The sequence below is a fragment of the Takifugu flavidus genome, chromosome 14 (assembly GCF_003711565.1).
Source record: "Takifugu flavidus isolate HTHZ2018 chromosome 14, ASM371156v2, whole genome shotgun sequence".
Lineage (NCBI taxonomy): Eukaryota > Metazoa > Chordata > Actinopteri > Tetraodontiformes > Tetraodontidae > Takifugu > Takifugu flavidus.
This window is the reverse complement of record NC_079533.1, coordinates 10,389,349-10,529,825: the sequence shown is the minus strand read 5'-3', so window position 1 is coordinate 10,529,825 and position 140,477 is coordinate 10,389,349. Positions and strand designations below refer to the sequence as shown.

The following is a 140,477-nucleotide window of genomic DNA, read 5'->3' as shown; positions in this document are numbered from 1 at the left end:
TAGTTATTTTTTTAGGAAATAAAAATCAAATTTATGATTTCAGCAGCCATTGAAAACTAAAACAAACACAGACTCGACTGGATGGATCATCATGCTTCTCCTGCAACACTTTAGGGAAAGTGCTGCACAGTTGCTATGGAACCCTCTGTTGCTAGGCAATGGGTTGATTATCATAGCTTTTTTTTATATATATATAAGAGGGAGAGTTGTGTTTTCTTCTCTGTCCAGCAAATTTGTTATCAGAAGAGAAAGCCAGTGATGATGGGTACAATAATACAAAGTCATCTTCTTTAATTCAAATTTGATTTATCCAGGCTAGTTTGTTGATGTGTTTGTTGTTAACATTCAGTCCAGTAAGGGAAGAGGAGCACATCTTAGATATGATTAACCCAGCGGATGAGCATATGATCATCACCAGCTTCATCATTGTTAACTTTATTTATAAAATGCTTTAAAGACAGACAGCTAGAAATAAAGGGCTCTACATAAATACGATTAAATGTACGACATTAAAACAACAAAACAAGAACAGAGCCTCATGATGAAGAGAAGTGAGTTTTCAGACGTGATTTAAAGGTGGACGGTGAAAGGCTCGATCCCCTCTGAGCTTCTGCTGAGACCTCGCTACCTCCAGGAGTAGCCGATCAGCTGACCTAAGCACCAAGCAGGAGCATTCAGGGATGGACCAGCTCAAAGGGGTAGGGTGGGGCCGGACCACTTGATGATTTAAGACAAAAAATATATAAAAATCCAGAAATCATCTCTGAAAGGCACAGAGAGCTTGCAGTGACTAGCAGAAGGAAACATCAGCCCATTGATCTATAGAAAACCTAGTTATTTTCTTTTCATACCATTTAATGAGGGATGTATCGTGCACCAAGAATGATTCCTTAATCATTTGTTGGCCTTAATGAGACTGACTGACTGTTTTTGGTTGAATGTTAAGATTTTTGGAATGCCGCTACTCTGTTGGGAATGATATTTCTTTATTTTCAGGAATTCATTTTTAGGAACTTCTATTGTTAGGATGTAAATTCCCTTTATTATGGAAAGTGTTAAATAGGCCAGCGTCTGCTCGCTACATCAGTGGTGGTCGCTCGTCTTCCCCGAGGCGAGATAAGACTGTCAGACTGGGAGCCGAACATGGCGACACATTGTCGGAGTTTAGAGGACAGCATACATAGATAATGAACAAAAGGCGAGACAGTTGGGTTCACATGAAAAGGCTCTGGAAGTGAGCGAAAACAAGATAAGAACTGTGAACGTGAACAAACGCCACTTCGATCTTGCTCAGCCTAAAAGCAGGTCAATCATCCAACACGGCGAGATGACGTCCATGTTGCAGTAATGTGCTGGACAGTAAAGGTCACTCCACGACTGCTATGGGAGATCACAGGGAATCACCTGTGTTCTTGAAGAGCCAAGGACTTTAGGTGCAGTGATAGAACTACAGGACTACAGTAAAACCAATCATGGCCAGTTCTAATAGAATGAAACGCAGCAGTTCTTAGTTTCATACTGTTAAAATCAGACAATCTGTGATCTACATTATACTTCATTTGACATTTCACAAAAGCACAGACTACAATTTGGAACCTTCTCTTTCTGTGAAATCCCAGCAAAACACAGAGTGGAGGGGAAAAGCATGTGCTGACAGCTAATGGGGAACTGCTTCTTTGTTTTTAGTGTGTGTTGTGTGTCGGCCTTTGAGGTTGGGGGTAAGGGTCTCGAAAGCAGCTTAGAAATGTACAGAGACAGAGCGAGAGAATGATTTTGCGCTTTTTCTCGAGTCTCCGTGCTCCGACATCTCTAGAGGAAACAGTTACTGGCTGTCTTCACGGAATGCAATGGAAAATGCCCCCCTACACCACTTTTTTTTTTTTGAAAGAGCTGGGTCAGGGAATATGACAAGGCTTTAGGGCATTTGGTGTAGTGGAAAAAGGAGAAAGAAAACAGGATTATAGACTGTAAGAAAGAGGATAGATGGGCCATTTCAGCCGAGTGGATCACTGGTTAATATTTCTGCGGCAGTATCGGTGAGAGAAACATCATAATCAATTAATCTCTGCAGGAAGGGGCTCACGGGAAGGATCTCAAGTCATTTACAGGAACCATCCCAACAGAGGTGACCGATTCGATTCGGTTTCCTCAGTTACAGTTTAGTTTGTGTCATCTAATAAACATAGATTGTCCTTTCCCATAGTGCAGCGGGGACCTCAGGCAGGCTCTTACTAGCTTCTTCAGGGCCCTAACACCACATGATATTATAGGATAGAAGCAGGAGGGTAGTATCCAGTCACATGGGGCAGAAATCTTATTAATAATGAGTTCTTAATTCTTAATGATAGCTTAATAATGCTGCCATCTGTGTTTTAAATGTGTAAACATGAGCCATCAGGTTAGACAACCAGTCGCTGTGACCATTGTCCCGCATTGCTTAGTGAAGAAGTCCCGTCTTGAGGATCGTGAGGACTCTTCATGAGCAGATTTACACAGCGACCTTTTATCTTTAAAAAGAATGCAACAGCAGCATCCTATTGTGTTGTCCTGGAAACAACTTTGGAACCTGTAAAACGTCCTGGCGTGTTTGGGCTACATTCGCCGTTATTTTGTGCAGACTCTGTTACGAAGAGATGTTGACAGCTGACACTGTTGTCAGAGTGAAGACTATATTTAGAGAGGTCAAAGAGCAGAGTGACAGCTCTGACGGAACTATTTTCTACATATCTGAGAAAATAAAAGCAGGACAGTCATCGCCTTCTCTTTATTTTAGCTTTGTGAAGGTAGTCGCATAGATGAAGGTCGCATTAGCAATTTTAATTCGTTTTCCAACACTTCTAATGAGCTCTGAACTGAACAACTGTGCAGCCCATAAAGAGCACCGCGACTTCAGCTGACGGCACTTGTCAAGATGTGCGTTTTGGGTTTTTTTTTTTCATTTGACAGTGTTATTTAAAGAGGAGTGAGAACAAAAGGAAGGCTGGAGACTTTCATCAGAGACAAACGGTGACTTGTGAATCTCACGTCAACACTAAATATGCAAAGAACACACACACACACACAAGCATCAGAAAGACAAACGTAAAGCAGGAAAACATTTATTAAAGTTGCACGGAGGCGCAAACAGACCAGTTTTACCTACTAAACTTAATTAATAATTACATCTTATGATCAGTCATTTCCCATCATTAAAGAAGATTCTGATTCTTTGGGCCCATGAATAAAAGTTCCAAGATTGAGGGAAGGCCGAAAGCGTTGCTCCGTCTATTTCCTGTCCTCGTCCACCACCACAATTAAGTCCAAACCGAGAGTCCTATCTTATCTTATCTGCGCTGAAGGCTGAAAATACATGGCACAAATGAGTCTGGCGGGACACTGGAACAAAAATATATTGGTGCTTCTGCCAGAGCCTGATACTGGTTTTATACTGGCACAATTTGGTTCATGGGTTTTGGAACAGGCCAGCCACACAAGTATGAGTAAAATAGTCCTTCTGAATTAATATATAATCATTTAAGGAGCTCCGTTCATACCCAGAGCTCATTGCTGATTAGCATTTCTTGGCTATCATCTGTTTTGTCCTGAATGTAGCCGTCAATCAGTGGCAGAAAAGAGCAGCACAGACCGAGAGGCAGAGAGCTTTCTCATACAAAGGTAATGACACACTTGATAAAGTACATTTCGCGGCGCATCTACTTTTTTTTATGATCCTGATGCTAATGTGGTTTCTCACTGTAATACAACGGGACATTATGCGAACACACTGATTCAGCACTGCCACTTGAACCGATCGCTGGAGTGTTTCTGCCGCTGTGTTTTCTGTGTCAGCAGTTCACAGTTTTAGGGCTCGTTCTCACTGGTGCAACGTGAGCGTCCAGAAGGGGAGTGGAGGGAGGCAAATGTTGAGGACGACAGAACCGCTTTGAGCATTTGTTACGGGGACAATTATGTGGATTACTCCCAAAAAATCTATATACTGTGTTCACTCACAAAGCCTACAGTTTCAAATGAAGACCATCATTTTTATTAAGTTTGTTGTCTCCTGAGAAGAGAAACTGTCATTTGCTTTCAATTTTATCTCAAGAAAAATGACTCGCAGATGGGAAACGTTCAAAGATCTTCAAAGAGGATATGTTGGACAAGAGAAAAGCTTGTTGTAAACAAAGCAGTTCTGAGTAACTTTGGACATATTTGAGGCATTACGATTAATGTGGCAGATGTAAAAATAGAAATAGGATGAGCACCATTACAGAGGAAAATGAACAAAATGAAGAATGTGCTTCAGTGGGAGGCCAGTATGGTGAAGAAGGAAAGGATTTATTTTAGAAATAACACAATAAATGCAACATTGTGTATTTGATTGTAAGTACTGACATGTGGTTTGCAGTGACTGTGAGGCCTGTGGAAACTAGACATGTTACATGTTCCATTAAACTTGTTGCAGACTCGCTCATTATCAAAGTAAAAAAAATGAGATCACAGGCTGATAACACATCCATGAATTCAGTCAAGACCGCTCATGATGTAGCTCAGCAGCGTGTGTGGCCTCCGCCCTGCCTGCACGCGCTCCCCGCGTCCGGGCACGCTCCTGATGAGACGACTGATGGTCTCCCGGGGGATCTCCTCACAGATGTGGATTGGAACATCAGTTAGCTCCTGCACAGCCTGTGCTGGTGTGGCGGTGGTGTGGTGGCAGCAGTGGATCCAACAATACACAATGTCTCAGGGGTGCTTGATTGGATTCAGGTCTGGGGAAACAGGCAGTTCAGTCAAAAGCATCAATGACTTCGCAGGCCCCAAACTGCCCACGTGGTGAGTGTTTGGGTAGAAACAAGCACACGAGGGGCCTGCTGGAGGCCATATTGTCAGGGATGCACAGAGGGGCAGATCACTGTCCTACTGGTGTGTTGCCCCCCAATCTCTGGTGTTTTGGCACTCATCATCCACACTGTGCTGGGAGACACACTCCTTCTGCAAATGATATGCCTTCTATGGTCTGCAAATAAACTGTAAAGCTCAACAACATCAATAGCTGCTGCTCTGGAATGAGAAATCAGAAGTTGCCAAAGTCAATTGATTCACCAAGGTTCTCCTCTCCCCCCAGGTCCTCCTGTCATCGTAGGAATGAGCATCAACATAGCAAGCATCGACTCCATCTCAGAAGTAAACATGGTACGTTCCAATCTCTCTTTTCCATCTGCTGGGCACAGCTAAAGTTTGTCCTCCTAGCACTGCCGGTCAGTGCTGACGCTGCTGTCAGCTTTGCTGCCAATAAGGAGCCTCACAAAGAGCCTCCGGTAACATGCAGGAGGATCTTATCTATATTTCCAGTTCCTACACATCTCCAGGCAGGAACTCAGTCAGCCAGTGCATCAGCAAATGCAGCATTCCTGACTAGATTCCCGTCCACAATCTAGGCCAGTCATCACCACTGGCCTGAATGACAAAGCCAGACAAGGAATCCCACTGCAGAGTGTTACGCATCCTCCACTGAATCAAAACTGGCTGCACTTTTGGGAGTTTATCTTGGCCAACTGTTAAATGATAATATCACTTCGCCAGTTGACACGTGTTGTTTTGTTCTGGCGGTGACTTGAGAGCAGCAGGCCGAGGAGCGAAAAAGGCAATATGGCCGACGTCTGACTGATGACGTCATTCTGGATTCATTAGCATTCTGGATCTCGCTCACTCACAGAGAAGCCTACAATGAACATGTGCTGTCAAAGCACATAGGCTACTGTTCTCGCAGAATAAACCGGCCATTTCTAGCAGATCACATGACCAGTGTCCCATCCAGTGTATTTATGACCGATGCGGTTGCTCTGTGGCTTAACCCGGGTGCTTGTCTTTCTCCTCAGGACTACACCATCACTATGTATTTCCAGCAGAGCTGGCGGGATAAACGTTTGGCCTACGGTGAGCTCAAACTAAACCTGACTCTGGACAACCGTGTAGCAGACCAGCTCTGGCTCCCTGACACCTACTTCCTTAATGACAAGAAGTCCTTCCTTCATGGCGTGACAGTAAAGAACCGAATGATCCGGCTGCATCCTGACGGCACTGTTTTATACGGACTGAGGTATAAACACGGCAACATTTGTTTCACACCCACACATCCAACTGTGAATACCTGAACATGTAATATGTACTATTTTTATCTTAATTTTATACATACATCATCAGTAGTGTGTTGTCTTTGTTTTGTTTTTAACTTATAAGTACAGTTGAAATCAGCAAGCAATTTTCATGGAATAGAAAATATGACTGCATATGATAGCGTTTCACCGCATACTTGGAAGTGTTTACCTCATCATGCACAGAAGGTAAGTGTTAGTTCAGCTCCAGCAGCATTGTTGTGCTCCACTCTTGTTTTGCTGTTGTGCATGAACATAATTAAGTCATCATGTGGGACCTGGAGAAATGTTGCCTCAGACATGGAGAAATAAACCAGCAGAATAGAGCTGAGTTGTAACGGGGATGCAGTTGCAGGTGTTTCGGAACAGGGGGCTCATCAGCAAACTATCCACCCCTCTTCTGACCACTGTTGACTTGCATGGTCGTGGGGGTGGCTGGAGCCTCTCCCAGGTGCTATGTTGGCCCTGAGAAACAAAGGACCATTCAACAGCAAAGGATAATTTAAAGTAGCCAGTTCAGCTCTCCCCAAAATACATGTGCTCAGACTGTGGGAGGAAGTCAGAGTATCCCAAGAGAATGCAGGGAGGGCATTCAAATGCTGCACAGCCCCCAGGGGATTTGAGCAGGGAACCAGCTTGCTGTGACACAATAGTGCTAACCACTGCACCACATGGTACTGGGGAACCTTCCAGTGGCATTTGGATCTCCAATAGGAACTATAAAGTGAGAAAAGTCAGTAGACAGTGATCTTTTCGATATGCTTGACTCCTGTCTAAACAGCCTTCCTAGGGTGATGATAACAGCCCATTTCCATGGCAGGAGGTTTTATTATTTAGAATTCAGAATTTTGAACACCTCATGATGTTTCCCCAATAACTGGAGAAAGAACCTCCCAAACTTTCCCTATAAACTTTCCCTATAAAAAACTATCTAGTCAGGAAAATTCAGCTGAACTCTTGAGAGGTGCATGCCGTAGAACTCTGGTTGGTGGAACACACTTGCAGTTTTATGCACTTCTGCACACCTGACACGTTTAAGCCAAACTTGTACATTTCAGTTATACAAGCTTCGCCTCAAAAAAACAACTTAAGACAAGTGGATGAATGAACCTCCGCGTGGAGGAAGAAATCAGCAGGACTGAATTATTGACTAAAATGACTAAGCCTGTGTAAGAATAGCAGACAAGCCGGGGGATGCCGACATGTCACAGCGAGTCTGACCTGGTCAACGCCTCCACACATCATCAGCCGGATTTCAACACATCGTACAAAAACTTTGAGGTGCAGTGGAAACGCACCCCATATTTTTCTTTCTTTTACCCGGATAAATTAAGTCCTGGTAATAAAAGTTACTGAGTGGAAATGTTGGTTAAAAAGAGAAGCTAACACCAAATATGTGTGAGATGGACCGCAATCACAATGTAATACCCATTTATTTTTACTAGTTTTTAATTGTGCATTGCTTCCTCAAGAAGAGCTCATTCATAAATAGTTTTGCTTTACACTTAAAGAATCATCACAGATTCATTGGCTCACCAGAGCAGCTGCCTGTAATGCTTGTAAACCCTGGCTTGATAGAACACCATTATAGCATTTGCAGGGCATCTTTGTGGCTCTTGGGTATAATGGGTGCTCAAAATAGAATAAAAACATTAACGTGTCCATGTGTGATTTTTCCCAGTGCATGCAGGGAGATCCCCTCCTAAGAAGGACAGACTGGATGGATTTTTCATGTCATTTTTAAACCTATTTTTGAAAAGATTTAATAATGCAAAGATTCAAACTCAGTAACAAAAGTCAGAAAAAGATTCCACCCTGCTGGCATGGGATTCACCCCCTCCCTGACCCTTGGATCAGCGATGCACCGGCAGCAAATGGATGTACGGTACTCCTACACAGTCTGCTGCCTGGACTGCTGCTATTTCAGAATCTGGAGCAAACGCAAACATCAAGTTCAAAATCAGAACTCACTCACTCGCCAATAAACAAAGAAATCAATCACTGAGTCAGCGAATGACAGCATGACTTGTGATCAGGACCAGTCCGTGGATATCCTCAGGTTTATTCACAGTCCAAGGAACGCTGTGATCTTCACACAAGTCATAAAATCCTGCTTTGTTCCGTTACAAGGAAGAAGGTGACGAGGTGTAGCTCATCATATGAAGTCATGAATTATTCGTGTCTGCAGGGGTCAGTATTTTGAACCTGTGAATACCGACGCTGGTCAAGACACAGAAAGGGATCAGATGAAACTAGAGGGGAAAACGCGCAAATTTATGATACAACTGCAATGATTTGAGCTTAAGTAAAACAACCAAAGGTTCTCTACCGCACAGTAGCCCTGGCAGGTGCAGACAGAGTAAGATGGACTCAAACCAGAGGGGGGAAAAATGGCATTAGACCTGGCTTTGTGCCTGCATGAATCAGAAGACTGTTGCTATAGGGACACTAGCAGCAGCCATTCCGCCAACATCTCATCTTCAAGTACGCTGCACAGGGGTTTACCGTCACCATCATCCACTGCAGTCATGGTGAAAGACAGATGGCGTCAAGTCCTTGGATCTGTCCTCCACCCTCTTTAAAAAAAAATCATTATTAATTTTTCTCCACGGGTGTACAGTAATTAGAGGTGGTGCATCATCTGCATGCCGTGGTGATACCAGGGTCTTTACAAGCTTCCTGTAAGCATGCAATTAAAAGACTTTCTTGGGGTATTTGACTTTGCCCAAGGGTTGCATAGACACCCCTCCCCCCCAATAAAAGATGATTCTCCATGTTCAATTCATTTAAATACTCTACCTTTCAGGTTTGCCTGCTTCAGGCTCGAGTTGTATTAAAATCTTTTTATTGCAAATGCAGCCTGTTCGGATCCATTCCCCGTTTGCTGTACTCTAGAGCGCAGTAAAATGCAAACTGTGGACAATCGCATTACACACACTGCTGCCCCTTGTACTCTGCTTTCACCACGCTATAAAATGTGCTGGTACTCTTTGTTCTTTTGTTTTCCCCTTTATTTAGAGTTTAGGGCAATTTTAGCGTTCATTGAACAAGCTGTTGTGTTTGTGTTTATGCAAATAATAAGCTGTCAGAGCAACAAGCTTTTATAGCAGCGCCAATTTAAAGAAGGAGCCCGTCGACATTGTTTTAATATTGATAAGAAACAATTTATCATCACTGCGAGCATGCGCACAAAAAAGCTCCCATCTCAGATCTGGTAATGACTTTTAGATGTGATGCATCAGTGGAGATATGAGTTGTGTAGCTCAGGAAATCCTGATATTCCGATCAGCTTCATCTCATGGCCAAATCAACAGACATTTGTCCGACTCGACAGACTGCCAAGCATCAGCCGCATTGGGGCAGAAGGAGAACCCTCGCAGTCCCCAAATATTTTGCAAAATCAGCATTAATGGTTTCTTTTCTTCCTTTCCCCATAACACTCAATGACATCATTGCTACACACCATGACTTTTGGTGAAGAAAACGTGGCTGCCCACCAGTGAAGGCTGTGTCTTCACTGGTGGGCAGTGGAGAGCCTCGCTTGCCCCATCAGTGGGGAGGAGGCAGCAGGGCTGGGCCAGCAGAATGCTGAGTGTTTGTGATGCAAACACGGCCCTTCCCAACATCAATAAAAGAAGTGGCATCAGTCGAAAGTGTCCAGCTGGGTCTGTGTGATACAGTGGGATTGTCTAACTTGCCAGTCATTGTTAGAGAATTCGCAATCCACTTTGGTGTATCACATGGGGTCCTGAGAGCATTTGGGGCTTTGTTGAGCAAAGCCCGCACCAGATGGCACCCCCCCCCCCCCCCCCTGCATTCCTGTGGATGCACTGTTGTGTTTCTGTGTTTATTAAATCAGCGTGTAGTACTATGATCTTCCTCAGTTAGCTACCTCACAGGGATGGTTACAGGACCAGACTGTGTAGGTGTTGGGAGCAATTGCTCACACATTAGAAAGCCTCCCAGTCTGCAGTGCTGCAGGAATCTGCCTCCGGATTGCTTTTCCTTGCATGCGCCTTGAAAACAGAGAAAAGAACCCTGAATCTCTGAAGCTGCAGGACGCAGGAACGTTTCGGGGAGCTCGAGCACAGAAAATCCATTCAAAATGCTCCCTGCTCAAGGTGGAGTTCAGAAACTTCAGGGCTAAAGGCTGAATATAGTGAGAATTAAAGGCTCCTACAGCTGCAGGTATTCTGCTTAAAACTGCATTCATGATTTATACCTTCACCATCTAACACAGCATGAACAGGGAGAAACACGAGCTATCATGTTGACAGTAATGTCGCATTAAAAAGTGATGCCCGTTTGTCCGCGGCTTCATACGGCGCCATCTGCTGTATGACACATTATCAGAGTCTACGAGTTCGTGACCGCGTTTGAATGTTACAACACACCAAAGTATGACTTATTACACAGCAGCAGCAATGGCCCACTGTAAGGACTTATTTGAGATCAATAATTCCAGCTAGCATCGTGTTGCTGTTGTTGCGCCTGAGTATGAGATTAATCCCCTGAAAGCAGAGCGATGCTGTGCATTTTTATGCCACTGGGACCATGTGACATCATGGCCAATATTATGGTGTGGAGAAAAAACAACATCTACAACACAACTCCTAATTATTTTCAAGTCATCATAAAAGTAGCGTTTATGAGTCTTTTTACGACTCGTGTGTGTTTAGGAGCGCAGCTATAAAACGTGATTCACGCTCTAAAATGGGTCTTTATATAAATTGTGATCCATTATAGACTCTGTGCACTGAAGAACATTCTTGCGTCATCTTTCTTTGTACTGCTACAGTTCCCTGTGATTGTGTCCTTCACCTTCCCTCCGCTGCCCCTCAGTCCTGAAAAACTGCCCCTGATTTTCCAACGAAAGCGGCTCTATAATCGTCATGCTAATCGCATTTTTCAAAACTGTCTCGTTGCGTACCCTACATGAAGCCAGCAGACTGCTGAGTGTGGGACTGCAGTGCCAGCTCAGGTCTAAAGGTTGCTGCTGCCGCCGTCTACCGCGGCCAGGAAATCTTTAGCTGCTGACCAACATCTGCTGACTGTTCCTGTCTCACTGTGACCGATGTACCGTCTCGCTTTAGTGGCCATCGACTCGTTTTCAAAACGGCCACATCTACAGTCACATTATTAATTCGTTTCTCTTTTTTTTAGTGCAACGGGCTAAAGATTTCTGCTTGGCGCTGCTGCTGTTACTGCTGCTGCTGCTGAATGGTGCTTTCAGAACTGTACTTTAACCTTCTGGATGAGATCTTTCTTGTATCACAGTGTCAAAGTTGTGTTTGTTTTAAAAGAAGATGCAGCTGTATAAAACGCATTCTTCCATTTTCTGATTTCCTCAGTTCGAGCAGTTAAGTTTAGCATCTGAGGGAACCGTTAATGTGCGTCAGTGCAAAGAGCTGATCGGCTACAGCCCACCCGGCATGCATAATTGTGCATCTGGGTTTTCCTACACTTTTCATAACTTTAAAGGCCTTTAGAAGTCACAGAGGAGAGATATAATTCTACGCAGGCACCCATTCGGCGACAGGGCCAAAGTGAACCTGGACATTTCCATTTAGCTGATAGCAGCTGCAGCAGCAGCTACCCATCATTTTTCTCTGAGAGCTGTTTTAGTTCAAGTTGGGGTCAGTGTTTAATATCAGAGAGGGGGGGGGGGGGGGACCTGTCTAATTACTTCGGATATCGAATCTGCTCCCAGAATTGGTTGAACGGAGCAGCAACGTGTGAAGGACTGTCTGATTTGAGAAATGTCATCATATTAATGGGCATTATTGTTGAAATTAGGAGCAGCTGTTGTTTTTTTTAAATAAAATTGATCAAGATCATAAATCCCCACAGGTATATATGGTTTAGAGCAACTCAGGAGCTCATCATTCATGCCATCATCTCCAACAAAGAAGCCGACGTGCAGCTAGCTGAGGCTCTGTTGAAGAATTGTTGCTCGGGCACGTTTTGCCTGGAAACTCCTGATTGCCAAGTGACCTTTCCTATTAATGTAATTGGGCGTGATGTTATCTCCTCGCAGCATGCGGCCTCGCTGCACGCTCAGGGCGGAGGAGCACGCCGAGGCAGGGAGGAGGCGCGTTACAATACAGCAAGACAGAATGCAATTTAGGCAGCTTAATGCTTATGCAGCAGAATGCAACTCAGTGACATTGTGAATAATGAATATACACCTCTCCAAATCCTTTTATGCATGCCCCCCCCCCCCCCATCCCTCTGTATTTTGCATCCCGAGGACTCGACTGTAAATCTGGCTCAATGGTCTTCGGCAGAACATGTTTTGTTTTCCAATTACCTGCCGACAGCTCTCTGTCCACCCCCCACCCACACACCCACCCACACACACACACACACCCCACACACCCGATCAATTTACAGACTCCATGTTCAGGCAACACACAGCCTTGGCAAAGCAGACAGCTCGTCATGCTCAGTGCTGTGCTCAGGTCTTTGCTGCAGCAGTGCCGGTTATGACATACAATAATAACGGCAACAATAGTGCATCCACAAAAGTTGGGCAACATTACTCCTGCCAGCATTCTTCAACATGCGCCACTTGTGTCAACCCCCCCACCTCTTCACCGAACAAGCTGGTGGGCTTCCGGGGCATAAATGATGAGATGAAACTGATTGTGTTCCGATGCGTTTTACGCGGGAAGAGGACGAGAGCAGGGGTGACGAATGAACGCGCGGCAGCTGGTGTGAGCAGCGCGCATGTAATCCCTCAAAAGGGCCGCAAATGGAAGATATCTCACATGTTGTCATTTGTAACCGGAGCTGTTTTGTCAGGCTTCGGAAGTTATTCATGTTAATAAACGCTTACATGCGCGCTTCTCATCTCAAGCTTTACCTGCAGAAAGGTTGGAAATCAACCATAACTAAGAATTATTGACAGTTTCCCTGGTGCTGCGGTTTTATTAATGCAAATTCACAGAAAGGCGGAAATGTGTAAATATGTAGTAAACATAACAAATCATGTTGGAGGCTGCGGGAAGATGATGGCAACGATGCTCCCTTCTGCACAACTTGTGTTCAGAGTTTAAAAATAAGCCTGAAAGTTTAAAAATAACCTCTTTTTTGGCAGTTGTGGAGGGAGAAAATATCTCTTTTGCCTTGTTTGTCTTTCATGATGCATCACCGTGTCTGTCCACAGAATAACCACCACTGCGGCGTGCATGATGGACCTGAGGCGGTACCCTCTGGATGAACAGAACTGCACCCTGGAAATAGAAAGCTGTAAGTGATGATAACTCACTGCAACTCACTGAAAGTTTCCATGGAAGCTGCTGTCGGATACTGTGTTTAATTAAAACAACAAGCTCTGCTCTTTTTTTCGCCAGTCGTCTCGTGTCTTTCACTGCTGCCTTGAGAAATCTCAGCGCTCGCTGATGTGCATTGATTACTCTTCTCTCAGTGTGACAAATGGAGCGGGCCACCTCTGGATCTTTAGCCGTTGCGGGCGAAGTAGCATTAATATCGCAGGGCTTGAGTGGACCCTCGGGGTCGTGCAGCGGCTGGACCAAACGTAGTTCACCATTAGCTCATCACGTCCTCAATAATCATTTAGAGCCCGAATCAGGTTTATTGTATTGAAAATGGCCACATTATGAGGAATTATGGTAGATAATTGGAAGAATAGAGCGAATGAATATAAAAAGGACAAAAGTGTTTAAAATACATGGGATATATAACGGCAAAGTGGCTCGTGAATGGATGATTAGATGAATTAAATTCGTTTATAGAATATTTATAATTAAAAGGCTTTTAGCAACTGGTTTAAATACTGCACAGGGTCTACAGTGCTGATTTGAAATGCATGCTCGCAAACCTCAAATGTGAAATCTTTTGTCAAACTGTAAAACCAGGCCGCATTTATCGCATTAATTCATTTATTTTTGCAGCGTTGAGCAGCAACAGGATGGATTCCCGTGTGCTAACACAGATGCAATTTCATTTAAATGAAGCTATTTCGTGTCCGTTTTCCGATACTTTAATTTGGACGAATCGATATCCAGGAGGAAATTTTGATACGTTTGTAATTAAAGAAAAATGTATTTGCTTGATCATTTTCATTGACCACCGCATCAATCACGGTGCCTGCTCGATACAGCAGATATTTGTAGCTGTCCCGGGATAAAAGCGTAGAGCGTTCGGCCACATCAGGAGGCAATGAAATATGGATACGAGTCGAATTAAAAACTTGCGAGAATACCTGCTATTTATGCACAGGAATTGTTCTGCACTGGGGGGAGTCACGCACATTAAGCATCATTTTGATTGATTAGGCAGGCGGTTGTTTCAATTTCATGGACAATGTCACATTTCTTTAGCCTAAACCCCCAGAGAGAGATTTAATGGAAATGAATCCTGGTCACGAGTTTAACGCCAGCCAGGTTCGGACGTCATGTAAGAGAATGTGAAATGTGGTTCCACTCCCTGGACTGAGAAATTGCTATGCTGTGAATTCATGCTAGCCCGGTGACATAAATCTCCTGCTGTGGTCATTTTCAAGTACGCTGCCAGTCGAGAATATGTGGAAGCGTCGGCAAGTCTAGTGACACATGTTAATAAATATTCATGCTGCTAATAATGCATGCAGTGACCCTCCGTTTTTTGTAAAATGTACCTAAGGTTTATAACATTTCACTTATCAGTTTATGCCAGTAGTGCCTAAGCAGCCTGTTTCACATGCTCAGCTTTCACACGTGTGCTGTAATGTTAATGTTTCACACATTTTTGTCGGCCCATGTATGACTGTACCCTGATTGGCTGCGGTGGTGTCACCTGATGTGGAAATGGCTCAAAACTCCAGGGAATGATGAAGCATTCTATTGTGCACGAACACTCCTGGTAGCTTTACCAACTCACCAACTCACCACCAAACAGAGAGAACAGCCGGCATCTATGAACACGTGTGAGTCCTCACGCTGCTCTCTCTCCCCCTCCCCCGATTTTTGCTTTGACACAGACGGATATACCACAGATGACATCGTCTTCTTCTGGCAAGGGGGAGACACCGCTGTGACCGGAGTCGACAAGCTAGAGTTACCTCAGTTCTCTATCGTAGGCATCCGCCTCGTGTCCAGGGAGGTCAGGTTTACTACAGGTGAGACCGTCGAAAGCTATCAATTTTTCACACCTGTACAACAGCTCGAGGCTATTTCAGAACCCTGGTGTCCGTCCACAAATTAGGCAAACTGGTTGAAAGGTGTGTTAGCGGCGGTATTTTCCAAACACGCCTATAAGCCTTGTGTGGGTTTTAGAAAAAAGGAGAAAGATCTCATGTTAGAGCTTCAGAAAATCTTTGAACGTAGCTTGCAACCATTAATCGAAGCTTTACTCTGGTGATCTAAGGCGACCGGTTCCGCCTTGATCAAGTATGCATGCTAAGATATTGATTCATTCAAAGATTTAGAGCAACCTGCAGATGATGAGGTCATTTATCACGGTGGGTTCCCCCATCGCAAGCTAGCTTCAAGATTAAAACCCGCATGTTTATCTGAAGCCTGTGGTGATGTACTGCAAATAAACCTGTAGACCGAACACGCCTGAATCACATTTAGCTGTATTTGAAGCTCTATTACTGCTTTCACGAAGCATAAATATGAAGTGCGTGTTGTTGTGGTGTTTAAACTTAATCAGCGTGCCGCAGCTGCGCACGTATCCGCACGCCTTCCGTCCATGTGCGAGAGGCGTTATTCACCTCTAGACCGTCCTGCTGGCGTTTAGGGGACACAGAAAGTGCAACAGAAACACAGAGCAGCTCTTTGTGACAATCCTCAGAGGGATGCTGGTGCTGCCTGCTGAGATAGGGGGTTGCAGAAAAATCTGCCGTGTTTGCGACTTTCTGCCATGTTTAATTGGAATCGAACTTGTCCCTGGAAAGGAATCCATCGCTTTGGGGAAATTAAGTGCTCCGTCTGAATAAATGGAGAAATGACTACCCCTCGTGTTGTCAGGGTGCAGACTTTGGGATTCTTCGAGTTGCGCCGGTGTTTTCCTATTCTCCGATTTGTGGCTCAACCCATTGTCCTTGCAGGTTCCTATCCGAGGCTTTCACTAAGTTTCAGGATTAAGAGGAACATCGGTTACTTCATCCTGCAGACTTATATGCCCTCCATCCTGATCACCATCCTCTCCTGGGTCTCCTTCTGGATCAATTACGATGCCTCTGCAGCTCGGGTGGCCCTGGGTAAGAACCAGATGCATTAATAAACGTCTGCCTGCCATGTCCACTGATGGCCTCCACATTTACCTGCGACGCTCAATTTTAAACTGATGTGAGTCTTCTGGGTTCCAGCTCTTTCCCTCAGTTCTTTTGGCCCAACCTTGAGTGAAAGTTGCGCAACACATCTTCCCAGAATGGGTAGCGCCTGTGCAGCCGGGACGCGGCGCATCGATCATCACCGTTTCCCTGTCAACGCTGTCCATTTCCTCTTTTTACTTGGCACCGCGTAATTAATTAACACCATCAAAACGAATGGGAGCGTTGGACACTTTATCGCCTTTTACAGCAACCGACCACTAGGTGGCAAATGAGATGCTTTGAAAAGTCTTTCAGTGACACAAACAGGTGTCATTTGAAACAGCGTTTGCATTTCTTGCCTGTTTCACTCTTTCGTTGCGTCTGAATGGGGCGAATGAACCCTGATGGGGGGGTTTTCTGTGTCTGTGCTCAGGAGTGACAACGGTGCTCACCATGACAACCATTAACACCCACCTTCGGGAGACTCTCCCGAAGATTCCATACGTGAAAGCCATCGACGTCTACCTCATGGGCTGTTTCGTGTTCGTGTTCCTGGCCCTGCTCGAGTATGCCTTCGTGAACTACGTGTTCTTCGGCCGCGGCCCGGCGCAGCAGAAGAAGCTGAGCGAGAGGGTCGGCAAAAGCAACAACGAGCGCATGAGATACGAGGAGAAGCGGCTGAGGGAACAGGTTTGCACCCCCGCCCCCCCCCCCCCCCCTCTGCTCGGCCTCAGCCTCAACCTTTTATGTATTGCTTTAGTTTTGAATCCATTCACGCGGACACATTACTCCATGAAGTTATCTGCCGGCACCAAAGTGGCCGGCGCCGCCATCATCATCCATCGCTCCACCCTCAAGCACTGACACTGATTTTTATTGAGCGTAGCCGCGGTCTTTGCGATAGAGGCCCGTGTAGCTCGACAGAGGTGTCAACACACTTGTTCCCCCCAGGTTGTATGTTTACGCCGCGTGCTTCATTCATTCTCTCCCTCTGCTAACATGGGACGTTCTGCCTCGCAAAAAATGTTTCGGGGTATCAGTTTTTTGGTCAAGAAAGAGGCGATGAATTGAACCATCCGTGTGCTTTCCATAAGAGGCGGCGGAGCGTGAATGAAGCTACGCCGCTTTCCCTCATTTCTGGATTGATTTCTGCTGTGTGTGAAGTACTCTGCATATTCAGAGCTGTTCCTGTTAACTCTGCACTACCGGACGTGTCGGATGCACTGTGTGATCTTGACGAAAAAAAACAAAAAACGAAAATGTGCTTCTCTGCATTTGAATTTGATCGTCATTTTAATGTTCTCTTCGCTTTTCTTTCACATTGCAAGGACTCCATTTCCGTGCCGTTTCAAACCAACACCTTCAGGTCATTTACACAGCGAAGAAATCTGTATCTCGAAGAACAACGAAAAGTTGGGGTACATGTATTTAGACATCATATCAGCTGTAGGACAGCCTGCACTGTAGCTGCCTGTTGATGATGTTAATTATTTCTGTTGCATGCCAGAATTGACGTTCCATATCATCCCTACATGTTGCTTGGGGGATGGGAGGGAGGGTCTCAGATAGGTTTGATTATGTAGGGGCTTTGGGGGCCGCTCGCCCACGCTTCAGCCCCGGCTGACTCCTTCGCCTCTGCTCTCCCCACGCAGGTGGATCCGTATGGAAACATCCTCCTCACCACGCTGGAGATGAACAACGAAGTGATGCCTTCCGACGTGGGGAGCAGCGTCAGTGACTCTCGGAATTCCGTCATGTCCTTCGACAGCTCCGGGGTCCAGTTCAGGAAGCCCATGGTGCCCCGAGACGGCTTCAGCCACCACTCGCTAGACAGGAGCGCCATGCGGAGCCGGGCCAACTGTCGGCTACGGAGACGCTCCTCCAAGCTCAAGTTGAAAATTCCAAACCTGTCAGATGTTAGCACCATTGACAAGTGGTCCCGGGTCATTTTCCCCATCACCTTTGGATTTTTCAACCTAATCTACTGGTTGTACTATGTGAATTGATGTGCACCCCACCAGGAATCATGGGCCATATTTTGAGAGCACATTAAATTGGCTTTGATACAGTTCCAAAATATGTATACACATATACAAATTGAACATATGTATATGCATATTTCTATATATTATATTTATATATACACGTGAAATCTGAAAGACTTTCCAATGTACAAAGTATTAATAGGATGACTTGAATGTTTAAGAATAATTGCGGAGAAGAGGAGAATTTCAAGGCTTTGAGTTACTTTTTCCTCATGAAAAGAAAGAAACAGACGAACAAACATCCCGACGGGGGGGTTTTGGAACTAAAGACTGCATGATATTTTGCTAAAAAAGAAAATTAATGAGAAAAAAGGGGACATGGAAGCTCTCGGGAGTGAAAAGATGTCTCAGAGTCCCATTGACTTTTTATCGATGCGTGCCGCGATCCGAAATCCTCTACTGCAGCTCACGAGTGGAGGGGCAGACCCCCACAGACCCACCCCATGCCCCCCTCCTCCTGTCCATTGTCCCCCACCCACCCCACCCCATCACCCATGGATACCACACGGGGAAGTCTCCACTCCCACACTGTACAGCAACCTAGTTTGGATTATGTGTCGTTCCTTGGCTTTTTTGAAGTGTCGTTCTCTCTATCGGACATCAGATTCCGGCCATTGACAAGGTCGGCGATGATGAGGGTGGGGGGGTGGGAAGGGTGTGTGTGGGGGGGGGGGATGGGATGTCCAACCGCCGCATTGCCTCCCTGAGTCAACGCAAACTCCTTTCCTTTCTCTTCTCATGTTATTTTTAGGGAAGGGCGGGGGTGGAAGGAGGTGGGAGGGTGAGTGGGCTTGGGGCAGGGTGGGACGGGTGGTGGGGTGGGGGTTCATTACGGTTAAAAAAAAGAAAGAAAAAAAACAACGTGCTGATTATTGTAGATATGATTTTGTCTTGGAAAAATATACTGTGATTTGGAAGAGTGTTGGAACCTGTTCAAGGGCATTATGAAGTGAAAAGTCAGAGGTTTGCATTACTCATTCTTGGTGTGTGTGTGTGCGTGTGTGTGTGTGTGTGTGTGTGTTGGGGGGCATATTCTAAACATTTTATCAATCAGATGCTTCAAGTGTACTTTTACTGTTTATTCCTTCCTATCGAGCGATTCACATGCGAGTTCTTCGGCATCACATCCTGCTTTGTGTCCGCTGTGGGGTTGTGGGGGGGGGGGCTTTTGTGATTCATATGAAGTTGTTCCACATTTATATTCTAAAGCATCTACATATCAGCCCACGGTTTGACCAGTTGTCACCCACCTCACAGTATTTTTGAGCCTTTCTGTCGTCGAGGCCATCCGAAATTTAACGTTCCCGTCTCTGGTTTCAGGAAATGGAGGGGGGGGTGGGGGGGGGGGATAAGAAGTTGACGGCAACCACAAGGCCTTTAATCCGTACACCACGTGTTTGGTTTTGCTCACACGCTCTGCTTCGACAAACGCTCAGGTTGATTTGCAAAGAGAAAAGATCGCCGTCGTGTTTTTCCCCTTTTTGGCGAAGATCTCGGATCGAACGGACTTTCAGCCTAATAAAAGTTAAGGATTGATCAGTTCATTAAAGTAAATATTTAACACTACAGAAAACGCTCAAAGGTGTCACTGGGGCACAAAAAGGAAAGGGACCCTGGTGTGCTGGTCTGTTGGTCACAGTGACGTCAGCTAAATGTGCTGTTGCCACCTTTCTAAGTCAAAGAGGGGAAAACTGCCTTAAAAGAAAAAAAAAAGTCCCGTGATCCATTAAAAAAGCCCAGCCGGTGTCAGGGTGACACCACTGGTTGAGGTTTGTCTTTCCGTCTGCAGCTGAACAATCTGTCCTTCGTCTTTATCAACCGTGACGTCCAAAGAAATGCACGACCGCAACGTAGTGACAACGAAGCGTAGTCGGAGACAACAAGTGCCACAATCAACTGGAGTAGCAACGGATTTTGGGAGAAACTGGCGCGGAAACAGTTTGTTCTTTTAACTATAAATCGTCAGTATTGTGCTGCTGGTGAGTGACGAAGGGTCGCTGGAAATGTGGCCCATTTGTGATCCCCAAAGTTGCCTAAGAGAGGCAATTAAGACTGAAATTGAGCGAACTTGAACGCGGTAGCTTAAGATGTTGCAGTCTTTTGCACTTTGGAAGAGAATTCCCAGTATTATAAAAGAAGAATGCGCCGGTTTGGCATGAAACTGATGCGCTGACAGTGAACAGACACAAAGTAATCTAAAATCTACAGTACGTTTCATCTCATGCACTCTCACGTGTGCAACACGCTACGGCGGTGGCGGCTGATGTAGCTAAAGAACGGAATGAGTCAGTTTTGCTGCACGATGCTGGTGTCATTAAAAATTGTTGGAGCTCCCTTTTATCCCAAATATAGAAACTCCACCACACTTTCACGCTGCTTTTCTAATCCATTAGAGTCCAGGTGACGCAGGAAGATGGTGCACATTCATGATCCTTAATGTGAGATTTTTTATTTTCTTAAATTTCTTTTATCTGTTGTCGCTTCATCTCTGCATAGCAACGGCTGGATAAGCTGTCAGAGGGCAATACGATGGATCAGAACAAGTGTCAGACTGTGAGGCCGGAGGACAGTGTTGGTTCCAGCCCATTGGGACTCAAGGCTACCATAAGTGTTATTTTTAGCTGGATCGCCGCTCCGATCAGGAAGAAGGCTAATGCATCTGCTGCGTGGTTTCCGTGAAAGACCCTTTGATTCCAAAAACACAAACTGATGATTGAGCATTCAGCTCAGTTGGCTCCCGGAGAATCTGTACAAACATAAATTTCTCTTGCAATATTTGATGGAGATCCTAAACAAACGCAGATGCATTAAAAGACCCCGCATGCTTAAGACCGCCTGTTTCACCGAGAACACATTTTACCTGATTTCTGAACACCATCATCAGCACATCCATCCCAGAAGCTGTGAGGACCTTCTGTTCTATGCTTTTACTTTTAGGATATTTGCTTCTACAGGAGAGAACAATAGATTTCCTTTCACGCATATGTTCACTATGTAGAAGAGGAGGGGGAAAAAGTGTTGAACTGATTTCAATGTGAATTTTCTTGCCTCTAGTGTATATGTGTAATTACATGTGAATTGTTCTGTAAATATGATATCTTTCACTTAAATAGTTCTTAATGCATGAACAAAAACATGGCAGTTCGTAATACCAGCTAGCCTCACTGCTAACGGCATGGACAGCTTCTCTAGCATTGGCATACTTCTGCAAACAAACCTTGGAGAAAAAAGAAAAAAAAAAGAAAACAGGACACACAAGGAATACACGGTGTGGGCAAAATAATGGAGGGATCGACACGTTGAAATGATCGCACGGTGAACGAGGAGCTCCGAGCTCGGGTTCACCGATCCACTCACGAGTCAAGCAAATGCTAGTGTTGAAGATTCCCGATAAAATCACTTTGCTTTTACCGTATGTTTAAACCCGGGTTTCCCACTTTTCCTCCATCTTTATCTTTCCAGAGCATCGGTGCACTCTGGCTGCAGCACTTAGGAATCTCTTCTATCAAATTTAAGGGCCTGATGTTAGCAGATTCGCGCTAAAGGAGCAGGCTAGCCTTAAGTGTGGGATGTTCTTTCTCGTTCCTTTAGAACAAATGTGCGCCATCGAAAAGGGTTCTGGCCCAGTACAGCTGCTCACGAGTATCGAGAGGAAGTCGGGATATTTGAAAAGCTCCACATGTGTCGTGTTGAGCTGGCGGATGTTGCAATATTGTAGTGCGTTTCGGCAGTTTTGTGTATTTCAAGAGTTTATTGTGTAGTCATGAAGACTACGAAACTGTCCCGTGAGCTCAAATGTGGGGCCGACCTCCTCCGAAAGAGCGGAACGCAGCCACAAACTCGACGCACCGAGGCCCCAACATTCACTGGTGTGCTCGTTATTTTGTGCACACCCTGTAGCTTTTGTTTCGCATGAGGGGGGGTTAAAAAAAACAACAAAAGGTTTTATTTTCATATATTTTTACCTCCACACCTTTTGATTCATCTCTACAGCCAGAAAAAAAGAGGAAAGAACCAGTGTTTACATGCTCAAATTGCACTTGTTTTACAGCCAGCTCTCTACAAAAAAAAAAAAGAACAAAACAAAACAACAAAAAAAGCATAAAACTGGAGGGAAAATGTCAACAGGAAACACGGTACACGGTGGGAGTTTGTGCACATCGTGAACTCGGCAGCGTATTTACTGTAAATCACACAATTTGGGATGGCTGCACCAGGTGCAGGCCGGAGTTTTATCAGGTTTAGCATCATTAGCATCAGCATCAGTCGCCCTTCAACGCTACAGGACGTAAAGGATGCAGCAGCATCTGCACGTAAGCCATGTGTGTGCACGCTGAGTGGGTGTTCCCTGGAATTTCTCTTTAAGAAGTTGCCTCTGGTTACGGTCTGTTGTCGATTACCACATCACCACACTCGGAGGAAGCTGAGCTGATTCCCCCCTCTGCAGGAGCAAAACCAGGGAGAGACAAGGATTTGCTCCCCCCCCACCCCCCCGCAATTCGTATTTTAATATAAATATATCGGCAACTAACGGAAAATCCCCACACAACCAATTGCCCACTTATCTATCGATTCCTTTATTTTCTGTACGAATTAGTAACCAATTTTGTTCACTTCTCTGTTCATTTCCGATTTATCGTATTTGTTGCATTTGTTTATGGATTGTTATTCTTATCGTTGTTGTTGTTTTTTTTCATGAGAAGGAGATGTATCTCATCTGATGTACTGGCACTGGAAGAAAAAAAAAGCATTTGTTCTTTTTTTTCGGTACTGTAGCTGTTCCGTTCACATTGGGCGCTTTATTCGATTGAGTTTGTTCAATAAGGTGTTTGATTTCATTTCAAGTATCGGTACTCATGGAATCCACATTTGTGTAGTATGGAGTTGTAACTTTTTCTTTTCTTTTTTTTTGTCAGTGCAAATTAATGTTATAGTGTCAATCAGCTTTTTTAGGTGTTTGAACAAAATGTGTTTTTTACAAATACAAAGTGTTCAAGTATGTGGTATAAAAAGGGTTATCATTCAAACAACAGACTTTTTACAAATAAAGGCTTATACAGTAACGGAAGCTAATGTCTTTTCATTTGCCCTTTGAGGACTAATATGCTACATGATTTCCTTTGGACATTTATCAATTCATATCCAGTCATTAGTCCCCAAATGGTAAATATGAAGTCGGAGGGTAAAATCAGGTGGTTCACCATCACGGTTCAAGGTTCTCGCCGGAGCTCTCGCTGCTTAGTCGGCGTGACCTGACGACGGCTCTGAAAACAAATTTAGCAAAGCTCGATAATATCTCCTTTTAATTTGATTCCAGAAGACTGAGCGTTTATGAGAATATACCTCATTTCATACCCTATTTCCTGAATAAAGACGCAAAGTGACTCCTGCTGAGAAGTGTAGTATTTGCGCCTTTTTCCATCCAGGAACCATTAAAGGGTTTTTCTGTTAGCGCTGTTGCTAAATATGTCGCCAGTAAAAACCATAAACTGCATACGGGAGGATATGCCCCCCCCCATCCCAGCCGTGTAGAGAGTCTTTGAAGGGCACGACTCTGTCCATGGAAGCATCTTTGGGTTCTTCCTGTATCTACAGCCTCGAGCCAGCAGGCGGGAATACTCGACCGGTAACACTCGAGGAGCAGCCACACGTTTGGCTTAACAGCAGAAGAACACAAAAGGCAACTAATGCATTTAAGTGTTAAAAAAATCTTTAAATTACAAATATGGGATCCAGTTTAGCTGGTTTATTTATTGATTTTCTCAACCCTGGACAAAGTGTTCAGTGCTCTTGAAACCTTTTGTTAGCATTAGCATTAGCTTATTTATAGGAGCAACATATAAAAACAGGATGGTTGCTACAGATCTGCATTTATGTTGCATTTATGACTCAAAGCTATATTAAACAGAAAAATAAGTAAATTTAGGGAATCAGTAAAAGCATTCAACAGTAATATATTAATGAAACTATATTCAACGTGATTTGCGATCATAAATAGTAACAAAATGGCCAAGATATCATAGTGCTTTATTTCTATTTAGGCTCCTACGATTTGTAACCATTATTCTCATGAATAAAAACTAGCAGTATTTTCATTACTGTTATTTCTGCTCTTGCTTTCAATAAGTGAATCTTCAAAGGTCCTAAATCCAGCCGGTCCTCTCCACGTGAGGCAGTACGGCCTCGTGGAAAACTTGTCAATAAAGAAACGGCGGCAGAAATACGCCCACGAGCTGCTCCTCAGTAATGCTACACTTATTCCTGGTGTTGCAGGTTTACCAAGTACAGTCCCTGCCTTTATCCACGGGGCTATATATAGACGAGTGTGTGTTCTGAGTGTCTCCGTGTTCATGTGTCTGTATGCATGCCCACGGGGGGGCTTTGGATCCCTCCTACACACCAAAAGACATGCAGGGTTCATTCACTGGAGACTCTAAATTGCCTGTAGATGTGAATCAGAGTGTGAATGTGTTTGTCTACGTGCATGTTGGCCGTGTGATAGACAGGCAGCATGCCCCCGTACACGCTGGGATGGATTCTATCCCGTCAGGAGCCCCTTAACAGGATAAGTAGTTTGGAAAATGGATGCGAGGTCGGACTCGCCACACCAGACACACATCCTACCCGATTGTGTTGTTGATTGCGCATTGATGGCTTTATATAGTCATCAGTCGCAGGCATCATTAATGATTTTTGAGCTGTGGCTCCCCAGACACTCATACTTCAATGTCATTGGGAGCGGAACCTCGGGCACACGCGCATACAGATGCACCAAATAAACGAGTGTGCAGCGTAAAAACACACGTCAGCTTCATGCCAATCCGGCCAAGGAAGCCAGGAAGTATCGTAACGGTGCCAAAGCTACCTGTCGGCCATAGAAAGTTTAAACGAGGCTTCTAAGGGCGACTTATAAAGAGGAAATACTGCCACATCGAAGGCCTTGAGAGATTGAACTGAATTAATGTTTATCTGAGCTCCTCCTCCACCACCCACCCCCTCCCCCATCGCACCCCATAAACACCGGCTCAAAGAAATCAAAGACTTTTAAAAATTCCAATTGATTTTTAAAGCTCCCGTTAATGCCGCGCCAGCAGCTCTGCGGTGCTAGCGAGAGGCTAGCGCTAGCATAGAGACGACCAGTTTCCCACATTGGTTTAGGTCACCGGAGTGAGCGCATGGTTCAAGTGACCATTAGAATTATCCTGAGTGATTCGTTTTTAAGAAAAGGTGACTGAAATTTATTTCTGTGCGTCTCTTAGAGGAGCCAGCTGCTCGGCTAACCTCAAAGATGCAAAACAGGCCTCTGAGCATCCATTTAAATAATGGCTACAACCCACCTTGTTCTTGTTTTTTTCAACACCCCCTCCTCCCTCTTTTTTCTGCTCTATATCAGTTCTTTTTTGAGACATAGCAGTTTTACTGTGAATAATGGATGGGGGCAGGAAAAGGCAGGCAACAGCGCAGCGAAAGGGCAGAGAAAGGGTCCCTAATTTCCAGCAGGACATGCTCGCATAGAAAACGAGAAAAGTGAGCAGCAGCATCTACTAGCTTGTAAAGAAATGAAAATATTGAACCCAGTCAGTCAAGAACGGCTCACTTTAGAAAAAAAAAGGCCCATTTGATCAAATATGTTGTGTAGGATTTTTTTTAAAAAGAACTCAACCAAAAAACAAGAATATTATATATTATTGTTTTTGTTTCAAGGATTATTGACCGAATACCAGAATTCAGACATATTAAGAAGAATGATTGAAGGTCAGAGGTCAGATATTGATCTGAAGGAACGAGAAAGCCCAAATAGATAACAAAGGGCCTTCATACCTTCAAAGAATCAATAATACTAATATGCAGACAGGTCATTTAAACAAGGTAAAGCAGCCGTTTAGAGCCTTTAATGAGCAACAGACCTCAGATCTGCTGGAGCCGTTTCAGATGTCTGATGATCGGCCTGGAGCCTGCGGGGCCGTGGCTGCCGCTGAAGCTGCTGAATGTTGATGGCTCTGTTTAAGCTAATCGCATCTGAGCTCCATCCATTGGCCTGTTGTTTGCGTGATATAGCACCTCATCACGCCCGACCTACTCCGGCCGTCACGGCCCGCTTAATGATCGCCTCCTGACATGTCGGCCTTCTGATGCGAGGCCCATTTAATGCACAGGTTTGTCTCCGCTAATTGATTTCTTTTAATTTACTCCAAGTTGGCTCCACCGAGCACTTTGACAGTTGATTACACTGCTAAGAGAGTTCACCTTGAGAGGGGTGTATAAATAACACGCCCTACATGCGAGGGGATGCAGCCATCAACCCTGATTAAATCAGGATCAAATTACAGCCCATTATCACTCACCACAAACTAGCGTAGCCCGACTAGCTTTTGGAAAATGGCGATGCCGACGCGGCCGAACACTCCAGCTTGGTTTTCGGCGCCTGGGTTCAGCGTGGGTGAAACATCGCGGGCTGAATTCGCCCGAGCTCTCGCCGCTGCGTCCCTCTTGGCGTCTGAGTGCATAGCTCTGTTGGGAAGATGGATACACACCCGGCCAAGTAGCCAAATGTGCATTCCGCTCCTGCATTCTATTGTCAGCACTCCATATAAAAACATCAAATATTGAAGAGGTCCATTAACATGGGTCAGAAATTGATGGCTGCTTCTCTTTGGGGCGGGGGGAGCGGGATGGGAATGGGGGGGTGGGGGCGGGGAACAGTCAAAAAGCGGCGAAGGCTTTGCGTGTGTTTTCCTTTACGCGTATGTTTCAAATGTGTTTACGCGGAGTCTAAGGTAGCGTTCAACACCACCAGCACCTCTGGATGGCTGTATCCTCTCCCTCCCCGAGGAAGCTCACCGCCGCTGGCCTCGGCATGTTTCACATAGATCTTCCCCGTGGCCGATGAAAGGTCGTCAAAACGAATAGAGAATGCCGAAGCTCCTGAATTTGGGGAGGTTGCCAAGAAAGGTCAAAGGTCAGGACAAAACCTCCACTGAATTCGGGAAGCGGGAATGGAAGGGAAAAGGAAAAGTGCTTCAATGCCCCCTTTCTTTTTTTAGCACACAGGGCACATCTCACCATCTTTAATGAAAAGAACCAGGTAATGAAATCCCATAATTCTTTGCTATAGCTGTACAAAAAGAAAGAAAAAAAGACCTGCTCATGATTGACACTGCATAATGATGCAGTCGGCTTCTCTGTGTCGTCTTCTAAATCCTAATGGATTCTCCTCCAGACGTCTCTTGGATATAATGACATTTTCCGCAGAGGTTAAAGTTGACAGGGAAAAGGACACAGGAGGCAGAATTTGGATCCCGTCACCACTGTAAAGACCCCCGGGGGACATCTGTTCTTCATCTTTCATCTGTTCTGACCTTTCACTGGAGATCAGGGTGAGTTATTATCACCTCCTGAGACACATGTGGTACTACAACAATAACATCTCCAGGTAGCTGGTTAGCATGCTAATATATAAAATTACCTTCTGGTTACCCTTTACTCATGAATTGCTGCATTTTACTACTTAATTTCAATACTTACTTCCTGGGGATGTGCTACCGTGTTTGTTTGAGCCCAGTATGGACGTCAAACCTCTCATAACCTGTGCTCTATTTAGCTTCATTATGCTGCCCGGACCACAGGAACTGGCTACTGCTTTGATTATTTTGATTGATAATATCATGGTAGCTTATCAGTTATTCACTGAACCAGTAGCTGCAACCGCTAGCAGTTTTAGCCCCAAACAGGTACCACTCGGGCGCGCTCTACCTCTTTTCTGACATTCTGACAATGAAATGTCAAGCATCTTTCTTCCTCTAACACAGTGTTCATCTGTGTTGCCATGGCGTCGCTGTTTGTGGGTTGAAAGCAGAGTGGAGGGATGAAAAAGAGCGAAAACACAACACGACTACTAAAATATTAAGACATTTCCTTTATGCAACGGGGCCAGATTTAGACCACAGAGCACAGGTCAGGGGGGAAGCTGGAGAAACGACGCCTGTGGTGCCGCTTTTACTCCGAGGTGGCAGGAAATAGTGTGGTGGAGACGGCCCCGCCTGCCATCTGCGCCTCGTCAATTTCTGCAATTAATTGCAAGTGTGTGGGCTGTGTTTGAGCTCCTCATATTGCCCTGCAAGATTTGCATGATCCCATGAATAACAATCATCTGACAAGCAAAACGTTTTCAGAGACTGGGAGCCGCGGAGCTCCTTATAGGAGCGAGTGTAAAACGCCGCTTTAATGGCAAATCTCCATCATTTGCTCCTGATTTATAATGAAGGGCAGATTTTACACGAAATGTCATTAAAGAGATAAGTGACGATGGAACGTCACCCTCTGTGGCAGAGAAAGTCAGGCCTGGCTCCTGTTTTTGGTGATTTATTGAAGCTCCTGACACCCAGGGTGCAGAACGTGCAGCTGTTGGAGGTCACCTTCTCCAGCGGCTGCCTCTGCATCCAGGAGACGCAGGAGAGTCGGGAGATGCCGTTCACTCGCCGTCAGGCGTTGAATGTGGACGTTCGTGGAGAAAGTGGTGCATCGTGGTTGACGCTGATGTCAGCTGATGGTTCAGTGTCACAGTGTTTGGCTTTAAGAGTCAGAGAGATGTGTTTTACATCCCCATGCGAGCCTGCCTGATCTCAGATCCGATTGGTTTTTGAAATGGTTTGTCTGTGATAATTCGGTGGAGGTGAAGTGAATCATATATGCGTGTTGGGAGCAGGAGGATGGGGGGAAGAACGGGTCCAGAATGTGTTGACAAAGACCTCCCGCTGCTCGCCACGCACGCTCATGCAGGAGTATAATCGGGTCTCGCCTGCCGCCTGCTGGTCATCGTTGGAACTACACGCGTGTTTCCATTTGGAGTTGACCGACTCAGACTAGAAACACCACATCCCACATGTGTACTCATTCTGTCTGAGCCAAAGTTGTGACTCACCTCTTCTGGCAGGCTGCTGACAGGGAAAGACTGGTTGTAGTGGGCAAAAATATAGAAACCTGAGAGTTTCAGGGCGTAAATAAAAACACCTGCAGGTGCTGCTCTGACAGGAAATATGAGGTTCCATCAGTGCTCATTGGAGTCGTGGGTCATGCTGCCGATTTGATTGGTGTGCAGGCTGCCCATGCAGGTTCCCCACCGGTTCAGGCGACATCTGCGTAGGAGCTGGGACCGTCTCGCTTCAAACGCCATCAGGAAAAGTGTCCTGCGGATAATTAGCACTGCACTCTTCTCTCCCCTGGCCAGATTATCCAGCCCCCCCTCCCTCCCTCAACCCTCCAGTCGGCCACCATCAACATTTTTCTCATTGTTAATCACTTGTGTCAGCTTCTGGTAATTAAAGACAATTAATCATGAGTGATTCACTGTGTCTCCGTCTATCCTCGTGAGCATTGCACTTCACACTTGGAATTGGTAAAGGTGAACCTGGATTTATTAAGTGCACGTCGCCGGGTAGTCGACTCCCCGGTGATAAGCAGCATGCTGCAAGTGCTTTGGCTTACACTGCCTCGAGGCGAGCCATAAAGGCCAGGTGGAGATTAAATTACATTAATTTCATCACCGGACGCTCTGACCCAGAGTGACTTACAAGACAAGGAGGATGGAGTGATGAGCTGCAGTGCAACTACTGCCAAAGCACTGAAAACATGACTGAAGCGTCTCACACCTCTCTTAGGTGTCAAATTAGTTCTTATGCTGTTGTGACGACCGTCTCTCCATTTTGTCTTTCCTCATGTGGAAGGCGGTGACATAATTGGCCACATTGCTGCATTCGTCACACCAGAGTGGCTTCTTCCTCGTGGGTATTTCCAGTTTAAAATCCCAGAGCGCGCATTACTGCATGTAAATTAACAACAGCGTGACTTCTTGGGTCTCAGTGAGCAATTTCAGAGCTCTTCTTTTACACCTGAGATTATTGGATTAGTGTTGTAACAGTCAACGGTGTCCCTGAACAGTGGCCACTGAGCTAGCATGCAGGGGCAGCCTCACAGGCCTCGGTATCATCCTCAGTTTCCATGGTGACAGCAGCCGTCTCCACATTGTCTGTAAAGGAAATTAGACTGACTGCAAACAGAATATTTACAACAATCTGCCGCACGCTGGAGACACGTCTTGTTTGCAGGACGAGCTGCGGTTGGGCGAATGTGTTCAGATCCGTAATGGGATGCAAACCGAGAGCGAAAACACAACATATATAACAAATAAAAGTGCGCCACACACTGATGATTCAGAGCTGAGGGATGAAAGAGCAGAGATGACTCATGTACAGATACGTGATGTTACCTTTAATTAACAACACGCCACAGATTCACAAGGCTGCCGTTTGCTTTATAAAACATTCCATTAAATGTGCCTCGAAAAATAAAACTCTACAACTGGAATTATGTAAAAAAAGAGCTATTGTTTTATCAAATACAGTTTGAACCTTATGGTAAATTGGTGTGGATGCTATTAATGTCACTGCACTGTCCCCAGTCTGTCAGAACAAAGGTGGCGATGGTTGTTTCCAATAATACACACACACTCATGGACATCTCACTTATTTAGTGCAGATGCAGCTCTTGGATTGTGTGAGTGAGTGTGTGTGTGTGTGTGTGTGTGTGTGTGTGTGTGTGTGTGTGTGTGTGTGTGTGTGTGTGTGTGTGTGTGTGAAATGAATCATTACAGTATCACGGTATATCATATCAGTGCAGATTCATAAACATTGATAATATATATTATTGCTAAACTTAAACAGTCATCCTTCATCTGCATTTATGCACACCTATTATGTTATTATGTCAAAGATAAACACACACCTGGGCGTGTAACTAAAATGTGAATAAGAGAGCACATAACGTTAGACGACTTCAATGCCACAACACAACCTGATCATAATCCCACATTGCAAACAGCTAACAAGCATAAGCAGGAACATCAGAAACAGTTAACATCTGATTAAACTCACATTCTCATAGATGCACATGTGAATTCAAATAACAAACTGCAGGCTCAGGAAAGTCTCAAGGTCTTCTGTTGACTCAGAACAGAACCGAATTCATCCAAAGAGCTAACTTATGATCAGTGAATGTGTTGGACAGACGATTGAAACATAACCTTCTGAACAGGAATCACATTGTGGCAAATATGATTTAGCTTATTAACCATCTTAGTCGACGAATTGTTGCAATTTCTCAGAAAAAAAAGTACCAATATACTTTTTTTAAGGCTCCATGTATGTAGTGTTGCGTGATTGCTGGTGCAGTGATCATCCTGTTTGTGTTTAAAACCTGACGACACACAAGGCGGCGGGTTGTTCTCTCTTTCACCACTGGAGGGCGCTCTCGCTGAGCCCAGGCAACTTTGGTTTTACCATGGTAACCGTCCAACGCCCTCTGTGCTGAAGGGTCTGGAGCCGAGGAAGAAAAAAAGATTGAACCAATCAATGTCCAGTATTCCCTCTAAATATAAACTGTGCTAAAACTGAAGTTTTTGTGTAAATTTCAACACGTATTATACACACATGGCTAAGATATGAGATACCTGATGCAAGGTTTAGGCCTTCAGACCAAAACCACGCGCAACACTGAGGACATCATCTCTGGTCAGGTAGCATCCACAGAGCTGCCTCAAGCCCGTGAACGCCTCCCTCCCGTGCATGACACGCCAGTTATCTATAAAAATCACCTAAAAACAACAAGAGGTGTTGTAGTTGTCGAAGAATTTGGACAAAGGCGTTACCATTGCGTCAGATTTCTTACCATTCCTGGCGTCAGCTTCACCCACAACTCGTTCTCTGGCCGACGCAGCTCCGTCGTCAGCTGCCGATGTGCTGCGTACCATCGCTGAACCAGCTCGTGGGGGATCGTGTTTATCGCTGCTCGGTCATAGTTGTTGTATCTGGTGGAATTTAAAATGGATTATTACACGTATTGGTGATTTTTAAAAACAACATCACAGCTTAAACCACAGAGCAACTGACACAGTCTTTGCTTTACACAGCATAGAATCCCAATGTTTATCTCAGGAATTTACCTAATCTGGTAAACTTCACGGTTCCAAGGATAGACGCTGAGCACAGGGCCCACGCTTGAAATGTGGTTTTTGTGAGTTTCGGACACTTCAATGTACTCATGTCTGATCGGCACACGTGTGAGCAGCTCAAAGTTTTCAGGAGAACGCTCCCGTAATTTCTCTGCAGCATAAAAGCCATCCACCAGCAGCGTCCTCCCCCCTGTACCCTCATGCTTGAGGCAGTGGAAAACTTGTATTCTGTAACATATATTTAAAAAAAAAAAAAAGACTATAATTTAACAGTCAACTAAGTCATATTTGGTGACAAAAATGCTAAAATATTTTGTGGGGTTTGTTTTCCACAATAGAATTCAGCATAATGTCCACAAAAGGCAGTTTCTGAATATGGATATTAGACACTTTGGGCATTGTGCACTTACCCACATGGTTCATGAAAGTAGGACGTGTCTGTGTGCCGATCTAGAGCCATGTTAGTGTATGCTGTGTCTCCTCTGGACAGATCTGCAGTAAAACACCACATTTTCCCATATGTCGTCTCCCTGTGGAACAGTTCACACATAAACACATGTAAGGTAGAACTGAGGGGAGGGAAAATTGCTGTGCAGCATAAAAGCATGAATGTACCTGATAAGACTGACTCTCTGGCTCACAGCTTCCGTGGCTTCAACTGTAGCCGGGACGTCATCTACAAAAGCAATTCCGTACAGCAGATAGTTTTGAAGAAAAGTCTTTAATTCGTCATCGCTTTTCATAAACGTGTCCCATTTGGCCGAGGCGATATTTGCATTTTCATAAACGTCTTTATTCCAAAGGATGCGTGGCTGGACGGTCTTCCGCTTCACCTCCTGATAGCTGTTCTCCGTCAGCCACTTGAAGCTGTAGCTTGACACATGACCACCAGGCCCTTCCACATAAAAAGAACACACAACACAACAGTTATCGAGCACGGATAATGTTTTACAATCCAATGAATCATTTACTTTTTTGATTCAAATGGCTAACCTTCTTACATCAACAGTGCAGGATTTTCCATTTTAACAGAAGGGCTGCGGAGACTTTGAGAATTTGAACCACCCTAAATATTGCATCTGAAAATCCTGGTAGAAGATGTCAAAGAAATGCCCAAAGAATGACGAAAGTGTTGATAAATGTATGATAGAAGGAAACTTCATAGAAAATTGTGTTTCTATGTTATTCTAATATGAAAATAGTTATAAGAAAGAACCCTCTGCTTAAAAGCTGAACTGTGTACTGCTCACAAACTCTTCTTTACATTGTGTTTTTGTTGGGATTTTGTCCATTCGTTACACTGTATTTTTTAGAAGAAATATGTAACGTTACAAAGAAATATCGGATATTGTTTACCATGTGTGTGTTCCTATTTTAATGTAGTCTACTCAATTTAATGCATAATAAATGACAAGATTTAGACTTACAAGTGATAACCAGCCTGTCCTCTTCCACACTGGCACTCTGGGGGCGGATAGCCAGGTCTATGGCCGCGGTGTCCAGGCTCCTCTGATGGGTCACGGAGTTGTAGGAATCGCAGCAGTGGTCCCGGAGCCACACATAGCTAACATGCATCTGCTGCTCTTCGTGGTTTACAACTGGCAATTACATTGCATTTACCTCCAATTAGGCTAATCGCAGGTTTCCACTGACACCCCCCTCCCCACACGAAAATAGCAAAAACGTGCACGAACTCACCAAGACAGTCATGCAGTAACTGTATGCTTGTGCAGTGAGCGCGCTTCTCTGTCTGCCCTGCAGCGCTTGTCATCATCTTTGAAGGTTTTACCATCCTCAACACTCTTCGTATGTTTCCGAGCATTGTTGCCAAGGCACGAGTGACTGAAGCGTTTCGAATTGATCAATTAGACCAAAGCAACTTTAAGAGAGGACAAATAGTTTTGCAGGCTTTGCTATTGCGCAGATATAAAACACAGTCATAAACCACACCCGGAACTGAAATACGAGTTAAGTTTTCACCGTGCAGTTTATAGGCAGGTTGTCCCAATTACGTCACAGCTCCGACGTACAAGGTGACTTTATTTAGGCACAAACATGCAACTCACCAAAATACAACTTTTTAAAGCAAACGTGAGCGGTCATGTTTATTATACCTGGTTAGGATTATTATCTGAGCACTTACGGAATTTTATTACAGTTTAAGGTCAAAACAATAATAATAAAATAAAAAGAAAATCATATATTCTAGAACAAGTGATGCGATTACGATGTTATATTTGCAATAGTTAATTTTTTAAACTATTCTGTTTTTACTAATAAATTTTGATGAGAAATCACCACGCTAATGTAATCTTCCATCGGCATTTAAATAAAAGTTAAGTCATCATTATATCTTATTTGCAGCTTATTGAACGAACCTGAAAGACTTTTCAAATGAAGCACTTTTTTCCTGTTTTCTGCCTTACATTCATTTTTAATTAAAATAAATTGTAATACTGAATTTTTATGATAGCACCAGAATTTTGGTTTGATTTTGCATTTCCTCATTTTAAAAACCAGGAGGGATTTTGACAATTAAATGTGGGCTCACATTTCAATGTTAATTTTACCTGAAAGTTAGAAACTAACCTCTGATACTCCACATACTTAGAATCCATGCAGGGCACAAAGATTTGTGGACCTCCCTTGAGCCACTGTCGTCATGCTTCATATGTTAGAGCCATTAGTTCCACATTCCCAACATCCTAGTTTCTTTCTCCATAAGAGCATTAGTGGAAATGAATTGTTGTCTTCCACTTGACCCTCAGCATCTGAAAAGGCAAGATCGATGGATGGATGAGAAAATTGCAATTTTAGAGGTCAGGAAAACTTAGGATAGAATAAAAACACATACATGCGAATCAACAATAAGCTTTCTGTGGCAAATAGCAACAGGTATAACATTTAGTATAAGTAATTTATAAATATAACTGTACTATATAACTATGGGTTATGGGGACATATATTTAGAGTTTATCTTTCCAGCAGGTCAGGGGCTATCCTGAGGAATCATAACACTAGAAGAAGTTAATGCAGGCTGTGGGGGATAAACACCAAGCTTAAGTTTTAATTTGAACCTCCTGACAGACTTTGTATTTTGGACTGTTTGGATGAGGCAAATTGTCCTTTAACCAGAGAAACGACCGATAAAACTGTAGCGACAGTTTCAGTTGCAAAATGGAGACATTTCATTTAGATTTCATTCAAAGATGAATGTCAAAAGGTTAAGTCCTGTCCAAAAGGTGCCGTGTTTGTGGACCATGCTGACTCCCCCTGGAGCACACTCCGAAAAGTGACCTAGAACTGGCTACTGGACAGAAATCCTGGGCCTAACCCCCAACGCGCAACAGTGGCAAAAAAAACCTACTCTTCAACAGGAAGAAATGTTTAGCAGAACCCGGCTCATGGGGGGGAGACTGCTGATGGCCGGCTGGGCTTACTGCTGCCAAACCGGCTCTGGGCTGTACTGTTTGAATTTCACATCTGCTGATGGATGCTGATGCGTTTCCGACTGATATAGCTCTGTGTTTAAATGCCACTCAGATAGTCTGCGGCTTGAAAGCTTCCTAAACTGATCTGCAGGGAGCAGCAGTTCCACTTCCTGGGTCGCTAGAAAAGTCCAGCTGAAAAGCGCTGCGGTAATGACACATTCAATTGCTGTTGGAATATCGAAAATTCCATGTTTGTCAGCACAGCGACTATGAAGAAATCACTGAAGGCTTCGTGTGGGGATACAGAGTTGGTTTCTACCATATATAAAACAGAAAGAAAGAAAGATGCGTGCTAAAATCAGTGCATGACTTAAACCTGTATTTCAGAATTTACCGGCTCAGTTGACGGGAGTGTAAAGTTTCGGAGCTTTTCTCCCGTCCTTGAAGACACCATGAGCCCGCCCCTCAGCAGCAGTCCGACGGCCCATGTTTACTTGCTTTGTCAGCGGTGTCCTCGCAGCACATACCTGCTGTTCCTCACCAAACCTTGGACTTTTATCTCCGAGAAGCATTAATCTTGCCTTATCAGCGCTTTTCTTCCTTTGTCGTGTCTTGTGAACCTTGAGCTGTGAGCACATCGAGTGCACAGCTTCTTTTTTTTTTTTAATTACACCCAGTTAACGCGGAAAGATGACGTTAAAATCCAATAAAAACGAACCTGCGCTCATACTGGACTCGGTCAACAGTGTGAGGACAGCCCTTTCCGACCTGTACCTGGAGCAGCTCCTTCAAAACAAACCAACTGACAAGGTAACCCCTTTTTTTCCTTTGATTTGATTTGATGTGCTGTTTTTTCCTGTAGCGGATTTTAGGGCGCATGTTTGCTTCCGGGAAGCAGAGAAGGGGCACATGACCACTGTTTGTTTCCCCCCTCTCTAAAAATAGGATTGTGACTTCCTAGCTTAGTGTGTTTAGATCTGTTTAGATCTTTGAAACGAGCAAAGATGAGGTGTTGAGATCAACAGTGAGCTCTACTTTGCTCCGTCAGCTTTAGTTTGGACTCTGACTAATCAATTTTCACTTCTTCATTTTCATCATTCTTCTGTAGCCTGAATGAAAATCTGCTTTTCTGTGCATTTGATTGCTCAACTATCTTATGATCTCAGCCTCCCTTTAAACTGATTCAATGGCCCTGATTCATTGTTTGATCTAATCTGATCTAATCAAAGCAGATAACACAATGCATTGATTGATTAATGTTTAACTTCAGTGCTGTTCCTCGTCCTATTGTCGAGTCTCTCCCTTAAAACGAGCATAAGCTTCAGTCAAAGGGATCCAGGATGGGATGTCGAAGTTAAACTTCTTCCCTGAAAACCACCAGTCAGCACAGAGCTCCCGAGGACAACGGTGAAGGGAGGAAACTCCGTCCCTGACATCAGCACTTTCAGTTCAGTGGCCTCCTGACGTGTCACATGGATCATTAGCATCACTCTTCTGCCGGCGCTGCAGCCGTCGCCCTGCTATCTAAGATTAGGATGAGGTCTGTTCAAGTTCCCGAACTGTTCTCCTTCCTTCAGTCACTTCAGCACTCCCTCCCCTGACAACAATGACGGTGTTTGGTTTTCCCAATGAAACTCATCAGGAAAATAACATAATCAGCCAGGAAGCTCAGCAGACTGTGATGGTGCGAATGTGCAGGTGAAGAGGCAAACAACTCGGCTCAGCAAGTGTTTCCTCCTCAGAGCTTCAGCTGTTGCCCGTCCTCAACTTTCCCTCGTCACTCAGCGATGCTTTGATTGGAGGAATTCAGCCATTTCTGCCTCCGCCATCTTCCCCTCAATCACTGCAATGTTCCCTTGACCAGAAGTAATTTCCGCTTGGCGTATGGGGAACGCCCCGGGCCTCGAGGAACCGGGATCCTTCCACAGATACACACGTTTTCGGTCTTCCTCCAGAGGATTCGGTGTCATCTTGACTCTGGCACGTTGTGACTTGTACCAGCGCACGGCTGGTAAATGACTGTCGCATTGCACAGAAAGACGACCGATGCTCGACTGCAGGGGCGGGTGTGATGAGTTGGTTTGTGGTTTCTCCCATAAATCTCTTTTTGGGCGTTCAGGAGCTCATTTATGACAAAACCTGGGGTCACTCCCACGGCCTGCTTCTGTTAGCCTTCACAGGAACAAAACTCCTCCATTTTGTCCACTAAATATATGAACATTTTGTGTTTCACCCCTCTCTAGATGAATATCCAGACCCATTTCTGGGTTATTACAGTTGTGGAGAGTCTAGTGTTGTGCTGGTTGCCATATCTCTGGCTGCAGTTATTGAACAGCTTATATAATGTTTTGGGCCAGATAAATATTAATGCAGGCACAGGATTTCCTCTGCGTGTGAACACTCGGTAATAACCTTTCTTTTCCTCCCATCCCCGCCTCTGCGATGCCACCACCTGATGAAAGTAGTAGTATCCATGGTCACAGCGACCGGGTTAATGAAGCGTTGTGACGCGGCGTTAATCTTTAACCTCGAGCATATGTTGAATCTGCAAATGAAACCTCAGAAGCAGCTGCATCTGTGCAGGCTGTGCAGGGACAAATGGTGCACGTTTCATTTCTAAGATGAGTCATCTTTGCCTTTTTCTTTTTTTTAAAACAACAAAGCAGGCGGCGATGCAAACCTATGAGAATAAAGGGGCCGAAGTGTTCAGCAACGGGAGCGCCGGACACATCAATGGAGCAGAACTGAGCAGGATGAGAGAAGTTGCCTTTGAAAAGAATCAATCAGAACCCCTGGTACACACACACACACACTCATACCCACACACACACACACAATGTATTTTATCAGACCTGAGTCGTTCCTTCTTGCCGATTGTTCTCTTGTATTAGGGGGTGACTCTGAAGCTCAATGACAAGCAGCGCTGCTCTGTGGCCAGAATTCTGCACGGTGGGATGATCCACAGGCAAGGTAATAACTCAAACATCCATTTGAGTTGGGTTTTTTTCCCATCCAACGCTCTCCGAAAAAGAAGTCGATAATTCCTCCCGGGCACCAAATTAGCCACCGCAGCGGTTGTCTGACAGCTAAGCCCTGTTATGTTTTGAAGAGTCTTGCGAAATGCGCCAAAAAATTAGAATTCCATCTCACAAATCAAATGTTTTCTGCTCCTGATTTCTCCTCCTCAGGGTCTTTACACGAAGGGGACGAAATAGCAGAGATCAACGGGAAAAGTGTGGCGAACCAAACTGTAGATCAGCTCCAAAAGATCCTGGTGAGCCGGACTTTTCTAGCTTTGTTCAAACAGAAATACCCGTGAACCGACTGGTGCCATCTTCCCATGCAGAAAGAAACCAACGGAGTGGTCACGATGAAGATCATTCCAAGGCCGCAGAGCCGATCCAAACCCTGCGAGGTAAAAGACAAACAAACCCGAATGAACATTTAGCGTTGCTGTTCAGCATGTAGCGTCACCATCTGTTTAAATCCCCTTTGATTTGCATGATTCAGCCAAAAAGATCTGCACTGATCAAAAAGCTTCTTTCTCAAGCACGTTTCTTAAAAGGATCTTGTTCTCTGTCAGGTGAATCTCCTGTTAGTCCACCATCCAGGTGACTATGAAATCAGTTTCAATCTGAACCGCTTTGCTCCCATTTCACCTCTGCTAGTTGGACCTAGAACACTGTCTCACTCTGCCATCGGCTGCCCACGTCAGATGGGAGAAATCCTCCTGTAGTTATCGGCGTAATGTTTATCAGTTTAAAGGTTTTACCCTGTATTTAGTTTCCTTCAGCTGTCGGCACGCTCTAAAGGCCTTAGGTTAGCAGAGGTCAGTGATGGCAGTCTCCTGAAAAGCTTGTAGTCCATTAATTAGTAGCTCAGTAGTTAGTCTGCTTTTCACAATTTAACCCTCCAAAAATAAACCAAAAGCATTTTTGGTTTCTTTGACATCTTCATTTGCTTTCACTGAATAAAAGCTGTATTGTTTTTGTTGTGGGGATGAATGGGACACCAGAAATGTGGATATTTACTGCTAACAAGAGTGGTTCACATGTGTTCTGCTCTGATCTTTGACCTTTCCTGGCTAAACTGATATCTCTAAATATAAACAGCAAGAAGCTGCTGCTGGAAGAAGAGCATTTACAGCACCAGCTCAGCCTAAGAGCATATGAGGAACTTGTAAATTCTGCTCAGGGGTCTGTTTCTGATGCAACAGTTTAACCCAAATGTTTCAGTGACCTTTTTATGTGGAGTTAATGCAGATGCATTATTTGAAAAAGGAAATAAAAGAAAATGCCCAAAGATCATCTACTGCTAAATAATTAAGTGCAGCTACTGGAAGTGAATGGGAAGAGTTTGCTTGAGATAGTGTTTACAACAAGGTTTAACCTTAATTATCTACTCTAAAATATTAAAAGCACAACAAAAGCAAAGGTCCTTCCAAGGAAATGCTTCCGATTCAAGAACAGGGTTTGAGCTAAGCTAATTAACAGCAGGCGGTAGTGCTGGTATTCATCTGGGTCAGTAGACGGACAGACGGACACTTCAAAGACATGTCAAATAACATGTTCTCTCCATCCGCAGATGTACATGAGGGCCCAGTTTGACTATGACCCTGCCATGGACGACCTCATCCCCTGCAAGGAGGCCGGCCTCAAATTTCAAACGGGCGACATCATTCAGATCATCAACAAGCAGGATCCCAACTGGTGGCAGGGCAGAGTGGAGAATAACGCTGCAAACTTTGCCGGCCTGATCCCCTCCCCAGAGCTCCAGGAATGGTAAACACCACCTCCTCTTCTGCCTGAGGATGACGATGCGATGCGCCGCAACAGCAGGCACGGCGCTTCTGAGTCTTAAGATATTCTGTTTCAACCCAAAATCTGTCTGGGCACCGCAGGAGGGCAGCCAGCAAAAGCAAGGCCAGAGAGGGCAGCCAGTCCTGCAGCCCGTTTGGGAAGAAAAAGAAGTGCAAAGACAAGTACCTGGCCAAACACAGCTCCAGTGAGTGCCCCGCCGAGCGCTCCCACTGCACATCTACTCCTTTTTGTGTTTTGCCTTCAAGAAAAATGCCTGTTTTGCAGTTTTTGACCAGCTGGATGTGATTTCTTATGAGGAGGTTGTTCGGCTCCCCGCGTTCAAACGGAAAACTCTGGTGCTCATCGGTGAGCGTCGCACGGTCCTCTTAAATAAGTCATGTAGTTTGAGCGTCTGTATTCACTCTTCTCAATTAAAATTCCTGCTTCTAGGCGCACCTGGTGTAGGAAGGAGGCACATCAAAAATGTTTTATTGACCAAATACCCTGAGAAGTTCTCCTACCCCGTACCACGTGAGTAGGCGCCCCCGCTTCTAGCAGAATGGCACTTCTCTCGTCCAGCCGTGCTTTAGTCTCTCCGGCTCCCTTGCAGACACCACCAGACCCCAGCGGAAGGACGATGCCAACGGAGAGGAGTACTTCTTCATCTCCAACGAGGCCATGACCAAGTGCATCTCTGCGAATGAGCTGCTGGAGTACGGCAGTTTCCAGGGATACATGTTCGGCACCAAAACCGAAACCATCCAAAAGATCCACGAGCAGGACAAAATCGCGCTGCTGGATGTGGAGCCGCAGGTCAGTCTGCTGCTCGTGGCCAGGGTGTGCTGGTTATACTTTCAGTCCTGCTGAGCTGTAAAGTTAGCTTGAATGTGGCTCATTTTGGTTTAAGGGTGAGTTTTCAATGACAATAATTGCATAATGATTATTGAACGCAGACCATGAAAGTCTTGAGGACCGCTGATTTTGCCCCCCTCATGGTGTTCATCGCTCCAACCGACACGGCTGCCCAGGTACTGAGAACAGTAAACATCCGCTTTAAAATGAACTCTAGCTCATGCTAGCTAACGCTCTGCTTCCTGTTTCCCAGACTGAAAACCTGCAGATGATCCAGAAAGAGTCGGAGACCATCTTAAACACGTACAGACAGTACTTCGACGTGGTTCTCGTCAACAACGACGTGAACGAGAGCGTGAAGATCGTGGAGGAGGCCCTGGAGCACGCCACCACCACCCCTCAGTGGGTTCCTGTCTCCTGGGTGTACTGATCCCATCAGTACTGTTCGTTTGTTGAAACACAGTGCAATATGACTTTTTAAACGAAAAGAATTAGCAGAGTAACGGGTGTGTGGGTTTGTGTTTGGTTTTTAATCATCACTTAGGTGTTTTGCACAAAAGCAAAGTTTAAAAAGCAATATGTTTATGGTTGACTTGTGGAGAACCTCACCAGGGAACTTTTTATTTGGTTGTTTAGACATTCGTGCTTCAGGTTGTTGACGGTTTGTCGGATTATCGGCGCCACATCGGTGTCTTTACAATGTGGGAAACTGCAACACAAGACCACAACTGTGAATGAAATCTTGGTTTTGAAACTACGGGAATTTAGCATTATTTCTGGATTTGTTTTGTTTTTCCAGCTCCGACCGGATGCCATAGTTAAGCTTCTCCTCATGTAGTGACTATAACTCCACACACTCGTGATGTGCTCACAAACCCTGTTCGATGACCACTGACCGTCTCTTGTCTCATCAGAACTGTATACCTCCTGGGGTACAGTGAAGGCACTTTTAAACAAGAAATAAATTCCCCACTTCTCAGTCAATAGACTTCTTTGCTTCCATAGAAGGAAAAAAAAAGACACACTAGTTTGTGATAGATGGTTATAAACACCTGACAGGAATTCACAATGACTGATGTCACAACAGCATTTCAATTAAAAAATCAAACATGTTTTTACAAAATACTGAAGTTGAGAATGTTATATTATACGATTACATTCTACCAGTTATCCATCTGTGTAGTCAATAAAAATGAAGACCAGCAAGACAGTGCAATGTGAAAATATTAATCAGTATAGGAAATTGTATAATTTGCATACCATTAACCATTTTAGTATTTCCGTTGCTTTCATCAAAAACAAAACGTATGAGGGTAAAATGCAATTAAAGGCAATTTTGACACCAAGTATTTTGTTCTATTTTGCATGTAGAAGAAAATTGGCGTAACACGGTCATGTGGCGCCACCGTGTGGTCGTTCCATATACATGCACTGTATCCGTTAATTTATTAACAGAAAGGCAGGAAAGTGTATTTTCAAATTTAAAAAATAAGGATGATACTGGATTTGCAGGCTTTTCAAGCAATTTTCAGAGCGTGAAGTTCACTCATGCTCAGATGATGCATCGAAAACTAACACGTGTGTCAGGTGATTTAAATATTAAAGTACAGGTTTGGAGCCGATTGAGTTCTGTTCTCAGGTGTGGCCATTTTTAACTACACATCTTCCCATAAAACATAACTACTGACAGCCCAAACACCACAGCGGTTGGGCAACTTTGGAGGAAAACGCGATAAACCCACTCATTTAATATTTGTGAGTATATTGAATTAAATGGAGGGTCATTGGGGCCAAGAGTTAAAGCAAATTCAGAAGCTTTAGTTTTAACATATAACCGTCAGGGCGTGTTATATTGTTATAATGGGTGTTTATAAATGGACACATCCAAGACATTCCAAATCTTCCTGAACCAATGTAGCTTGTTGCCCTCGCACCAAATTCGCCAGTTCACCGCTTTAAATCCATATATTCCATATTCCATCCATATTCCCAGATGATGTCCATGTTCGCCACACCCCCAGCTCTCGAACGCCATTTTGTTGACAGACGAGCTGAGCCCGTAAATAAGCCTTTATAAAGGTGTTAGAAAGCGCCTCATGACGGTGACACGCGGTGCCCGTGAATGAAGCACACGCACGACCCATCACCGACGGGAAAAAACACCCCTGCCCCGCATGAACGGTGCGTTTGACGCGTCCGACCGCCCGTTTCAACATGAAACTCGTCGCCATTGACGTCACACAGCCATCTTTGCGGGGCTAATCCAGCCTGCTGGTTATTACACCGTCATTACCGCTCGGACAGCGCCAGGCTCGGGGGACCACAGCCCGCAGGTGCCGCACACAACCAGGGGTAAAACAAAAGAAAAAAGGGGGTTTTCAGAATCGGAGACGCGTCGTAGCGGCAGACAGAAGCCGGAGCTCCTCTTGTGCGGGAAGAGAAACGCAAAAAAAATAAAAAAAACGGCAGGAAAGGGTGCCAGAGGGTAGAGAGGAGCGCAGTCAGGCAATCCACATCCATCTGCCAGCCTCTTAGCGCACGCTAACACCGCCTGTCCGGCTTTCAGCACCACAGTCTCGCAGCACAGCCAGCAAAATGTGAGTATATTTAAAGCCGTTCTTGGTGAATATTACTGGCAGACTGGTTTGGAACCAGTCGTGACGCCGGCAGGTTGTGCGGGGTTCATGGTGCGAATTGACACCCAGTGCTAAGGTTATTTCACTGTCACCGCGCATTTAATCGAGACATTTGACGGCCTGTGACGTTTTAATACACTGGCGGCCCTAAAAGGTGGATATAGTCGGCCTAACCTTGAGGAAAACGGCGCTATTAGATTGACTTATTATTAAAACGCAATTAGCCGTTTAGTGGCATTGGTGCGGTAATGAGTGGTGCGTTGATGGCGGTTTTTCCCATTTATTGTTCCGCTTTCTTTCCCTCTAAAAGGCAACACGCACGCCTTTATTCCAGTTTGGACTGGTTTGCATTGAAAAGGACGCCATGTGTGCTCTTTCCCAGAGGCTAATCTAAAACGACGCTGAAAAATCCTGCACGATGAAGCCCTTCAACGCACCCACTCGGAACATTTTCACGCCTTGTTAGTTTTCGTGCTGCCGAACCGAATCTGACGGTTCTCCCAGAACCAACGGAGATATCAGGCCGAAGCTTCCCGGCCTCGATGAGAATTGGACAAATACTCGGCGGACCTTCTTACGGGTGATGATGTTATTGGCGGTGAAGCAGGCTTAGGCCTAGTATACGTGATATGTGCAACCTCCGGGGGGGTGGGGGTAGCCTTGGCTCCCGCTGGATGTCGTCGGTTGTCGTGCGAGGGCGGACAGCTCGATAAACCGACTGAATGCATCCCATTTATGACTCCGCTCATTTGTCTTTTAGAAACAAATACGACCTCCCTCCCTCCCCCCAACCCGGTGTCAGACAAATTCATGTCATTAAACGCCACCTCTGCGCCACTAAAACGGTTCTAATTGTTCACCCAACCCCGCCATCACCCAGAATCCTCCCCACCCGCGGTGCGCGGGGGGCTTTCGGCGTGTTTTCAGGCCTCCGTGCTCGTCGTGATGTGTTACGCGACATGACGGAGAGCTGGAGTGTGGGCAATGAAAAAAGGAGTGTGTTGCGTTCAGGTCCCGGTCCAGGACCATCAAACAGAATGGAGCGGCAGGCTGGGATATCACAGTGTCTGAGGTGGGAGCTGTCCAGTGCTGAAATGTCGGTCTCCACTGACGCGATGCTGCTTTCATGGCAGTGGAACTCTCAACGTCTGTCTGTCTGTCTGTCTGTCTGTCTGTCTGTCTGTCTGTCTGCCTGCCTGCCTGTCTGCCTGTCTGCCTGTCTGTCTGTCCATGTGATGACATGATAAACGTGTTACCTTATTGGTTAATGAGGTCGATGACGTCAGAATGCTTTGGTTGCTCCCTTGTAATAGATACGTTATTCACTATGACAGTATATAATATCGTGATTTATAAATAAATATATATGCAAAACCTAGTAGAAGGGCACATGCATGTACACACATTGTACAGGCACATTGACTCAACCCACTCAAGAAATAGAGAAATCCCGAGCATGAAAACATCAGACTCACTGAATCTGTCTTTAATCCAAGTGAAACCTGAGCACCAGTCTGAACCAGTTTGCCTCCTGGTTGAGCATGGGATGAGTGATGTTCATACGGCGTTGTCAGAAGCTGGAGAGAAACGTTTCCACTGTTGTAGCAAGCCCGCTCTGCCAGTTCAGAGGTGATAATAGGAAAAAACAGCGGCAGCCATTACGCTCTACGCACCGCTGCCAAATAAAAGAAACATTAACTCATCCACAATAATAAGTCAGTGGTTTTAATTATTCATCCTGTATCTGTTACTGCTAGCTTGCCTTAGCTCACTGTCGGGCCAACTATTCTGAAGGATTTGTTGTTGTTGAGGATTAGTCATGTGTGAGCATGGAAAGGTGACCTTTATACAGAGTTTTGTCTAATACTGTTACTGTGATAGCTTAATTATGCACTGACTAAAGTAATATTCATCAGACAAAACTGTCAGCCTTATTATAGCTTATACATGTACAGTTAGTGCTAGGAAATGATGTGAAATTATTTATTTAGTAAAGAAAATGTGACAAAGCCTTATTTTGTATATACTGTATATATATATATATATATATATACAGTATATATATATATATATACTGTATATATATTCTAAATCACTTCTGTGCATTTAAGATTTCTGGATGACAGATAGCTCAGGTACACACATGTCGACCATTTTTACACAAAGACGCTTGTTTTCGTGCAGCGTCGGCTGAGGGGTCAGGGGTCGCATTGGTGCACAGCAGGTCGCGACACAACATGAGGGTAACAACAGGAAGTTAACCTCTGACAGAAGTGTGTTCTCTTTTTTAAGGGAGGTAAAGACCTGGGATTTCTGCAACTGTAGATAGAGTGGAGTATTCTTAGAAATATTAAGAGACGCCAGAATGAAAATGTTTAATGTTCGTTAGCGTTTACGCTCTTTGAGTCCTTAAAAAGGGTTGGAAGATGTCGATCGCGAGCTAACAGATGCTTAGCCGATGTGGTTCACAGGTCTGGGTAACAATGCTCCTGCACATTTGGTACTAATGTAAGTCTACAGGTGGGGTTCAGTGGTGTGCCGGCAGTGTTTTTGATGAGGGTCTTCATTCAGAGATCTTTCCCTCTTCCTAGGTCTGCCCCTGCCACTGGAGCCCCAGAGGGTGGAGCCCCCCAGCAACCTCCAAACCTCACCAGCAACCGTCGCCTGCAGCAGACTCAGGCGCAGGTGGATGAGGTGAGTAACTCGCACATTTAAGCCCAAAATATATTCCTCTGTAAAGCTTTTCTTTAAAGCCGGGCCCTCAGAGACACACACATTCTGCCCTGCGACCTGACTGTGGCTCATCTCTCCTCCACAGGTGGTGGACATCATGCGCGTAAACGTTGATAAGGTTCTGGAGCGCGATCAGAAGCTGTCAGAACTGGATGACAGGGCCGATGCCCTGCAGGCCGGAGCCTCGCAGTTTGAGACGAGCGCTGCAAAACTGAAGAATAAATACTGGTGGAAGAACGCCAAGGTGAAGTCACGCTGACTTATCAGATAATCGGTGGCTTAAGAACAATATTTCCTTCGCACCATCCGAGTGTGTGCAGCAGTTCTTTAAAGATCATCTCTAATGATCTTCTCTGGTCCCAACAGATGATGATCATCCTGGGTGTGATATGTGTCATCGTCCTCATCGTCATTATTGGTAAGAGTGTCCACAATCCTCGATTCCTTCACCTCTGAACACTAAGATAACGTGTCCTCGTCCCTAATCTTGGCTTCCTTTCTCTCCACAGTGTACTTCAGCACCTAAGAAGAGTCGCTCCTACCCCAGTCTGATCTCAACTTCCTCGCTACTTAGAGAGAAACAAAAAAAAATCCAATTGATTCCCAAATTAACCGCGAGAACATAATGAATTATATTTATGTATCTTCCAGATTAGCCTTGATTCAACACCCCTAAACCCTTCAGGGCCCCATTGCTCTCCCACTTCCACCACCTCGCCCCCGGGCCCCCGTCTATATTTGTCCTGTGAGTGTGCGGCCCTGGCTTCTTTCTGGGTACTCTTGGCTTTTCTAACCTGCCATACTGAGAACCAAACACTTGTGATGATGCAACAACAGAAAAGGAAACTACCATTGGCGATAATTGTTACATAACTGATATATATAGTTCTTTGTAGAGTTTTATTCTGATATATACTGTTTTGTAGGTGTGTGTGCGTGTGTGCATTTTGTATCTCTTGAGTTTTGTATTCATTTGACGTATGCTTCAGCGTTACAAACTGCCTAGTAATCGAGATCAATTCTGTGTGTTGCATGTTGTCACCTGTCTGCCCTCCGCTCACTCTCTTTTCGGTGCCCACAGTGCATCCAGATGCTGAGAAACAATGTGAGACCTACATCTAACACTTAAAAAAAGGATCAATCAAAAAAGCTTCAACCTGAGGCTTCTTTGTTAGCTTTCTTACAGGTTCTGCTCGCTGAAAGACATATGAATAATGCATGATTTGTGAAGCGAATCCCTAATAAGCATCATTTGCGATCCCTTTTGTGAGTGTCATTTTATCTGTAATTGTCTAAAGCTGCCCCCCCCTCCCCCCCCGCCCAAGCATGCTAGAACAACTCAATTGTACCTGATCATTTTGAAACTGCCATAGTACAGTTGGACCAATGTCTGTAGATGTTTAATTTTTTTTCTCTTTTTTATTTGAAATAGTGTCTTATTTCGAAAACATTCCTTCATTACAGTCTAGATCGATTGGACTTATTGTAGCACATTTAACTGTAAGCATCTTTAAAGGAAAATTCTGTGTTGGTCAGATAACAAATCTTGTAACAAATAATGACTGTAAGGATTGGATTTAGATGAATTAGGCCTAATCTAATCTTTCAATATCTTTCTTTATGCTAATGCTACACTTACAGTATAGATGTCAAATTGTGGATATGAGCTTCAATTCTAACAGCAGGTGAAAACAATGTGTAAAATAAATTTGCTATAAGTTATTTGTAGGTATGTTGGACACAGAAGAACCTCAGCCTTGAGTCATTTCTGTTAGTTATGTTAACGATCAAAGGCATCCTCGCAGGCTGCGGCCGAGTGCAGAAAATGTGTTTAGAATGCACAAACAAGCTTGTTTTTGATGGCGCCGCCGGCTGGTCGACAGCCTGGCTATAAAAGAGATCCTCATGCAGCAACGCCCCATGAAGAGCACATTTCCAACTCAGCCTTATTTTACAATCCCAGGAACAGGTCAGGGGCTACTGAGGGGAAACCCAGGATTGGGGTTTTATGGTCTTAGAAGCTAGTTTTGAGAATTCAAACTCCAGAAACGCTCTTTATGAGTGCAGCGCGGTGGCTCTGTCAGTGTTTGTCCCTGTAGCTAAGGCCTCGTGTTTTTCCTTTTTTTTAATATAATAGATTCTATTTTTATTATAGTATATTTTTGTGTGGAGCAGACAGGTACAGGGGACGTGTGTAATTGCTGCCTCTTTACCTCTGTCTGGTGCGTTTTTTGTAATTCCGCTGTGCGTTATACACTGCCAAGCAACATGGGAGAGGCCTCTGTTATTTCATTTTGCTGGTGGCTCCTCGGTTATTTTATGGTGTTTTGGCAGGAGTGCTTGACACCAACCTTCCGTCCAATTAAGGCCTTTCACACATGAACCTGAATACTCGACCAGGCATTTTAGGGTTTTGAATCCCTTCTACCCTCAAAAGGTTAGACCATTTTCCAGGCTGTAAAATCTGCAGAATCTGATGAAATGAGAGGTTTAAGTGCAGATCTGCCTGTTAAAACAAGATCAACGATATGCAACTCAGCTCTTACTGCACTGCCAACAATGCATTTCTAATGAAAACGTTCAAAATCTGTGTGCAAAGCCTTAGAAACCGTGCTTTTTGTTAACTTTTCCACCAGCTGATAAGGCCGACCTGCCCCCCTACTTTGCTTAACTTACTTCTGTGTGTGTCCGTGTGTGTATGCGTGTGTTAAAATAGCACCGTCTAAGGAAGATCCTCCCTTTATCCCCACAGATTAGACCGCTTAAATCTGAGAGTGAGGCCGTGCCGTTTAAGTACACAAGCTGAGAGGTTAAAGTTCCGTCAGGAAGGACCCCGCTCTTAACTCGTCCTCTTTCCCCATCTAAGTTCCCCCCCTGGAGAAGAGAAATAATCCACATGCGACCAAAGGCCAGATAATCTACCTTTATGCTGCCACTTGCCATCAAAAACAAGCGAAGAGAAACATATTGTCAGACTTATCCCTGTTTTTCAATCGCTTACTTGTATTTTATATATATATATATATATTATATATATATATATAATATATATATATATATATATATATATATATATAATGTGGTGTGTCAGTATACATTATGAGTAATTTCAGACGTAACAAAATGTCCACAGACGTCCCGCTTCCATAGGTGTCCAGGTCCAAGATGCACGACCTCGTCAAATGCCTGATAGCACAACTCTCCTGGTTTGTGTCTCCTCAGACTCTAAAACAGACACATTTACTAACTCCAACTCTCAGACATCAGTCGAGCAAACCTGTCATCTGTTCAGTGTTGTAACACGGGGGGTGTTTTTGGGGAGTAGGGGGTCCTCTATCCTCAGGTGTAAGGTAGCAATTCAGCAAATTAGGTACCAAAATGATTTTATTAAATTGGGATTTGGGCGATTGAGACTCTTTAAAAACAGGCTCCTGTAGGAATGAACCAGGCAGCGATTGGGGTAGGACCTCTGCGTCATCATAAATCCAGCTGTTGCGAGCGCTCGAGCGATGCGACAGTGAAAGCGAAGCAAGTGCTCTCTCTTTATTTCATTGTTTTGCGTTGCTTTGTCGTCCTAATGGAAAGATGTGTGCATATGTTTTAACGCCGTGGCACTTTTTCTGTTGTGGTTTCTTCATTCTGGTGGGACGGGGGGAAAAAAATAGGAATAGGAATATTGTCTTATATCAACCCGGTGAATCGTTCGGCGACCTCAAACTAAACGCTGCAGCCAGCTCACCTGGGGGGTGTTCCACCATCCGTGTCCCAACCCGTAAAAAACTCATTTAAATGACAGGAGGTGGGAAACACGCCCAAATGGGCCGAATGCAGCGGCTGGAGGGAACCTGAAGTCTCCGAATGTTCACTGGTTGGCTATAAAGATACAATATTCTTCTTAGTATGTGTTTCATTTTTCAACCAAATGGTTTTTGTTTTGGCGTCAATTTAGGAGTAACTCCAGATGTCACTGAAGTGTGTGTGTGTTGAAGCAGCAGTGGGTAAAGATAAAGAATCATTCATGAAGGAAACCTGTTTTTACCTTCCGGAATGCTTAGAGGGATCCTGCAGTTTACATCAGATTGCTGTTTGTACCCTCAAAATATCTCTTTCTTTGAATATGTTGATTTTTTTTCTTTTTTTTAATTAGGAAAGGTTTTGATTTGACTTCAGGGCAGGGGTTTTTGTGAGGAACGCCCATGTTGCTCTTGGCGGCCTGGTCTTAAAGGAGGGACGAGACTGGGGCATCACGAGCAATGTGCCTGCTTTTATCTGAGTTTCTTTTCTTTTGCTTTTATGGTTGATAGATTTTTTTGTGCCGTTATTTGGTAATGGAGAAGAGAGGTTGACTCAAATGTAAGGGAAAGGAGACTGAATGGAAAAACTAAAGTACATAAAATAATTGTAGTGTAAATCTATCAATGTCTTATTATATTGATGAACATCATGAAATATATGTATATTGGAAAAACAGTACCTGACAACTTGTACTTTTGTGCGTGCTTCATGTGCTTTGTGGGTGTGTAACAATCATGGGCAGATGCAATTTTGACTGCAATTCTGGGACCTTATCTGACCTGTATGAATACACATAAATTTAATATAACACAAAGCCAAAGCTCTCTTGATTTATCTATCCAAACACACCACAGATGTCGAGATGTTTCACAAAACACTGGTCTGCACCTAGAGCGGGGACGTTATGAATAGCATGAAGAGATGGATGCAACAGTTACAAGGGAACAAATAAGCATAGGCATAAAATATATATTTGAAGTATTGACAAATAATACTAGGGTGAAAATATTGGCGCTGCTTCCGGTTCTGGCGAAATAGCAAGCCTATCAAATATGGAAATAACGATTTTGTTTCTATTGTCTTTTATTAGACTTGATCCTCGTTTATTACTCACACAATTTTTTATTCAACTCAAAAGCGACCGGATGTTGATTTATTTATTTACCGGCGGCAATCTGAGCTAATGCCATCAGTCCAACGGGGCTTCTCCTAGTTCCAACACATTGATGTTACTGTATACAACTATTGTGATTTAAAAAAAAAACAAAAACAAACTAAAAAACAAAACAAAACAATAAAGTCACATTGGGATTAAAATTGTCGTGGAACCATCCAGCACTGATGGCGCAAGTGACGATCTGTAATTTGTCCCCTAGATGTCGCCATATCACAGGCTGCCAGGATCCACGGTTGTAGGCGGAGTGTCTAAAGTACAGTGTTTACATTTAAAGGCCGAGCAATTTTTCAGGAGAATCTCTTACATAACATCTGTGTTCCAAAATGTGACTGCGTTTTCTGTCATTCTTAATTTATTATACCATGTAGAAAGAGGTTGGGAAAGACTTCGGTCCTGTGCAGCACATTGTGTCAGTTCATCTCTGAGGTATTCAAGGTCTTATTAGACCAGTGAATAAATGAGCCAATAGACCAACAGTTTAAAAGCTAACACACTAAAGGTTTTAGCTCTATTATTTAAAATGATCTCATATCCTAACAGTTGAAACTTTTATTGATTGTTTATCAATTCAATTTTTTTTAACCAAATATAATTATAATCAGTTGTTTGGCAGAGGGCTGCAGCACAATAGAATTTAGAGATTCTTAATGTCAGATTAATTGCTTCGAGCCTCTATAGCATATTGTTCACACACACAACTTCTCTTAAAATTCCAGGAAAGCAGATTCTTTTCTTTTTTTCTGGATGGCTCAGAGAAGACAGATGCTTCATCTTACTCTGCAGCGCTCTGGTGTCTGGTTCAGGATACCATCATTTCCAGTCAAATCTGTAACTCTTGGCCCGTGCTTGTATTTCTCGCCGAGGTCACATGAAATGCAGTCCACTCTTCTGTGCTGCTTAATCACAACATCAGATGGGCGCCGCAATTACAGAGAACAGACGGCTCTTTGAGCTCAGTGTCTCTCTAAAATCGTTTCACACAGCTGCAGTTTTTTTTAATGTGCAATCATTCACCTCCCCAGCACAGAGTCGGCTTTAATACAGCTGAAGTGTCTGACTTGGCAGGAATAGTAAGGACATTTGCAGATGAATTCCTTAGGGTGGAATCAGCTAACTCTGCTCCGCTGTCTGTTCAATAACAGATTCGACAGTTTAGTTTAACAAAGATGTCAGATCATTTAGGGTTCATTTTCCATTTTTCTGATTTCCCCATCTTCTCCTCTTGCTCACCCCCAGCTGTGGATGCACTACTCCCCCACTGCACTCGCCTGTGCAAAAGTTATTGCAGAAACTTACACCCTTGGCTTGGATTCCTGCTAAGAGTAAAGGTCATTGTGACTCCCACACATAACGGCTGTGGCTGCACATCAAGACGCTGGCTGCCCCCCCCCCCAGCAGGCACGTCGCTGCATTCCTGCTCCTGCTGCCTGTTATCAAGACTTTGACTTAAAACAAACAGTGCAGTAGGACCTGGGAACGCTCATTCCAGTGAGCCACTGTGATCACCACTGTGGTGACGAGGTTGTGGAGCGCAGGGATGTCAGCCGGCGTCGTGTTCCACATGTAACCGGAGACACTTTCTTCGTGCTTTTACAGCCGTCCTCATTTTCGACTGTGCTCATGTCAGTATTTATTAAGGGGGTTATAGCTCTTCGGTCTGTAAAAAGAATTTATTTTATACATTCTGGGTCCCCATCAGAGGCCTCAAACCACACATTTGGCTCATTTGACAACACTAAGAACGAAAACAGCCCCCTCTGGAGTGTAGCTGGAGCGATAGATGCTCTCTGCTCAAATATGTTCGGCCAAAGGAGCCCCCGGGGCTCATGGAAAGACGGTAACATAATTACTTAATACCACTGTTTTTTTTAAACTTTCTTTTCCCTCCTAAAACTGTAAAAGTCAACCTGGAGAGTTTGTATGAAACATTGATAAAGCTCTTGCCAAAGCTCCTATCTGAGCTCCTTTCGGACCTTAAAAGTCCTGTCTGATAAACTAAAGCGCTCACACTTTGTGGAATGTTAAGATTTATGACCTTACTGGTGGAGCGGTGCAGCCACGGAGCCTCAGGCTGCGGCCCCCACCTGCGCGCTGGTGTCCCAGGACTCAGTGACGTTTGCAGCCGTTAAACTACGAGATCGGAGCCCACGACCACGACCAAACACGTGTAGTGATTGGATACTGACCTGACAGGAGTCCTTCCAACATGTCCGCTCTCTTAGTTTGAAGCTGGCGTTGTTAGGTAGAAACATCTGTCCCTAATTACACCCCCCCACACCCCCCACCCCTCATGGCCCTTGTTGTGGCTTTGGTCCTTTTAGCATCCCTGTATGTCTCCCCCACCTCCCCTGATTCTTTCCCACTCAGTCACTGTCTCCGCCCCTCTCCAGCTAGCAGCCTCCCCCTCAACATACACCTCTCACCTCCTGGAGCGCTCTCTTTTCTGCACGTCTGCTTCACGTCGAGGGCACGCTGCTTCAGGATGGGGGGCTACATCTTCTGGGGGCTGTTCCTGTTCCTGTCTTTGAGTTTAGGATGGACGAGAGCTCAACAGAGCACCAACAGCCGGTGAGGACGACATGGTCGCTTCTAAAACTTCCCCGATAGGGTTTGTTTGTTTTGTCCTGCAGGGTTTTGCCTGGTGGCTCAGTCAGACGTTTATGAGTTTGGTTTGTCCTGGGGGGTCCAGTCTGAGCGACTTGGCTCTGGTTCTGGCTATTTTGGCTCTGTTGGGATTCTGCTGCTTGAGCTCATAGTTTGGAGGGAAAGGTTTTTTCCATTGCTTCTACACAGGATTGCACTTTTAGATCACATGACAAATGTTTTTCTTTTTTGAATCCATTTGTACAGAAATCTGATTCCAAACCTCAGAACTCCACAACACACTAATCATCTGTAAAATGCAGGAAAAAACCCCCAAAACGAACCAAAAAAGAAATGCATGGAAATTCTTCTTGGCTTCTGAAGACACACAAGTGGATCTCATGACCCTGCTGGCAGAAACCCGCAGAGCGTTGACATCCTGCTAGCTCTGTTGTTTGGATATTTGGAAGGCTTCAAAATAATTACTTTCATGTGACCCACTGAGGTTTGATCTGTAGACCACAAAATGTGCCGCTCAGCTAATTCTGAAATGAAAATACTGCTTCTAAAGACGCTGGAGCCCAGGTAGACAGACAGAAATGTGATCATCTGTTGTTTTCACACAAATATTGGACAAATAGCACTCTCACCGTGGCCTGTGTAGACTAAACTCTGACCACAACTATTTTTCCAGTAACTGTAAATGGTTCAGACTTGCTCCTTCTGACTTAAAATAAAATCCCTGGTGCATATTACGTCCATTTTAATATTATTACAGCATAAAATGCATCATTTCAAAGTGTTTATCTGCTTCTCGCATGAACAGGCAACTTCATTTCGTTGTGATTGTGGCCCTACATGAATTTCCCATTTCAGCTATCTACTGTTTTTCTGTACAAGCCTGCCAACTCTCGTGTGTTAGTCCGCCTTGGATAGCTGCTGAGTTAGATTATTATTCAGTGAGTCACTTTCAATGATGTTCCTTCAGCAGTGTTGGACTCAATATTTTAAAGAGAAACGTGCTTTAACATGTGTTTTATACCAGACATGTGTAAATATGGGTATATATGAAGACAATATTATTTGTTTTTGAACCATACTGGTCTGTGTCTTTATTCAAATGTGCTGTCTGGTCTGCGATGTTCTAGTTGATGTTCTCACCAGTGTTTCTGTGTCCATGATCTCAGGCCTGTGTTCCACTGCGGAGGAGACCTGGTCAAAGAGTCGGGCTTTGTCGGCAGCGAGGGCTTCCCCAACTCCTACAAACCCAACAGCAAATGTACCTGGCGTATCACCGTGAGTCACTGACCCCAGCGCAGTTCTAAACGTTGACTCCTTCCTCTCTCCGTCTTAACTGCCTGACTCATACATGATCTGTTTACTGTCCAGGTCCCAGAGGGAAATGTGGTCAAGCTCTCTTTCCGCATTTTTAACTTGGAGGCCGACTCGCAGTGTCGCTACGACTATCTCGACGTCTACAACGGACTTTCCAACTTGGTGCAAAAACTGGGTCGATTTTGTGGAACCTTCCGCCCCGGCACTCTCATTTCAACCACAAACACCATGATGCTGGAGATGGTGACTGACGAAGAGACGCACAGTCGAGGATTTCTGGCCTATTTCAGTGCAGTCAAACCATACGCTGATGGTAGGGCGCCCATATTTGTTGTTTTGAACTTTTGATGTCCAGAATTGTGCCATTTCAAGGAATATTTTCCATCAAAATGCCTTGCTAGTCAATAGCCAAATGGCGGCCGCAATGCATTATGGGTAATATTTAATTAAGCTGTCTGCCACACGATACTTTAGCTGATTTTAGCTGCAGCATTTTGTTCTTATGAGTCTCATCAGACCTGAAGAGAAACTGTTACTCTAAATGAGTTTGTCTTTGATGCAGCAACGCTGTGCTTTGACTCTGATCTAGCGTGCAGATAAACAGAAAAAAACATTCTTAACTCAAAAGAAAGCATGTTTGCTTCCTGTGTTTATTGTCCTTAATGCGTGTGTGATTTGTTTCAGATCAGCAGTTCTGCGGGGGGAAGATAACAAAGTCCCAGGGTGAGCTCAAGACTCCCAACTGGCCTGAAAATAAATACCCCCCAGGAACTAGTTGCTCCTGGCTGATTACCATGGAGCCTGGCATGGTTAGTGACATGCTCTCCACAGCATGCAAGAGCTTTTGGCCATACTCTCAACCGATGAACCCAGAGGTGTTCATTCTGAAAATGTTGTCATTCAGGTCATCCAGGTGAAGTTCGACAAGTTCCTCTTAGAGGCTGACATATACTGCCGGTATGACTACGTGGCATTCTTTAATGGGGGCGAGAAGGATGATTCACATCTGATTGGGAAATACTGCGGTGATCAGGCCCCAGAGTAAGTGATCAAGCAGGCATGTCAAACTCGAGGGCCACGATCCTGCCGGGTTTTCTAACCCACTGAATGCATTTTCATCCTGGTAGGACAGAAAACCGGCAGGATCGTGGCCCTCGAGGACTGAGTTTGACACATGTGAACTACAGCTACCTCCATTTCAAATCAACTGCTGTTTAATGTTGTCCTCTTCTCCCTGTCCTGTCCAGGCCCATCACATCCAGTGGCAACGTCATGCTGGTGCAGTTTGTGTCTGACCTCAGTTTGACATCTGACGGCTTCCTTGCTTACTACACCAGCTTCCCTCATGGTACCGAGGTTCCGACGAGTGATAGAGGAGCTGGCTCGAGGCCTGTTCCTCCAAAACCTGACGTCAGACCTTCTGAGCCTGTACGCCGTCCTGGTAACTCTGGTAACTCTGGCCAGGGAAGGAGGGTCATTACCACAGGCCAAGACAGGAGGGTCAGTGGCACAGGTCAGGACAGGAGGGTCAGTACCCCAGGCCAGGATAGGAGGGTCACTGGCGCAGGCCAAGGCAGGCGAGTCAGTACCACGGGTCAGGACAGGAGGGTCAGTACCACAGGTCAGGACAGGAGGGTCAGTGCCACGGGACAGGACCGGAGGGTCAGTGCCACGGGACAGGACCGGAGGGTCAGTACCACAGGACAGGACAGGAGGGTCCCTACAGGGAGCCAGAATAGGAGAAATGGTGCCACTGGTCACGATAGGAGGGTCAGTACCACAAACACAGACAGGGGCGTCATAACAACAGACCAGGACAAGAAGGTCAGCGCCACAGACCAGGAGAGAGTGGTAGAAACCACAGAGCAGGACAAGAAGGAAACCACCACAGACCAGGAGATGGGGGTGGGAACTACAGAGCAAGACAAGAAGGACACCACCACAGACCAGGAGAGGGGGGTGGGAACTACAGAGCAGACAAGAAGGACACCACCACAGACCAGGAGATGGGGGTGGGAACTACAGAGCAGGACAAGAAGGACACCACCACAGACCAGGAGAGGGGGGTGGGAACTACAGAGCAGGACAAGAAGGACACCACCACAGACCAGGAGAGGGGGGTGGGAACTACAGAGCAGGACAAGAAGGAAACCACCACAGACCAGGAGAGGGGGGTGGGAACTACAGAGCAGGACAAGAAGGACACCACTACAGACCAGGAGAGGGGGGTGGGAACAACAGAGCAGGATAAGAAGGACACCACCACAGACCAGGAGAGGGGGGTGGGAACTACAGAGCAGGACAAGAAGGACACCACCACAGATCAAGATCAGAGGGTCAGCACCACAGACCAGGAGAGGGGGGGTTCTGTCCCTGGGCCAAATGGAAAGAGGCCTGGTGAGTTAAACCGTGCTCCGGAATCCCGCTTCGCCTTCTATTCCCGTCCCTTTGTCTGATTTGTATTTACACCTCTAGCTCCAGTCCCTCAAAATCCTCTCTGCACCAAAGACTGTAAACGACAGGGAACCATCAAGAGCGGTTTTTGTGCCAGTGAATTTGGTAAGTTTCCTGCCTTCCATGTTGGCTACAGTCGGACAATATGGCTGAGGGAGCGCCTCTTTTCCCAGTGATCACAGGAACGGTGACCTCTCTGACCAACGGGCCAAGAGGCACTCTTCTCGTCAGCGTATCAATCATCAAGACCTACAAGGCAGGCCGACTGACCATCACACAAGTGGGAGAGACCATGTCGGTGAAGCTGGTGTCACAGTGCAGGAAGTGCCCGTTGCTTCGACGAGGTACGCCGATCACAAAACACACACATTGATGGTTGGCATGGTTGTGCCCCGGAATACACAATCAATGTCTTTCTTTGCTTCCCGTTAGGAGGCAACTACATCATCATGGGTCAGGTGGACGAAGATGGGCGTGGAACCCTGGAACCTGGTTCATTCACAGCCCCTTACAAAGCCCCACATCACAGACTATTAATGAACATCAACAACCAGCCCTGTTAGCCTTGTGACCTTCCAGGTTTCGGAGATTCAGACTGCATATTAAAACACGCAAATCCACACATTACAATGTGAAATGCAAACCTATACAAATGCTCTCAAGCATAACTTTTGAGATTTTAGTCACTATTTGTAAAGGCACACAGATTTATTCAAACATGCCAACCCTAATGTTTGTAATTTATCGATAAATAAAGTTTTTATATCTTTTCCAAGCTGTGTGATTTCTGAGTTCACTAATGCCACCTAGTGGATCTTGATTGTAAGAAGTCTTGTTTTGGACTTCAATTGCTACAACTACTTCAGTTTCAATAAAATATAAAATCAGTCCTTGTTTCTCTTTTATAGCTCTAGCTTGAATATTAGTTGAGCTTCTTTCAAATACTGATAAACTGCAACTGAATTGATTAGACATCATTATTTTCATAAAAATATTCAGCATTGAAATGGCGCATTTATATTAAAAGACATTGAAATAATTAATCTTAATCATGAAACTGACATTTTCCTCCTTTCCTCCTGGTTTTGTGTCAGTATATTAATTGAAAGGCCTGCATTTCTGAAATTATTGAAGGATTAAAAATATAATTATTATATTTACACACACACACACATATATATATACACACACACATACACACACGCACACACACACACCCACCTCAATGTCACGTGTTTGAAAGCCGAAATAATAATGGCTGACCAAGAGATATTACCCGCAAAGCAGACGATTTGTAGTTATAATTAGGCAGGATCTCATTGATATTTGATTTTTTTTATTGCCTCGTTTTTCAGTTTCATTAATAAATGGGTTTTTTTTTTTTTTCAAAAAGCATGCAATTCAGAGTAGCCACCGGTAGAGGGCAATAAATGCTGAGAATAACCGCAACGAAATGACACATTTTACACGATTAAAATGCTTAAAAATAGTTGATTGGAAACTGAGAGATATTAGTGAAAAATGGTGAGTCTGATGAGCGTCAATGAATAAAAGCTATAGGATTGAATCATTATTTTATAAACTGTAATAAATTATTACTTGGAATCAGTAATACTCAATACTCAATGAATGCTTTCTGTATATGTTATTAGTCAGCATTTACAGCACGTGGATACAAAAATAGATGTATGTGCAGGAAAAAAAACACTGACACTAACATAAATATAGCTTACAGACGTGATATTTCACAAATCTTTGAGCCATTTAGCCTCTACATTTGTAAACATAGTACTAAATTAAATTGTTTTAGTCTATGAAATGCAAAATTCACATGAGCTGACACGTTATTATAAAAACAGATTGAAATCCACTCTCACTTTATATAAAATGCATATGAAAAAAGCAGAATTGACTGGCAAAAACAAGATAATGATTACGACAAAGCAAGATAGCTGAAGTTTGAAATAACCAGACTTACAGAAACTCTTCTCAAACCCACACACTCCCCTTCCCCTGTCTCTCCGAGGCACCTTCCTTGCCGCAGCATCCTCCCGCCCCAGAGCCCTTGCGACGCTTAGCGGGCAGGTTCTTATAGACGGCGCGGCTGTAGGGAATGAAGCACATGCCCAGCTGGAGGTGTCGGGCCAGGCGACAGTACGCAGCGAGTGCCAAGACCAGGAGAGGGGTGAGCAGCAGGAAGCCCACCACGAGCAGAGCCACGCAGCTGGTGTCATCCAGCAGGTCAGAGCAGTACAGGGATGTCCCGTGTGGCTGAACCTGGAGAGCAGGACAAGGAGGAGGACGTGGGTCAAGGCGCAAGGAAACAAGAGCAGCTTAGCCACAGCTGCAAACATTTAAATCAAGCCCCAGGAAGATCCTTAAATCCTTGGCAAACAGTATCAGATCTCTGGAAAAATATGGTGGTCGCATATTTTCTCTTTGACTGACAGACCACCTTTTACTCCCGTGATTGGACATCGGATCTGAGTTTAATTTAAGGATACGCGGGGGAGGGGGGGTCTGTACCGTGGAGTGGCAGAGGAAGCCAAATATGATCATGATGAGTGCCGGGGTGAGGATGGTGCCGAACACGATGCCGGCCAGGCCGGCGTTGATCAGGGCGATGATCATGTTCTGCGCTGTTACCAGCACAGAGCATGCCCAGCAGTCCAGAGAGCCCCTTAACTCCAGGGGAGGGTCAGCGGCTTCGCTCCCACCTGGGGAGTATGGGGGTGGCACCACGACCCCTGACCCCGCCCTGGACGGGGTCCCCCGCTCAGAAGGGAGAGACACTGTCTTCTCCAGGGTCCCGTTCCGTGACAGGCTCATCGTTCCTGTGGTACCTGCTGCAGAAAAGAAAAGGTGCTCCAGTACAGTCACCTGATGCGCTTCATTTCGGTGTTAATTATTAAGTAATTATCTTGTAATTACACAGCTACTGTGACGTATTTTAGGTAACTACCACTGGCAATAACGGAAAAGACCCAACAGCATTTTAGATAAAATCAAAAATCCGCAATAACAGGCAAACACTGGGAATATTGACCACTTTTGTTGGGAATTGTTTGCACCCATCCTCGAATTTCTTCGTCCCGCCAATGCAAACATTAATCCATGGAGCAATCAGTGGCTGAAATCATGTGGCGAAAGCCGTCAGGGGCCTTAAGTGTGAGGAAATGGGCTCCGCTGACCCCCGCCTCTGAAATCCTGGACAGCCACCGCGCTGAACAATGAGGTGGGCACAGCTAATCATTCATGTGATGCCAACTTGCCACCGTTTCCACATGACAAATGAAATGACGTTTCCCTCCAAAGCGAGTTAGCGGCTACTGTTTTCCACTGAAGACTTTATTTAAATAAAACCAAAAAAAAGTTTAATTGAAACCTTATGGGCAGAAAATGTTTCTCACTCATGAGGGCACTTAGCAGAATATGAACAAATGCTCAATTTCTCTGTTTGTGTATGACTGTATAATGTTTTTCTATTGTGTGTGTGTGTGTGTGTGTGTGTGGGTGCAGCAGCTCACACACTTCCCTCCATGCTGATGTCATCACTGCAGCCTTCCTGTTTATTGATGGATCAGACTCAGAAAAATCCAGTGCCCAGGATCTTGACTGCATTTTTTGTGATTTCTGTACCCGATTTTATCCACTAGAACAATTTTTATGCTTTTCCATAGAACTTGAAAACCTGAAATGAGCTCTTGTACTCACTCTGTGCTGGTCCCGACTGTAGGTTGTTGATGGACCTGAAGCGCGGTGAACTCTCAGAGAATCTGAAGAATTTCCCCTCTGATGCCTGTTTGGAAATCCCGGTCTCCAGCCACCAAGTGTAGAATCTACAGCTTCTATTTGGTGTCAAAGATCCCCCTTTGGGCTCTTGTAATCTCCAAAAATATCACGACCTGTTGGGCACGTCTCTTCCAGACCCCTGTTGGAGCTCAGCGCCCTAGCGTTGTGTTCTCACTGGCTTCAGAGCTTCCTTCCCTGACATGCTGTTTCCTCAGGCCGTACCCAGCCTGCGATGTGATTGCGCGTGTGTGTGAGTGTGTATCCTGTGTCGCCTCTGGTTGTAAATGCAGAGAAAGCGGCCGGCTGGGCTGTGTTAAAGGTTCTGGGCAGGGGAGCAGTGGGGGATTTGTGTGATAACCCCTGGAAGCTGGGAAGGGGGAGGGAGAACGTGTGTTTATTTGGATAGATTAAAGGAGTCAGGGTACACTGCCCAATCCACACACACATACACACACACACGCGCACGCGCACACACACACACACACACACACACACACACACACACTTTATCCCCTCTCTGAGGACTTTCTGTTTTGACTTTTTAAAGTCTTCAATAACTCAATGATCTTTATTGATGTTCAACTTTGAAAAAAACGCCTATAAGCATTTAAAAAAACTGTATAAAATCCTGTTAGTCTTGTTTGCATTGCATGCAAAAGGTATAGAATTGGGCGTGGCCTATATTGTGGGATTCGGCTCTACTCAGGCTAGGACACATGGTCCCTTGTAATGTGAATTAAACTGCTGCCAAACGTGTCAGAATGAGCTGCAATACATATGCAGCGCAGACATTTTTCATAGGTGGCAGTAGAGGTATTTTATATCGACCTGCCAGGAAATAATTATTGATCTATTGCCATTAATGCCTGTATATTTGTAGGAAGCACTTGGGTTTAGGACAGTATTTACATGGCTGACAGAGGATGAGCGATGAGGTCCAAATGAAGACTTCTGTAAATAGAAGGTAAAGGAGAAATAGCTGCTGAGATTCGTCTCAGACGCAGGAATGACAGAGCGCTGACCTCTGACCTTTTGATGAAAAGCAGAACTCTGCCTTCAGAAAACACGCGGAAATGAGAAGGAGGGGGACGCTGACTAATTTGGTGGGGAAAAGCGGCTATCATGGGACTGATAAGAAACCAGAGGGGCTCAGTTCAAAGGGAGAAATTAGTATTTTCATATGAAGGCTCATTTTTTTAGATCCCACTCTGGGCATCTTTGTTTGTTTGTTCTGACGTTCTGTGTGCTTCCTGAGGAGAACAGGAACATTTTAACAGATTTCTAACACAAACTGGTGGGGGTAAAGAAGAAGACATGAGGGAGGAATACGAAGACCTGCCTGAAACGGTGCCACATTGCGGGGGTGGGGGTGGGGGGGTTAGCATAAAGGAAGAGACGTCTTCCTGTCCTTGGAACCGGGATATCCTGCTGTGTCCACGTTCTACGATGAGCTGTCCCTTTGTCTACTTTTAGCACGTCCTCAAATCCCGAGGTCCAGGTAGAAATAAAGGGTGAAAAATAGCAACACGGAAACAGAAAGATGGTTATCACTCGTCACCATAAACACATAATAGTTGCCCAGGAACCAGGTGGCGCTCCTGCAACTGCTGCTCCAAAGCTACATTCTTTTTGTTACTAGTGCTGCTGCTGTTGCAGCACTGGGGATGATCGAGACACACACACACACGCACACACACACACACACACACATATTGGAAGCAAATACTGGAGAGCAAAGTAAATAAATCTTCAACACAAACCTGTGAACTCAAACAAACAGAGCACAGAGCCACCCAGTGGCCATTAGACTACTACAGGATGTCCTTTCTCCCACCCCCCACAAAGGTTGTCCCATAATGACAATAAAAAAGGTAATTATAGCATTTTTGTCGGTAGTTGGGAGTGAGATTATCTTATAATACGGTAATGTAATATACTCCAGTATGCTATATAACAGGGTAATAAAACATGTAACTGGTAATGATGATTACACATTAATAATGAATTAATAACTGCTTATCCGTTTGCTCAGAATAAAAGAAGAGGCTAGTGGGAAAGCCGTAGCAAGTGAGGGTTAAGCAAGTTGCAGGGCCACAACTGTGCTGTGAATAATTTATCAAAATGTTTTATTTTCTTCAACAACAATACAATATGTCACAGAAATACCACAGAGGGATTTAAGACAGGTCTGGCTCAGGTTTTCTTTTACGTGAAATCTTCATGAAACAATAAGTGCAGCATAAATCAAACAAATCCAGAAAGCGCATCTTCACATCCTTCAAATAGTAATATTGGAGACAAGTCACACACACACGCAAAAAAAAGGACAATATAAACTCCTGAATCCTCGACATCGTCAAAAATCACAGCTCTAAAGGAATGACAGCTACTAATTGTTGTCATTAAACCACTAATGCCTCACAAGATTATGAATTTCATACAATGGGGGGGGGGGGGGGAGGACCCTTTAAAAGATCTTAATCACCTGTTACAGTACAAAGACATCATTCCATTTCCCTTACAAGCACCTGTGTTGAAACGGTTCCAAGCACCAATGGGTCGGTTTGAATTAGTGACTTCTCTTTTCATTGATGAGTAGCTAAGGGGCTTTGAGGCAAAAAAGGGGTCTAGCACCATAAAAATCGACCCTCCCTCTGATTGCACTTCCCCTATTTTAACATTACCAGCACACTACGTGTTTTAAATACCTTGTAGCCCCTTACCAAGTGACGTTTGATATGCAATAAATATATAAGAAAACAGCCATGTACAGTATAAATAATGTCACAATTTACAATTATCTCTGTAATAAAAAAAACTGAACAAAAAGAGGTATAAAAGTGGGAGGAAGTTCCCCTTGCAGTAATTTAAACTTTAAGTTAAATGTATTTCAGAATAGCAACAACAAAAGTGTGACAAATGTGACCACATACAAATGAGCTTTTGTTATTTTTAAAACAGAACAAAACTCCATAAGTCTTCTGATAAACCTGATACCAGATACAGTATGTACAGTAAATGGTGTGCACAGACCGAGAGGGGCGGGGCTTGGATGACGACATTCAGTGAGATGAGCTTGTCAATTCCCCCCGCGTATCAGCAGGGGGCAGTATTGTACACCGAACACAGCACAATGTCAACAGCTGAAGCCGTCTGTGGATCTGTGTGGAGCCCAGCTAAAGAACCCCTCAGAACCAGAATAGGTCTACCCAATAGCATTTAAAAGAGAATCCAACAGTGAAAAATAAACTTGGTTATATTTCTTTAAAAATCAGTATCAAAATTGTTTCAATTTATGCTTCTTCATTCTTTTGACCTGCTGGCAGTGCTGCGCCTCAGAATGATAGATGGTGGATTCCTCACTCATTTTTGCATCACAGGCTTATAATCAGACCCACACGCAAACACCCACCAGGTCTGCCTATGCACACCACGGAGTTTTCCATGAATTCATTCACAATTTACAAGTATTTCTTTTTCTGTTTCCTATAAACAAGAACCCAGCAAGAGGTATAAAAGAGTTTTTTCTTGTCTAAAAATAAATGACACTACAGTTTCGGTGTTTTCCGTGCATGTCAAAGAAACCACACCAATATGTAATTAGATGGGCATTATCCATCTAAACAATTGTTTTCCAGATAAGAAAGAAACCATATTAGTCCTCTAATTAACCCGTATTTTAGAGAAGCTGACAAAAGTTGGATTTTTTTTTTAAACTTTTTGTGGGTATTTCATCCTCTAATTTCCTCTTCTAAATACAGTTTGCAAGGCCAATGTGGTGTACTTCTAGGCTGGTAAAATGTTTTAAGTATCTAGTGAGAATAAACACGACTGGATTAGCACCTCCAAGAGTATACAGACAAGAAATACAAATGCCAAAGTGTACCTGAATACCAAACAGAAACAGGAAGTGGTACGATGCTAAAATCAGCTACTTGTCCTGTGGAGCCTTTCCCCTGCTGGTACAACAGAATTACAGCAAATTCATGGACATATAGAATAACTAGAGTGGTGTAAAAAAGGTCTATTAATTTTGCATAAAAGTACCTGAAAAATTACACAGAACCGGCTACTTGATGCTTTTGAATCACAGCAGAGTCCGTCAAATGCAAAACCTGATTTTAGTGCTCGCGGCGCTCACTTTTGTTTGTTCATGTCTGAAATGCTTTTCATGAGGAGAACCAGTCTAGTCATTCTATTTCGATGCACGCGTCCAATCAGCAGCTGGTATGGGGAAGACAGTGAGCTGTAGATGGGTTTGCTGAGTATCCATACTTTTGATGGGTGAGGTAAACAGTACTGAGCGAAAGTGATTGACTTATTCACAGATTTGTGTTGTTTTTCAGGAACAGATTGCCTTGAAGAGAACATTTGTGCTGCCATTTGAGTTTTTGGTTATGTCCCAAAGACACCGGAGAGGAGTCCTCATTTTGACAACGATGGAGCCTGAAAAGGACGGAAATGATGTCAGGATGAAGAAAACTTTGTAGTAACAATTACTGCACTTTTAAGCAATTATTAAAACAATGAGAGTGCATGTATAATATCGAAGTAGTTCACTCCTTTATGCTATTTTAAACTTCTACTTTATGATATTTTGAGGAAGTGTTTCACATGAAACATCCATCCATCCATCCATCCATCCATCCATCCATCCATCCATCCATCCATCCATCCATCCATCCATCCATCCATCCATCCACCCACCCATCCATCCATCCATCCATCCATCCATCCATCCATCCATCCACCCACCCACCCACCCACCCATCATCCATCCATCCATCCATCCATCCATCCATCCATCCATCCATCCATCCGGACTAACCCCCCACTGATACTGGGGAGACAAGTATAATCGCCATAGAAAGATCCAAAGTTAAATCAAATAGCGTCGTCATGTTACCAACATGCTTCTCTGATAATGTCTAGACTTTGTTAATATGCTTGCTGTATGTCACACCCTCGTATGACGGGAAGGGATGTGCCATTGAAAGGGAGGCCAGGTGCGGATGCCTGGAATGTGCATTACTAGCAAGTTTAAATGTACAGGGTGAAATAATATCGGTTTCCAGTCTTCCAGTCCAGTCCAAAGCACCATTTTTAGCACAAAATATGATGAAACGCTGAGAGTGAGGACAGACAGACTTACCAGTGTGAAACTGTCATAGGTTCTCATCAGCTCCTCTATCCGATACTGCTCCAGCACCACCACCCCGGCCATCGTCGGGTTCTTGGCACGAGCGCAGTCCTCACAGTGCACCACGTAGCTCTTCTTAGTGCTATTCTCACTGGTCACAAAGAGTAGGTCGAACACCTCCACCTGCACAGACAGTTCCGCGCTTCATTTAGGGGTTGACGGCTAACGTCGACGCCAGCAGCGAGGTACTCACATCACATTCGTTGCAGTAGTAGGCCGGCTCATCCTTCACGCGACTCTGATAGCAGATCTTTTTACCTGCAGCCACCAGCTGCTCTCTCAGGATCTGGATGTGTTTGATGGACTGCATCAGACAGTGTCTAACAGAAAACCAGACGCACATCTATGAAGGACTTTTGTTTTGTCAAAAACTCACCATTCCTCAAACCGTTCAGCTAATTCTAATATGGCAGTCTTGAAATTGACCTAGGAACCACATACTTGATCAGCTTAAAGGTGTCGGGGTCGCTGATTTTGATGGTGCGCGCCACATTCCAGGAAACATGGATCATGGGGACGATCGATTTGACCTTCTTCACCCTGTTCCACTCAAAACGCTCCAAGGCGAGCTGATACTGGTAGGCTGCAAAGGAGGCAACGGTGAGACGGAAGGTCACGGGGTCAAGTTCTGAGCTGAGGTCACCGTGACTCACAGTTGAGCGGTCCCACGTTCCACGCAATGTTGTTGCACCAGCCCACCGCTTGGACCCAGTGCACCGTCCCAGCATTGATCCACACCAGGTCTCCTGGCCTCTGAATGAAGCGATACACGGGGATGTTGGTACTGTAGAGGTCCTCCAGGACTGGCCACCAGGATCCTGTCAGGTAGTCTACGCCATGTCTGTGGGGAAGAATTGATCCCGTGCAAAGCTTTCCTAATGCATCTGTCATTTCCCCGCTTCTTTACTCACTTCTCACAGAACTTGTTGATAGCCTGCCAGTAGTGCTCGTGCACAGCAAACCACTCGCAGTCACCGGGACCAATGTTGATGTTGACCGAGCAGAAGTTGTTGTTCTCCTGATGTCCTGAAGATTGATGCAAACGGTCAGTTCAGACGCTGCGCGACATCTTTCCCACGTGTCGAAAATCAGAGCAGCGTCTTACGTCGGAGGCCCACTGACCTGGCGTGCGGCTGCCGGGCACTTTCATGTACAGCTGGACCGTATTCATGCCCAGTATGGTGTGGCCCACATGGCTAAGCATGTTGTTGCTGGACTCCACGCGCATGAAAGATGGCAGCTTTAGCAGCTCCTGCAGCTGGGGCTTCCACCTGATGATCAAAAGAACGCAGGGTTGTGAACCAACATGGATGTCTGGTGAGCTTTACAGCTGGAGACATGTTTGAAAACAATACCTCACCTTTTAGGGTCAGAGAGGTCGATGTTGGTCCCAAATTTAATGATCTTTCCCAATGATTTCAGCTCCGGGCTAGAGGAAGGGGCAATGTGGGAGAGTATGCTGAATAAAAAACTAAAATGGGAACTCTCTGGAGAATTTAACTCAGTTTTCTGCAAACCTGGGCGTGATAGAAGCTTTATTCGAGACAGGAGTAGGTTTACTGTTGCTGAGTTTAAGACTGGCTTTTGCGGCGGTTGATGTGTCTGAGGATGCGTCTCCTTCCTCCTCGTTCTCGCTCTCCTTCTCCTCCTGTAACACATCTACGTGAGCTTAGCTGACAGGTTGGCCTGTAGCTAACAGCACATATATTTTCTAAGGTAATTTGAGCAAGGATTACAGGTATAGTTATAAGCAACTGATAAAGCTTGAGCATATCTATAAATGGCTTTAAGCCGTTTCTGTGTGTGCTGAAGGGAAATGTCTACCTGCAGGCTCTCCTGGAAGCTGGAGGCCTGGTACTGGGCATATTTGGCAATTGTGGTGTGCGAGCGGCTACTTTCACATGGCCACGTCTGCCTGGAACCACTGTGATCCCAGTTCTCATCGGCCGGCTGCTGAACCTGAGTCCTCACCTCCACAGCATGTTCTGAATTGGCCTCCACCAGAGATTTGGTAGAGAAAAGACCAAGGTCTTAAATAGGGGGAAAAAAGCAGAAATAACCATTCAATGGTGCACTAAATATTCCTGTTTTTATTCTTATCATGGTGCTTGAGACGAATGATTTCATTGACATTTATATGGTGCTAATCAAGCCTAAAGGTGTTGTGGATAAACTTACTGAGGCGGAGAGAGCCGGCAAGGCCTCTGATGACAGTAACAGCATTTTTTGGGTCAGTGCAAAACTGCAGGAGAACCGGAGAGAAGGCATCTCTTTTGCTCTCCAACTGCACCAAATAAAAATGAAATTAGGAATACCATAATACTGAGTATACTATGTAATATTAGAATATATTTGCACAGCAATTTCAAAGGATTTCAAATGATGCGGCATTATTGCAGGCAGTCGTTTTTGTAAACAATATTGGAGGCATTGGTTGGATGCTGGTTTGTTGGGACTCACATAAATGCTTGGTGTAGGAGGGTTAAGCTTTTCTCGAGGAATGGGGTTGTCAGTGGCAACGGTAGGCTTCACGCAGAAAGCGGGAAGCAAAAAAGACTCCTTGAATTTCACCCTCACCTTTGCTCCCCTGCAGTGATAAAAACACACAAATCAAGAGGATCGAAAAGTGAGGAAAACCAAAAACTCTCCTTCCGTGCTTTTCTTGGAAACCAACAGGATGTTGGCAGTAAGTACTCACTTGCAAGCTCTGACCAGCTCGCTGGCAGTGTTCTCAATGCTGATCTTGGAAAGTGGAATCCCCTCTTCTTCAACCTCTGCTATATTCAACGTCTGTCTTCCACCGATCTGCAGTTTAATCAGGAGGATCTTCAGCTCTTTTGACACGCCCATGGAGAGCGCTTTCATTCTCAGAGGATCAGCTGTCAGGCAGGGAGCTCGTGTTGCTGCTGTGGACATAAATAACCTGGATGTGTTGACTGTTATGTTTGATGATGAACAAGGGGACACTACGTTTCCGCTTGCTGAGGAGTTCAGATGTTTCATCCCTCTGAGGTCTGCTGTGTCGTTGGCTAATGTCTTTCCCTCAACATTCTCTCTGCCCTCGTCTTGCATCATGTCCTTTCCACGCGGGCTCGTGTTTTCCCGAGGAACATGGACGTTCGAACTATCGTTGAGAAATCTGGGTGAAATTGTTGAGATGTCCTGCACTGCGGTTGGGACGCGTCTTTCTTCCAAACTGCTAATGTCGCTGGCTTTGTTTTCCGGAATGATGATAACGCTCTCTTCGGCTTTTATTTCCATTGCGAAGACGCCTTCCTTGTATTCATCCTCGGCCCGTTTCTGCTTCCTCTCTCTGCCCGCGTGTCTATTCAGCTCGTCTTTGATTGAGACAGTGATGCGGTTGGTTGGGTGCACCGAGGTCAACCTCAGCTCCGTTCTCAGTGACCCATCAAGGACGGATACCTGTGCTCTCCCGGCCAGACTCTTTGAATATTCATCTGCGCTTTCTTTCAAGTCCTTATTTTCATTCAGATCCTCCTGCACGCTCACTTCTCTCGCTGACTCCCTCAGATCTGTTGCATGGTGGAAAGTTAAAGGTGACTCTGAGGTAGTGTGAACTGTTGGCTGATTATCAGAATCGGCTGACATTGCGGGATCTGGTTTGGGACAGACATTGGGGAGGTCGTAACAAGAGATCTGTGGCCCCACTGCAAGAGAAGATGAGTGCTTGACCCCTCTGGTGTTGCCAGCAGTAGCGCCACCAAAGGGTCCGCCTCGGGATGAAACCCGCTGACCTTCGACAAAAGTGGTCAAGCTCTTGAGAACATCATCTAAACTTGTGTTATGTTGACTAATCTCGGTGAGCGGAGATCCTGGCAGCTCTCCGTGGCTTTCCTCCTGCTCTTTTTCATCCTCTGTAACTTGTTCAGTTGCATAAGGTGAATCGCTGATGTGGGAATAGCAGTCCAGAGCATCCTCACAGGGTTCATCATTCAGCTCATCAAAGCTGTCACCCTCGACTGGAGGGGAGAAGCACTGGGTGGGGCTGGGCTGGAGGACAGGTCTACTCATCACTCCCTTTTCCAGGTCCTCATCATCCTCCCCGACAGCCGACACAGGGGAGCCCTGCCAGCTGAGAACAGGAGGGGTGTTGGCAAGATCGTCTCCCATTTCCTGCAAATGTCCCATCACAGCCACTGGTTGGAGATCTGGAGCATTGAGAACATCTCTCTGTCCATCTTTTTTGCCATGGTTGGGTTGCTCTAAGCTGACAGAGCATCCTGTTGTGAGAGGAGCTAAGGCCTTCAGTAAAAGAGAGGGGAGTGTATCAGAAGGCTTTGCCTTTCGTCTGTCTTTTGTTTGTGATGAGAGGATGGAGGGTTTCTTTGCGCTAGCCAGAGAGTGCATTACCTGCTCTTCAAAAGGAGGTTTTGAGACTTTGCTGTTCTTCTTGGGGATTTTTCGTTTCTTAGACCTGCAGACTGTTGAGGCCTGTGGCGAAGTCTTAGAACAGGAAATGTTTGTGGATGTTTTGTGCGTCCGCACAGCTTGTTCACTCCTCGCCTTGTGCTTGTTTTTGGGTGGTGGCTGGCCTTGATTCTCTGGAGACAGAGATGTTGACTTACACATTCTGGTCTCCCCAGGGGCTTTGGTAGAAGAGAGGATGTTTAAATGGCTCTTTTCTGAAAGTTCACCTTTAAAACCCGGCTTTCTTTCTCTTTTGGCTATTCTATCTCTCTTTTTTCTCTTCTCAGACAGCCTTTTGTCCTCTTTTTTCTTCCGTCTCTTCTTTTCTTCGTCCTTCCTTTCTTTTTTCAACAGCTTCCTGCATTTCTTGTGTTCTGACTCCTTCAATGATTTGCTTAATCTTGACTGACTGTTGGATGTCTGTTTTGAGGAGAGCGGCTGCGATGTCTTCCTGTGTTTGACATCCGAACACTTGCTTTTTGTAGGAGATACAGAGGACGTGGGGTTAGATCTCGGGGTGTGATTGGGACTTCCCTGGAGTTTCTGCTGCCCGTTGAGGCCGGGACTGTAACGGAGGACTGAACGATCTTTTCTGTCGCTGGCCCCCGTGTATGAAGGCATGCCGGATGGGGGACGTGGGCTGCTGGCAGGAGACGCTCCATCTTTGTGGCTGGACAGGAGGGATGAGTAGTGTGGCGAGTCTGCAGCAGATGAAGCGGAGAATGCGCGGTCCCTTGAAATGACTCTTTGATGATTACGCTGAAGTTCCTGCAGGCAACAGCATCATATCAGAGTTTTGTGTGAGACCGCCAAGTCATTAAGGAGTGACGGAGCCATTCAGCAATCTGTCAAATTTGTGGAGCAACATCAAATCAAAGCATTCGTGATATCATTTAGTAACACTATTAAATGCACAATCCTTACTGTGCTTTGTTTATGGTGATAGCTCCGTGGGTCCTTCTCCTCTGGAGGATACTGCGAGGGATTGTGCTGTAGCATTCTGGGATGGCCTGTGTGCCGCTGATAGTGATGATGATAGTTGTGGCTGTAAGGCACACGAGTGTTGTCTGCTGGTGAAGAGGGGATTTTCCGCTCGACCTTCCCTCTGCCTCCATGATGCGTTGGCCTGCTGTCATAACCCGGGTTCAGAGCTGCTAGATTACTGTTAGCCAAGCTGTGTCCTCCAGCTCGTAGTTTAGAGGTTTCCTGCAAATTTGAACATTTCAGTTTTAACTAAATCCAATGTTCAGAAGGCTCATTTTGTTTTAGGATACAAAATAGTTGAAGTCAGTTGAAATCAAGCATATTTTCAGCTTTTAATAATAATTTGCTGCCTGCCTGTTGCTGTGATGATGAGGTCCTGTGATCTGATTGGTGGCTTGGTCCCACTCTCTCTCTGAGAGGCTTCCAGTCATCTTGGTTGTTGAAAAGGTGGCGTGATGGCGAAGGGGGTCGAGTAAGTAATGGTCTGGATCCGGGATGAGATGACTGTATGGAGAAGCGTCGACATTATTTCAAGTGGTTTAACCAACGGCTGGTGCTGCTGCACAGGACTCAAATGCTGTTTTGTGTAGAAATGAACTCCAAAAACTGACAAACTTTACATGATCAGGGGCCAAATCCCTCCTCCTCTTGGCTGGATACTCATCACTGAGGGGTGATGGGTGCTGTGGGGATGTACTGTGCTGGTGGAGGTGGTCCCGGCGCTGGTGAAGTGCTGGCCGCTTCCAGGGTCCTGGCCTGTTGTTGATCATTCTGCTGGGAAAGCTTCTTCGGCACTGCGAGGGGGCCCATCTCTCTGGGTGGGAGTGGAGCTCTCTGTTATTGCGATGCAGGCGAGGACCTCCGTGCTGTCAGACAAAACAAAGGTGTTTCAGCTAATCAAAATATGATTGTCACGCTTCAACCATGAACATGAGGCCCCTAAGCAACAAGCTTCAGGTCTCACCACAGAATTGCTGACACCGTTGTCCCAGTTTGCATAGCAATCGCCAGGTGCAGTTACGTAACCATTGTTGGTACCAACGCGATTGTGGAAGGAGTGTGGGGGGTCGTGATGCCAACTGTTGGGCTCAAACGGTCTCTCTTTACCATCCCAAGGACGCAGAGAATGTCTTTGGCCCTTTAAGACGTTCTTGTCGTGTACATGGCTCACTATCCTCTCACCCCTGGGCAAAAACAAACCCAATTTCTGTCAACAAAGATATCATTGACAGCACTATTCACAGATGCAATTTAGGAGGCCGATGCCAATGAAATTAGTTTTCTAAGAGTTTAAATAAACCAACAGAGAGGGCAGGTGAAAAATGAGCGGTGTCTGGAGCAAACACAAAGAGATACACAATTGATTTTAGCAATTAATCACGTTAGATGTGCAAAAACCAGCAAACTGATCATACAAAACCAGAACTCACCGATTATAAAGCCAACTTGAGGGATGATGTGATTGATTACGCCCTTCTTGACGTCTGTGGTATTGACAGGAAAGCGTGAATTGTTACACCATATATTTAAACAAACAAGAGTACCTGCAAGAAGCTTTGTGCAAATCAGCTGACTGCACATAGAATACAATTCTGAGCTGCTTTATGTTGTTGTTATGCTGTTTCTATGTATATGTAGCTGTTATAGTTTGCTCGGGACTCAATGGGTGTCAGAGGTGTTGCTATTATCAGCACCCAAACCGCAGACAGACAGCCACAGATACAGTCGTACGCATCACAGCCAGCTGCAACTGCTTCAGACTGAGGCTTCTCTCAGCTGCAGCTGAGCACATCACAGCCTTATTCAGAGTCGTGCGCGTGGGCTCATGCGCACAGCTGCAGCTGACGTAAGGGCTTGTCATGAACGTGCCCGTCAAAGTTTCTGCAAGGCCCTCCCTGAGCGGGGGACTACTCTAATGAAACCCAACAACAAAAATTTGAATTCCCACCATTTTTGTTAAACAAATCTTTCCCCTCAGCATGAGTTTGTAACTGAACATAATAAACATTCCCCACTCTCACAGAAATAAGACTAAGAGCAGTAGGTGCATTAAAGCTTATGCTGCTGCCGACCTCTGTGCATGGCTCCAGGGGCGACTCTCTAAAGGAGTCCATTGTCCTCGGTTAGGTCCCCCAGCTGCATAGGAGTCCCATGTGTTACGGCCAGAGTACAGCTCTGCTGGGTGATACATGCAGCCTGAAACAGACAGGATTAATGAGTGGGGTTTCACTGCACATGAAGTTCAGAGGCCCAAACTAGTATTCTGTGGTTACCAGTCTTGGTCTGTGTTTGGGAGGCCCTCCACTTCCCACCTGGGTAGACAAAGGAGACATGAGGCTGAATACTAGATCACAAGTTAGCGTTGTCTACTGGAAGTCTGTGATTACACCGTTTGGGTCGCATTGTCAACATTATCTATAGCCTGTTTATCATCTAATGCCGTGTGGTCCGCTGGACCGTCGGGTATCTGCTGTGGCTTTATCATCTGTCTGCCAGAGCAGCATTGAGCTTACAGCCCATCTGTAATGACTGGAACCCAGCACCTCACCACAGCCACTCATTAGAAAAACAAACAAACAAACACTAAATGGAATGACCCTGGCAACCTCACACCAGGGGAAAAAGGAGGAAAAGGAAATGATGATGCTGTATTTAATTCTAATCTGTGTTGTCTGGCGTCACATTTCTCTGAGGGAACCGAAAAACAACATGCTGTGAAATGAAGAGTGCCCACATCCAGACATGCAGTGCACCGTACAGGAAGCTTTACAGCCATTTAAATTTTCTGCTGAGTCAGGCTTGGCTGGTTTTATGTCTGCACATTTTCATTTATTGGGTTGGATTAATTTGGGTAGACCTAAGAATTCTAGAAGACAGTATTGTTGTTACAGAGAGGGAAGACCTCTCTTTGGGCTAAAAAAATGCACAGAATGCCCTAATTGCATACATTGGATATCCATTTCTACATATATGTCCATTTCCAGCAGTCATATATAAACAATATGTAGTACTGCTGACATCTTACCACCTCCATCTGTTGCAGCTCTACTGTAATGACTTACAGCGAGTACCCAATGAGCTCTCTTCAAGGCTGCATTTGCAACCAGTTACTAGAGCAACTGAAACCAGAGGGTTTCTGCTGGAGCTTCAGGCTTTCTAGATTTAACTGCATCTATTTATTTTTAGAGCTGAGAACAGAAACAAACGGCCTCCATACACATCAGCTGCAAAGAATGTCTTTATCCAAACATTCCGTTCTGTATTGTGCCATCATGTACTGTACAGCAGACGCAGCATGTCTGGGTGGATGCGCTCTAAAAGGAAACAATCCGAACTGAAGCCTTTAACCTTTTAAACAAAAACAGAAAAACAGCCTTCAGTGTGTTCTGTGGACATTCTCCATGCCAGCAGGTGGCAGAAGTCAGTGTATATTACTCACATTTAATGATAAAGATATAAACACTCAAGCTTCTGTGTGCACCATTTCTGAGCGTATTCGTGTTCGCAGGATTTGTCCACTTGGTAGTGTTGCGCTTTCGTCTTTGTGTGAGACTGAGCAGTCACTGCAACCTGGAGGCTGCAGGTTATTTCAGCATCACTCTATCAGACAGCAGATATCTGTGGTGACTCCCTGCAGTGCACGCCAGAACGCCTCTGCAGCTCTGGAAATGCTTCGGTCTGACTCCACACAACAGTGACTCCAGCCATTAAACCCATCTGTGCAGGGTCAAATCCAGACATCTGGAATTTAGCTCCAGGCCCAAATGATGTCATGTGCAAGAGGGTTTAAGTTGCTCTTTCAGGAAACTCTCTGGGGTCCGTTGCAAACAGTGTAGTACGGACGTACGCCGAGTGTGTAACAGACACCACGTTTCTGTTCCTGAGTGGTTCATTGATAGATTACAGCTAATGTCTGCCTCTTTATCTTCATAAGGTTTTAATGGTAAACTGGAGTAGCTTTGCATGACTGATCTTACCTTATGATGAATTAGAGAAAAGGGGGTGACAAATTCTGGTCAAAATTCAGTGTTGCTGTCAGCCAGGAATAGCAAGACAGCAAATCCTCGGATGCCTTTAAATAGACCTATTCATCCCCCGCTCGCTGGCAAAAGACACACAAACACACATAGTACAGACAGTGAGGAAATACCAGAGACAGTTGGTGCACAGATGTAAAAGACGGGAGGGCCGCGCTGTTTTTAAATCCCTCCATCCCTCCCTCCCTCCCTCCATCCATCCCCCAGGTAACACTCTCTTGCGCTGGCTCAGTTGTCACAGTCGTGAAGAGCGAGATGCTGGACGGCGGTGGAAGGACGGGGCAGTCACCTCTGACACCGTGGCTCCTTTCCCTTTTGTGGCCCTGCTCCATTGTCAAGACGTGCTCCTGCCAGGCTGTCGCTCTTCCTTTATGTGAAACGCTTCAACGTCTATTCCTGACTCCCTCAGCCTGTGCATGGCTCTGCTTATGCCTTACCCTCCCTATTCCTCTGCACGCTGTGTCCTTGTATCCCTGGCAACCGATGATATCATTTAGTCCAGAGCAGGGAGCAAAGGCCTCGTGCAAGGAGAGGGATGGTTGCATGCGTGTGATTTTGACAGTGGGGCTGGGCGTCCTTATCTCTCTGTGTGCGGTACACCAATTCACCTGGCCTCTCAGCTGAATGAGAAATCCTGTTGGCAAAAACGTGAAAGGCTGCAACGCTCAATTATGCAGCCTCATTCAGACAAATCGTCCCTCTGAATATCTCTCCTTGCTAGCTGCAGATAACCGGCGCAGATGCACATCTCTTGCTAAATGGGCACGTGTGTTTTCAGGACACAGACCCTAGACCATAAAAGGATGTGCTGCACCAGACCAGGCCTGTCTCTGGTGGCTCCCAGGCAAGCTAACGCGAGGAGCTGAGACATGATAAGAGCAGATGGAGGAGAAGCAGGAGGTGAGAGAAAGCAAAACACAGACAAGTCTTGCTTTCATTGGATCCGCGCCTGAAATTGCAATGCAATAGCGGAGGAAGAGCGTACAGTACGAGCCGAATATCAATCACAGTTCTAAAAATAACATCCCCGCAGCCCTGCTTCCCTCTCCTCTAGCCCCCTTCTCCCTTCTGTGAGAGCGGCTTCTCCCGGTGTATGCTCCATAAAGCACAGCCCCTCCGAGGGGTGCTGGAATGTACCAAGGCAAGGTCAAGAAAAAGAAGAGGGGGTGTCTCAGGCTCGCAATGTGATATGTTCTGTATTTCTCCTTCTCTTTCTGTGAACAAAGACAATTGTTAAAAGGTTCAGCACGTGTGTGCACGTGTGTGTCACAGACAGCTGACCTGTTGGTGAATGCGAGCTAGAATCCCACCTCCAGGTGGTGGCAATTATCTCAATTGAAAGCATACATTGGCTGCATATTCTCTAGCCCTGACAGTTACCATAGATACCATTTGTTTGCTCCATTCGAGCCCTTTCGTCGGATAAAACCACAGCAAAGTCAAAGGGGGGGGGGGGGGGGTGTAAGTGTGAGAAGTGTTCTGCCCACAGGTGAACTTTGAGGGCAGTTAAAGCAGTGACAGCAGGGGTATAGCTGCAGACTGGAAGAGAACCAACACGCTTTACTACTGTACACCTCCCGCACGGCTGCAGACATTCAACAGTTCAAAAAAATAAATAAATAAACAAATAAATCCACAGAGCACAGGACGTAGGCACAACGATTCCCCATCACACCATTCATCATTTCTGCTCCTGCACCATGTCTGTGCACGTGAGCTCTGCATGTGTGTGTGTGTGTACGTGTGTGTGTTGGCTTCATGGCTCAACATGCAGCCCAGTCTGCAGCTACATCACGCTGCAGTGTGTTCAGACCAGTCTGATGGTTCAGGTTCAGAGCAAATAAGGCAGACACAGAGCAGAAACAGCAACACGCATCCATCCCTCTGCACCTCCACGCTCACCCGGCAGTACACGCACGCGCGCACACACAAACACACACGCGCGTATTCGGCTGCTCCTCTCTACTCCTCTTTTACCTCTTTTTGTTTTCTTTGGTCCACACACCCCCTCTGCTCCCCTTTTCCTCTTTCACTCCTCGCCACCTGGTCTCACCCGGTCCTCTCTCTCCTTTCTTCCCCTCTCCTCCTCTTCCTGTTTCCACTCCGCTCTCTGATGCTCGGGCTCTCGCGGCAGACCGATCCACGCTCGGAGACCGGCGGGGGCGGAGCCCTGTGAGCTGTCAATCATCGTCTTTTGGCCAATGGGTGCAGAGAGTGTCCTCCCAGTCATTTTTTGCAGTGAACTACAGGAGGCAGGAGGAGGGGAATAACAGCAGACAGGGGCACGGAGAGGCTTTATTTCCCTCTTCCTCTGTGTGTGTGTGTGTGTGTGTGTGGTGTGTGTGTGTGTGTGTGTGTGTGTGTGTGTGTGTGTGTGTGTGAGAGAGATAGAGTAAGTGAGCTGGAACACAGCCAGTACAGTAGAGGAGATATTTTAAATCCCTCCGCTTCAACTGACACAGACTTGTCCTCTCACAAAACCCTGCAACTAGTTGACGCTTTCTTTTCACACTAAAGGCAGCATTTTGATTTTGCACACATCTTTAGCATTAAGCTACACACCCAATGTGCAAGGTTACTGCGGTTTTCAGAATGTTTTATTATTTCAGCTATTTAAAAACCAAATCACGGAAGAGACGCCTATAAAATCCATTGGTTTTATTTCGGTAAACTGGGGGTAGAAAAGGCTGCTGGTGCTGGCTGAGCTCAAATGTCAAGTGACAGGAAAACCAGGGGGGAGGCAGGGCTCCAGATCCGGGTTTGTGAGGGAGGGTCTGGTCTTTGTGGCTCACAATGCAAATGCATTACTCGCTGCACTGCTGCATTCGTCTGCCAGCAGCCAATAACAGGCAGGCAGAGCGGCGACCCTGAGCACACAGTGAGAGGCAGACGAGGAGGAAGCAGAACAGATGAAGAGGCAAACGAGTGTGAGTGAAATGGTGGAGGGAGACTGCTGACAGATTTCTTTTTTTTTTTTTTTTTAACCCTCTGAGGTGCCTTAGCAACAATCTCCGATCAGGCCACATTCTATTGGTCAATGTTCAAACCCACGTGGTTACTTGGACCAATCAGCGGGTTTTGGTGCAGCACTCGGTCAGGACGGATCCCTCACTCAGGAAAACTGTGAATCATCGCCCCCTGGTGGTCTAACGGGGATACATAACAGAACAGTGATGTCAGTGGAACACAGTGAAACAAAACTGATACATTGTTGTGGGTCTGAAATAAGCAAGCTCGTGTCAAAAGCACCTAACACACGAAATGCATTTTGTTGCACCCAAGATTAAAAAAATTCGCTTTAAAAAGTAAAGAATTATTGCAAATCCATCTTTGAAATGCATTCATTTAAATATCCCGTGTGTTAAAATACATCTATTAAGTAATAATCACCAATTCTTTTTAAGCCACTCATAAACATAAGATTCCCACTAGTTATTTCATTTGTATTCATCCACGCGACTGTGCCGCCACCTAGCGGCCAAGATACGTGTTTTTTGCCCAACACCGTACACAACTGTATAAATACAGTAATTAGACCTAACACTCTCAATAAAAAGGATAAGTCAAATGACTGGTTTTCAACATAATCTTCTCCCATTTCATTACAACAAATCTCAGCGGTGTTTCCAACTCAGTATGGTTTTCCACAGACATGACCAAACAAGAAATGTGGAAGCAAACACATCATCTTTATATATGATATTACGGTTAGCACGATTATTTGACCAACATAACGAACAAAACCCCAGAATTAAAATAGGATGCAGGAGTACGTTTTTTCTTTTGAATTAACTGTGTAAATTATGCTGGCCATAACTCCAGATTAGATGAGATACCAGCTGGTCCCTCCATGACTCTCAACCTTCAGCCACTCAAAGTGACTGATTAGACGAGTGAATAATTGTTGCTCCACTAATCTGACAAACAGCCCACATTTGCATGAGAAGAAGAAAATGGATGGAAAAAGGCTGCACCTGAAAAGCCCGACGATTGAGATGAAGCACGTTGTTTAGGCCAGCATCAGTCACGGCATAAATGAATTTATCCGAATGAATAATATTCACAGGATGAAGATACTGTAATTTCACAGCATTTTGTGTTTATTAACAGTTTGATTAGTTCACATTTGTACCCATTAGGTGCTCAGCCTTTTGGAGAAGCAGTTGGAGGGGGTGGAGAAGAAGAAACAGAATTTATTGTATCATTGGAACGTACCTGCTTTCTGCTATTAAATGGTATCATGCCAACACACTAAATACACGGCTCTTTGCAGCTCTGCTCTGGCTATAGAATGCTAATGGTCTAAGTGGTGGATCTAAAATTCTAACATTACTGAAGTGACTAGTTGTCAATCACTTCATTCTGTAATGATAATACATGCATCTTTTGGTAACATGTAAACATATCTATCATCATGAGTCCAGTCCCTGTCCTCCCCTTCACGTTTCATTTTCATATTTTACTCCTCTTTTGCTTGCTGAATTAGCCCTCACTAACGCCATGTATCTCCAAAAGGACACTGGTTACTAGGCCTTTTGTTTGGCGCCAGAGGAGATAAGAGAGTTTTGCGTTTTAGTTTTGCATGGATAACACAGCTCTGAATTTAACCTTTGATCGTGCTGGGTTTCATCATCATTCAGACTCCAGACGCTCACCAGGGAGACTCAACCAAAAATGAATTCTAATCATAATTCAAATAAAGTTCTACTTGTAATGTGATAAATACAGTTTCTGTCCACTTATTTAGTGCTATTTTACACTTGTAGGCCCTGGTTGTCTACGCCTACATGCGAGGCGGCTGTTCAGGAGGTCACACTCGACCTGATTTGCATTCCTGCTATCTGGCAATTAAAATCGTGGCTGTGATCCTCTCCGGCCATTAGCTTCCTGGGGAGACTGAGGAGATGGTCCTCGTCATGAGTGCTTTCAAACGGGCTCTTTGGATGATCCTGCTCCTACCTGTGCTCTCAGCGACAGTGGTGGAGGATTTCAACCACATCGAGACATGCAAGAACTCGCTGTACATGGGAACGCCCCCGCGGGGGATCCTGCCGCCCAGCTTGAAGAAGATCTGCCAACGCTACGCGGACCGTCCCCGATACGTGACGCTGTACGATCCAGAAACGCGCATTCCGGTGTACTCGGCTTACACCTTCAAAAAGACGGACAGGAGCACCCATGTGGACTACCCCTGGATGTATGAGCCCCAGGTCAGCGCCAGCATTTCCGCCCTATTAAGAAAAACCAACACGATAAATTAATAAGATTCAGAAATAGAAAAGGCTTAACCAAGTCTCCCTGCAGCGTGCTTCCACTAATTGGACTGTTGTTGTTTTTTCATTGTCTGATCAACAAACTACAATTCAAAAGATTCCATTAATATATAGAAAGTAAAAAAATAAACCCTTTATTTGTCTTTTCAGCTGGCAGAAACCACCGGGAATGGAAACATGATGCCCTTCCCCACCGGTTACCTGCACAAGAGCTTTGAAGACACCCAGGCGGTGCTGGACGACTACTCTAATGTGGTGCAGTATGAAAGAGGTCAGCTGAATCCCGACCAGCACCAGTCTGCCGTTGAAGACCGCGCCGCCACCTACTCCCTCACCAACGTGGTCCCGATGATACGGGAGTTCAACATCGGGCCCTGGCGGGAGTATGTAGAGAGGATCCGCATCCGCCTCAACAACTTCTGCCTTGGCAGGGCCTACATCGTCACCGGGGTGACCACGACGGGCAACACCATCCGTCGAAATAACCAGAACCGTGTGGGCATCCCCGACGAGTTGTGGTCGGCCTACTGCTGCACCGACTACGACGTAAACGCGCCGCACAATGTCCGAACTCTCCTGCCGTCGTTTGCTGCCGTGGCCATGAACAGCCTGGACAGCGAGGTGACGGAAATGAGGGTCCAGGACCTGGAGAAACACCTGAGGGGGAAGATGAAGGTGGACGAGAACTTTCAGATCTTCTACGCCAACTGCCGCTCTCCCTCGTCCCTGCCCTTCATCCCTGAAAACGTTGGCTGAAACGCTGCCGTCTTCTTTCCCATAATCACAAGTAACAATTTGATGTTGTTGGAATTGTTTGCAATACTTTGTTGCAAAGCACCAATTAATTTGAAAATGCCCCCCTTTTGAATCAATAAAAGTCATTATTTCTCCTGTCACAAAACACTAAAGCAGTTTTTCTTCATTGGTTTTGCAGCTTGACCTCTATGAGCAGACTGAAATGTCTTTTACATCAAATATAATAAGTCATTTATCTGTAAACTTGGTAAGGACCTCGTAGCCAAGCAACAAATTATATCAAAACCAAAACCGAGATGGCTCTACTCTTGTACGTTAAGCAATAATGACTCAACATAACACTTGGTTGAAGCATAGTCTTTCTGATTATTCTAAAAAGCATTAAACCTCCTTTTTCTGATGCGGCAGTGCAGCTCCTTTTATGCCGTTAGCCTCCACACTGCCCCCTATGGAGGAAATGTGATTATTGTATGTCAACAGGGTGCAGAAGTTTTTCCATGTATAATTAGTGAGCAAACACACATGAAGACGATTTAAAAAAAACAACGCAATTGCAGGGACGTGTGCAAAACGGTCATTCAAGCTCTTCATCATCACTGAATCATAAAACAATGCTGACAAACATTGTTCAGCAAAACAAACAGGCACTTATTGTCAGGATGTCTAATCTTTATGAGCAAGCAGGGAATAATATTAGCTCATTTACAGTAAAGTAAATCTATATGTTCCTTAGGGTCTATAACTATATGAGTAAATCTATATGTTCTGTCAATACACTGAAATGTTGATGAAATTCTGCCCTCTAGCGGTAAAACGCCACAACGCAGTTGATGACGCCCCTCTGACAGTGTGACAGAAAATGCAACACTTTTGTTTAAAAATGTTTTTTTTTTTTTTAATGTTTTCCAGTTCAGATACACAACATACAGTGTGTAATAGCCTCTATTTGAAATAGAAATATTAAATTCTTTCAACAATTCTGGTCATTAAACCCTCTCACAGTATCTTGAGCTTTAAGCAAGTTGCTGAATCAGACTAAATGAAACAAACAGGTGCAAGCCTTCACTTCACTTCTTCATTCCATCAATAAATGTAAGATATCTGTGTGTGTGTGTGTGTGTGTACATAGACACACACACATATGAGAAAATGACCTAGATATATATATTTTTTCTTATTTTACCATGTTTGAAGCCAACATCAAACCTGTAAACATGTAACTTTAGTGAGTGTGCTTCCATTATCTGTTGGCTGTCAATAATAATAATAATAATAATAATAATAATATAATAATAATAATAATAATAATAATGATTCCTGGGTCAATGATATTGGGGTAAATATAGTATGAGGAACAAAATGCAAAAACTGAGGACTAGAATGCAAAAGGCATTAAAACAAACAAATGTGAGAATCTGAAAAAGGATTCCACAACCTTCTGCTTGCAGTTTTTACTGTATAACAATGCTCGAGACAACGTGAGGCACAAACGATAAAAACTCAACATCATCACAAGTAAAATTCCTCTGAATCTTGGTTTGGTTTTGAAAATCCTGTGAAACATCTTCCCACTTTTCATAATTTGCCTCCTGCGACAGTTCCTCTGCTTTCTAATCAAAAAGACCTGTTTCAAACAAACGCCGTCCCCCTGCAGTCTGCTTTAGAGAGCCGTAAGACCACAAAATAGGCCAAGCTGTGAGCATCCACTTGTGTGTTTAGAAGTCATGTCTGTTAGCTTTTGGATACAGGAAATAATGGGGAATTGAAACATATAGCGTGGGTGATAAATCACATAAGTCATCTAAACTTGCACCTGCCGTCACAATGAAAAGATCCAGCCGGTCAATCAAACAAAACGACAAACATAATATTTACAAATGCCAGTTTGCTCTCCCACATTTAAAAAAATGTACAGTTTTCAGGTGTTGTTTTTTTTTTTTTTGAAAATGTTTTAATCCTCCTGTTTAGACCTCGGCAGCTGACTCCAGTCCAGTTTGAGGAACAGTCCAGTTTACAAACGGATCCTGCAGGAGGGATCCTGCACTCCTGGAGTTTCCAATGGATCCTCGGTGCACCAACACGTCGGTGCGCAGCTAATCAGCCGTTTGGTCAGTTGTCCAGTATTGTCCTGTTGCTGTTTTTTTAAACTATGATCCAGAACCGTTCAGTGTGACCCGTCTCTGTGTTCACTTGTGCGAGAGGTGTGAAACACGCGTATTAAGCTTCCTCTACTCTGAACCCATCGTAATTACACTTATCCTCAGCAGACGGAGGCGTGGGGAGGGAAGGGGGTCACGGAATGTGAAAAGAGCAGGCGAAAACTGTTAGGCAGTCTTCAAACACTTGAAACACGTGGTCGATGTCAGTCACGGACCTTTCGTTGTTTTTTTTTTTCCTTGACTCAAAGAAAAAGTGCAGGCGAGTTTGAGATACACTGACGGCAAAAGATAAACAGAGCAAAGAAAGCAAGGCTTTTATCAGTCTTCAGAAGAAGGTTTGTGGCACAGCCTTAGTGTTAGGAAATTAAAAAAAGAGGAAATATTTACTCTTTGTTATAGGTTTAAACAATATTCATCTCTTTATACTTTAACACCTGTTTGAAGTACCACAAAGTGCAGCCGGTGTGAAAAATCGAAAAAAAATAACAAAAGAATCAACAAAAATACCACAGCAACGCGTCGAGATGACTTTTATATCCACACTCTTTACCAACAAAACAAACAAAAACATGCAAATATCCCAGACAGCGATGACGCAATTAAACCTTTTTTTTTTCCTTTTAAATGAGGACGCGTTAAATCAGAGTTCCCTTTTAGAAAGAGAGCGACCACAGTGCAACGTTGGTGCAAAGAAAGAGAAGGAGGGTGTGGACCAGAACAGAAACGTGACGAGCTTGGCACTTTTTTATGATGGTAAATCTTTGACAGTCAAGTTGGACCTCTGCAGGCGCTCCGCTGGACGCCAGCGAGAGAGGAACTTTATCACAGTACTTGGCACCAAGAATGCTGGTAAAAATGAGATATCAGAATATCTTTTTTTTCATTCATATCCTATTTATTAATAATACATCATTTACATTTCTGTGTGTGTGTGTGTGTGTGTGCGTGTGTGATTCTTTTGTATAAAAGACTCCAAAATGAACAGAGAGCCTAGAAGTGATTGGAAGAGGACAGAAGTCAAACGCATGGCGAGAATGGTTTGAAGGAATAGAGCTACAAGATGTAGAGAGGGAAAGGATGAGGCGCTGCTGAGTGCTGGGGTGGAGCTCACGGCCGGAGATAATGACACCTAAACAAATATAGTCGATGATGGACGGCTTCTGATGGGCAGCCTGGATTCCAGGTTGCATCCCACAGATGAAGCATGAATTCCTGTATCGCCCCAATCTGGAAATGTTTCCAAGCAGCATTTTTATACATCTGTAAAAAAAAAAAGAAGGCGGGATGTTCCATGACCTCGCCGCTATTGAAAACAGATATAAACAGCAGAAAAAAAATCCCCACTCTAGACTGATAAAGAGTTTGTCTCCGCGTGTCCAGGTTCTGCGAACAGACTTTCCATTAAAGAAAAATCTGCCTGATGTGACACAGAAGCAGCTGCTGGGACGTAAATGGAGGGTGGCGGGGTTCTCACTTCCAGATTGGGCCTTTTTAAAGCTGCAATTTGTAAGTTTAAGACATCGCCGCTTTATTCGAGCCAGCTTGTCCGTGCATATGTCCACCAAAGCTGCTCCCTTGTCTTTTGCCGCAAAGTGCGTGAATACGGACGCACGTCTTCCGTGTCAAACGTGGATTTGCACTGATGCAATAATATAGAAGCTACACACAAAAGGATGAATGGATATCTATGATGAAGAGAGAGAGAGATGGACGGAGAGACGAGCTAAAAGCTGGAGAGGGTGGGGACCAATGACAGCTCCTCCTGGACTTGTTTTAGAGGTAAGTCACTCCTGCAAATCTTACAAACTGCAGCTCTAAACGAGAAAAGACAAAGATGAGCGGTGTGTGTGTATGGATGGAGGACTTTGTGCCCGGTCCTATACGCGGGTGGTGGAGTGTTGGTGAGGCAGGGCATTGTTACTGTGGCTGGGGACTGGCGTGGTGGACGGGGTGGGGACAGGAGGGTAAGTGTTGAAAGGGTGGAGCGACTGCATGCCGCTAATGGTGCTGGGGATCATGGTGATGGTGTTGGCCGTCATCAGTGGCACGTCCTCCGGCGCCCGCCGCAGGGCCAGCGTGTAGTCGGGTGGGCACACGGGAGGCCGCAGAGGCTCCAGGTCCCCGTGGACGCCGCGGGACGGGAGGGGCGTGCCGTGCTCTAGCTCCACCCTCTGCTGCTTTATCTGCAGCGACATCAGCTCCTCCTCCTGACTCAGTGCCAGGTCATTGTGCGGGGGCGCCCCGACCACTCCCATTCCTACTCCCATGCCCATCGTGGTGCCACGCTGCGGGGACAGTCGGCGGTGGCGCCTCTGCATGAGTTCGTGGCGCTTATCGCGTTTGTAGTAAAGCGCAGCAAACGCGAGCACATTCAAGAAAAGAAGTGAGGCACCGACGGCTACTGTCACACTCAGCTCGGTAGAGTAGTCCCTGGTTTTCCTGGGGAACGGTAAGTAGGTGGGTCTTTCCGAATCTTCGGGCTCGGGATCGGGCGGATAGGTGGAGATCACAGGGTTGCGTGTTGGGCGGGTGCCGGGGGTTTGTTGACCCTTCCAGCGGTTGGTGCCTACAGGCGGCAGGTTAGTGGTGATGGGGCTGATGACTTTGTGGAGGCCGTGGAGATGCGGCACCAGCTCCAGCCAGAAGGCGACCTTGTTGGCCCGGTAGTTGTCTCGCACGCGGGGCTTCAGGCCAATATGCAAATACTGCTTATCTTTGGAGCTGAACTTTGTCCAGATGACCTCCTCGAAGCGGTTGGGCTTAGTGTGAATGAACGTGGTGTCCTGAGGAACTGGTAGATTGGGATCCCTGCGGGAGAGAAAAGGAGGATCATCAAGTTGACCAATTATTGCAACAGTTGTTTTTAGATGTTGTGTTTGGATTACTGGGTTTTAGAGAAGCCAAATATGCCACTCCAATAAATGCATCTAAATTCTGGCTTTATACACACATCCTGACATATAACAACACTTTGTGTTCCACTGACCCTGTTTTTGCAAAGTTGGTCCAGTAGGTCATGACCACAGCACTGAGCATGACATCATTTTTGGAGAAGTTACAAGGAAAAAGTTCGGTGGCTCCCATCATGGGGATCCCGAACACATAGGGGATCTCATCACCGTGGGCTGCGTCTGCCCATTCCGGCCTGGCCTCGGTCTGGCAGTGGTGGTGGAAGGTGTAGAAAAAGACTGGAGACTGGAACTCAGCGTGCAGTTTGGCGGTGGCCACAGCCGGGGCCACCCACTGGTGGTCCGTGAACAGAGCCAGGAGGGTCTTCCTACGCATGTCACTGTTGTCCCGATCGGCCCAGTCAGTATACATGAACTTGATGGTCTCCCTTAGGATATCTTTAGCTTACAAGAAACAAAAGCTAATGTTAGCATGTGTGCCATAGGCTTATTTCTTTTAGCAGCCTTGCTAACATACGATTGTCCTTTTTTTTTTTGAGAAAGTAGCACTTAGCAACTCAAAAGTCAAACATAAACTTAAAAATCACATTTTATTGCTTTATTGTATACAAGACTATGAAGTTTTCTCACTAGCTCTATGACTGTCAAACATTACAAACTAAAAGGTAGATATGTTAGAGGTGATAGGTCAAAAGAAACCTGATATCCATTAACTAATTCAGCAGGCATGTTTGCACACTGGGGCAAACACAAAATGCTCTGACATGTCTGATTTTTGTAATTAACCTTGGTTGTAGCAACAGAGACTGTTAGCGTGGCTAGCAGTGGAGCTGACAGAAATTTGCCAGGATTGTGACCTTGTACCACAGAGGGAGTCCATGCTGCAGCAGGGCTGAGTTCAATTGGACTTTACAGCTTAAACAAGGCTGCAGCTGGGAATGGAAACAGCCTCTGAGGGCAGCAGAGGGCAGTTTGGTGACAGGAGAAATACTACAGATGTAATTTGAGTTTGATTTATTCATTTAGTGCACTAAAGGCTGTGTCCTAAGACCGCTTTTGACTCTGAACCTACCTATTCCTGTCCTGTATTATTGTTACTGCATTTCCCTTGAATCTGGCTTTTTCCTAAATAAATGTAGAGATATTTCTATTTATGAAAAAAATAAAAATATATAAATTTAGCACATAAAACTACTCCCCACAATACACCCTCATCATTATTGTTAATGGTGCTTCTCACTTTAAGCATTTCAGTCTGATTATTGGACTTATTTCTCAATCAGCGTATCCACATATCAGCATTTTTGTAAGAAAGTGAAAGAATCTGACCATCGGGATATCCATACAAGTTGTCCACAAAGTTGGAGATGGTGTAGTCAAATGAGGCTGCTGATATTCCATCTTCTCCCTCACTGTCGTCCACAAACTTCAGCCCCTCTCCTTGGTTGACACCCAGCAGCATGTCATAGTTCAGGAACTCGCCCTGGTGAGACAACAGAATGCAGAAAAAACAGAATTACTATGGAGACACCGACAAACCGCGCCTTAGATACGGTGCAGAGAAGAGTCCAAACCTGCTGCATGAGGATCTCTGGGTCATCGGGGACCACATCTCCATCGACCACAGGCCCAAACGCAATGTGGTAGCGTGCTGGCTGGATATCCTGGTCCACTAGTTCCCGGAACGTCTTCCTCCTCAGGCATTCCACCAGTTCAGCCATGTCCCCCAGGGAGCAGCCCACCTTCTTTGCCAAGATCTTGGTGTACATCACCGGCTGGTAGTTGACCGCCCAGCTGGAGAGGGCTGATCCACTCTGAGCGATGGCCCTCTGAAACAGGCCTACAGGAGCAGACATTGTATATTAGCTTTAGAAGGTAAAAGCACATTCTCATTTTCTCAGTGCAGCACAGCTTTTTCACTCTGACACACTTTTTCTTGCCGATCGAGGAGCCTTAAGAGAGACTTTAATAATGCATGCGTGAGGAGGAGCATGAGGCGAATATTACATACGAGGGCAGATGAAGAATATATGAGGAAATCTTTAGGAGCATTAGTGTAGGAAAATGAAGTTTTCCCATTATGCAGAAAAAAAAACGGAATCGGTGGCGGCCGACTGTCTGAGACATCAGCGGGCTCTGACGACCATGTCGGACAGCAAGGGAGACGGGAAGGAGAGACAGAAAGCCGCTCGCCCTGTTGCGCCGCTGCACTGTTATGTAAAGCGGCTTGCAGCCCCTCTGTTTTATCTGCAGATTCTGTCATTAATAATTAAGCCCCCCCACATATTCTGCATGCGCCCCTCCCCCGCTCTGCTCCCTGTGAAATCAATTAAGGAGCCTCTCGACTGCAGCTCCACTCCATCTCATCTCTTCTTCTCCATGCACGCACACACACACACACACACACACAAAACTTTGACTGCCCCTTGTGGATATACTTGACTTCAAAATGGACTAGATGGTTTTTATACATATGTGATCATATTTGATTTGCTCTAAATATATTCCTGCAGCAACAAACTAGAAAACCTTGTTGCTGTTTTTCTATCTGCATTTACTGCCCCATATGCCTCCAACTCTAAGATTGGCCCTTTAGACAGAGGTTTGGACATGAAATAGTACATATTTGCATTAATATATGCAAAAAAAACAAAACAAACAAAAAGCAGAAAAATCCTGACTAGGACAAGAGTACTCAACTACTTTGATGGAAGGGTAGTTTCAAAAAACACCAGGTGGTCAGCGTAAACATCAGGGGTAGAAACATAATCTCACTTTTTAGTAAAGCTGAAAATGCCCCTCTGAACTCTATAAGCATTAGAGATCAAACATCTGGCGATGGTTAGCATAAAACAAAAAGAAATAAAATGCATTTATGACAATAACAATAATACTTGTTGAAAACTGTGGAGGCGAAAATGACAAACGAAGGGATAAAACAACATGCCAGCTAAACTGTACAGAAGATTAAATCAGTGAACCACGTCATGCTTAACGTGCAATGTTTCTAGCACTAAAATAAGATCAGCTTAAATCAAAGGTGAATATTTTGAAGTGAAAGATGGGTTTGTATCTGGAACATTGTGATGTGAAGATTCCTAAACACGCTAACTGTCTGGGACATTTAAATATCAAATACACAAACTCAAGACAGTTTAGAAGGACACATCTCTGCCTTATCAAATTGGTTTAACTTGGAAAAAAAAGAGTTTGAAATTGCACTCTGGAGATGTGATGGGTGGCTGACTCACTTAGCTCAGGGATGCTATTTGACGTGTTCTTTTAAAACACGCTACTCCCATTACGAAATGTTATTGTCCTTCAAACAAGCCAATGCGACAGCCATGTTACCCTCTGAGTGGTGGGAGAGGATGAGAAGGTTCACGCAGGCGGCGCCGGCTCCCGAGCCAAAGATGGTGATTCTCTCTGGGTCCCCTCCAAAGTGGCCAATGTTTTCTTTCAGCCAGCGCAGAGCCTGGATCTGGTCTAACAAACCGTAGTTCCCTTTAGCAGACTGGTCCCCTGTGCTCAGAAACCCTGCAGGGCAAATCAGAGCAAAGGAAAGAAAAGGCATTATTTCTTTGGTAAATACATGAGCAGAAAAGATATTCAGCAACAGGGGCATAGCATAATTGCGTGCTGATTTTTCCCTTTATCGTCAGAACCCAAAGCAGCGCAGCTGAGGAGGTTTTATACAGAAAACTGGCCAAATTACTAAATTCTAATACCCACGCAGATAAGAGAACTTGTCAGCAGAGAGAGGAGGAGAGCAACAGAAGGCATGTTTCAGCTACTTCTAGGACACATTTACGCAGTAGGTGCACACCCACAACAGGAAAAAATAAAGTGAACAAATCGTCTCACAGGCAGAAAGACTTTAATAACTGGAAAAATGAGCTAAGGGAGGCTAATGTGTAGCAGCTAAGCTCTGTAGTCTAGCAGCATTCCCATTGTGAGTCACTGTCTCAAACAAGCTTCAAGACTTGTGTTTTTATTTTTACAGTTTGACAACCCCTGATGATTGCGGAAAGGTTGATGGCCCAGCATGCACTTGGGTGATGAGGTAGAAGATGGACCCGGGGAGACTGTGGAGGCACTTCAGCATGTGTGACGCTATGAGGAAGCTATGCGATGCTAGGCTACATGGAGGCTATTGCACTCAAGTGGCAGCAGCATGGTTCATTTTGCCCACTTCTCTTTGATCAGACTGCCTCACATTGTCTTCCTCAGATTGTCTCGACCTCAGCAGCAATGATGATTGGTGCATTTTTCTCCATTTCCATATTATGTCATTTAAAACACATGTGGGCTACATCTCTGAATGAGTGTACTGTAGCTCAAAGCAGGAAGGCATACATTTGGATCATTGAGCCAGCACCATCTTGCTGTTTAACTACTGTATAAGTGCAACACAAAACACATCTGGTTTCAGTATCATGCTCAAGGACACTTGACCACAAGGGCGCACGATTGAACCGAGGATCTCTAGATGAGCGGAGACTCCTTTTCCACAGCACTCAGTGTGCCTGAAATATCTCAGACACGTGATCATTCTAATGTATTTATGCATTTCCATGCACTCATACATTTTCTCTACTTGCCAGGACCTATTGCAGGAAAAGGTAGTATGATGAACTGATGAACCCCCCCTTCCCGTTATTATGATGCAGACATCCCCAACAAATGATTGCTGCAGGTTGGAAACAGCCACGTCCATTTGTCTCATTGTCTTTACAAATGCTTGTTGCATTGTTGTTCTCTAATGAGCCTCAGAAAGACCTCTGTCTCTGCCTGGGCTGACATACGCTGGCATCCTGGCCTGTCATGTGACCAGATAACGTGAAGAACAATGTTTCCCATCAGTCCTGTGGAACCATTTTCAATTAGTCAGGGGGAAGAAAAGCCCACATGCAAGCAATAGCACCATGTTTTAGCAAGTTTTGTGAAGTTGCCAAGTTTCCATTCACACGTGTGTGTGTGTGTGTGTGTGTGTGTGTGTGTGTGTGTGTGTGTGTGTGAGAACATAACAGTATTATGAATGCTGTTTTGAAGACTGAGCTACTGACTGCAGACACCAGGTGCAAATGTGTTATAGGCTTTTACAGTATATTAGCATATTTTTTTATTGAAATAACAATTCAAATATTGTACTAGGGAGGAGATAAGATTGCACATTAATCATGTTACAATGCACGACATTAGAACAAACACTAGTTCTGTATACGGTTTTATGCACACGGTCCTGTTGTCGCGGTAATTCGCTGCAGTGATGATGTATGATGTCATGAATGGGACACATAAAACACAGTATTGAGACCACAAGATGGAACCATCAGCAGATTCACGTGCGTTTCCCAGCAAATCAAGTTTCTGCGCTGCTAGAAATAATGCACGTGATGCTAGAGGTGGTGGTCACTGTAGCGGCGGCGATGATGCTGATGACGAGGCCACTAAGATGGCCACTCAGAGCCAATTACTGTGACCCATTCTCCCCACACTCCTCGCTGTCCTCGCTCTGCCGAACACCTGTCACGGACTGCTATTTTTAATTTGGTTTTCCTCAGGTGTCTTGCATCTGTGTTTTGCCTGTATCCTACTGCGCTCAATTCCTTTTTGCTATACTTCTTCCGTGTTGTTTTCAGGCATTTCTTGGTTCTTTTTTGTTCCGTTCATCCTCACCCTCTCTGGATTTGTTCGCCCAGCTGAATTAATTTCTCATTTGAGCTTTTCCTGAGTTTTGATCAAAGACTTTCTATGGCTGAAAATAGAAATCCGTGTGGTAAACATGCTGCGTTCGCTGCACCTGGGTCCAGCCGGGTCCATGTTTGTGGCATGAATGTGACCTGAACACCTGACCAGAGGTGTGCGTGAAACGACGGATAGGATTTTACCAACAATTTTAGCAGTTTTTTGGGGTCATTTTCTTTTCGATTTAGGATTTTAATGCGTTCAACACATGAGTCCAGGTCTGGACATTCACGGGGGGAGGGGGGAGGGAGTGTGTGTGTGTGAAAACACTGCAAACTAAATGTTTTCATGTTGGGCCAAAGATGCAGTGACCTGGATGTGGTACTCAGTCTGCCCAGTCGACACTACGTCCCCCTGACTATCCTGGTGTGAAAGTACCTTAAAATGATGACCAGGTCTTTAAAAACTAATCTTCCCCTGAGATAAAGATGAGAAAGCCCCAGTTGATCAAACGGTGATATAAGAATATTACACAATTACTACAAACCACAGCTGCTCCCATGTTGTAGCCTTTATTATTGGATGGATCATGAATTATGTTCAAATCTAATTACTTTATGACTCAGAGTGGAGTCTAACACTGAAATAAAAGTCTACGCTTTCTTTCCACTTGTTATATTTTCCTTGAAGCTAAACTGAGGCTGAAATTAAGTCGTTATTGTGTATCATCACTGCATTATTGCAGCCGCTGACTGACTTTTTCTTCTGATACGACTAACCTGTGATTCTTATCAAACCCACAAACAGGTGGACGCGTCTGCTCCGTGGTGGCCCCTGCTGAGTACTGAGCAGACTTCCACAGTTGCCTGGCAACTGTCCAGAGCTCCAGGCGAAGCAAAATGGACTGACACTCACGAAAAGACTGGCGTGGAGACGCATTCAAGTAGGCACGCAGCAGCAAACAGCCGAGTGCCTGGACTAGCGGCCAGAGCGAGCTAGCACCTCCTGCAGGAAGGAGCATCCGCGAGCGCAGCACGATGGGAGGAAACGGGATTTGTCTTTGACCACTGAAGATAATTCAAACCAGTTCCATCTCTTTTTCTCGTTCAGTGAGCTTCCTTTTTGATAGAACCCCCCCTCCCCAGACACACACATCTGCTGAGCTGGGCTTCCTCCGGACTTTAGCGCTGACCGCAGCACTTTACCAGACAGAACTCATGTATATTCAACACTTGCTTTAGGTAATGGCCACCGAACTGCGAGGAGAGTCATCAACCTTTAGGTAAAGATAGAGGCTGGAGACACTGTGATGGATGAATGACAAGCGTGAGCTGCTGATTCTTAATTTCAGTTCTAAACAGACCTCACAGAGTGACACGAAGACCCCAGTTACCCACCGCATGCGGCACGTTTGTTAAAAAGCCGTATAAACGTACTTTTAAGACTACATCTGAACGCGTGCAGCCCTCGCTCTGTCTTTACCCTGATGAGATGAGTCACAGCAAAAGTCATTATCTCTTAATAACATAAAGCTACATTAGCCGTCCACTGTGGTTGTACTTTTAAGACAAGCAAAATCCACTTTTCCAAAATGACTTCCGACCTTCTCAGCCAAAGCCTGACTGACTCACAGATCCAGAGAATGGTCAGTCATCTGACTGAGATGTGGACACGCGTCTGCAGAGTCATTTTTAAGACCGAGCAGAATGACTGCAGAGGGTCACTGCACATGTTTCTGTGCACGGAGAGGAATAAGCAAGGAAGAGAGAGGGGGGGTGGGGGTGGGAGAACAAAACAAATCGGACCTAAGATGGGTATTAAACTAAATATTGCCCAAAGCTACGGTCAGATCCCAAATTACAGCACAGTGACAAACAATATAGAGAAGGAATGTTGTGTAATCTCTCTGTGATGTCACGTGCGGGATGATTAGGGACGTCAACAAGCAGGGAGAAGATCTAACCTTTTCATCCACAGAGACGAAGCAAATCCCCGTTTCTGTGCAGACTGAAGCTTCGACAAAACGGAACATGTCTGACTGTTTGCAGTTTGTATGTTTCTGGGTAAAATCATCATTCCTGCACTATCAGAGATTTTCTCTGCTGGCAGCTTCACTCCACTGACGCATCAGTCTTCACGTCAAGTAGATCCAGAAATGAAATTACATCGCGGTTGCCCTTTTTCCCGCTGAACTAATGTCATTTTAGACCAAGGCATACAGGCCTCCAGTGGGACTGACTCATCCCACATAACTTTAACCCTAAAAGCTCCATTCAGAGCTCGGTTTACCTGCTAATTTGAAGAGCAATTCAAATGACACAACGACAAAAAGGAAGGAAAGAATCAACTCAAAGCACTTAAAAATCAAGAGACGGGTCAGACTCTTCTGTCAGCTGAGATCGAGAAATGACCCAAGAACACGACGAGGGGAAATGAAAATGGTGTGTTCCTGTTTACTTCCTGTGTGGAATTTTAATGGCTCGGCTGCATGTCATCATCAAAGGCTTGTTTGTTGTTGGAGCCATTTGCAAGTAGGTGACGAAATATCTTAAAGGGATAGTCCGCTAAAAACCAAGAGTCACTCCTTCCAGCTTCACCGATGGAGGGGTGGGCGACAGTTCTGAATACGCAGAAGTGCCGAAGCTACTTGACATTGTTGATGGTGCCTTACTCTGTCTTATCTCTTGAGCAACGTTTCCTACTGTTTCACCGGCCGTGACTCTATCTACGCTTTATATTCGATACGGTCAGGAAATACAGGGAATAAAAGCATCTGCTGCATGTAACGCAGTCTCCATTTACCGTCTTTCGTAATCTTCCCGAGTCGGATTTTAGATGGAAATCTGACACCAGTTGATGATCCTTAATCCTTTTCATTTAGCACTGAGAAAAGAGCTTTAGAGGAACAGCAACCCGAAGCATCAAGAATGAGTTCTGCTTTTTTCACCGCTGATATTATTTCCCGACTGTTATTTTGGGAAACATATAACGATTTCAACCAGTATAAAATATAGAATCGATCCCGACATACAACAAAGAGTGTGAGCACTTTCTTCATAAAATCACTATCTGGCCGCTGCGTTGATGTCAACCTTCTGTTTTCACCTGAGAAGCTGCTCGACAATATGTAGGTTGGCTTCAAACAACACATTTCCCAAGAGGATATATTAAAAAAAACAAAAAAAACAACCTCAGCTTTAAAAGATGCAGTTAATTTGAATAAATTATCTTTAGCTAGAGTGTCTTTACCTTCCTGTTGTTGTAGGAATCATATTCAGTGTTTTGGGTCTGTTCCACTCTTTTTATTGCCCCATTTTCAATGATGAGGCCCAGATTTACTCCCCTTTGTGTTTTCATTAGCCATTAGCTTGGAAACATTCTGAATTTAGCAGCAACTGAGACAAAACAGAGCTAATAATAGAGCAGCAGTATTGATTTATTTGGGTCTTTACACATGACTCTTTTCCAGAACAGTCCTAACTGCTCTGACAAAATAAGTTTGCTTTGAACTGTTGAAAAATTTGAAGCCTCATGAGCCAAACCCGACTGAGCTGTGTTAAACACACGGTTTGTAAATTCCGTCACCACGGCGCCCTCAATCAAAACAAAATAAAAGATGCAAGCAGTGTGGGCTGGTGGGAGTTGTTGTCTTCATTATTAAATGATGACCATTGCCAAGCAAATTCCATCTGATGTGACTCGGTTGAAAATGATCATCAGGAAAATATTTTCATTTGTTTATTTATTCACATTTCCATCCGTGAGTCACGTGAAACCGTGAAACACACACGCATATATTACAAGGAAACCCATTGGCAACATTTTTGCGCACTAAACCAGACTGAATGGAGGAATTTTAAGGTCTAATTCAGTGTCAAAGCTGCACTGAAGAAGACAAACTTCAGTGGAAAGAGGAGAAGCCTTGTGATCCGCAGCATTTCATCCGTGGTGAAAAATGTCGCAGGTCTCAAAGATGGTGGGCCTTTCCTCTGAGTTCATTAATTAGTTAATTAGTTAATTAGTCTGAACAGATGGCTGTGCAACACAAGTCAGAAGGCTCACAAGGCTGGGAGCAGGAGGAAGGAAGGAAAAGGTGAGCGAAGTGTCAGGATGAAATCTCCAATGTCACCAATCTCTCAGCCGGGCCGTGTGCAGCAGACATCTTCCCACTCCTTCATCCATCTTTCTCCAAGTGACATAGCAGATGATGAATTAATGAGAAATGTACAGAAAGTGTATCATTTTACTGGAAAAGGATGTGTGTCATGGGAGTGTGTGAAAGAAGGAGGCCTCAAACCATATGGTGCCGTGGTCACACCGCAGGACCACTTATTTGAATGAATACTTAGCATCAGTGCAGATCGAGAAAAAAAAAAGGCATTTCGGATGGTTTATTTTTAGACTGCTCCCATCTCCCCCTTCTGTTTGCTCCTCCCTCCATGTCTTTGTATGATTCTCCCCAGGCTCGTCAGTCTTTATTCCTGTTCTATCTCTCTTTTGCCTTATTATCGACTCCCCATCGGTCTCTTAAAGGTGCAGGAGTTCGGCTGAAACGAAGCTGTTACGTGTAGCTGCTGGGTAATATTAAAGATTAGAATATAAACGTATTAAAAGATAGTATGCTTGCATTTTTCACTCTAATTCACACTCTGTGTTGGAGAGGGGCACTATTAAAAATTGAGATGGCTGGTGCATTATTCATATATATATTTTACTCAAGGCACGCAACCAAGTAGCGCACATATGCGCATACAAACCAGAACTGTGTACATTTGACATTATGCTCGCTTATGTTTTTTGTAAACATACAAACACAGGAGGATTAATGGTTTAGCACATGTAACCTATTTAGACGGAGAGCCAGCACACTCACCCACATGTCAAAATTCCCAACATTGTTCAAGGAATTGAGGACACTGCGTCATTCCTCATAATCACCCAGCCGGATCGCCTTCTTCCTCAGCTTATAGGCACTTTCTACGTGGGGAGTTTCCCTGTTGTGATGTGCAACGCATGGGCGCACTTTAAACGAGTGTTAAAAATATCTTGCGATTTGACACAGAATTCCATAAATCCCTTTAAAGGCCTGGCTCAGGTGCATCGTTTGTCTGGCAGCTGTGGAGAGGGAAAAAAAAGACCACACACGAGCAGAAATGGAGCAGGACAAAGCTACAGGTCCAGCTAACACTCTGTTTGTCCTTGTCCCTGTACCTCTCTATTGGCACTGTCAATAACAGTCTGGATCATGTTACCCTCTGCTAATACTCACTGCAGCTCTTGGATGCCATCCTAAACTACTCCCATTTCTCTGTTTATCATTATTCTGATATGTTGAAACAGGCGTGATGCAATAAACAAGATCTGATTACTCAACCTGGCAACCGCAATGACAGCCACAGATCTGTGTGCAAACACCTCCGAAAAGATGAAGGCGAATGTAAATAGCACGACTCCGGCGTCATCCAGCAGCACAAGGGTACACACATACAGGGGCACACACTGCAAATCTCCAACAGAATGGACAAACAGAATACCCTTTAAACCAAATATACACTGAAATCAACAGACACACATGACAGCTTGGTTTTTGGTGGCTGAATCTCTGCCAACAGCACAGACCGGTCAGTGATGGATCAGAGCTTTGGTGAGTCACATATCGCTGCGTTTTTGGGGTTTTAAATTTTTTTTTTGACATGTAGAGAAATAAACATGATGCGCTGTAATGACAACAAACAGGTGACATCAGTAAAAAAAGACTGAAAATCCTTTTGAGTGATTGCTCTTGTTGTGTGAAGACTCATGCTATAGAAACTCTTATAAACAGTGAATTCTTTATTGTTATTAACCATCTGCTATGAATGCCCTGAAGGTCCTGGGACGCAGACAGTGTTTGCAGACAAGGCACCAACAAGACCTGCAGTTTGACTGTCTGAAGGCCCAAATATTCCCAGCATTCATTTTACTCCTCAACGGTTGGAATGTTACGCCATGATGGTTCAGGCTGTGGGTAGTTGTTGGAGACTGACTAACAGATTTGACTGCATATTCACAAAAAGCGACGGGATTTCCCCAGATTTAGATGGTAAACACGCAGAAGCTCCGCAAACAACCACCCTAACATGTTTTCGCAGATATGAAAACGGGTCTATTTTCAGATCTCCCATCCCATTCAGAATCGGTGTGACTTTGTCAGCATTTCCTTTGAGATTGTCACCATTTGTCCCTCTCTGTCCCGTTCTCGCCACCTGCACTTTTCCTCTCACTAGTTCTCCCTGGTGTAAGATGTCAGCATCGCTGTAATCACCTGAGATGTGTTGCTGCGGCCCGTCAGAACCTCAAAGATCATTTTGACAGTATTCTCCCCACCGGTGGGGATGGGGCGAATTTGATATTCATGTCCCCTGAGATATTAGTTTGGACGACACAACTTCAGACAGTGAAACACAAATATGGACAAGCAGGAGCTTTGTTCTTCTCTTCTGAGAACCATGGAGTCTAATAGCGCAAGTAAACGGTGCAGGTGCGCCAAACTTACCGAGCACACCGAGCCGATAGTTCATGGTGACCACGATGACATTTCCGTAGGCTGCAAGGACGCCCCCGTCAAACATGTTCCCTGAGCCCTCCATGAAAGAGCCGCCATGGATGAAAAGCATCACTGGTTTCTTGCGGCGATCCCGAATATCTGGAACGCACACACAATGGCAATTTGTTGCTTTAATGTTCACAGTGAAACATTGTAAAACCCATGTTGTATGGAACTCATGTTGGGAAACGTGTCAGTTCTTTTATTTCCAAATGATCATATCCACTAGTCATCAAAGTTATTGAGCTCTTCATTAATTTTACCTGAGCTACAAGTGCCATAACCCCCATTCAAACCAGCATTTAGATTTAGACTGACGCTGCCTTTAAAGATCCAGAAATTTCCTCTGAAAGATACTTCAGAAGCAAAGGTTTTTTTGTTTTTTTTTTGCTCAGTCTCTGATGTCTCTCCCCTCCCCAAATCAGCGCAGTGGTGCCTTCCCCAATTGTTCACCTCCGTGTGCAGAGCAAATGGTGCAGCCAGTTCTGATGCCCTCCGTTATTGCTGTCTCTGTGCTTCCCCTCCCCATGCAGCATCTGTGGTATGGTCTAAGTGTGTGAGCGAGGATAAGGCAGAGAGAGCTGCCAGTGCGTCCCATTTAGACCAAGCCTCTGCACTGTGCAGGGCCTGTGGATAATTTGTATGAAAGCCAGACCAAGTGGAAACATAAATAACAGCCACGGCATCTGTTTACCCTGATGAGCTTCAGCACTCAGAGACAGAGAGCCAGATAGGAGAAAAGAGTGAGGGGGAGGGAAGAGAGGCAGATAAAGGGGGAAGAATAAGGGGGAAAGACATGAAAATAGTGCAGCGGAACAACTGATGGAGGCATATGGGACTTAAACCAAAGAATACAATGGCAAAGATAAAGAAAAAGGAAACATTACAGAGCACAGCAAAAATGGTGAGGTACGCTAATGAACCCTCCAATTCACACCGTATTCACTCACACACACACACACACACACACACACACAAACTCTTGCATAGGCAGCTGCGATGTTGAGTCGCTATGGAAACTGCTTCTCGCTAATAGAACTGCACCAGCCATCCCATTGCACCGATTCACTGAATGCCTGTTGCCTTGGTAACAAATTCCAGTCACGTATTTGCACACCCGTCTGCATCACCACCTGAATCTCAGGTTATATATGCACTTGGGTGCGTCACTCACAATCTTGCATGCCTCTCACAAAAGTGAATGCAAATAAATGACACACACACACACACACACACAGACACACACACAGACGACACAGACAGACCCAGCTAAAAATATTAATAAGGCTGTCCTCTCTGATGTGCTTTTCTTACCGTCCCTGCTCTGGCGTAGTCTGAACTACAGCTGATTTCCCAAAGGATATGTAAACAAGTTATCAGGACAGTATATAGGAGTGACATCAGTCGGCTGTTACCAGCCCCATCGCAGGAACATTCACACCATAAATAAAATCCTGAAAGAAAAGACACTTTGGCAAAGGCATGGCTGCCATTTGCTGGGCCGAATCAGTATTTTGGTCATTTAGAATGGCTGTTTCACAGCTGTACAGAGATTACTGAGGGAATCGTGTTTAATACTAAGGTGTGGTAAGACATCGGACTATTCAAGGTCACGTCTTTGGTAGGGAAGCAACCCGAGCTTGTGCCGGAGGCTGAGACATACCGGCTAAATACAACCAACTTGATCTTGCCTCGGCACACAGATTGGGTTCTGGATCACCTAGATTGCACCTGGTGGAAGGCACAGAGCTCATGTGAGCTTACTAACAGTTCGCTCCTTCTTTGTTGGAGTTTATCCTTGTGAAAGCAAGGGGTCCCCTCCCTTCACCTACCTCAGAAAGTGGGCCCTGACTGCGCGGTTCTCTTGGGGGGGACTTCAACACTTACCCTGACAAGGACGGGGCCACCTGGAACTCAGTTAAAGGGCATCTGTGCCAGCCACAGTTACACTGTATTTAAACTTATAGGTGTCCAATTCTGAGCCAGGCACCAGGCCACTATAGGTGGAGGATCAACGTCGCCATATGTTGTGTACAGTGGGACGATGAGAAGTGTTGGACACAGAGTTTGACCAGGTGGCAGGGGAGAAAGCGGTACAAACCTGACGGGCCTAAATGAACAGTGAGATCTCTGTCAGGATGGTCCTCAACCCCTCTGTCCAACAGTGAATTGGCCACATCCCAGCACTGGCAGGGACATGGAATTCTAATGAAGGTTACATTAAGCTGAGAAAGTCCTACAAAGCAGGACTAGCTTGTAAGATTTCTGATGCATAATAGTTAGGCAGGTAATACCAAGAAGGAACACGATGAGGTGATGACTCAAGAAGTCAGGAGAACTTTATCCACATAGAAAAGGTGCATATTCTGCAGATAAATAGTGGCCCCATGGGAGCTCAAACCAGAATACTTTAGGATGTAGGGCTACACTATCATGCTGCATTATCTATTGGATACTGTGATTTGAGTATCTTCTTCTTTTATTGTTTGTTGTTTTTCAATCTAACCCGACCTACAACACTTGTGTCATGTCATGTTAAGCCTTACGGTGTATAAAGTGAAGAAAGCTTTGGATTAACTTCTGAAAAAGAAAACTTGACAATAAAATTTGGTTTGCAATTAATGTGTCTGTGTCTGAAGTTCCTGCCGGGGTATCAGCTTCATCTTCATCCAAACTACATTTCTACATTTCCTGAAGTAAATAAACCGACTACACTGTCATTATTGGGCAACAGTGTCATCTTGTAACATTTGTAGTCAGTGGTGGGTGGTGGGACTTTTTCAATGTGAAAAAAACAACGTGCCAAACGTGCAAAACTGCGCTGACGACACAGCTGAGGCCACGGGGGCATTGCTGGTGCAACAAGCGGGCTGGAGATGCTCAGGGGGTTTACCAGTGCAGCGTAGCTGTATATTAATTTGTAATTTCAACAGGCCAGCAATGATGTCATAAATAATTGTGTCCTGCACTCTTCTCAAAATCTGCAGGCGAATCTCTTCTTCTCCACGAGGCTGAGCGGCTCGCCAATCTCGTGATGTTGCCAGTGCGCAAGATCTTGCCAATCTTCGCCCTTCACAGATCGGTCTCGGGAGATCAACGGGAAGACTGATCTTCTGGGAGTGGACCAAAACTCTGCTCTCTTTCGAGATCTGAGTGAACAGCTCTCACAGCTCCAGAGCTTCCAAAACCAGAACACGTCAGAGAGGCCCATCAACGTCATTGGATAATTTAGTGGAACGACGGGGGGACACCTTTCATATTGCAGGTGAGGCAAGCTGCAAATTGAAGGACACTTGACCCTCGCCCAAATGGCGTTACAATCCTTTCAGACTGCTGAACAGACCTGCACAAATCTAGCACAACCTGGGATTTCCGTCCAGTGTGAACAGGATTTAATGACAAAAGCAAAGTAAGCATAAAAGAATAATTAGCTGTGTTGCATCCATTTAGCATAGCACTTACTGACAACATTTTAAATCCACAATGCCCTCAAATTTGACAGAATTCTTATTCCACATCAGAACAGATTACTTATTCAGAGCATGGTAAATATAGGAGTTTCTGCTACTTTTCAGTTTCTGTCTTGAGTCTCTACAGTGACATATTCTTTAAAAAACAAAAAATGATGAGCAAGTTAAGTAGAATTTTCAGACATTTCCAGACAGCCTCTTCTTGAGTCACTTAAACCTTTATATAACTTGTTTTGACATAATGATCATGCTCCTAAAGCCGATTTTAATCTTTAGCACTTACATGGTTCACCATTTTTACCCAAGAACTATAGCAGAACCTATTCTTTAAGCTGTAGATAAATGCGTATTAAGGACAAACCAATATTTATTTGATATTATGGGATTTATGATTTCATTATTTGTCACATTAGCCAATGAAAAGACAGAACACATTTTTCTCTCACCCATTTAAAACAACAAAAAGAAAAGAGAACCGTGGCAGCAGCAGGGTGAGGTTTAGCACAATCACTAGCATGAACAGGCGTGCAGGGTCATGGGGTGCAGCTCCCTCAGCCCATGTCTGAGGCCTATGGATCAACAAGGAGCGCTTTGTCACCCCTCCCTCCCCCAAACACTTGATTCACACCATCTTCTGAAACTAGCCTTCGATTGTTGTCAGAGTAATGTCTTATTTTGCAGCACCCGTCTTTTGTATGACCAGACTGATACAAGAATCAATATTGGAGCACATGGAAGTCAGAGAAATATCTCACAGCTCCTCACAAATGATTTTCAGAGGATCAAGATGCTGATGGGAGTATTTTTTTTATCTGGGAACCCTCAGTCTCCGATCCATACCTGAGCAATTATATCAGAAATTCAGCCTGGCCGATCCTGTCCAGCTCCATCAGCTGTCCACATAAATGTCAAGCTCCATCAGTCTGCTACTCATCCACACTCACAATGTCCTTTTTTTCTACACCTCCCTCTCTCTATCAACTCTCTCTAAATGTCATTTCATCATGCACTCGTCTTCATTAGGACTATTTTCCCCTACTTTTCCCCCTCGTTGCCCTCCCCTGTGCTCTGACGGCGCTCGGCTTTTCTTTTCCTTTCATCTCGATTCTATCATTCCGCTCCTCTTCCAGGTAATCCTGCGTGAATCCTTCCTCCTGTCTTCACCGTTAAGAAACCACACAATTGGATTAGCTACATCTGTCTCTTTTTAAACCGAGGTAATTAGAAAAGCGAGGGAAAGAGAATTCGATACACAAATACAAGCGAGTGCCCCCCAGCCTAAAATATAAAAGCCACACACATAGTCGCAAAATAGCACCTATATCGAGGCTCAGGCTTACAAATGCATCAGAAAACACACCAACTGCGCACGTTTTCATATCTCATGCACACCAACACAGATTTGAGCGATGTCAGTAAACAGTAATGAGAACATCTCCACATTATGACAAAAGAGCAAAAACTGATAAAAATATGAAGACAGACTATACGTGCTGATAAAAAAAAGGCAGGAACTAATGGAGTGGGACAATTGGTCTAACATTGATCAATCGGTGAGGGGATGAGAGCCTAATGTAGATCCAGGCAGAGTCAGGAAGAATGATTTGAGTCTGTGCTCAGGAGAAAGATGCTATTAACATGTAATGAGTTCAGAAAGCAGCTTAGTAGATGATCACACACAGATATAAACACAAGCCCCACAGAATTTGAAAAGTAGAGCAGAGCACGATCAGGGGGGGAAAAATGGTTTGCAATTAAAATACCTTCATCCTTTGGTCGGTTCATTGTAGACTCTTGTTTTTTTGTCAGCGGACCTGGGGAGGAGGGCGGGTTGGGGGGGTTGGAGAGACAAAAGACAAAATTCAAATTGGATTGCATTTGCAGGGAACACAGAGAGATTAGAAGAGGGAAAAACAGCAAAAGATCAGACTTTGTCTTTGATTCAGTGGCTGTGTACAGCAAATATTGACAAGGATTACACACATACACACCAAAACTCTCACACATGCGCGCCCCCAAAACTCGTCTGTTTTAACTACTGAGGATTTAGTGATGCACTGCCACATATATGACCCGAGGGGCCACCTCTCCTCGACCCCTCTCCCAATCAGTCATGACACACCGCTGCTCTGTGAAGAAAAATCAATCAGCAGGATCAAGCCATCACTCTTCGGTCAGGAAAAAGTGTCACAATTATCAGTCCTACAACATGCAGAGATAAAGCAGTGAGACCGAGACCTTCATCCAGCGGATCAATGTGTCCTCGGGTTAACGCCATGTTAGTCATCGGCATCTTTGGTTTTCGTTATTTCGTTTTGTTCCACCTGTGAAGTCGGCGTGACAGCATCCATCTGAGCAAAATTGCAGAGGAGACGGACTTAAACAGGCAGTTAAAGTCTCTTTCGGACGTGGCCAGTAACCAGCATTTATCACTAACACACCGGCCCAGTCTCAGTAACATCTTAACCAATAGGGAATCCATTATTTTTTTTCCTCTTGGCTTCTGTCAGAGGAGCGTTCCATCAGTCCACAATTACCAGGCTGTCTTCTGGCATTCTCAGTCATTGTCCACACACGAGCGGGAAGCCATTAAAACACGGTCACGTTCATGCATTACACGTCCGTGTGCCACACAGAGCATGCTAACAATGCCCTTTTCAACTGTCGTCATCCTCCTTATAGACACCCTGCTGAACGCTTTCTGCAAACTAATGGAGAGCTCAGCCTCTTATACATTAAAAAAAAGTCTACATTTGGTTGCCAAGGGATTCATCAACCTGCCAGCATGATGCTGACGCGCTTCTATCACTCCGTAGGACAGCAGTAGATCAGACGACCAAATGGCCACAGAGGAGAGACAAGGCACCACCGGATGCCGGCAGAGTTTTCTCCCATCTCTTAATATGAAAATGGCTTCCTCATACGAAATGTTTATCTTCTAAGTGGAAATAAGATCGATGCTGAACGTATTTTGGTGCATATGAGTACCCGCTCAGACGCCTGATCCAGACAGTGCTTCCTGCCGCGGACAGAGATGGTACAGTGGTTGGGACTGGGCTACAGAGCAAACAATTAGAGCGGCCAGTAATGGAAAACAGCACATTAATCCGGTGTCTGGTCAGCACTTCCACAGTACTTAGCACCACTCTGAAACCACACCTCAACGCTTAATGGAGAATTGATGATTTCATTCGTTTTTGGAAGATATAGCTAACTGATATTTGTGGACAGGCCTGCACACACACCAGCATACATGCACACACTTATGCCTGACTACTGCATCTCTCTGAGAAACCTTTAACACTATCAAAAGCAGTAAAGTTGTATCCCAGTTTCTAAGAGAACACAGACTCATTCAGTGTTGTCTGTAGTCATGTTGATGGCTGCATCTTGGCAACGTTAATGTTCTAACGTGGTTATATTAACTGACAGATTAGTTGAATACAGTCAAAACCAACCTGTAGATGAGCTGTAGTCTTTATTTATCATTTAATGTGGACTGGAACACTCAGAACAGTTGGACCAAAAAGTTAAACCTTCATATGGAGGGCATGTCCAGAGGCAACCAGAACCAGAGACTCATAACACCAAAGTGTACGTCAGGAAGTCAGCACGGATGACTGAGCTGAACATATATCGTAAAAAAGGAAACAAGCCTAGGAGAGGCTAAAACATGACGATAAAAAATTAAAGGCCATCACAACCTCAGAGACTCTGACTAAAGTGTAGCAAATGGAAGACCATATTTGGTGCGCACAGTCTTTGGACCACAGCACAAACATGTACATGTAACATTGAGGGACCGTTTGTCCAGAAACTAATATTATTAGCAATGTGACTAAGCTAAAAAAAAAACAAATACAAAGGATTACATATGAAAGAATCACCCAAGAGAACATTTCAGGGTTAAAAGTCATCAATCTCCTCTGCCTTGGTGTATAATGCCCATAGGGTGAGCATCACACGACGTGAAGGATCAGTGATCAGTGAAACCCGGTAGCCTACGCAGCGCCGCTCTTCATGGATTGTCCTAGCACTGTTTGACCTGTGCATCTCCATCTCTCAGTCAGCAGCGCTTCATTTCGGTTCAGTGAGCCAGTGAGCGCGGCGCAAGCTGTCTGCGGTCCCTCTGTATTTCCTCAGCGCATTAAACAAGATGAAGCTGCAGTATGTCATGTCTACGGTGGCTTGTCTGCTTGACAAGGTGTCAGACACGGCTTAGATTCATCGTCCTTCGTCCAGGCAGCATCTCCCGACACGTGTGGTTCTATTCTGCTGTCTCACTCTTTTACTGCTGCATCCTCTCCTCCAACGCCCTGCCTCCTGAAATATGGTTTTTAATAAAGAGCACAGTAAATGGCTGCTCTCACAGCCATAAACCTGAATGATTTTACACTCTTGGCTCAGGAGCACAGTGGAACTGTGCTTAAGTCTGACCACACAGCCAGGAGAAGTGTTAGATTGTGTTTCTCCGGACTTTATTTTGAAGCGGCAGCGGGCTACATGGAGGATTGGTGAGAAAGGACACGAAACTCCTTTGTATTCAGAACACTGACTGCTTCTCCTGCCATCTGAATAAAGATGGGAGGAGAGGAAGGGATGCTTTCAGGGCAAGAGCAGGGGGGAATCTGAGGATGCAAAAAGAAAAGAGCTGGGATTTTTCCTCCATCCAAGGAATAATGCCAAGGTCGGGGAGAATCTTTTGGTTTGAGGGAGAAGATGGGGAAATTTAGAACAGAACAGAATATGCTTTATTTGTCATTATACAATTTCACAATAAAATTTCACGGCCAGATGGAGGTTTAGAAAAAGGACTTCCAATTTTCTAATCAGATCAAACTGGTCAAGAAGTGGACGTTTACACTTTGGTGCTTACAATTCATTTTGAACCACCTACTTCTGTCGTGGATGCCACCAAGTGCAGCAAAACGTGGGACTAATATCTTCTCATGGTGGAGCAGACACTATAAGTACAGGCTACAATAGCTGACATCGGAGTGCTGGCATCTCTGACGGTTCTAAAATGTTTATTTATTTATTTATTTATTTGCAGGCCCAGCGGTTATGATTTGCCTCCTGCTATTTAATTTCTTCCTCCCCCCAGTTGCTATTTTGAGTGAAAGTGAACTGCGGGACAAGGTCAAGGTCATAGTGTTGATCGACACACTGCCATTAGCTCCTGTTAGCTAAATAATCAATGTCATTTTTGTGATCAGACTACAGTCGTACGGTGCATGATGATGTGAGGGCAGGGATGCAAGTGCGCCTCACAAGCACAACGTGGCCAGATTCAAAATAAACCTCCAATATGTATCCAATTCACATCCAACACTGTGAGTAGAAAATAAGTTAGCAAGGAGGGAGCAGGACAGCGAGGGAGGCGCTAATAAACACATAATGAAAGGTAAATAAAATCAATGAGAATATACAGAACAGCATCTGACAGGATGCTAATCTCATGCTGCTAACTAGCAATGAGGGAAGATGAAGTTTAAATATAAAGCTTTGTTTCTATTTCTGCTGACAATATGTTGAAGCTTTGAGGGTTTATTCTTTGCTTAAACAGTGACATCAGTTGGCAGAAGTACGAGGACGAGCTGGCACGGCCGCACCCCAACCCCTCTATTCCTTTAATGACAGGAAGAAGAAGGGCTTTTTTCCTCGCACCTTTTTACCCCAGATGGAAAGATAGTGATCTAATCAGATTCATGGCCAATTTGACTCCCTGAGGTCACTCCTTCTCATCTCTTGATGGTGGCAGACAAAACACTGCTTCCCAAATTGTGTCCAAGCCACTTGGAACACTCTTAGGCTTAATCGGAAACCTGACTGCTGGAGAATACTGGAACTGGGCTGTGGTTTTTAGGGAAAAACACTTTGATTGAACTCATGTTTACATTGCTGTTGTTCCTTATGGGTTGGTACAAGGCCAATGTCTGAACCACATAAAGACTTTGGCCTCGTACAAGATGAATCACCATATTCATATCCTTCCTTCAATAGGAGAATAACCGTAAAATTGGCACTGCATGCTTATCGGGAAAACATGGGATGTGCAGTTATGCTGTCAAATATTGGCATGATTCACAATAATGAGGCAGTATTCAGCACGCTAGCATGTAGAAAGACTCTCCTTGCTTGACTTGCCTTGGCATGGAAATGTTGGGGGAGCCTAAAGGCTAGACCTCAAGGCTTAAAGGAAATAGCCAAGTGTTTACAGGTAACCATCTGCCCAGTTCAGAGTTAAGATATGTCAGATACCAGGAACGGTGGAGGTCAAGATATGGTCTGGAAGACCATGAAAAACATGAGAGAACTGCTCACAGGATTGGTAGAAATCAAATCAGAATGTCCATTTGATAGCAAAAGACCTCCTAGAAAATTTGTCTGAATCTGAAATTCTGGTGCACTGTTAACCCTGGATCACGAGGATAGCCTTAATGGAAGAGTCGTCAGTAGAACATTCCTCCTGCGTCCTCAACCCTAAATCCAGCACCTGAAGTTTGCTGAAGAACATCGAGATGAGCCTGATGCATTTAGGGAACAAGTCCTGTAGACCGACCAGGATTAAATACAACTCTTGATCAATGGGCACAAGTTCTAAGAACCCCTTTCCAACCCCTGTCCAATCGGGGGTGGCTCCATCATGCGTTGATGATATATTGCAGCCCACGGCACCGGGAAACATTTGAAGGGTGGGGGAAGAATGGATTTAATAAAATTCCAACAAATACTGAAAGAAAACACACCACCATCTGTTGGCAATTGAAAAGAGGATGGCTTCTCCAAATGGATGTGTCATCTCAGAGATCATCTTGTGCTCGCTCGACTGGTCACATTAACAGGAAGTGGTGGGTGCCCCGACTGTTGCGTGCCAGCGTAAATGTTTGCGTTGCATTTGACTTCTTCTGTGGAATCGTATCCATTTTGCTTGAAATATCTCATCCTGTTTCAGTGATGAGAACTGAACAATATATCGTGTGTGTGTGCGAACTTTAGTAGGTGCAACATAATGAGCTTCAAGATGAGCATTTCGTGAGCAAAGTGAGGACATTTTTGTCAGGTCTTCACAACTTGGAAAGGCAGTTTGTGGCTTAAGACTTGGTTCTGAGGTTAAGGGACTTGGTTCAGGTTAATGGGGTTAGAGTTGGGCATTTATTGGTAGCATTACGATTAGTGAAAGATGTGAACGAGGTATTTTAATGAGAGTCCTCACAAAGTGTCTGTGTTTATTTGAACTCAATATCATTGCCAAATTCTTCTGGCACCTCTCAGCTGGCCCCAAATCCAGCGCTGAACAAATTCTTTGCAGTCCGGCATCTGCGTCGGGTTTGATTTCAGGGGCACGCCGCAGCGCTTTGGTCTCTGCTTCTCTGTCTCACACAGACGGCGAAACACATCCTTCGGGACGCCATCAGCCTTGTGTAAGCACTGACCCCTGACGATAAGTGACAGATTCTGACAAGCAAACGGGCCGACATGCAAAATCAGTCTCACTCATTTACACACATCTCCCGTGGGACACGGGACACTCGACATCATCCCCACGGCGTTTCGTGACATATATGGTCCCCAGCAGAGGTGAGATTATTTACCCCCCCTTCGTCTGCCCGTCTGTGTCCTGCGCCGCGTTCGTCCACGTTGAATATTTCTTCCAGGCCTCGGGGAAACGCTTCTCAATCAATAAATCGGAACACTGACGGTTTTGAGGTTGATCCAGTGGTGTCACTGACCAGTGACCACGTTGGAGGTATTTAAGGATTTCTGCACACGTCACAGCAACCACAGCAACATCTGGTCGATTCACAGCTCAAGAGGGAAAGATTGAGGCTAAACTGCGTCACTGGCCTGCACATAGCTGTCTAAATAAGGCAGCGGAGTTATTAGAAACGTGTTTACAGGGACGACGCTGCCTACCAGGTTACTTCACATGTCCTGGTGCCTTCACCTCCACAAGGCTAGTTCTGTGTACTCGTTGACCAATTAGTGACATCCAAAAGCACGTGACTGAATAATCTCTATGGCTGAACCACTGACAAACAACCCTATTAAAGAGAAAAGTGGTTATTAAAAACCGATAAAATAAAACTGTTTTCACCCATTTTGCAAACAAAAAAAATCCGATTGAAGTGTAGCAATTAACATTTTCATGGCTATTTTCACACATAAGAGGACCATTATGTTGATATTTCTGTTAGAGATAACACATAAAGTGTTTTTGGACCCACTTGAAGAGTAGAGACACTCACCGTCTTCAGTGGGGACGTAGATGTTGAGATAAAGGCAGTCCTCGCTCTGGTTCTGGACAAAAGTGGCGGCGGCGTCCAGGTTGTCTGTGAACCACACAGGCAGCATGATTTCTGGCAAAACCCCGTGCACGTTTTGAGGGCAGACTGATGCAAACTGAGTGGCGTTGCGGATCTCCTGCCATGAGCCTGGAGCCTCTGGGGGCTGGAAACGGCGCTCTCCGATGGGCGCCGTGGCGTACGGCACTCCTAAATATTGTTCCACGGGGGCCAAGATCTCATTGTTGAGCTCCCTCCTGATGCCGCGGACCTTTCCATAGACCGTGGATACTATGGGGTGTTTAAGGTCGACCCGTTGACACGAGGAAAGGGTGAGGTGGAGCACTAGTCCCAACAGTAACTGCAGACAGCAGTTGGCGATCTGAGAATGACGCTTCCCACCGTAGCCTTGGTGGCTCACAGCATTTAGAGGAAAAATCATGTCCAAAATAAACGCTGTTTTAGTCATAACAAGAGGGCTTGAACGGGGTCGAGGGAAAGGATCACAAACTGAGTGGGTGATGGTAAAGAAAGGCAAAAGGAGGATTTGTGGACAGGGACAGTTAACTGTTTTCCTGTGGTGACATGACGAGGTCGAGGTAACATTATCAGGTAGATTCTATGGTTGCGTCCACCTTCCCCTGCAGAACTCCTGATTGGTCCAGAGCTGCAGTCAGCAAATAGCACCTAGAAGACACAGACGTGCAGGTTATTTATGAGCAAAGGTCAAAAGACACATGGAGAATTTTGGTTGATTTTTGAAGGAAAAAAAGAGACAACATGAGACACAGATCGTGCAGATATTCACTTGAGTTGGAATCACTGAAAGCAGTTTAGTTCTGCGTTCTGCATTCAAAAGTGAGGTCATGAATAATCTCAGGCTCTGTGCTGTCAGAGTCTGTGCTGTCTGGCGTACAAAAGGAATGAGCTCCAGCAGACGATTTACTGCCTGGTAATACCACTCACAATGCTAATTGTAATTAGCATCGTGAGTGAATAGCATGACTAAAAAGAAGTGCATTTGATTAGCAGTGGTACGCTCTTCTCATGCTATCTAGATTTACAGTTACAAAATTGCACCAAAAGTGATATTTTGTGTTTTATATTTGCCAAACCAGATGGCTTGGGGCTTTCTTTGCATATTTCATGTGTGAACAAGACGCTTGAGAGCTGCTTTTATGATGGCCTCATCACAAAGGAACTCAGATAACCCATAGAATCCCAAAACTACCAAGAAGGCGTAATGTATAAAGGTAAGAAGGATCTAAAAGTAGAATTCTCTAGCTAAAATATGTGGTCGCGCGGATGACCCTGTGCAAAATAAAATTCAGAGAAACTGACGCCAATCAAATAAAAAGCTGTTTACATGGATGCAAGGGTTACGAGTCAGTTGGCCTTGTAGCTTTAAAGTCACCGACACTGTGTCAGTTACACGTTCCTGTCTCCCCTCAGTACACTTGCTTCTTGCTTCCACATCATTACAGATGAATGGGCACTTCTTATCTCGCTGTGGCTTTGAGAGACGCGGCCGTTTAGGTGTGATAAAGGCTTTATGTGGGGTTAACTCTTAGCTGAATGCGGCTTCATCCCCGTGCCCCAGTCCTGCGGTATACAGCAGAGATGACAGCAACATTAAAGGAGAGCCAGAGTCTGCGACGCAAATGGCGTTCATCGGGATCAACTCGGGAACAAACCGAGCTAGTTTAGCTTAGCATTGGAAGAGCTTTTATCATCAGATAGGATTATCAACACTTGACTTGTGTCTCAGCGGGATTTAGCTGGACCTTAACTGCTTTTCAGAGCGTGCAATGAGACAAAACACCTCATGCAGAATATCGCATCAGACACATGTTGTGGAGGATTGCTGACATACACCCAACACCCGTCAGTGCTCATTATGTCCCCTTAAACTATTTAGATATGCATTTTGAATGTGAAACCACCGTATATGATTATGTTCTGTCAGTAAATCAGATGTCACATCCAGCGGCGTGCCAAGGTCGGAGCCTATTCAGCATGCAAAACATTCCCATGCATGAAGGCAGCAGGATGCCAATTGCTGGCTAGGATAGCGTAAAGGTGTCCGTAAGGCGTTTGTTCGCAGCCTGTTGGCAGTTGTTATGTAGAACGTTGCTGCATGAGCGCGCACACACGTGTGAAATCCAACGAGGCATCGGGCGTTGCACGTGAAGGCTCCACAGCGAGCAGAACCTGGGCTCTCCTCACCCTCTCACACGTGACCCGCAAACAGCCGCGCTAATATCCACAGCATCTGTTAAAGTCAACCATCCGTGAGGTGAAGTGGCGCCGAGCGTGCATCTTTCCCCGCATAAAACGGCGCCGATGGACACACAAATCACCTGGCTGATTGAGGCCATTGCTTGGTGTGTTTAATAGGCAGTCCTGTCAGCTTAGGCTGATTGAGAAGGTAATACCCCTCCAGTGGGGCCCGTTTATGGGTCCGTTAAGGAAAACAGAACAGTTTCCTGATAGTTGCAGGATATTGTTGGAAAAGCTTCACTTGGGAATTCAGCTCCTTTCTTTCAGCACCTAACTTAAGTACTACATGCACATTTTGGCTGCCCAGCTGTTCTCCTCAGCTAGTCAGCATCTAAGTTTAGCGAGGCTGAACAAGTGTTGACTGAACTTGGCCATCTGTTATTCACCACTATTGTCCTTAAAGCTATGGAATAATATATAAATATAAAGGAAACCTTCCGTGATTGTACCGATACTCCAATACATATGCTCGCAGTGCATTATGGGATACCGCAAGTCCATTAACTCGGGTACAGCAAGTATTCAGACACCTCAAGCAACAGTGTGCACCCTAGATAGTGCACTAATAAGGGTATAGGACATGATTTTGAAACCAAATTCAAACCAAATTCAGGCTGAGGAGCCAACAGGCACCTTCACCTTTTTCCAAGTAGCAGCTTCTTCAGATCAAATCATGCAGGTGCCACACAGTCTAGTTTATATGTGGGGGCCACAGGGGTCCACCTGCACTCCGCAAAGATGTCTGCTAGTTAGGGAAGATGCCTTCTACCGCTTTTGATCTAAGTGGCTGATTAGAGGCCCCCGGAGTTTTAAATGGAATCAGAAACACAACTAGTTTGTTTTGAGTGTCAGTCAGGAGGAGACGTGCCGGATGGCATCAGTGGGCCCAGCCAACAGGCCGGGATGATATGGAGTTACACAGGAAGTGAATATGAGTGAAGAATGTCCGACTCCTGGTAGGAGCACCGTGTGATGTCAGAGTTCTAGGATACTGCCTGCCCCACTGGCTTTCATTCCTTTTAAAAACCGGGTCCTGGCAGGAAAGCTTCCACCTCATCTAGTCAATTAGAATCATTTGCGATTCATTTGGTCTCAGACCCGACAAGTCGGCTGAAATAAACATCTCCCGGTTAATTTTAGAGCCCAGTTTCTAAATTTACTCGAGGTGGCGACATCAAAACTGTCCAGTTGATTGATCAAGTGTCCAACAGCGAATAAACATTCCAAAAAAGACTGACAAGGCTTGTAAACAGCCAGACTTTATATCAGGAACTACAGCAATTAGATCAGATCTTCTGAAATCATCAGTGTCTTTAAATCACCGTCTCCAGGACCCCGAGGAGAACGTACATCACATACTTATATGGTATATAGGGTTGCAAATATAGGCATCCAGGCCGTCAGGAGACGAGAGCCTCTGGGACTCTGGACGTGACGTTTTGGTTTAGGCATGTTTCTGCTCTGTCCTGCACCATTTGGTGCTTCCAGAGAATTCGCTGTGTGTGTAAAAGCAACAGCTTTAACAAACAGGAAGCCACGTCATGCTGTCAATTTCACGTAAAGCGCAAATGTACGTTAATGATGATACTGAAGACCGCGAGGGGATCTGAACCTCTGGTCTTTCTGCACCGAGAACCAAATGCACCAATGGCATTTAATGGGGAATAGTTCACTTGTGGATTGTAATCCTAAATATCTGGCATGAAGCAGTCGCCGTCCCCACTGTTCTCAGTGATTAACCATCAGCGCACTGTGAAATGAGCTGAGCCGGCTTGCTGTGCTCTCACTGGATGACTGTTCATTTTTGAATACATTGATGTCGCTCTGGGGAGAAACCATTACGTTGTAATTATTCAATGGCAGTTTGATCAAACTGATGTTTGAAGCAAGTTTCCATCCGCTTCTACTGTGTTCAAAGCTACATTATGCTAATGCGCGTGAGAAAATAAAAGGTAAGAACTTCGAAATTCATGGGGGCTCCCTGACTGTACTGTGGGGGCCGATGAAGGCTGAGAATGGATTCTGTAAACAAAACTCTCTTCAGTCGTGTCCAAACAAACGCAGAATCACGGCTTCGCCAAAACGCTTACGCTCGTCCTTCACAGCGCAGCATTCACACTCATAATCAAGGACACAAAAACACAAGTTAGGATTAGAAATGCTTTGTAAGCAAACGCATGGAAGTCAATTAAAGGGGTCTTAATGAAGCATCGGTGCAGGTTATTAAAGCAGCAGCAGGGATCATAAAGCAGCAGGCGGCCAGAGCAGATAGATGCGAGACAAAAGGTCTCCTGTCAATGCTCCACCAGAAAGTCAATATGTAGCTGCTGGTCGCCACTGTTCTTTCCTTTTAACACCTGTAGATCACATGGAAACACCTTTTATCTCCTTGCCAGTGCACAGACTAAGTTATCTCGACAACTGCTGACGAGGGACACGAGGAATTTGTTGCAGATGAATGCCGCTCCCCGTAGGAGACTGTTGCTTTTTATTTATCTGCTTGTGCTTGCTAGTTGGGAGTGGGAGAATGTGTCATAATGTAGCATGCAGTCTGGTGACACGCTAATTAGCAGTGATCAAGGTGAAATGCTAGCTGTGTTAGCGTGTGTATAGGTGTCTTTGGGCTGAACGCAGTCTGAAAGCAGTGTGACAGCTGCTTTGCCTCAAGCTCGCAGCTAATTTGAGAATAAAATGGCAACTTAGCCAAGTTAGCTCGCTCACGAGGCCGCGCTGCAAAAAAAATTAAATCTAATAATAATCACAATGCTGATGATCATATCATGATAATCAAATGTACAATTAAGATGGGGGGAAAAAAGGAAATAGAAGGCAACTGTGGAGATGAAGACAATACATGAAAGTATGTCTAGAGGCATGCAATTTAAAAGGAGATTTACAGGATAACATTGAATTAACTAGCTTATGTTCCTAAGGCAGGCACGTTCAATGCTAAGCCCCCCTAGCAAAAACTGCAATCAGCTTTATTCTTGACTCAAGTCTGAAAGAGACTCAAAAGAGCCCCAGGATTCCGGGCTGACAGGAAACTGTAAAGTCTGAGTGTAGCCACAGGCCACAGCCTCCTGCAGCCCACTTTGAATGTGATCACTGAAAAATCCGTGACACCGGTTTACATCATACTGTAGAGCTGATGGTACGCCACGGCTAATACTGCGGACGCAGGCGCCTGACGTGGATGCGTTATGAACATGTCAGCGGGGACGCCTGAGTCTGGCTAATTCGTTAGCGACTGTGACAGCCCACATCCAGCTGACAAAACAGATCACTCTCCCTTCATTTGGAGGACATCTGGAACGGACATGAAATAGAAGCCATGGGCACGCTCCATGTAACATATCACCAATAATGTGACAATATTAAAATCATGAAATCATGCATAAATTACAATGAAACTGCTGGAACTGCTGAATATCTGACAGCTCTCTGCTGTTGCTGCTGCTGCGGCTGCACTCACCTTATTGTGCCAGTGTGTAAATGAAGATGCTAAATCTTATTACAATTCAGAGACAGCGTTTCTGATTTTACAACATGTGACTTGTGTCGTAAGCTGGAGCTGAAACCAAAGGGGGAACAAGGAGAGGCAACCTTTAACGGAGGTGAAAGCGGGGTCTGGAGGTACGAGGATGGGGATGACCTCATCCTGTAATATCCTCTCTACAATCTGCACCTGTTTAATTGGCAGATAAGGATTAAAAAAATACACTTGCTTTGTCCGGTATTACAAAAAAAAAGTTAGATGCTCTGGGGTTTTGTTTTCTTTCTTTTTTCCTACACTGAGAGTTCTGAATAGGAGAAGAATAAACTCGGTAATAAACAGTAAATTAAGTATTCCGCGGTAAATGAATTTCTTTTAATTGATTTATATCTACTTATATCTGAATGTGTCACAGTTGGTTACCCTCAGTCCGAGCTCAGCCAAAAGTGAAAATGCACTCATTATCCACCGACTGATGTTGACAGAAAAGCTGGACAGAAAGCAGAAGTAGCTTCAACCAGCTCTAATATAGAGTAATTAAAGGCAACAAGGGGCAATTCTTCATAAATAATAACAATAATGGGGATAGCTGCTCCACGTGTCCAGAAACACCACAGCAGCCTGCTGGATGATAGACGGAGCGTCGGCTTCAGCTGCGATCAACTCATTCAGCGCTTTATTCCTGTCGGCAGGATTTTAGCCTGAGTAGCCAATGAGTCACTTGTGTTTGATCTACTGATCCCCCCCCCCTCCTCCGTCACTATCAATAGAGTTTCATCTCTCTGTGAATGAGGTGGGTTTCATTTGGGGCCACCTTTATCTGCATTATGCATTGTGTGTTGTTTCATTGTCTTTTCTCGCTCTGTCTCCTGCTTCTGTCTCGGCCCGCGTGGCTCGTACGGCCGCGGCGGCGGTGGGCCAACGAACCCTAATTGTGACCCCTAATCGTGACACGTGCGCCACCTCCGTTGTTAGCGCGGTGGGTTTGGATTTCAAATTAGCCGCAGACAAATGCAAGCTAGATCTCTTTGTGATGTCCAGACTCTGCCGCTGTTGTATCGTAAATATGTTAATGTTTAATAGTCCAAAATAATACATTTAATGCATGAGAGCTGAAAGGACTGAGCTCCGCTGGGTTAAAAGAATTGTTTGGGGAAGTGGAAATTGAAACCTGATTAATTTTAGCCTTCGGAGGGCAGATGCTTGCAGTTGTGTTTGATTTGATTACACCAGCCCTGTTCCCTTTGCCTCTTCTGTTTCAGCGCGTCTCTCTGTATAGATCCAGCAGGCAGCGCTGAGTCCATCAATGCCCAACGAATAATTCAAATATTCTGAAGCGCTAAGCTAACCCGCGTTCACGTTTTCCCCTTTAATGACACGATGACCATTTCCTCTAAGTTCTGGATGCGCGACATCCTGGCATCTTTTGCAGATAATTGAGAAGACGAGGAGTTTGTTGCCGAAGTTTCCACCGACGTCGTTTGGGCAAATGAGCAGCATCGATACACGAGGACGTGAGTCAAACACGCTCATGAGGGCTGAATGAAACGCTTTTTTATACTCCTCAAAGGTTTCCAAGAAGGGCCTCGTGTACCGTATGTGCAAGTGCCCATATTTCTGGATGTGTTGGATCGGTCTCTCCTCAAGCTGGACCCTATTTCTTACAAGTAGCAGGAAATTAAATGTGTAGGAGGAAACATATTTAGCAACCAAGGCGACCAATCACAAGCGCCACAGCCTGTTCGTTCACATTTGTGGCAGAGCGCCTGTCAGGGTACAGCGCAGGGGTCCCCTCTGGGTCCCCGTGGAGCCTTCAGGTACACCATAGGCCTTTAACATGCACGTTCAGGAGACTTGCACATTTGGAGGGTTTGAATTATTCATCCATCTGCAGTCGTCTACAAGTCGTCTGGTGGCGGCGCAGTCGGTCAGTCAGGAAAGGGGCAGAACACCGACTCCGTTTGGCTGAGGGATTCCTAAACCCGGGATCGTGAATCGCTTCAGTAAACAGACGTAGTCAACGTCGCGGGGCCGTTGTCGCTGCCTCGACATCAAACGCCTGCTGAAAATTTAACGCCGCCTTAAGACGACTGCCACGTTCGGAGGGAAGTGCACCCTGACAGATGGGCAGTGGCGCCGCATACGCTAACTTAGCGAAGGAGCCCTGAGACCTCCTGGACTGGATGATCCGTATCCTGCCCAAGTTATTAACGTTTCCTGTACCCTTACGCCACCGCAGTGAGGTCAGCTGGATAAACGGAGGGGGAAGACATGTCGGCGAAGCCTTACAGCTCCCAAAACTTTGGTGTTGTTTTTAGACGTATCCCAGCTGTGGAGGTCCTGGTTTTAATCCTCTTTAATGAAATAATCATCCTGATGAAACCTGACACATAAACTGAGTCCCATCTGCAGTAAAACGGAGCATCGTGTTGACTCTGGCGGGACGCTGGCTTCCTGCACGCCACCAGCTGATCGGTATCAGACCAATCAGATCCTATCAGATTAAAAAGAAGGTAATCAGGGTGTCCGGATCATCTGAGAGGCTCACCCTCTCCCTCCTGTGATCATTGGCGACACCGCTCCTGTCTGAAGGCAGCGCGCACCCCCCAAGCACCCTCAGAGCCTTCCTCTACAAAGTCCTTTTCCACATCTATTTGCAGAAGCGCGAATCGCCTTAAACCCCTTTGATGTGTCGGACTGGGCCGCCTGACATTTTGTACAGCAGGTCCTCAGCAAAGCTGGGAAATCAGCTGCGCGCTATAAAATCTCAGCTCCTACTGACCTCTCTTTCGGCCAGGTTCAAGTGTTCAGATGAATGGGAAAGTTCTAAATCCATCCCGGCCTTCTTCGCTGACGGAAAACACACTTCCGCCAGTTTAACCGGGGAACCGGCGGCATTAGCGTGGGCGGCGTCTCAGAGGGCAACAAGCTCCTCCCACATCCGTTTGAAGGCGATCAGGTTGGACCACTTTCAACGGCTGTAACTTGAGTTATAGATGAGGGAGTTTGGGGGTCGTTAAAAAGGGGGAGAAGTATTGTGAGAAATCTGATATTGTGTACGAACAAATAATCGGATGTGATATTTATGAACTTCCAGCTGTGTTTTACCACATCTGGGAGAACCCGGCAACGTAACTGAGTTCATGCGTGATCACTGTAATGGATCCAGGGTTTACAAAACCATTAAACCATTCCAGGAGACAAATATTAAGGTTAAAGGTCAAAGCTTATTGGTCTGAACAGGCTTCCATACTGAGACGAAGAACATTCTCATTCATCTGATGGGGAATTTAAAAGAGGTTTCTCCTCTTCAGCATCACATTCCATATTTGTTCCAACGTTTGTCAGAACTAGTGGAAACTGACCAGACGACCAGCTACCATTTTACCAGGTTTCCTTCCCGTGGGCGGCGCCAGCTTGTCCATAAATCCTGTATTTTACAGCATTATATCTTATATTATATATTATATTACTTCGCTCATCATCTTTGAATGACAGCTTGAAAAAAACTAAAAACAGGGAAAAAAGCTGCTTAATGGATCATGTCTGATGAAACCGAAGGGAGGAACTTTGCCATTTTGTGAAGGTCACCAGTTCTGCTCGTCTCCATTGCTGACAAATGACTTATTCAATTTCCAGTCGTTTTTAATGGGGTTTGGTGTGGAGTACTTTTAGTGCTTCACAGGACATGCTGCCAATTAATGTGGCTCATCTCTTTTGCTTGTTGTTATTATTCCAAGGATAGGTTACCGAGGACGGTTGCCATGGCATTTGAACAGACGTTTGTTCCGGCTCTACAGATAATAGGTCAGGTCAAACTCCTGTGCCTTTCTCCTCCGTGGTTGTGACATGGCTGCGAGCTGGATTCGTATTAACCTTTGTTCTCTCCGACCATCTCTGCGTAGAATCTAACGCGATTAACCTGCGACTGGAGCTCCTGACTGTCAGGACGCTCAGCTGGAAAACGAAGCTGGCAAAAGACGGCAGCAGCTGCCAGCTCCAATCTGCTTTCAATATGGCAATATGGCCCAGAGTTCTGGGCTGATTGTGTTGTCTGTTTAGCTCTTTTCTCTGAGATAACTGTAGAAACCGTGGGACCACTCGTTGACGGTGCGATACAGCAGCCCCCTGGAATATTACTGATTCTGAATCATTCAACTCCAGGACTTTAGAAAACACCAGACAACTTTCTGTAAGCAGATCCAGCAGAACCTTCACTAGTGGCTAGTATCACTAGTGATACAAGAATCGGGGAAAAAACAGGAGCGGGTCCTGAACGGGTGCAGGTCAATGAACCCAGCTGAAGTTACTGAGCGCTGGGACGCTGCATCTGAAGGCACTGCAGAAGAACCAAGGCTGCAGCAATGGAAATGATGCTGTTCCATCAGTTCAATAGCACAAAAGGACGGATGAATAATGAGGTCAGGTGTTGAAATCTGGTTGGGAAATGCCGTTTTTAGACCTACCCGCAGCCCTTGAATGCACCCAACGGCCTTTGACCTCACAACTCAGCCAATTTTGCGTCATGGGACAGTGAGAATAAACCCATTTTAAACACGAGTCCGCTGTCGTCAAATCCATTAAGGCTCTGATTCATTCATTTTCCCCCTTAATCCACTTATCTTCACCCAAAAACAAACAACAGCAGCTCTCCTCCAAACTGGCTTTACTGGGCCTGAACTGGAGTTTATTAGAACCAGCATACTGGAGACGACAGCAGTCCCCGAATCTTGTTTCCTCAGATTAAAAACGCTGCCGTCCACATATTTCTGTTACGTAAGAGTTATTTTGGTTGATTATTGTAGGTGTCGCCGCACATCGTCATCCGTTACTACAGTTTACCGTTAAACCCTCCACCCGCGAGTAACCAGGCAGAATTTCAGGATTAGATCATCAAAGGCAAATGAACGTTTCAAATGTTCCAAAAATACGATGAGGAGAAGTGCCGGGGGAAGCGGTCTCGGTCGCTCCAGCGGTAGATGAGCACAGCTAATACTGAATTCTATAAAAGTCCACAAAATGGCTTCATTGGTTCTCTGAGGGGGTCGAAATGTCACCCCCTTGGTAGCTGCATGGGCCGTCGGCGGGGGGGAATTACATTTATTGGAGCTAAAAAAATAAAATGGACATATAGGCTACCATGTCTCACCCATGACCTGTCAGAACAGAGGTCCTGTTGTCTGCCATTAACTGAGCTCTGCACAACCTGCGCTGAATATTAATGGAGCTCTCCCTGGATCATCGGACTGTGTGCATTTAATTCACAAACCTGTGTGTGTGTGTGTGTGTGTGTGTGTGTGTGTGTGTGTGTGTGTGTGTGTGTGTGTGTGTGTGTGTGTGTGTGGAGGACGTCTTTTGAGTTCAAGGCCTGTCACAGACTCTGTTTGAGGTAACTTCCATTGCAGCACAGCAGCGGTGTGTGTAATTAAAAGGTGTGTGTCCGATAATTAAAGCGTGTATCCACAGTCACTAATGCGCTGTGGGGGGGGAAAAACTGTCTAAACATTCAGCAACAATGAGATCGGGACCCCATTAGGGCCCATCTGAGTGAGTGTGACTGACAGGCTCGACGGGCTGATTCCAAGTGAGTCTCATGAATTTCACCTCATTAGCAGCAACAAGGTTGGAACCAGAACGCGGACGGCGCGGATGCGCAAACTGAACCGTCAAGATGTGACAGCTTATCAACAGGCGAGGCCGATCGAAGGCTCCTGCTGGAACCAAACGCGTGCTGTAGCAACGGGCGAAGGGATTTAGACCCATCTCAGCCCCCAATTGTGCGCCAATGGGATCAAATGTGCGCAACGTGCAAAGTCACCAACGCGTACAAACTGCGCTCACATCCGAGCCCTGGCAGAGAGACAGCTAAACAGACAGGCAGACAGGCAGGCAGGCAGGCAGACAGACAGACAGCCTTCAGTCACGTTCTGGGGGTGATGCGATCGTTCAGCTTACCTAAAAGACTCGACGCCGCCAGCCCCAGAATTATGATGATGATGACGATGATGATGGCCCGTCCATCGAAACACGATTCTTCTTTTCTGTCCTCTGCCGGCTTGCAGATGCTGATAGAACTAGGCCATTTCTTCTCTGAACGCGTTTATTTCTCAGGAGGGTAGCGCGTCGCAGGCGTTCGCACATCGGTACACCTTTTCGGCGTCTGTCTTGCTCCGGCTTCTCCAAAAAGAGCACACCTCATGCTGCACCCCCCTCCGCTCATTCCTCTCTGACAACACCCAGCTCTGATCCTCACACAGATTATATTTTACTTTGATGATGTTGAAAATGAGCGGGGATGGGAGGAAAAAGCAGCTAATAAATGCGTAACGCTATAGCGTCAAGACTCTGCGCGTCGCTTCAAAAGTCAACGCCGTAGTCTGTCCTATTTTCCCCATTTGTCCATTTTCAGAATATTCCACAGTATCTGCCTCTCGGAGCCGAGGTGGCCTCCAAAAACACAGACTGTTGGACTTAAAACGTGAAGTGAAGACACCTCGCCAAAAAAAATCTGGCGTCCAATCTGTTCGCTGCGCGCTTGCGTGGTGCTCTGGTTTGGTTTCACCGATGTTCTAAACTGAAAGTAGAGGCTCGGGCTACGACACACCGGTCCGATACTCTGTTAAGCCACCATTTGCTTTAAAACAATGACAAATGGTTTAATATAAGAAGGTAGTGGTATGACTTCGAAGCCCGACGCTTGCGCTGATCAAGATCCCACAGCTCCAGCGCGGCTTCAGCGTCTGTCTCTCTCTCTCCCTCTCTCTCTCTCTCTCTCTCTCCCTGTCTCTCTATCCCTTTTTAGCGCTCTCTCCCCCTCTCTCTCTTTCTCTCGGTGCGGTTTCATCGTCTCTCTTACTTAGAGGACGCCACTTCCAATATCTCAGTCTCACCAGTTTCTTGTCACGATGAGGAAGCGCGACATTGAACAGGTGGAGATTATTGTGTAAATCATTCTGAAACGCAATAAAGATATTTATTTTGCCATTGTTTTAAGGGGGATTTGCATTGAACTGACGTCAGCTGTAACCTTTCTTAAATAGGCGATAAAACTGTACTAGGGAAAGCTGCTGCAGAATTTAAGATAGTCACTTTATTTATTGTCACACTTAACAAGGGAGCTGCGTTTCCAATAAGTGTATTTAAAGTGATAAATGGGTGATATAGAAATTACAAGAGGAAAAACTGAGATGTTCCCACGACGCTCTGATTTAAAGGCGCAGTAACTGATCTGGCCGTTAGAGGGAGGCAAAAACGAGCTATTGGCTGACGGGGGCGATAGCTACACAAAAATCAATCAAAGTGAACGTAAATGTGTGGCGCATATCTGGTATCAGGGCCTCACATGTGCTGCTTCACATACTGAAAAAAGTAATTGCTCCTGAAATGGTTAAAATATGACCACGTTTTGCTTCTGCGTTTCGATATTCATCCTTGACCCATTATGACAATCACATGGGCTCCAACTGCTTTGGAACCTTGTGAATCCATAGAAAGCCTTTGTTGTTCAGTCAGGTTTTTCAACCTGCATATTTTCGGATCACATTAAATTTGGATCTTCACTCGACCTTGCGGCCGACAGTGAACCCGTCTGGAAATATCACCAACGACTCATGCAGATATGTAGGTCAGCAGTGTTTTAAATTCACTCTGCCAAAGGAATTAGTTCCAAAATTGATCTCATCACACCCAAATGACAATGCGTAAGTCACTCTCATTCTGATTCTCTTGATATAGAGTAAATATTTCATCTTCTATTTGGTTTGCTGCGATTCAAATGACTGGTGATGATAAAAGATTCATCACCGAATCATCAAATGTCCAGTGAAGGGTTGTGATCCACTTCCCTTCTTCTTCTGTGACTCAGAAATGTTCACTGGCTTCATCAGCTGGAGAAATAGGCCAACCTGATGGAATCGTCTCGGCCCTCCATAAAAGAAAAATGTGTGCATGTGTGCATAAAATATTCATCCTGTTTTCATCTGCACTCGTCTGCCTGCCTGCTTGTTAGCAGGATTGAAGAATCATTGTTGGATTTGTGTTTTTTCAAGTGAAAAAAAAATAAAAATTGTAGCGCTAGAATTTGACCGAAGCGTGTGACATTGGATGGAACTTCATTTTACACACACTGATTATAATTAACCTGTTATTGTGTAAGTTGACAAATGATCTGTTTTTATAATGCAATGTGGCTGTTTGTGTAAAATATGTAGAATCGTGAGAATTCACTTATTCACATTTTTTCCCCCAATTTCTACTCAAAACCTCAATGATGCTTTTCAGTATTTTGAAATAACCTTGGGTCTTCAACAGTTGTATAACACTGAAACCCAACCGAGCTTTATCAAATTCAAATAACGCCAGATTACATGAAGTCAATATTTTGTCTTCTTTAAAAACCAGCCTAATCTCTGTTTGTGAAAGAGCAAAGATCATTTAATCAGTCACAGAAAAGAGAGACTGATTGACAAACAGTTCTGCACTCACGTTCCCACTTCAGCGTCCATGAAGTCGCAATGTTCAATGTTTAGCCAGTGGAGAACAGCTCCCTCTACCGGGGAGAGAGCGATACTGCAGTGCAAGACAAAATGGGAGGGGGGAGGGAGGGAGGGAGAAGGGGGGGAGGGATGCTATTTGTATTCATGGAGGCTCCTGTATTCAAAGAGGAAATAATTCAGGTCGACATAAGTTACTTCACTATGACCTTTAAAAGTTGCAGTTTTGAAAGGAATACATATTGTCATTGTGGTCCTTCCCATTTCAAACACTACTGGACGGTTTTCCAATTGCATCCTCTTCTATTGAAAGGTAAGTTCATCTGGAAGAATGATTCTGTTATTGTGTTCCAAAACTGCACATTGAAAGGACAGCAGCATTCCACATACAGGCATACATGTGTTCGGCTGTACTGTAATTCAATGCCATCCATACTGATTTTCAAAAGAATATCTTTGTCAAAAGAAAATACAATGTGATTTGTCCCTGAAAGTGAATAAACCTCAGTGAATGTGAGGAACAGTGGAGCTGCTGGAAAGCATCAGCTTATTTTTCAGTCTATCAGTTGGTTTAATGTAATTTTATCATACAATAAACATAAAAATAAATTTGTTCAAAAATAATAGATACTACTAATAATAATAATGATAAAGATAATACATTTTGCTATAATTGGAGAGAGCACTTAAATGAATGTCTAGAAACCAGAAGTAGGCTAAGTAAATATTACTTTTTAAAAAAGAATAGATAAAAAAGCTAAAAGGCCTTATGAGTTGATTTTACAAGCATCTACACCATGACGTGCTTATGAACAAGCCTCAGCGGGGTTGTCGAAGTCCAAGCATGACTTCAAAGTCAATTTGGGTTGCTATTGTTCGTACTTTATTACCATTTTAAGAAAGTCGTGCAAGAATTCCCAAGATATACAGAACATCTAAAGAGAGAGTTGATAGATGGTGAGCAGGAGACTGCTGGACCCCAGTTCTCCTCCTCTCAACAAAGGCATGCTCTTCTACAGCCTCTGCGGTGTGTTCAGGTGTAATTGTAGCATAGGAAATGACAGCATTACCTTCGTACTGGTTTGACATTCATTGTATAAAGAGGAGACCTTTGTGGTTCAGCTCTGAAGGACACAATATGACAGTCAAATCTCAGAAGTGCTTCAGGACCGATTGACTTCCTTCATCTGTAGTAATCATTTACCCTCTCCAGTCTGAGGAACCATGTGTCTGCCTGTCTGCATAATTTTGTTTCCTGCAGCCCTGCAGAAGATGCTTGTTTGAGGACTTGGACTCGTTTGAAGATGCAGAAGAAAACCGTCCCTCCAATCACAGCTTAGCATCTCTCCAGCGAGGATTCCGACTCTCCTTCATCACTGTTAGCGCTCTTCACACTGGGCAACAGCTCACATCTTAATTCCAAAATGTTTGTCCGTTTCTCTAAACTGTGATTTCAAAATGCTTTTTCTTCTTTTACCACCACCTTTGTCACAGGGGACAAACCTTCTCACCCCACGAACAAACAAAAACCTGTTCTTGAGACTCAGTGAGTCATTTCAATTGTCTAAGTGCTGTTATTCCCTCCTCTTAAAGGTGTTCTCCCTGGAAACTGTTATTCAGAGACAGCATGCAGTAAATTGTCACCATGCCTGATTGAAGAGAGATACCAGACGGGTACGATGATTAGTCCCCTGTTTTTCATTTCTCTCCCTCTCTCGGCTTCTTTCTCTCCCTCTGACTCACCCCCTCCCTCCTGGACGTAACACTTTACAGTCTGCCTATCCATAGCTATGTCTTTAATAGGATGAGTGAAATCACGTTAAAGGATTTAAAACCTCTGCAGTGAGACTGCGTGGCTCTGCCAAGCTCGCTCGCTCCATCGCTCAGCTCTCCGTCTGCACCCTCCCACCCAAATTCTTGCCTCACTCTGAATCACTGGTACCGGCTCTTGCCGTTCAAACCCCAGAGAATCCAGACTAATAAAGAGAACCCTCCATGAAATTAACGTGATTCACTATTTGAGTGTCTTCTGTCAGCAACCATTTTTTCCCCCAGTCTGAGACAGTAGAAAAGGCCAGAGAGGCCTGCAGAGACACCTCCAGCCTGGTTCCGAGTGCTTTTGTTGCCTTCCCTATTTCTATTTCCGTGATTTGAATAGTTCCTCATTTTCTTGTTACCAATTCCTGAGCTGAACCAATGAATGCTGCTGCTTAGCTGGAGCGTCCAATCCCCGTCTTGTTCCATTAAGTTTATTAATGACAACAAAGTGCTTCGTTTGCATTTTTAAAAAGGATTGTTGCAAGTAAACTACGTCACCTCTGCGTGGAAGTACACCAGCGAGCATCCCCATAGCGTGCACACGTGTCTCTCATTTATTCGGTTTGATGTGTATTTGAACCCCCCCGAGCTTTCGGAGGCTGCAGCGTCCTGCGAGTCAGTTGCGTGGCGCATACAGCAGGAGGTGCTGCATGACTGCGCTCTCCTTCCTCCCTCCTCCTCTAATCCTGTGGCGGCTCTGTCAGTGGGAGATAGTCACGGTCTGTGAGTAAGACTATCAGGGAGGAGAGGCAAACCGGGATCTGAGAGGAAGATGGGAGGATACACGGGGACCGGCAAGGCAAATGGGGCTTTAGTAAGGTGTTAAAATGAAAGGTGGTGTGTGTGTGTGTGTGGTGTGTGTGTGTGTGTGTGTGTGTGTGTGTGTGTGTGTGTGTGTGTGTGTGTGTGTTGAGAAGCTGGATGGGTGATCCTTGAAGATGTAGTTTGGTGTAGCACGGCCTCTTGTCTTCTCAATGGCCCTCTCTCTCTCTCTGCTTTCCTTCACTGGCTTCAGAACAACCCTGTTCTCGTCTTACATGCTCTGTCAGGCCCCCTCTGTTTGCCAAGACCCCCCCCACCACCACCACCACCACCTTTTCTTTCTTATCAATCTATGGGAAAAAAACCCCACAAAAACTTCCTTATCCCATTCTCTCCCTCAGGCCTTTGTCTCCTGGTGTTGCAGGTGAAATTAGAGGATATTATTTCCTGCAATCAGCAGAATCTGGTCCACAGCACCTCACCCTCCCACCCCCCTTCACACTTACCCCCACCATGGCCAGGGGCAGAGGAACACCAGCAGTCTCAGTGAGAAGCCTCCCTCCGTCCTGCCTTCTGCACCGGTGGGGTCACTTTCATCTTTCATCTGATCGAGGGGGAAGAACAAATCGACGCCGAGGAGAGGAACCACTAATGAGGACGAAAAAGCGGATCTTGATCCTCCGCGTGTGGGATGAAATGGAGAGAGGGTGAGAGGAAGGGCAGAGCGAGTTGGGGGTCAGGAGAAGGAACGGTGAGTGAAGGACGACGGGGGAGGGGGAGCGGAGGTGAAACCAAGGGGGACAAACAAACATGGAGTCACTCACACCCGTGCGCACGTGTGCACATCGCCACGCATCGCACACTGGAGCAATCTGCCACGGATAAGAAGATTATCCCTCTGAGTGTCCTGGAAGGGTTTCTGCGGCACCCCCCTCACCCACCCCGTGCCCCCACCCTCACAAAACACTGCTTCCTTTCTCCAAACGGTGACAGTCTCTGGCCCCGGCGTCCCCCATCTCCCGCGGCTCATGTTATATAAACACAGTCCTGTCTTTTATCACGGCGCTAACTGTCCTCAGAGCACTCCGCTCCAGCCCCATCGCTCAAACCGTCCCCACCAGCCTGGTGTCACCCAGACTCCAGTATCAAGTGTCCTCAAAGAGCAACTTGGCTACACTTAGACAAAAGCTCCATTTATCTGGTAAAAAATGGCCCCGGTTTAGTTCCCAGGCTCTGACTTTAGGGTAGAAGGCAAACATTTCTGATTCTCTCGTGCCACGTGGACATCTGTCCTCAAACACAGGGAAGGGGCAGTAAACTAATTATCCGGAGAACTCCTTGTTCTTACTGAGGCGTTTGAGGGAAGGTGGTTTTCACCTCAGAGCTCGGGTGTTTCCTTTCACTCACCTAATGAAATCAATCCATCTTTCTGCATGTCCTTGTTCCTCACATTCACAGCGCGTCACCACGCGCCTTGTGTCCGGCACCCACTGGTTAATCTTCCCACTCCGTCACGTCTTTTCGTCGTCTGGACCCATTCGTCTCCATTAACGCCGTGAGCGTCCTCATAATTTGTGAGCGGAAAGCGAAGCGGAAGAAGGCTGCGGGTGGTTTGAGCGCAATAACATCGTCTTTACACCTTGTTTTAGAAGCGGGGGATGCCGAGGCCCCTCGTGAGGTCGCCCAAAACAACCACGTCATGATCAGTAATGGTGGAATAACTGATACCGGGGAATTGCAACGCAGCGAACGCAGCGTGCACGGGCAGCGGACCTTGGTTCTCTCATTAGAGGCATTCATTTTCAGCAGCTATGGGCTTTTGTAAAAGCGAGCGGCCCTGGGGAAGAGACAGGAAGCTCCGCAGTTTGCATCACATTCATCACTCCAGGCTGACTTACAAGGTTAGCATCGCTCAGGTGACTTTGCACGTTCGCGCTCTTTCCCTTTATTTTAATGTGATGGGACGGCTCTCGCACGTCACGTGAGTTTGGATTTTCCAAAATCTGAAGAGCAACCTATTGCCTTCCACTAATTTCTTCCATTGATTATGAGTCCCCTTTTTGGCTTTTAGGTTCGGATTTCTCCACCTTCTTGTTGATGCTGATGAGAACACCTCTATATGATGCAGTGCAGTAGTGCCGGGTGGCTCTAATCCCCTAATGTGGGAATAAGACGCACATATTATATACATTTCCTGGAGCTCTCGCCCTCTCTCTGCCTCTCTGTCTCTGTGGTTACGGTTGCTTCTGGCAGGTTTTCACTCCTCGTAAACTTTCCCCTCCTCTCCTCTGCTCCTTCAAGCATTCCTCCTCTCTGCTGCTGTATTGTTGCCATGGAGCATCTCCGACACCGTCACCGTCTGGGACACAACACTTCCTGCCCGCTCCATTATAAACTGCAGTGCAGAAGCAACTTCCCAACCCCTTTTTGTGAACACTGCAGTGATTTCTGGTCACAGTCGCGTTTGGGAAACCGACATAGATGCAGATGTACAGACTGATAACTTGAAAACAATTTTTTTTTTTTTTAAAAACAAAGCAAAACATGGGTACAAATAACAAAAGCGATTTAACGGCAGGATTTCAGCGAGTGCTGTTAACATCTATCATAAAACAAAACCTGATGCATTTAATGGCTCCATTTCCTACTAATTGTTACTTGAGCATCATGTCTACTACCAAAAAGCTTATGACGACTACTTCGGAGGCCGATCGGATGGGCTATTAAACCTCCCATATCACCAGGATGTAAATTTTTAGTGGCTTAATATTAAACCAAGGGCTACAATATGTGCTCAGATGTTCGCCCATAAAATCTTGTGGCACGCATTCGTACTCTGGTACCAGTTATTGCCGCCTTAATGGCTTCCTCAAAGGACCCGGCGGAACACGGAGCAGAAAAATGAGTCAACAGTGTCAGATTGAAATGAATGTTAAAATGATTTAAAAGGGAAAACGCAGAGACTGAGGCAACTCCGATGCTGCTGCCACGTCAGGAGGGTTGTTTTTACACGCTTTATTTAATGCATCAGTATGTGACTCTGTTGGTTTTACATGGAGGTGATCATCTTTTCATCCGGGGGAAAAAAAAGACATCAAATTTGCATATAGAGAAGTGCCGCAGAGACACAGCAAGGGAAATCCTCAGTGTGCACGCGCATGTGTGTGTGTGTGTGTGTGCGCCTATGTACAGGCGCCTCCACTCCCCCGTCAAACATGTGACAGAGGAGCATCTGTGAGGGTATTTCTGCACGTCTGCAGCGGAGAGTAAAAGGTACGATATTAATATTTTAATTGCAGGAAGTGCCGGGGCTTCTGTTCGGGAGACGGGCTTAACGTGGCGACAGCTGAGGGGTAAACAAGGATCTGGCAGCCCACCACAGGAATCCAGAGGGCGGATTAAACTGGTGTTTTGGCTGAAAGGCACCTCGCCTGCAGTGGCATGGCTGCAAATGTAAAGGGTGATCAACGGGAAGGATCAGCGGCGTCTGACGCTGATGTCAGCTTTTACCAGCACACAATGTTCAACGTGTTGCATTTAAGGTACCGGTAACCGGGAGTGGGATGGGGGGGGTACAAGTACAACCTCTGCATGACAGAGTAGGTGTTAATAAAGCTTTATTTGAAACGGTTGGGCCAGCGGTTGTTGTGTCGGCCCACAGCGTGACGGCTCCGTCCCTTCAGAGGTGAGAATGCGACTGTAATTGTGATAATCTGTGTCAGCCAACCTCTACGGCACAAGCTGGGATAAGCTGCTGCCCTCTGTGTGGGGAAAGTAGAGCACGCCATTGTCACTAGCCCCTTTCGCCCCCCAAGAGGTTGTGCAACATTGCAGCAACAGAGCGACCTTTCTGCACCTTCCTTTTATTGACTCAAAACAACGCCGAGGCACCGCAGCACCAGCCTGCAGTGTGATAACAGGAAGTGGACCGGTGGAGGTCAGTCTGGCGCTTCCTCCACAGATATCGGTTTTCGTTTCCCGCTGCCTGCGGACGGATGCGACCATTTTCGCCGCGTCCAGTAGGATAAACGCTGGATAAAACAATGAATTTTAAACTCCTGGCCAAGCGATGTTGGATGTTTCTGAGTTGACTGACTCATCAATAATGACTCCTCTCAGTTTAACATGACATGGATTGGCTCACGCTCACTCACACATGCACACGCCTGTAAGGACGCGCGGTGCTAACATTAGCATAGCAATCAGCGGTTTCCAACCCAATAATTTGTTCTGACTCATGGCTCCCTGGATGTCCCCGACAGCCAAGGAAGGAGAAGAAATAAGGGAGGTTTTGGCAGAGGAGATCTAGGATCCAACAAGATCCGGTTGGGACACCATCAGCACTGATGAGCGGTGCAATTAAACCGACAACAGCCTTTCAATAATTCATTTCAATGGTTAATGTATGTAAATTTCAATAATCCTGAAGAATTCTTGAGCGGATTTACAATCCCAATTTCTAAATAATTGCCACATCGGAAACTTGGATGGATTTAAACAAATGAATGGATTTGAAACTGACTGGATCTGAGAAAAAGTGCTATTTTCAGATGACACAAAAGTTTTGCATGGTGGTGGGGGACTTGGTGGGGGTGGGGGCTGATGCACAAGATTAAAGAGTGGTTAGATTGAAACAAACTGCGTTGAAACCTTTCAAAACCAACATGATGTTCTTTGGTAATCATAAGAGAAATATTGTGATGATAGATGACAAAATCTAATGGAAACATGTAGAAAATAAAATATACAAAGTATCTAAGTCAGCAGTGGGGCGTAACACTACAAAATTACTCTAAATTCTCATCAGTGGTTTTTACCATATTTAAATGACTGTGCTGCAGTCTGGGCCAAGATATAAATGCAACCATTAACAATTCTGCAAATAAGAGCAATTAGGATAAACCATAAAGCTAGTTATAAATCCATTATTCCGATAACTACACTTTAAAACAAAATGATCTGGTTCATTTTCAAACAGCACAAATTAAGTGTAAAGCAGCAAAAAAGATACAAACTTAGCAAAGACAAGAGGCTGATCATCTGTGGGGCGAAGATCATTCAAATATTTAGCATTCCTGTACGTGGAGTGAAGGCGCGGAACAGACCGAGTGGCGAAGTGAAGCAATGTTCAAGCATGAGGCGGTTTAAACATTCATTCATTCTTTTCATTTGGTTCACAATCAAACGCACGTTCTGGAATCTGCGAGCGCCGCTCTCACTGACGGATCCTGACCCATAAAAAAAAAAGTGGGCCAGTTAAAACATTCCCCGCAAATCTTAATCTGAAGGATGTTTAGGACCCACAGTTAGAGATTTGTTGGGCTAATCTGATGATATGTGTCTGTCAAACAAACAAAGGAACCCCCCTCCCCCTCGGAGGAAATACCTCCCTTTGACATCCATGTTCAAATATAGATTGAACATGGACCATGGCCTCTGCTGGACATACGCTGGCGTCTAGTAAATTGATATTAACAAAGATCTGCTCACAATAGCGCTACACAAGCCTCCAGCAAGAAATTTAACTCCAATAGCCAATAATCCGCTGCAGTTTCCCGCATGGTTCAAAGGCTGTCTTGCATCGCAGCTCTGCAACATCAAAGCCTCCTCTCTCATGAAGGGTAGCAGTGAAACGTGCTCACGCCCAGCCCTCGGCTCAGCTATCTGTCAGGCTGCAGAGGAGGGTGTGGGATTCACCGAGCAATGCAATTAAGAGCGCTTTGATTAAAACAGGCCGAGCATTGATAACCTGCTGCTGGTTCTCGGAAACAGAAGCTTCTTCTGCCGCCAGCCTTTTTGGCATTGACCGGTCATCCTCAATATCACTATCAGATATGGATGTAAACTATGATCAATCAATTTGCAGTCTGACCGCATTGTTTGAAGGTGCCAATCCACATTCCATTCTGCGGTTTTGTGCTGGACAGTGAATGCACCGCATAGAGACAGGAGTCTGATAGCAGTTAGCAAGGTGAGTTTCTGATGATGATTAGGCCGACATCCACTGAAGCATGCTAATCTTCAGACTCACATCAGTCACGTCACATGGTAAATATAAAATGCAAAGGTTTTCAATACCTTTTCCAAAGACTCTGCTATTAGCAGAGTTGTTCAGTATAGCAGAAAAATATATACTAATCACAGTAATTAGTAACTATGGCAGTAGAGGACAAAACTAAGACAGGCTTGCTAACTGCATGTTGACAATATTCTACAGAAAGGCAATGAATCATAAACTGCTACATGGATTTGGAGGAGAACGTAAGCTTATGTAAGTACTGATCTCCCCCCTGCGATTTATTCTGCATGTTTTGCATTCAAAGGTCAACTTTCCTCTTTTAGTTTTAATCTGTTTATCTGACTGTGCCCTGTCACACGGAAAGGTCACGTTTGGTTCATGGAGGTTCATGAGCATTGCAGCACTGCATCTTTTCATAATCCCACGTCTCACGTGCGGGCACATTATGTCGCTATCTGTAATCTGCCTTTAAATGTCCACTAACTTGAGCATTACCCTCCCTAATGCTTTTACATAAAGCTCTCAATATAGCTTTAATTAAAGCGCCCAGTTACACTGTGGCAGTAAATACAATCTTTTGCGAAAATGACCAAAAAAACATTGTTTGAAAAGTGTTTGTAACAGTGTTAGCAGAGGACAGCAGACAAATGCCTCTTTCGGCATTAGCAGAAATATAACGAGCTCAGTCGCAACTATAAAAATCTTTAACAAAGCTAATGGGCCAAATGTGAAAGCGCCTTTAGAGATGAGATGCATAGCCAAGAAAAATCCTGGTTGCTCATTATTATATTTCAGCGATCACTTAGTATGTTAGCTTAGCATAATAGGGAGCGCAAACTGTCATGCTGAGGGAAAAATTAGCATAGTAACAATGTTAAAAACTGATCTGTATGAACTAATTGCTGTGGATTGTTAAATAATTCAGTTCATCTGCTGTTACTGCTGAGCAGCTACAGCAACCGAAGAGAATGTCAAAATACTCAAACAAAAGTAATGACACACCATAAACACACCAGTTTGACATGACAACAGATACAGAATATCTGTTTTTGTTGGTTTATTTCCTTTAAATAGCTCTGGAGATTGTTGAGCAATTAATAAAGGACCCTTAAATGTAGGAGTTCCCCACTTATAAGTAGTAATTTGATACATTTACTTAATAAATACATTTATGTTGATAATTACATATGTATTTGGGATTATGTGGGTCTGTCGGTTTATGCTATAGAGATTTATTGCAGGTGAGATCTGAAATCCTGCCCGACATTGCTGCATCCGCCTGTGCCCATAAAGTAAATAATTCAATTTACATAAAGTACATTTACGGAACCTTCAGTCAAACTGGGAATTTAGCCGCAGATGAAAACTAATGAATGCAGAAGTCCATGCCTTCAAATATAAATGGAATATATACATGAATATGTCCCAGCCTGCTTATATTTAAGTCCAATATTGCTTTGTCTCTGCTTGAACGACAGGCTGTTAACAGGCTGGGCGAGAGGATTCGCGTTCGTTCCTCTGTCATTGTCGCCATGAAAACTGCATCAGAGAAGAGAGACAGCACGCCCACCATCCCTACAGGGACAGGAGGGTAAAAGTAGAGTGCTGCACCACCCCGCTGGATCGCGGAGCTGGATCAGGCCCTCAGCCACTCCACACAGTCAGAAAGCAACAGAATTAAAAGGTAAATACATCCGTTTGGCTGTTCCTTCTCAATGTCGGCGTTTACCTAGAATTCATCGCAAAGGATATCAACAGGAAAACGTCACTGGCGAAGGATTTAGCTGGATTTGTTCCATCTGCAGTGACCACCACACACAGAGAGGCCCACATTAACATACAGATATGGATGAGCTTTACAGCTTACAGCCAGATAATAAAGGGGCATAATGTGAAACACAGCGAGGATAAAGTAGTGCTGAAAGTTAAGACTTAATCGCCACAGGGTAACTCAAAGTGAATCACACCTCCGGGACACCAACCTGCCCGGTTAGGGGGAAATAACGGTCCGCTGGTGTTCAGATGGGACAGACCAGCGGTGGAAAGAAACAATTAGCAAGACGAGCAATAATAGGGGACGGTTGTTGGAGATGATGAGCACATGAGAGACAGTCGGGGAGAGTTCATCCTTCAGAACCGACGCTGCGGCAGATTTTACCATCAAAACATTGCGGTTTATTTGGGATTCTGAGGATTCGAAGACAATAAGACCACCTTAAATCTTATTTAATAGGAAGTGGGCCAAGAAGGAGTTTGTAACATGGAATAAGCCATAGATTTTGCTTGTCACAACAGCTTTTTTAAACATCTTTAATCCAAGGTAACGAGTACAGAGCCACATAATACACCGCCCCAGTATGGAAGAAGGTGCCTGTGCAACATTTGAGAGAAGCTGCGCACCAAGGAAAGGATCAAAGGATGTTTATTGGCAACTTTTCCATACATATGGGGACGCGCAGAAGATCGGAAACCTCGCTGCTGCTCTCGTCTGGCGCTCAGCAGAACACACGGTGAAATAAAAGTGCTGGAATAAAGGAAACCTAAATGCTGCGTAGAATGAGAAGAAAGAGAGAAGCCACGGCGGCGGCGATGTTCGGTTCAATCAGAGCTGAGCTCTGAGCGCAGGCGGGGGTTGTTTGGGTGCCAGAAATGAGTTTGGAGCCTTCCAGAGGTGTTATGATCCTAATTCAGCAGAACATCTGTGATGGGAGGTGCACATGTGAGAACCCCAAGGACACGCGCAGCTTTTACCTTCCTACCTGCTCCTCACCAGCCAGTCGCACAATCGGGCCGCAGCCTGCACAACCCGCAGGGTAACCACGGTAACCGTGATTAGAAACTTTAAAGGCAATCACATCTAAAACTAATATTAGACAAAGATATAAAACGCTGGGCTTTGAATCTTAACGGAGAGGAAGGTAGGAGGACTGTTTCTGTCGAGCAGCACTTCAAATCAAGTGACCAAAAAAAACCAAAAAAACGCTTGAGAGACTTCCAGAAACACAAAATCAATATTTATATCCAATACACTGCCAATCTCCAAACCCACTTATCTGACCTAATTTTTCTTGTTTCTGCACAGCTTTGATTCTCCCTGCATCCTTGCAGAAACCCATCACACACACACACACACTCACACACACACACACACACACACACACAGACACAGTGAACACACTTTCATTTCTACCTTTCGAGCCGCTGTTTGTGTTTACTCTTTTAAAAGGACGGCGAGATCCGGCTGGAGCCAGATTAGTTCATAAATCAGGAGTGACTATTCGAAGCCAGACATTTCATTTCTGCTTCTAATCCACGAAATGAAAGGTCATCCTAATCTGACACGGGCCTATTTCCATTTTCATTCATGTTATAGAAATGAGGGATGAAGATTGTGGAGCAGCGAGAAGAGATCAGGGATTGAAAAGAAGAGATCATCCTGGCTCGACTTAATCAGAGTGAACGGCTCTATAATTAAACTTGTCTGAAAACATCATCACAGATTTGTTTTCTTGAACGCAGCTTTGGAGGTTTGCAATCAGACTGATCTTCCCAACTCTCTGAGTCATCAGGTAAGCGGAATAATCACATTTGCACGCTGGTCCGCATGTTTCAGTCACGAGTAACTAAGTGGTATCAACACGCCCTGAACGGAGCTGAGTTGAGTCCTGCGAACGCCCACTCTCCCTGGAATCAGCATTCATCAGGTAACCCATACCTTCTCTGAAGGAGACAGCTTTAATCCTGCAGATTTACCTGCTGGAAATGTACCTGAGGCGATGCAGGAGATGAAGGGAGTGACGGCGGAGACCCTGCCGACCAACTCATGGCTGGGATTATTTCTCCTCTCCTGGCCGAGACTAACTTTAAACTTCACTGTCGTCAGCACAGAGACGCTCCGTCATCCTAAAACAGAAGTCCATGAAGAACCAGGACACTTCCAGAGCTGCTGTCCAACCAAACTGAGCAATCTGGTGGAGAAGGAGTATAAAGGAGACCAGAACTCAGTGGTCACTCTGGCTGAGATCCAGAGATTCTGCAGTGAACTTTTTGACCTTAACTCATGTCTGGAGGGAGAATTGTCAGGATTCTTTCAACTTTTTTGTTTATTTGGGTTTTTTTTTTTGCAATCTCTGCGATTGACAGTTTAGAACCAAACAAATCCACCTAAGCTCCTCTCATCAGCACCGGTCCCTCTCATCACCTCTCTCACTCTCAGGATGGTCATGGTGGGAACGCACGACGAGCATCGCTTTCAAAACAAGTCAGCTCCACAGCCACAGCACCACTGTCCAGCCCACGTCCAGCGCCTCCGCTCATACATGAAACTTTGTCCCTCTCAAAGGAGGAATCACACTCACTTCCTCTGTAGCGTCCACAAGCTGGGCTTCCCCCCCTCCAAAAAACCCCTGACTTATCTCCCTCAAACACGAGTTAGCTCCCTCAATCAGAAACCTAATTACCAGGGAGCTATCTAAACACGGCTAAACGAGCAGTGAAATGGACACTGATACGGTTTGTGCTGCTCAAAGTTAATGAGCAACTCACCCACGGGTCAACACCGGAAATATGATTTGTGAATACTAGAGACGGGCCTCAGATTGCATGTGGTGGCATAATGGAGGGGGATTAGCGAAGAATACCTCCTGTCTTCTGTGGACGGCCTGATGAGCTGAGGAGAAGCGAGAGCGTCACAAAGAGAGGAGAGGAAGAGACAGAACTAGGCCAATTGTCTCACTTCACGTGTTGCGTGATAACACAATGACGGCATGTCTGACTCTTTATTTCATCCCGTTTTACAAAGCATTTCCTTGAATTTACAGCTCATTGAGGTTCACAGCGTCAGAGGATTATAAACTAGAAAGTCCTGTCCTAGTGAGGACCGGTGCCTGTCCCTCATTTCCTGACGTTGGAGATGCACTTGTGTAAGGTACAAACCAGGGGAACGGACGGCGCCGGAGCGAAGCGGAGCTGGAGAGTACTTTAAAACTGTAGAGTAATGAGTTAATGTAATCAGTTAATTCCCAGCACTGGGATGGGTAGAGCAGCGCCATCCCTCAAGCTAAAAACCCACATTTCCTGACTCTCGCCATCTCCTCATTCCATCATTGTAAGATTATAGCTTTTGTGTGGCAACATGAAAGCCAAAGCCTGGAAACATTTGACAAGGGGGGGGGGGGGGACGCAATGCAAAGAGGATGTACTGTTAATACCCACAACTTCGATGAAAACGCACGTGCAGGCAGTATTGTAATGTGGATTTTCTTTTTTCTGCATCTACATTTAATCCCCTGTTGTGCATGATAAGACTTCACCAACGCAGCCCTGAGAGAATACTGATTCAGTCTTTGTCATTAAAAAAAAGATTCCGTTTTAATCATTTTTCCACCTGCAGAATAAGCGCTCATTAACGATGGCAGAGGGATCCCGGACACTGAATCCTGACCGTGATTAGACGTGTTGAAAAGGGTGCAGCAACAGCACCACGTGTGTCACACACGTGCAGCACGGCGGACTAGCATTTATGGATCAGTCAATTACAAGATGACCAGCAGCGTGTTTGGATGCAAGTCAGAGTGTGTTAACATGGACAGTAACGTCAAGAATGCCGTTGCAAATCTTAATGAATCCGCTCCTTTACCTTGAGACTGTTAATGTCCCCCAAAAATATCCCTGCACCGCTTTGCTCAGGTGTGTACGTGAGACCGGAGAAAGTTAGGAAAAAAGCATCCTTTAGCAATGGGCGAAATGTGTCGCCTATTAGGAGATTGATTTGCAACCCAGAGTGAGGAGGCGGCTGCACGGCTGA

The 140,477-nt window shown here is 45.1% G+C and overlaps 9 protein-coding genes and 1 long non-coding RNA gene across 20 annotated transcripts in view; 5 read left to right on the top strand and 5 right to left on the bottom strand.

Annotated features, from left to right (window-relative positions):
- The window catches only part of gabrb4 (gamma-aminobutyric acid type A receptor subunit beta4), a 32,469-nt gene extending 13,845 nt beyond the window's left edge, over positions 1 to 18,624 (top strand). Inside the window, exons 3-10 of one of the 2 annotated variants that reach the window (XM_057054921.1) lie at positions 5,105 to 5,172; positions 5,859 to 6,079; positions 13,303 to 13,385; positions 15,118 to 15,255; positions 16,189 to 16,341; positions 16,829 to 17,085; positions 17,724 to 17,813; positions 18,048 to 18,624. In XM_057054921.1, the coding sequence (XP_056910901.1) occupies positions 5,105 to 5,172; positions 5,859 to 6,079; positions 13,303 to 13,385; positions 15,118 to 15,255; positions 16,189 to 16,341; positions 16,829 to 17,085; positions 17,724 to 17,813; positions 18,048 to 18,401 (1,364 nt within the window). In that variant the 3' untranslated portion in view covers positions 18,402 to 18,624. The remainder of the gene's footprint in view (positions 1 to 5,104; positions 5,173 to 5,858; positions 6,080 to 13,302; positions 13,386 to 15,117; positions 15,256 to 16,188; positions 16,342 to 16,828; positions 17,086 to 17,723; positions 17,814 to 18,047) is intronic. The other variant, XM_057054922.1, reaches the window with a different exon arrangement.
- Positions 18,625 to 30,686: 12,062 nt separating this feature from the next.
- On the bottom strand, positions 30,687 to 36,409 carry tmlhe (trimethyllysine hydroxylase, epsilon). Of its 2 annotated transcripts, XM_057053675.1 has the most exons (10): positions 36,271 to 36,409; positions 35,035 to 35,216; positions 34,144 to 34,324; positions 33,873 to 34,043; positions 33,061 to 33,340; positions 32,856 to 32,975; positions 32,437 to 32,673; positions 32,163 to 32,301; positions 31,945 to 32,088; positions 30,687 to 31,810 (listed from the first exon to the last, which is right to left on the bottom strand). In XM_057053675.1, the coding sequence occupies exons 3-9, from the start codon at positions 34,265 to 34,267 to the stop codon at positions 31,957 to 31,959; spliced, it is 1,203 nt and encodes a 400-aa protein (XP_056909655.1). In that variant the 5' UTR covers positions 34,268 to 34,324; positions 35,035 to 35,216; positions 36,271 to 36,409; the 3' UTR covers positions 30,687 to 31,810; positions 31,945 to 31,956. The 2 variants fall into 2 exon arrangements, with proteins under 2 accessions (XP_056909655.1, XP_056909656.1); XM_057053676.1 differs by lacking the exon at positions 36,271 to 36,409 and having other exon boundaries at positions 35,035 to 35,262.
- Positions 36,410 to 36,435: 26 nt separating this feature from the next.
- mpp1 (MAGUK p55 scaffold protein 1) lies at positions 36,436 to 42,511 on the top strand. Of its 2 annotated transcripts, none has more exons than XM_057053673.1 (12): positions 36,436 to 36,686; positions 38,540 to 38,671; positions 38,768 to 38,846; positions 39,065 to 39,150; positions 39,223 to 39,291; positions 40,461 to 40,657; positions 40,777 to 40,880; positions 40,961 to 41,041; positions 41,126 to 41,206; positions 41,286 to 41,488; positions 41,629 to 41,703; positions 41,781 to 42,511. In XM_057053673.1, the coding sequence occupies exons 1-12, from the start codon at positions 36,567 to 36,569 to the stop codon at positions 41,955 to 41,957; spliced, it is 1,404 nt and encodes a 467-aa protein (XP_056909653.1). In that variant the 5' UTR covers positions 36,436 to 36,566; the 3' UTR covers positions 41,958 to 42,511. The 2 variants fall into 2 exon arrangements, with proteins under 2 accessions (XP_056909653.1, XP_056909654.1); XM_057053674.1 differs by having other exon boundaries at positions 36,453 to 36,686; positions 38,543 to 38,671.
- A 1,252-nt stretch (positions 42,512 to 43,763) lies between these two features.
- On the top strand, positions 43,764 to 51,505 carry vamp2 (vesicle-associated membrane protein 2). The gene is made up of 5 exons (XM_057053678.1): positions 43,764 to 44,124; positions 46,755 to 46,857; positions 46,982 to 47,140; positions 47,263 to 47,314; positions 47,406 to 51,505. Coding segments are annotated over exons 1-5 (333 nt in total). The 5' UTR covers positions 43,764 to 44,122; the 3' UTR covers positions 47,423 to 51,505.
- A 2,772-nt stretch (positions 51,506 to 54,277) lies between these two features.
- On the top strand, positions 54,278 to 58,584 carry LOC130537146 (procollagen C-endopeptidase enhancer 1-like). Of its 2 annotated transcripts, XM_057053672.1 has the most exons (9): positions 54,278 to 54,436; positions 55,639 to 55,747; positions 55,841 to 56,099; positions 56,471 to 56,595; positions 56,691 to 56,827; positions 57,034 to 57,405; positions 57,460 to 58,183; positions 58,262 to 58,345; positions 58,414 to 58,584. In XM_057053672.1, exons 1-9 carry the CDS (start codon positions 54,351 to 54,353, stop codon positions 58,414 to 58,416), a joined length of 1,899 nt encoding a protein of 632 aa, XP_056909652.1. In that variant the 5' UTR covers positions 54,278 to 54,350; the 3' UTR covers positions 58,417 to 58,584. The 2 variants fall into 2 exon arrangements, with proteins under 2 accessions (XP_056909652.1, XP_056909651.1); XM_057053671.1 differs by having other exon boundaries at positions 57,034 to 58,183.
- A 975-nt stretch (positions 58,585 to 59,559) lies between these two features.
- tmem88a (transmembrane protein 88 a) lies at positions 59,560 to 62,366 on the bottom strand. 2 transcript variants are annotated; one of them, XM_057055014.1, is made up of 3 exons: positions 61,955 to 62,366; positions 60,767 to 61,083; positions 59,560 to 60,517 (listed from the first exon to the last, which is right to left on the bottom strand). In XM_057055014.1, the coding sequence occupies exons 2-3, from the start codon at positions 61,067 to 61,069 to the stop codon at positions 60,230 to 60,232; spliced, it is 591 nt and encodes a 196-aa protein (XP_056910994.1). In that variant the 5' UTR covers positions 61,070 to 61,083; positions 61,955 to 62,366; the 3' UTR covers positions 59,560 to 60,229. The 2 variants fall into 2 exon arrangements, with proteins under 2 accessions (XP_056910994.1, XP_056910993.1); XM_057055013.1 differs by having other exon boundaries at positions 60,767 to 61,086; positions 61,955 to 62,364.
- A 1,769-nt stretch (positions 62,367 to 64,135) lies between these two features.
- kdm6bb (lysine (K)-specific demethylase 6B, b) lies at positions 64,136 to 78,819 on the bottom strand. Of its 4 annotated transcripts, XM_057053941.1 has the most exons (22): positions 78,659 to 78,819; positions 76,622 to 76,746; positions 74,918 to 74,956; positions 74,717 to 74,840; positions 74,075 to 74,128; positions 73,609 to 73,828; positions 73,265 to 73,510; positions 72,999 to 73,148; positions 72,585 to 72,866; positions 69,931 to 72,428; positions 69,693 to 69,819; positions 69,411 to 69,516; positions 69,057 to 69,262; positions 68,750 to 68,880; positions 68,593 to 68,661; positions 68,355 to 68,503; positions 68,144 to 68,258; positions 67,886 to 68,073; positions 67,674 to 67,815; positions 67,426 to 67,552; positions 67,185 to 67,355; positions 64,136 to 66,478 (listed from the first exon to the last, which is right to left on the bottom strand). In XM_057053941.1, exons 4-22 carry the CDS (start codon positions 74,833 to 74,835, stop codon positions 66,458 to 66,460), a joined length of 5,121 nt encoding a protein of 1,706 aa, XP_056909921.1. In that variant the 5' UTR covers positions 74,836 to 74,840; positions 74,918 to 74,956; positions 76,622 to 76,746; positions 78,659 to 78,819; the 3' UTR covers positions 64,136 to 66,457. The 4 variants fall into 4 exon arrangements, 3 of the variants coding, with proteins under 3 accessions (XP_056909921.1, XP_056909922.1, XP_056909923.1); XM_057053942.1 differs by lacking the exon at positions 76,622 to 76,746 and having other exon boundaries at positions 78,659 to 78,810; XM_057053943.1 differs by lacking the exons at positions 74,075 to 74,128; positions 74,717 to 74,840; positions 74,918 to 74,956; positions 76,622 to 76,746; positions 78,659 to 78,819 and having other exon boundaries at positions 73,265 to 73,537.
- A 2,730-nt stretch (positions 78,820 to 81,549) lies between these two features.
- Positions 81,550 to 82,862, top strand: LOC130537266 (endonuclease domain-containing 1 protein-like). Its single transcript, XM_057053939.1, has 2 exons — positions 81,550 to 81,891; positions 82,105 to 82,862. The coding sequence occupies exons 1-2, from the start codon at positions 81,586 to 81,588 to the stop codon at positions 82,708 to 82,710; spliced, it is 912 nt and encodes a 303-aa protein (XP_056909919.1). The 5' UTR covers positions 81,550 to 81,585; the 3' UTR covers positions 82,711 to 82,862.
- Positions 82,863 to 83,578: 716 nt separating this feature from the next.
- nlgn2b (neuroligin 2b) lies at positions 83,579 to 124,342 on the bottom strand. 3 transcript variants are annotated; one of them, XM_057053936.1, is made up of 9 exons: positions 123,536 to 124,342; positions 111,772 to 112,494; positions 105,286 to 105,336; positions 100,002 to 100,151; positions 91,130 to 91,315; positions 89,353 to 89,618; positions 89,108 to 89,261; positions 87,856 to 88,222; positions 83,579 to 87,677 (listed from the first exon to the last, which is right to left on the bottom strand). In XM_057053936.1, exons 2-9 carry the CDS (start codon positions 112,274 to 112,276, stop codon positions 86,747 to 86,749), a joined length of 2,610 nt encoding a protein of 869 aa, XP_056909916.1. In that variant the 5' UTR covers positions 112,277 to 112,494; positions 123,536 to 124,342; the 3' UTR covers positions 83,579 to 86,746. The 3 variants fall into 3 exon arrangements, with proteins under 3 accessions (XP_056909916.1, XP_056909917.1, XP_056909918.1); XM_057053937.1 differs by having other exon boundaries at positions 87,856 to 88,216; positions 123,536 to 124,341; XM_057053938.1 differs by lacking the exon at positions 100,002 to 100,151.
- On the bottom strand, positions 97,190 to 99,984 carry LOC130537267 (uncharacterized). Its single transcript, XR_008953588.1, has 2 exons — positions 98,340 to 99,984; positions 97,190 to 97,648 (listed from the first exon to the last, which is right to left on the bottom strand). It is a non-coding gene; the product is annotated as an uncharacterized LOC130537267 (long non-coding RNA).
- Positions 124,343 to 140,477: the final 16,135 nt, after the last annotated feature.

Excerpts from the sequence above, each read along its gene's own strand:
- mpp1 (XM_057053673.1), top strand. The coding sequence starts at position 36,567 with ATGACGTTAAAATCCAATAAAAACGAACCTGCGCTCATACTGGACTCG. Across the intron at positions 39,151-39,222 it reads ATCAGCTCCAAAAGATCCTG|AAAGAAACCAACGGAGTGGT; the intron begins GTGAGCCGGACT and ends CTTCCCATGCAG. Across the intron at positions 41,207-41,285 it reads GTTCTCCTACCCCGTACCAC|ACACCACCAGACCCCAGCGG; the intron begins GTGAGTAGGCGC and ends GCTCCCTTGCAG.
- tmem88a (XM_057055014.1), bottom strand. The coding sequence starts at position 61,069 with ATGAGCCTGTCACGGAACGGGACCCTGGAGAAGACAGTGTCTCTCCCT. Across the intron at positions 60,518-60,766 it reads GCTTCCTCTGCCACTCCACG|GTTCAGCCACACGGGACATC; the intron begins GTACAGACCCCC and ends CCTGCTCTCCAG.
- LOC130537146 (XM_057053671.1), top strand. The coding sequence starts at position 54,351 with ATGGGGGGCTACATCTTCTGGGGGCTGTTCCTGTTCCTGTCTTTGAGT. Across the intron at positions 55,748-55,840 it reads AATGTACCTGGCGTATCACC|GTCCCAGAGGGAAATGTGGT; the intron begins GTGAGTCACTGA and ends TTTACTGTCCAG. Across the intron at positions 56,100-56,470 it reads AGTCAAACCATACGCTGATG|ATCAGCAGTTCTGCGGGGGG; the intron begins GTAGGGCGCCCA and ends GATTTGTTTCAG.
- LOC130537266 (XM_057053939.1), top strand. The coding sequence starts at position 81,586 with ATGGTCCTCGTCATGAGTGCTTTCAAACGGGCTCTTTGGATGATCCTG. Across the intron at positions 81,892-82,104 it reads CCTGGATGTATGAGCCCCAG|CTGGCAGAAACCACCGGGAA; the intron begins GTCAGCGCCAGC and ends TTGTCTTTTCAG.
- kdm6bb (XM_057053941.1), bottom strand. The coding sequence starts at position 74,835 with ATGTATCACCCAGCAGAGCTGTACTCTGGCCGTAACACATGGGACTCC. Across the intron at positions 68,259-68,354 it reads GCCCGGCAGCCGCACGCCAG|GACATCAGGAGAACAACAAC; the intron begins GTCAGTGGGCCT and ends ATCAATCTTCAG. Across the intron at positions 68,074-68,143 it reads ATCAACAAGTTCTGTGAGAA|ACATGGCGTAGACTACCTGA; the intron begins GTGAGTAAAGAA and ends TCTTCCCCACAG.
- vamp2 (XM_057053678.1), top strand. Across the intron at positions 46,858-46,981 it reads CTCAGGCGCAGGTGGATGAG|GTGGTGGACATCATGCGCGT; the intron begins GTGAGTAACTCG and ends TCTCCTCCACAG. Across the intron at positions 47,141-47,262 it reads ACTGGTGGAAGAACGCCAAG|ATGATGATCATCCTGGGTGT; the intron begins GTGAAGTCACGC and ends TGGTCCCAACAG.
- nlgn2b (XM_057053936.1), bottom strand. The coding sequence starts at position 112,276 with ATGACTAAAACAGCGTTTATTTTGGACATGATTTTTCCTCTAAATGCT. Across the intron at positions 89,619-91,129 it reads CCTCTCCCACCACTCAGAGG|GCCTGTTTCAGAGGGCCATC; the intron begins GTAACATGGCTG and ends CTGCTCCTGTAG. Across the intron at positions 89,262-89,352 it reads CAGAGATCCTCATGCAGCAG|GGCGAGTTCCTGAACTATGA; the intron begins GTTTGGACTCTT and ends TTGTCTCACCAG.
- tmlhe (XM_057053675.1), bottom strand. The coding sequence starts at position 34,267 with ATGCTCGGAAACATACGAAGAGTGTTGAGGATGGTAAAACCTTCAAAG. Across the intron at positions 33,341-33,872 it reads GGACAGGCTGGTTATCACTT|GGCCTGGTGGTCATGTGTCA; the intron begins GTAAGTCTAAAT and ends TTTATGTGGAAG. Across the intron at positions 32,302-32,436 it reads CGTGAAGTTTACCAGATTAG|ATACAACAACTATGACCGAG; the intron begins GTAAATTCCTGA and ends AAATTCCACCAG.